A 121,896-nucleotide genomic window follows, 5' to 3' on the forward strand; every position below is an offset into this window, starting at 1 on the left:
TGAATTGGAACACCAACTGCAAGCCAGGCCTAATCGCCCAGTCAGTGCCCAACCGCACTAATGCTCTTCTGGTTGAATGGAAGCAAATCTTTGCACCAATGCTCAATCATCTAGTATAAAGCCTTCCCAGAAGAGTGGAAGTTGTTATAGACCAGTGGACCAACTCCATATTAATGCCCACAATTTTGGATAAGATGTTGAATGTCAGGTATCCACATACTTTTGGCCATGTAGTGTATGTATGGGGAAAAGCTGGTGCTGGTGGTGAGTTTACGGAGGCTGTGTTGTTAGCCTACACTTACCCAAATTGGTATTCTTCTTACCATTTATGATTATTGGTTGCTCAGAGTTTAAACGGCTTTAAACAGCTTACAGTATTATTTCTTGTTTACATACTATGCATTTTGAGAGCTGGATATTTTTCTTTAGCTATTTAAAAAAATACCGTGCTCAAGGGTTATAGAGGTTAATGCCCAACCTGGGAGCGTAATCTGAAACCTCTTAAGATAGAAATGCAGTTCTTTAGTCATTGCACTTCAGTCTATGGAGAATGCCGTAGGGCTGGGACAGGCCTGCAAATATGATTAACACTCTAAATTTTTGAGAGCTCTTTAAAAAAATCCCAGAAACCATTACTTGTCCTTTTCTTTGCCACTTAACCCTAGGATCACTCAAACATCCCCATGTTTCTTTTTTCCCTTCCTGTTCTCTTGGGGTTCCAGGTTCTGGAGTTGCCGGTGTCTGAGCGGGACATCGAGAAGGAGCACCACACGCAGCTGAAACGCTGGAAGGAGAACCGCGGCGAGCTCCACTACAAATCTCCTCCCAGAATGCACGGCGCCAGGGCCATCATGACTTTGGAGCCCCCCAGCCGCCAGGACCTGAGGCAGAACCCCACCATTATTGTGGAGTTGCCCCCGGAGTCGGACCTGCCCGACGACTCCACCCTGAAGCCCGAGAGGGAAGAAGCCGAGACGAAGGAGGAGAAAACGAGCCTGAAGAAGGGCAAGGACGAAAAGAAAAAGGAGAGGAGCCTCAGCAAGAAGATCAAGTCAAAGAAGGCGGCTCCACAGGACATTCCCAACCCCTACGCCCTGCCCACTGACCACGAGCTCCTCCTCCACTACACAACCCATCAGGGTTCCGATGCCCCGCCCACTGACCCTGAGCCCCTCCTCAACGACACACCCCTTCAGGGTTCCGATGCCCCGCCCACTGACCCTGTGCCCCTCCTCAACGACACACCCCTTCAGGGTTCCGATGCCCCGCTCACTGACCCTGTGCCCCTCCTCAACGACACACCTCTTCAGGGTTCCGATGCCCCGCCCACTGACCCTGAGCCCCTCCTCAACGACACACCCCTTCAGGGTTCCGATGCCCCGCCCACTGACCCTGTGCCCCTCCTCAACGACACACCTCTTCAGGGTTCCGATGCCCCGCCCACTGGCCCTGTGCCCCTCCTCAACGACACGCCCCTTGAGGGTTCCGATGCCCCGCCCACTCACCCTGAGCTCCTCCTCAACGACACGCCCCTTCAGGGTTCCGACCAGAGCCTGAGCAGCACGGAGCAAGACACCTACCTGTAGCCGGCTCTTGCCCTCCCTCCTGTGGTGGGACTGTGACAGTGCAACTCCGAAGCTGCCAGGAGTGGGAGGAGCAAAGCCGCAAAACTGGTCTCACTGGCTCACCCGTCTCAGCATCTCAGACAGACCTCCCTCTTCCTCTTGCTCCTCCTCTTTTGTGTACCTGCCTCCTGTCTGTCTGTCCATCTCCCAACCCTCCTCCATATATGCCATTTCACCCTGCCCCTCCGTCTCCCAGAACATTCCTGTTCTTTACACTTTAATGGCCACCCACACTGTGACTCTCAGGCCAGAACTCACCTGCGAATGGGAGAATTCAAATTTTGTTTGTTGTCTTAGACTTTTTTTCTTTTTTTGTGCTGGTTAAGTGGAGATTTTCTCCTTTTTACTCTTGTTAACATTCATGGCTGCAACTTCACTGTCCTCACTGACTTTCTTTTTCACTGATGAAATGTTGTTGCCATAAATTATGTGAAATCCAAGAGGACCAAAAATGTACCTCTGATCTGCCAATCTTACATAGGTTACCGTATAATCATACTTAGTCTTAGCATGTGGACCAATGTTTCCTCTGTTAGTTGGATTTTAAGAGATTGTGGTGCACAACAGGAATGATTAAGCATTCTAGTCTTAGCTCTTTTGTACAGAATGCCAGTATTTTTTTGGTGATTTTCAAAATACTGTTGTAGAGAAACCACTTTAGGAAACCACCAGTAAGGTATAAACAGCATGGGAAAGCCATTCCAAGTCTCTGATTTGAGCTCAGAATGCTTAGTGTGTCGCCAGTGTAATTTCACATCTCACATATTGATGACACGAGGGTGGGGCTAGCACCCCACACCACAATGTGACTATGTAGCGATAATGTGCCAGGCACTTAGACTTTTTCCACTCCACATTGTGCGCTTTAGGTCAACGTGAGGTGGAAAGTACATTGTGGTCTTCTTTTAACATCTTGGCTTTAAGAGCTTGCTGCTTCAGTTTCAGGAAGAGGAGGTAAACCTTTTTTTGGACGGGTGGGTTTTTAATCTCTAAACCAAATATTCAGGGGTTTTTTGTGGGGGTTTAGGGGTGGGTTCTTCGTGTTCATTATTGTATGGTCTCACCCACCACCCACTTACCAGGTGCATGGCCAGTGGTTGTGCCACAATCATCCGTGGTGGGGTTTGTATTTGGGGACTCATGGGAGATTTGCCTAACACAGCTGTATGGAATGTACTTTTAGCCCTCAGTTTGAGGGTGTCTGCCTGTGGCCTTCCCTGGGGCAGAGATTCTAAGGACCACGCCTACGGAGTATCTTATGTGCTCGGGGTTTTATAAAGAGCTAGGGAACATTTACCCGTGTGGAAAAGTCAGTCAGATCATACATTAAAGTGCAACTGGGAAAAATGCACTTACGCAAGCGCATAAAAGTGTGTGTTTGCTTGGTTTTATTGGGCACTGGTGTCTCACCATCAGATTACGTTGCCTGTGTAAGCCAAGGTAGACCTGACTCAAGGGACCCATGAACCTTTGTAATCCTCTCTTGGAACCTTTCTTAAATGTTTAGCTAAAATCTCTTGCTTTTATTGTTATTATTTTCAGTCCTCTCTGGTGTGCATTTACCTTTGGAGTGATGTTACACAGTATGTTTTGCACATTTGCAGGCGTACAACAAGCCAAGCCAGCAAAGGTTGAAACGATGTTTATGACACATCTGGTATCAGAAATCTTACATTTCGTAAGATTTTTTCCAATATTGTAAAGGCAAGTTGTATATAACAATTTAAATACTTAACATTGCTTTATTTCAGATAGAAAGTTGAGACTGTTACGACACTATACATCTAGATTTATAAATAAAAGAAGCACTTTTGTACAGCTTCTTCAAGCAAATATTTGGGAAGAATGTGTATAAACTGTTTGTTGATTTTGCTTCCCCAGGGAAATGATTGCTCAGAATGATTATTTTAAAGCTTTGTATTACTGAAGATATCGTATGCATGTGTAACTGAGATGCGGTCAGACTGGAAGAGGGCTGTTGCTTTGTGGCCTGGCCGCAACCATAGGTCAAAGGTCAGCGTATTCACATTGATCACACAAGGTCTAGTCAGGAGCCAAGACAATGATAACTCTTATATGCTGTATTCAAGATGCAAAAAACAAGGCCAAGGTTATGCAAGTATAAAAACTGTAATTTATGTATGTATGTTTAGTTTAGTTTTGTTTGTTTTTTGTCAGCGCTTTTGCTGAAGGGAATGTCACACACTCGTCAGCCCTATTTGCCACCGAGTGTCCCAGAATGCACTTGTTCTTCATGTGATTTGTTCTGTAAGTACAGAATTACCATATTGGTTGCTTCCATTTAGAGAAACGGCTGAATAGGCTTAAAAGCTTTTTGGCTTGATTTGAAAGGAGATGTCATACAGAGATTCCAACCACAGTCATCACAGCTATGGCAGCCCATTCATAAAGGCAGATTCTTTAGAATTGTGTGACGTACGTAACGCAGGACTGCGTAACCGGTCTAGTAATTCTGTGCAAGGGGAGTGAACATTTTGCTGGGTTGTGTGTGCACTAATCTCTCCCAATGTTATTATCGCTCTGTTGAGTGAAAGCCAAACAATCATGCCGCTGTGATGGACTGGTCGGATCAGATGGCCACTGACCTTGCTGCCCACATGCTGCACAAATAAGACCTGCTCATTGTTCATTGCTGTCCTTAATAAACATTTTTTTGTGCTTGTTGATTGATGCAGTATATTAAGGTCATTGGCAGGAGGCTGTAAAATGTGTCCTGGTGAGGTGGCTAATTCGGCACCCCTGCGGAGTTTGCTGATGGGCTTTTCTTTTTGGTGTATCTCTGTGGGATGGGTATTCTGGGCTTGAAGCCTGAGCACAAGAGCATAAGAGATTGTCTGTTCATTCCAGAGCAGAATTGATGTGGTTTTTTCCAGGGATCACATTTTAATTGGACCACCACACCCCGCATCATACAATCATATTTGATTTTAAAAAATACATTTTTATAATGTTTTGTAATTGTCCTGACGAAATGCTGTCTGTCCAAAGAATATGGGATAAATTTGATACATTTCAAGACAAGACTTCTGTTTATCATCACAGCTTAAAAAAGGCTGCAGTAATCCTACATTTTTTAAATGATTAATAATAATGATTAATGCAATATATTTTTCTGCTGGTTTAGTGTGCGAAATAATTAGGCTTCTCGTACGATTTTGATTTGAGTAGTCTTAAGATTTTTTAAATGAATCAAGGTAAATGTTTTATGTGCGCTACGAATGTGCAGAGTTTGACCTTGTATGGCTGCCATCCAGTGGGAATGGCAGGTTTAGTCATTCCGGTTATTGGCCAACAGAGGGAGCTGTCGGACTATGTGGATATGTATGATGAGGTACTATTGCCTGGCAGCTTTTACCCAGCTGTTGACTCACCGAAGCTTGTGGTGCATAAAGGCACGCTTAAAGCAATGCACGTTTCCCTGGAATACAAAAAAAGAATAATAATAAAAAATCCAACCGCTTTGTAATGGGTAATTTTCAGTTAATGCCGCGTTTGAACTTCATGCAAGCCTGTGGGCTGGCAATTGTATCAAACGAACTCTTGCAAAACCATTTTGCGCTTACTGATAATTACAGGCCTTTAGTGCTTTCTCAAAGATAAATTAGTTCTAGGTCAAAGAGTTATAGTTCTGCTGTGAGATGTAGAATATGAATTACAACCAGTAGCCTAGTGACCCTCCTTAAGGCAGGATAACCTAAAAATGCGACCCCTACACCCCCATAAACACAAGATCATGCGGCTTTACCGTATTGCAGTAATCAATTTACGTAGGGAATGTGCAAGTTTTCTGGAGGGGTGTTGTCCCCCGAAGTTCCCTCAAGGAATGGCTCTGCTCTGTATGTGTCGGGCTAATTAGAAAAACTTAACAGTGTGGGCTTTGCAAAGTTGCGTTTATTTTTTTCCCTCCGAAGTAGCTTTACCGTTCATTCATATAGGCCTATTTGTTTTCTTTGTGCAGTGACCGTGGTATTTGTAAAGATTTCAGCCGAGAAGAAGTTTTTAAAATTAAATATTGGAGTTGGGACGAAAAATCAAGGAAGAACCTCAAAAAAAATATTTTTTTCTTATTATTAACCCTGTATGTTCATGATCGTGACATTTCCATTTCATGGTTGTGCAGAGGTTTTGATGTTGTCAACCAAGAGTTCTGCATCCAGTGACGCATTTTTAAGCTTGATCTGCGTCATTCACTTTCTGATACTGAACCGCCCCTTCAGCAACCAAGCGACGTTAGATGAGAGGTAAGTGTTTCAGAGGGGAGTATAGAGGTCACAAGGGCAGTTTGGAACTAAACCATTGTAGTGCCTGATAGTTTATAATATCACAATCTAAAAATAAGACATTGGCGAAGTGTTTAAAAATATACTAAAATTGCGTTTACCCGAATTATTTAGGACGCAGACAACGTTCGTAAAACCTCTCTCACGAAGCCTATGGATTAGGTAGACTATGAATCAATTTTGCCAGAGTAACTGCGCAATCTTGCGTTTGTGTGATAGTTTTCAGTAGTCTCGTCAATGTAGGCCTTGTTATCAATGCAAATGAACAAATTTAAAATTGTTTGACATTGCTGCAAATTGTGAATTCTTGCACCAAAATCTAGCTGTGAACGCGCTTCTTTGAAACAAAAAATGTAAACGCGGTTTGCTCCCTATTCCATATCCTTTTCGAGCATACGTAATTAGCCGTTCTCTGCCATCTGCTAATCCACATGGAGAGCCATGCAGCGCCATGCAGCTGGGGTGTTCATATAAGGGATGGTCTCAGCTGTTTTCTGTTCTTGTCTTTACCATTTTGGGTCACTGCTTTGCAGATCTACCCAATGTTCACTTTAACAGCAATGAACCGTCAGTGAGCTTCATGACAGATGGAGAGTTGCACAGAGAGTGGGCTACGTATTACAAACAAACACTTTGATTATATTTTTTTCAAGAACAGTTTATATCCTGACAGTCAAAAGACATTCTTCAGCATTTGAATGCAGTAATCAAAATGTTTCAGTAGTACCAGGCATTTTCATAATTGTTTGTGTTCACATTTATTGGGAGTACAGCTAATCCTTATTAAAATAAGTAGTGTGCCAAAAAACAGATTTGAGGTGTGTAGTCCATTTGTTGAGACAACTGGCCAACAATATCAGGCTGTTCAGCAAAACATGGCAGGTAAGCCCAAATGGAGCTGTTGTTCAGAAATGCTTTTTTGAAATGCATGGGAAGGAATGAGAGAGAGAGAGAGAGAGAGAGAGGGGAGCAATGGAATCTGAAACAGAGAGGAGGGTAGCGTGAGAGGCTCATACTCAGCCCCCCCAAACCCCCCCCCCCCCCCTTCCTCGTTCACTGGACACCTGCCTCTCTTTTCAGTGCCACCGTTCCATTTACATCTCAAAGACATCAGTCAAAATGACTCCTCTTTTTTTAAACCTCTCTCCCCTCCAAAAAATGATTTGATTTATCTCTTCAACAACAGAAATCTATGCCTTTAGAAATCAATCGCCTCTTTTTTCCCCCACTCAACCAATAAAGAGGAGGGAGAGGAGAGAGAATGAAAAGTGAGCAAGAGACTTGTGATCCCTTGTGTAATCCCATGGTCAGGCAGGCACTTGTCACAGAGGGTGATTCATACGCTGCGGTTCACGTTCTCTGCGGCTGAGCCCTTGTGTCTCAGGGAGGGGGGAAGAGTGGCACGGAGTCATCCATGTTTCTCCGGTGTCCGATTTCCCAATTTTGATGGACCATGACAGCTCGACTCGGTCTAGGTTCGAGGGTTCGGTAACAAATGTATATGCTCACTTTTAATGGTTTCTGGAGGTCACGTTTCTAAGCTGAGGTGAAATAAAATGGTTATTTATGACGCTCAAGGAAAACATTTGTTCTTCAGGAAGGCCTCTTGTGCAGGGGGTCCCAGCGTCTGCCCCTGTAATTGAATTATCTCAGTGTTTCTGGCACCACATGGAGTTCCCATCTTCATCTTTCAACTGAACCTGCACGCTCTTATATGGGTGCGGTGTCTCCCTGGTTGTTCCTCTACTCAAGTGTTCTCAGCCAGAACATTGGCCCATAAACCAAAAGTCCAGATGTTTGTTTTTGTAACATAACCCATTTTAGATACGGTCGTCTTTGGTCACAACCCAGATCTAAAAAAGACACGGCAGTCATTTCTGATGAAATCTAAACCCCAGGGACGTGTTCATGTTTATTCCTTCTACTGCACCAGCAGTGCCTTTGCCACAACATATCACCCAGACATCCAAACTTCACATTAGCCAACATTAACAAACATCAAAATAAACGTCATTTATTTTGGAAAGATTGCTTTGGCTATTTTGTCTACTTGTTAGCACAGTGGTCCCTTAATGTCAAGGACCTGTGGGTGGGCAGCTTTACCTTGAGCAGGGGTCCGTTCATGCAGTGCAAGATGGGATGTGGGCACTGTCAGTGGTGGTGATAGCGATGGTCCTGTCCCGCTTGGACTACTGCAACTCGCTACTGGCTGGTCTGCCAGCATCCGCCATCAGACCCCTGCAGCTCATCCAGAATGCTGCAGCGCGTCTGGTCTACAACCTCCCCAGACATTCCCATGTCACCCCCCTGCTCACTGACCTCCACTGGCTGCCTGTTATGGCTCGCATCAAATTTAAGTCCTTGGTGCTTGCATACCAGGCAGCTAAGGGGTCAGCACCAGGGTACATTCAGAGGATCATCAGACCCTACACACCAGCCAGACCTCTCCGTTCGGCCACCTCTGGACGCTTGGCACCTCCCCCTCTCCGCGTCTGCACTTCCCGCTCCCGTCTGCTGTCTGTCCTGGCCCCTCGCTGGTGGAATGACCTCCCCGTGACGGTCAGAACAGCAGAGAATCTCACCACTTTCAAACGCAGACTGAAGACTCATCTCTTCAGGCTGCACCTCTCCCCACCCCTCTCTAGCCTATAGTTCAGCTCACTGTATCTAGCTAGGATAATTTGATTATGTTAGTGTATCTGGCAGGATTGTTTTTGTATGATTAGGTGTGATTCCAGTGCTAGTTTGTACTTGGTAGGATTCTTGCTTGCTGAACAAGCTTACTCTACAGGGTTGGAGTCCTGATCGATGTGGTCACTTCTGGCACTACGATCCTTACTTTACTCTAGTGTTTCTTTTGCGCCTCTACATCATGAAACCTATGCACTTGTTGTACGTCGCTCTGGATAAGAGCGTCTGCTAAATGCCTATAATGTAATGTAATGTAGTTGCACAGTGGACTGGAACAACGAAGCCGGGAGAGAGGGTACAGCATGAACAGAGGGTGGCCTTGAGTTTGACATTTCCCCCAGACCTGGGGTCTGGACAGAACTACTATTGTGTGTACTCAGCTGTCCTGGACCACACCTTTTACTTTCCTTAAAAACTCTCAGAGCCTGGGGGTTGCTTTGGTCTGGACTGCTATGCAGAACATTAAGTGTCTTTCATGTTCATGTAAATGTTCTCAAAACTCCTTTTGCGTTTATAAACATTACTAACAGAAGCCTCCAGTCTGTGATGTTATTCTTATGTGATTTAAGTCTTGAGAACTGCCTTTGGACTCTAACACTATACTTTACAGACCCTTGAAATAGAGCCTCTTAAGAATATATGAGACCATAATCTTGGCACCTGTTGTAGATTTCCGTGTTGTTATTATCATTGTAAGTGCTCTATATATAACGTTTATTTTTCTATGTGGAAAAATGTAACTTGTAAAAACATGCAGGGATGTTTTAACCTTAGGCAGTCACAACTGCTTAAGAGTGATGGGCTCTTTTTTAGATTCATTTATGGATATTAAATAAAGAGTCCCTGTTGTGGTTGGAGAGATGTTATGGTCTCAAAGCCTCACTCCGATACCCTCTATGTTGACAGCTGGCCTACAGCAGTAGTAAAGAGAGTTTCAGTGACTGCCAGTCACACCAACTGACACCGCTGGAGAGAGGAACAGAGAAATGTATGGAGAGCTCTTCTTTTCTGCTGTGATTGGGATGGGGGAGCCATGTTTGCTTTGTTCATCAGAGTCAAACACAGAGCAAGACTGAAGTACTCGGTATCAAGCCTGCTTGTGTTTGCTTCTTTAAAACAGAATCTGACTATGGAATATATATATATATATATATGATTGTAATTATGCTGATGGACATGACCAGTTTAGGGCATGCAGTGTGTGTGAATGGATTGTGTTTACCATTGGAATGAACTGCAGGGTTGGTAAATGTACTGTGATAACCCCCCTGAATGGTGTAGCTGTTTGAACTGCATGTAAGGATGCCTGTGACGAGAGGAGGGGGTGTGGAGTAAACGTCCACAGTGATCACAGGTGTTCTGTGAGCCTGTAGGACATTTAGGTGAATGAGGCAGGTTTGTGAGGGTAAATCCCTGCACCTGGATTTCTCCTGTGGGGCTTTCATGGATTTTTTCAGGTATTTATATTCATCCACTAATCCCTCCATCCCAGCGATGTCAGAAGAGTCCTTGACTGACAGGCCCCAAACATCTCTCTTCTCAGGCCCTTCAGCAGTACCCTCACTTCCCCCAAATATCATTGAAGTGACTGATGTAGCTCGAAGCAAAAGTCTACAGTAATGGTGCACATGACATGCACAACCCTTTCCATTTAAGGTATGATGCCTTCAGCTGTTTGTTCAGTAATAAACAACTGGAAACCAAGCAGACAGGCAGTTTGTCAGAACAAATCTGCATTTTTTCTTATCATAAGAAGATAAAGGTTATAGACTGTATCATGATGAGAACAATCCACCTATTCTTGCCATTTTCCTTCCCCATTGTCCAAAGAATGTCTAACAATGTGTCAAACTTTAGTATTCCAGAAAGGCATGATGCACATTTCTAAAACAGATTCCATGTGTTATCCCTCTGACTCTGCTCTGGGGTTTTCCTGGTCCAACTGTCTAATATAAAAAGAAAGAAACTCAAGTTAAACTAAGGTTTTGCAGAGACAGCACTATTTTATGTTCTGCTCAAATTTATCTCTCAATACCTGATGAACATGTCATCAGTGCTCCAATTCTCCAATGCTCCACTTCTTCCTCACATCTCGTTGGCTCTAAATTGCTTAAATTTATCAAGTTTACATTAAGTGCACAAATATTCAAAGTAGTCATGTAGATGAAATACTGCCCTTTCGTGTATTAAATTCAGTTTCATGTCAGCAGTTGCCTTATTTTGTTAATTCAAGCCATCACTAATCATAAAATGCATGATCAGCTGAAATTCAAACTTAAGGACAGTGGTGCAAAGTGAAATTTGAATTGCTGTGTGGATTGGAGGAATTCCACCCTTCTTATGTTTAAACTTTGTGACTTTGTGCGACTGTCTGTCTGTCTGTGTTCATAGTTAGCTGCTGAAGTAATTTCCACTTGTCATCTTCTCTGAGGTTTATAGGCTTTTTGGCACTAGCCTAATCGACACAGACATTACATTCCTGAAAAAGGATCCAGTAAGGTCAAGGGTCAAAGATTTTGGATGTCCTTTTACTCACCTGAAGCTTACCTTAATTGAGGGACGAAGGACCTGTAAAATGACACCAGCTATAATTAGAAGAACTGAATGGGCACTGTTCACACTGGACTTTTTGCTCTCTAGCACTGTGGGCAAATGCTGTTACAGCAGTAGCTGAGTCTCTGTGAATGAAGTATACCGATGACATGTTGCAGTTTCATTTTCAGTCATAATTTAAAAAAAATTTTAATTAAAGTCAGAGAGACAAAAAGTAAAGACTGGACAGCGAGGTTTCACTATTTATTGCATAATGAGTGGAACTGATTGTGTTACCAGTGACTCACATATTTTAACCAATCATCATGTAGGCTAGCTGTGGAATGCAAAGTCCCATTTGGCTGGATTTAATGAAGCCTCAGTATCCTGTCCCAAGCAGTAAGTAAACACATGGAGGACCACTCATGTTGTTTTGTGTGTGTGTTTGTAAGGGGGGAGGGGGCATTTACCTGAGTGTTTTTTTGCTGGTTCCTGCAACCGCTGGGTGATGAGTTTAACACAGATGGGGGGCATCAGCAGGACAAGAGCAGATTAGTCCCTCTGTCCCCCTGCCCCCTGCCTCCTCCCCAACTGCTCTCTGTCTCTGGGGCACAGTGGTAACTATGTAACCCTACTCTGCGCCAGGATGCCAGCGATGATGGAGGTAGAACACGATTGGCGGGGATGGGTGGAGGAAGGCTCAGTCGATGTAATCTCAGCTCTCTGTCTGAGCCCAGTGCTCCAAAAATAGGACTGGAGGGTGGGGGGTGTTCCTCTTTATAACTTTTACCAGCATCCCCTGCTCTGGATGTGCCTGAATGCAAACCCCTCACTCGTAGGCATACCCACAGACAGCATCTCTGTGTGGGTTATGTTTGACATTCTGAGGTGTACTCTTTACCTCTATATTTTCTTCCTTATTCCCAAATCTGGAATGTCTATTTCTATTGTAGGCCTGTCTCACCTCTGTCATATCCATTCAGGAGCACAGAATAGCATTTATTTAAAGTATAAATTTGGTACCTAACGCGGGTCTGAACATGTCCAATTCCCACCTTAATTTGGAATGTCCAGTTATCAGCAAACCGCAACAACATTCATGTGCAAATCTATCTCCAGATTTGGTAGAGTGTTGACAACCATGGTTCTCTTGGTGTTGCCATCTGCGTCTTTTCACACCACACACTACGGCTAAGTTTGCATAGAGTGGAATCGGAGGATGACCTTTCATATGTGGTTTTGACATGCAGTCCACAGGCACCCAGTTGACTAGCAGGGGTCGCTAATGAGCAATGAAGCATGGACCGCTAACCGACTGAACCCTCCAATACCCTGGACAACACAATCGCCATTCACGCATGCAGTCTATGGTGGTACCATCCACAGTCAGCACTGGCACAGTCTGGATTCTGGATCCTTGCCCCACAGCGTGGTGCTTTAACGGAATAAGTCGCCCAAATAGAATGTTTTTTGAAGTGCTAACAGCCAGCCATTCCTGCAGTTCACCAGCTGAGCAGTGAGTCCCTGCACTGGAGGACTGTCCTGTTTACACAGCTGGTAGGCCACACTATTGTCAATTATGTGCCGTACTGTGGCTTCCTGGCACTGTGGTCAGGATTAGGTTTCAGTTTTGGGGAGCATCCCTGCCCTGACTATGAGTCGGTTAGTTGGCTCACCATCCATGGGCCTCCTGAATTGATTTAAAAAAAATATTTGGATATGCGTAATCCATCTCCTCACAGTGCTGGAGGCACCCAGACCCTGGTTTCGAGACAGTCTTTATGCTTCGCTATAGCAATTTGGCTCATTGACTTTGAGCATGTTAACCTCCATGGCTTGCCCCATATAAATAGCAGCAGTTTCTGTTCATTCTTCTCCAGGGGGTTGTACACATCGTTACTATTTAGTTCCTTGCCTCTCAGTCCCAGAAAGTGAAATCCTTTACCCTTAAATTCAGTGACCTCCATTCTTCCTCCAGTATGTGATGTTGTGTTGTGATTAATATCTTGAATGGGCCTATTTTGGATGCGGTGAGACTTGCTGGCGTTGCCTCCCTCCGTCCCAGCCCTGGCCCTGGCGTGTGCTCTCACAATGGGACCCTTGCTGTAATGTCCTGTTCCAACTGTGCGAAATGGCTGGCGGCGCAGAGATTCCCATAAGCCGCATCCACCCGCGCGCGGGACAGGAAGCGCCTTCAAATAGACTGGGGTCAGAGGTCAGCCAGATGCTTTTATTGGGGACACAGGAGGGGAAGCAGATCAGGGCAGTAGGTTAGCATGTGTGCCATGTTTATTTTGAAAACAGTGAGGCAGATTAGCTCAGGAGCACGGGCCTCCTCGTACGAGGCGGCGTCCTCTGCATTTGAAGGGAGGTCGACCACCACATCGCTCACTCACCACCGCTGGGTCACTCACTTGTTGGTAGGCTTGGTGTCTGCTCTGGGATCACTGACTCTATTTATCATTTTGTTAAATGACAGCTTTCAAAAGATGATTTAAAAAAATGTTTTTGTGCTCTGTTTAAGTAAACATCTGGTGCAGCCAACGGCGGTGAGATCCGTAATAAATTTTGCACGTTAGAGATGGCACCTTCCTGTGTTATATCTTCTCCAGACTGGCTGGTGAAGCTTCAAGAATACTAAAAATGAGAGGTGAAATGTCGCCTGTCCTCTCATCCTACCCACATACAGGGGCCTCAGAGTTGATCAGAGGGGGTTCCTGTGCAGGTCAGAGAGTGTAGTGAACAATGACAGGCAGTTAGCTCCTGGTTCTGACTAAAGCAGGGGGCCAGCATTGCCACAAAAGAAAACAGGAAGTCAAGAGCAATCAGAGGCCCCCCCTCACTCCCCTTCCCGAACAAGAGCTTTGCCGTAAGATGAGTATGTTTTGTGTGTCTCCTCTGGATCAACACTCACTTCCTGCCATTGTTGGGACTTTTCTTCTTGTTGTTGCAGTTGCCCCTCTCCTCCATCTCCACACCCCCCCCCACCCCTATACCCAACATGCCTTTCAACTGGAAAATCTGTCTAAAAAACATTGTTTTTAAAGGGACCCCCATCCTCCAATAACATTAAACTTAGAGATAATCACTCCACCACCAACCACACACATATACACGCCACCCACACTTCACACCCGGGGAGACCCACATTTTTAATATCTTGGCTTTCAGCCTTAGCCCCCTATGTTTCTGAGATGGGTCTACTGCCAAAATGTTCCATAAACCACAGACATGGGTGATATGAAACCTCACATATACCCAGCATGCTTTGCATCTCGGGCCAGACTAAGGACTTGGCGTGACTCAGCATGGCTGTGTCAGTGTAGGCAGAGAAGATCTGGTGGCTGCTGCTTGCCTGCGTTTGCTGAAAGTCGATGCTGGGCGGGGCGGGGCAGGCGGGTCGGGCCAGGGCACCAGTGTCCCGGTGGGACGGGCTGGTGCAGATGTGGCGTCTGCTTCCCGCGCACTCGGGTCAGGAAGGAGCGAAAAACATGACCTCTGAACATTCCACCCCAACCACTGCGATTCTGGCCGCCAGCCCCGCCGTTATCTCCACTCTGGGCCCGGCTGAGATTGCTGAGAGCGGTGTAGAGCCCCCCGTCCCCACCTAAGGCAGCCCCACGGATCAGCCTACTCCCAAGACGACGCTCTTAACACGTCTGACAGCTCTCTGGAAAACCAGTAAGACATTCAGCTGTGCTGAGAATCTGAGCGATGAATAATGACCCACTCCCTTGCATTAGCCTGTGCTGTGTGCTACACTGAGTATGTAGAGGTGTGCTGCCTGGTATATCTCGCCAGTGGGGGAGGGCAGCAGTGTGGGGGGCGTCTGGGGGCCCCTGGGGACCCCAGGGATAGCAGACCCGGGGATCGGCCATCCCTGATGCAGCAAGGAGATGAAGAGTAATGCGACAAGGTCTCAGTGGGGCCCTTGGTCTGCTCGTAAATCAGACAGCTGAGACAGTCCCAGCAGGGCAGGGTACTGTACGCCACCCCCCCAGCCCCAGCCCCCAGCCCCACAAACCCATCGTTATGGAGAACAGATGGTGAAACTTCAAAATGAAACCCTCTCTCTTTCTTTAACTTCCTCCCTCCCCCTCTCTGTCATTCTCTCTCTCTGATACACACACTCACAACCTCTTTTGCTCTCTTTCTCTCTGAATCCCATTTAACTCAATTAAAAATACGTTATTCACATGATAATCCCATTTAATTCAATTAAAAATACTTTATTCACATAGTATGCAAGAAAAAAATCTCTCCCTCTCCCTCACCCTCCCTCTTGCTCTGTTTCACTCTCTAAATTTATTTCAGTTAAATGAAAGTTCAAGACAGCTTATATTGCGAAAGCATAGAATATTCTATGAAACATATTATGAATGCTATAACTTCTCCCCTCTCCCCTTCACCTCAGAAGGCAGTGTGGGAACCATAAAGAGAACAGCAGTTTTGATTTTGTGCGGCGCTGTGGGGCTCCACTTCAGAGCAGGTCTGAGGTGCAGTGCGGGAGCACCTCATGCTAGGATGGTGTGCCACGAGAGCAGAAATGAGCTGTTACTGTTACAGCCCTTTATTTCAGCCTTCCTTTGTCACCGTGTTCACACGCTGCAGAGAACCACATGTACAGTTCACATTACATTACAGGCATTTAGCAGACGGTCGTATCCAGAACAATGTACACAACTTGTACGTAACGTTTACATTGCATCCATTTATACAACCGGGTGTATACTGAAGCAATGCAGATGAAGTGCCTTGCTGAAGGGTACAACAGCAGTGTCCTACCTGGGGACCGATCCTGTGACCTTTAGCTAAGACCAGCTCCTTACCCATTATACTACGCTGCCGCCCTGTAACTGCACACGCAACTGCTTAGTCTGTTGTGTCTCCAGACCAGAGAGAGAGCGCTAGACGGGCGTTCCCTGGTGCTGTTGTACCGAGGGAGATCAGGACTGTTATTATCACTTGTGTTGCAGGACCCCTCAGCACAGGAAAGAGCAAAAGCGCAGAGAAATGTTCTGCTGTGTTGTTCCTGGCGTGTAAAGTGTTGTAGATTGATATTAGGTGAGAGCCATAGCACACACTGAGGCCCTTCCAGATGAGCGTGATGTGGCCGGGCGCTGAGGGTCACGGCTCGCCTCGGCTAAACGTGTTGTTCTTGCCGCGGGGATCCAATTGTTCTAATGGCGCTCAAGATTTTCAAAGGCCAGGGGGATACGACGCGGTTTTCTTTAAAAACACGATCAATGGCTTCCGTCTGCACCCGATGACAAAAGGTTGATTGGAATCAATGAGGGCTCTGTGCACTTTCCCGGCCCACATCTGTTTGGCGTTTAGGCAGCGCGCACATCTGTGTCCGTCTTCATTTCGCTCAGACGTTCAGCTGCAGTTTACGTAAAAAAGCTTGTGCCGGTGAACCGTCGGGGGGGCAGGTCAGTCTTCAGCTCTCTCGCTCCCGCCAGCGGTTTGCTGAAACCAAAAGGCCTCTGATACGCTGCCATGTTTGATCCGACAGTGCCGTAAACTTTATTATTATTATTATTATGACCGCTGTAGGTGCGGTGGCTGCGGATTGGGTGTTCACAGAGAAACAAAGCCCTTAGCTCTGATTTGCCGTCAGCTGTCAGCGTGAGCTGTTTGGCCTCCCTCTTTGAATCACAAATGACTAAACTCAGAAAGGAGCTTAGGCTACAGGAAGGCGAACTTGGGAGCGGTGTTTGGCTTGCTCGACTGACCTGGGAGCAGAATGCGCACTGCAGCCTGACGTACACTCAGGCTGAGCTCCCCCATGCGTGACTCCAGGCCACTGAAACATTATCTGAGGAGACAGGGGTTGGAGGGGGGTTGGAGTGGTTGGGGGGCGGGGGTGGGGGGTTTAAGGCATGTTGAAGGCTTGAGAAAGTACAGCCGGGGTACAGGCAGGATGGCGTGCATGGCGTACTGGCGGGGGCCGATTAATAAGGAGGGAAAAACAGCGGTGCTGTCAGTGATTAAAGCGCAAAAGATAATGAAGGGAGAAGGTGTTTCCTGAGAGCACTCCCCTGAGGTGCACTCTGCCATCCATTATTACTGCCTGGCTAGAGAACTAGGCCTGAAGAATGGCCATGTTAAGGAGGGACAGAGTGCAGGAAAAAACAGAGCGATGCACAAAGAAAAACAAGGCAGCACCAACCTTTGATATTATTGGAATGGGTGGTGGGACTGAGGGTGTAAGGGGTGGTGAGGGATGTAACACTTGGTATTTGAAATATTTTATATATATCTTAGTTGCACAAACACCCCTACTACACACAAACACACACACACATACACAAACATTCTCAAATATGCATGCACACAAACACACATAGACACGCCCTCTGACAGAATCATCCTCTAGGCCTGTCAGACTAAACAATAGGCTTGGCAGACAATGCCCTGGCCACTATGAATATAATAATGACTTAACCCATTTTTTATATTGGCCATTGTGCTGGGTTCCGCTGCTCTTGTCCAAAAATCGGGCGTCTCATCTGGGATTCGGCTTCAGCATGTGTCCCAGGTGCACACAGTTAGATCACTTACCAGGTTCTCAGGTCCCCTTTCCTTTGAACAGGAACCCCCAAACAGCCGCTGTTGTGTCAGTGCCTTATATTCATGGCGCACACTTGGCCAGAAACACTGGACCGATGCCATTGCACAGCCAGGAACACAAGCTGTTGGTTACGCTCGAAAAACAAGAGGATCGGAGGCCAGCTGCCGTGTGCAGTCAGGTGAACGCTCTCTCGATGAAAGGGAGCCATTTTGGCTCCATGTGAAGCCTGTAATTAAAAACAATGGCCGTCTCTGGTCAGCATCTTACTTGCTGATTGCCGTCGGGTCGTGTTGCTGAAACCTCTGAGCGCGCAACACATGGGTTAGCGAGGAAAGAGGCGTGTGACGTCAGCGGAGACCCTGTGAATGGGTGCGGTGTGCGACTCCACAGGGTCACGTTTCGGTCCGGACACTGACGCGGCCCGCCACTTACACCCAAAAGCACCATTTCTGAGACTAATTGCAAAAACACACAGGCAGGAAGACTTTTGGAAATGGGTACAATAGCTCATTATGCTCCCAGCAGTTCAGTCCTGGGTTCACGCACTGCACCACTCCCAGGCAGCTACGAGCGCTCTCATATGACAGGAGGAGCAGCCGTAGAGTAGACTCCCTTTCAACCCAATAAATTCCCCCGGCTCATGACACGAGGCTCCTGTGCGACTTGGTTAATGACAAACTCTGGCCCATTGGTTGTGATTTTCAGGCTTTGGTGACAAAGTTTCCCCATAGCAACTGAAGAGAAATGTGTTTAAATTTTTTGCACTCTGCCATGTGTCAAGGAGCGGTAGAGCACACTGAAGTCAATTCAGTGATGTGTAATGCTTTTGTTTTTAGCCTTCATGGTACTTGATACTTTAAGCGGGTATAAGAACCTAGCTACCAGCGATTCATAAATCCATGTAAATCTCACGCTAAGCTAAATCAACCTGCCCTCTGACCTCCTGGGAGAATGTAGGGTTGGTATGAACAGAATGGCCCATGCAGAAACACAGGGATCCCGCAGTGAAAAAACAGTAGCTAAATAAGGCATGAATAATCCAGTGTTCGCCATGAACTGCAATTTTGGATGGAGAATGGTGGCTACTCAGTATGTGAGTGTGTGACTGGTTCTGTGGCAATGGTCTTGGGGCGCGGCTTGGGCCTAGGCATGGTTTGCTGGATCCAGCTGGATCCCTGGGCCTTGTTCTTCAACTCTAAGTGGATTTGGAGTTTTAAGCGGTTTTTGAAATTGGCCTGTCCCCTCCACAACTGCCCTCATCAGGGCGGGGAACCACCTCGTGAATTCCTTTACATCCTGTTTTATACAGCTGCAATCAATTGGCTCAATTCAAATGTTTCCAAATTAAGGCCTCCCTTCACCGATACATGGAGGGCTAGCCTGGGGGTCGTCTACCACATTTATTCAGTGAGGAACTCGATCTTTCAGTTCCATCCTTCAGCTCTTCGCTCGGTACAGGAACAATGTAGGACTTGCACTGTGGGATTATACATTCCAACACAAACATCAGACAAAAACACATGGCTTTTAACTGTCACGACAGCAATTAATTACAAATCCTAAGCATTTAGTCTGTCCTATTTTAAGGGGTGGACGCCTGGCCTACATACTCTCTCAGGAGGAGTGGGTAGGAATGGAGCATCGTTTTGGGAGTGGGCCCCATAATTGCTTGGTTGATTGCTGAAAGAGCGCCGCAGTCCTGGCGTGTCAGCGCGTCCGCCTCACAGGAAGTTATCAGAGCCAGGAGTCAACATGATGCGATGACAGCAGCAGCCTGCCTGACTGCTGAAAGACACACACACACACACACACACACAGCCCTGCCTCCCTGTACACTGAGATAATTTACAGTGTTGTTTTACCCCTATGTCATCACGTGGGACCACACTACATCACACAAGACCTTCCTTACACGGACAGACTGCAGTTTTGCAGTGACTGTTCCCTAGTACACAAGAGAATGCCTGAGATTTAAAATCTGAGGCGATTATTTACTTAATACTTTATCATTTGTATGTCAGTGCATGTACTGTATGTGTGTTGGTATACGTGTAATGCGTGTGTGTGTGTCGGTGTATGCATGCACGTGTGTCTTTTCCCTCTGCAAAAGAGTAACTTCCTTCGCTGCAAAGCAGGGGAATACACTGACAGAGAGGCAACCCACAGGATAGCGCTTTGAAGTTGGCCCTCGGGTTCTTTTTTCTCGCCTCACACTGTGAGCAGACACATCCGAAGGCCGTGGCTCTTCTGTTGCATAAGCCCGATCCCACCCACGTGCGTGTGGGTAACGTCAGGACAGCATGTGGTTGCAAGTTGTGTTTGGTGCGCACATCGACCCTGTCGCTGTCTGGCTCCCTCCAGCTGCGTAATGCCCCACGCTGTTAGCATCTTTGGCGGTCAGCGTGTCTCCTTGTCTGGCGGCCAGCTCGCTGACCCGTTGTAAGGCCTTACTTCTAGAGCACTGTTCTCACCACTGTTCGCCCTGGAGCCTGCTGAGGTTTTTTTTCATTGAGAGATAAGGAGCCGAGCTCTGGGTGGTTTCTTAACTTTGAAATCTGGCTTATCTATTATCCATTATCTGGCTGTGCCTAAAAACTCTCATGAACAACCCTACCTCTGCAGGCACCCCCCACCCCCAAGACCCCAGCCCCCTTCCTACCAGCGTCACCGTTACTCCAAGCCCCCCCCCCCTCTCTTTTCCCAGCGTCTTCTCCATCTCCCAGCGCTGGTCCAGTTTTCTCTTCCTAAGAAAACAGGAAGTGGGTGTGTGCTTAAATGTGGAGCTCAGGGAGTTGGACCCTGTACAGCTTGGCCCGTGCTCTCCGCTGTGTTTATCTGCAGGGCAGCTTAATTACTTTCAGAGGGCCACCAGGTTCTGACCTGCCCCCTCCCCCTCCCCCTCCCACATCTTCCCCAAGCAGCCCGGAGCACTCGCACCTTGGCATTGTGTGCCAGATACAACATCCCCAGCTCACATCATCATGTGCACACATACACACACATACTCGTACAAATGCACAGATACTTACATTCACGCATGCACACACTCACCAGAGTGCACATGCACGCATACAGTACAGTCGATACACATATCTAGATGATTGGAATAGCCATGTTGTAGCACAGGCAGCCATGCATACCTAAAACACAGCTTGCACACAGGCGCGCACTCGCTCTCAGTCTCGCCTCTCCCCCTCCTCACAGTCCGAGCGGCTGGCAGTGATGAGTGGGAATGTGGGGGTGGGGGGGTGCCCCAGGCAGGACGGTGCTCTAATGGGATTATTGCCTAACGCCCCAGTGACCCCCTCACTGTAGGCGCTGTCATGTCGGCCCCTGCGCCCCTGGCTGGAGGCCGGCCCTCTCTGCGGGGTCAGCGTCGGTTTGCCTCCGCATTCCATCCAGCGCTCACCAGACCCCGGGCCCCCCACGGCCCTCCCTTTCACAGAGCGCAGCGCACGCCCCACGCAGGGGCACAGCCTTTCAGCCTCCAAGACTGGCAACCTCTCATGTATTAGCAGGCATCACATGCCATTCTACAGCACTACACACTCTGGGCTGCCTCAGCCTGTATCATGCCAGTAGCTCACTGGGATGGGTGTGGCTTGCTGAGTTTATGCCCCAGTCAGGTATGAGAGACTTTACAGTTGTTGTGCGGGAAACTCTGTCAATGAGGCTCAAGTGCTTTCAAGTGCTTTCTTGTATTCCACTTCGTTGGCATTTGAATACGGATTTGTCTAAAAGATTAACAGTGGCTACGAGTTTTGTTCAGCAGCTTATCCAGCGTGTGCCCCTCTGAGCCCTGAATCCTGCGGAGCGGCGACTCACCGTCGCCGCGGAGACAGCGTCTCGCTGTCAGCGTTGCTCACTCCTTCTCACGACATCGCCGTTCGGTCCCCGCCGAGTCAGCGCCTGTTTGTTTCCTCAGGTGAGGCGCGCTGCGCAGGACGTCCTGCGCCGTGTCCTGCGTGAAGCACGGCTTCCTCCTCTCACCCTCCCTCCCGCCGCCCGGCCCACTGGGCCCCCGCCACCGAGGGCACCTGAGCGAGGGCACGCCGTGTCACGGCATCGGGGCTCCCCAGCTCAGCTCTGAGTCATGGAGCGGGGGGCCGAGTCAGCAGATTTCGCTTCCCTTACATAACGCAGGTACATCCTTCCCATGTGCGCTGTCCTCCGCTGCCCCGTCTGGAATTACATTACTGTCCTTCAGTGGTGGAAAATCCAGGTTCAGAAAGTAAAGATCCTCCCCAGTATTTAGTTCTAATCACCTGATTAGTGCAACTCTTCAGCCAGCAGGTAGAACTAATTAGTGAAATCAACTGGCTGAGTTCATGGCCGGAAGAAGCACATGGCAGGACTTTAACTTTCTGACCTCTGCTGTCTTACATCGTTCAGCCCAGTGAGTGAGTAGCACTGCACGGTTCTCTGATGAGCCGTTTTCTCATATGTTGCTGCATAATCCTGCTCGGAAGAACATGAGTCAGACGTCCCAGTTACACGCTGTACATTAACATGGGATAGAAGGGACCGCTTTCCCACTCTTTAAGGATATTGCACATTCTGACTAGATTAAGAACATCTGTAAATGAATGTTCCGCTTTCATAAAAAGAACATTACCACATTAACCTTTCTGGCAATGTCCTGGTTTCTCTTGTTCACACACCCAAGGACTATCCAGCTTTTACTGGGATGATAGCATTCAGATGTCACAGTGCCAGCAAGCTAAATGTTTTCTGAACAAGCCGGATGAGATGTGATTTTGTTCATTAATAATTTTTCTTTCATGCCTACTTTCTGTCTCATAGCCTCATAATGGATAGTTCAGTGCTGAACTTATGACTGTGAATGGGGTAAGCATCTCTGATAATTAACATAGGAGATGTATTTCCAGATATTACAAAATACCAAAAATAAAAACTGAGGGAAATCAAGAGACAGCCCATAGCAGCTTAAAGGCAATATTCATAATTGCTGACTTCACAATTGAGCACTCTGCTTATTTAGGGACCACCATGTCCATAGTGCATATTCATGTGTGAGTGTGCATGTGTGTATCTGAATCTGTGTGATAAAACATACATGTAACATTTTCAACTCATTTGTTTTTTTGCTAATGTGTTTTCCTGGCTTGTGCCCCGTTTCTATGCGACAGTGTATGTGTTTATGCGCATAGCTGCTGGCGTGCGTGTGTCAGAGTGTTATTCCTCTGATTAGCCCTCGCCCCTGCGCAGGTTCCTATCTCTCCCTCCCTGTGGTCTGGTCTTCATTAGCTCCGGAATCTCTGGGAATCCACGGATGTTCCGAACCACGGAGGAATGGCAGGCATTACGAAACGCTCTCCTCGGGGAAAAGAATAAGGAGAGGGAAAGGAAGGTGGATCGGGTTATAGTCGGAGATTTGTCAGGCTGATTTGTTTACATAGTTGAATTGATGGCGGAGAGAGGGCTGGGTCTACTGTGCTGGGTCGTGGCTGTCGCTGGGGAGAGAGGGAAAGCAGCAGCATGGAGCTGGCAGTGAGACTCCTCTGGAACCCTGCATTAAATCACACACTATTAATGGTGAAAAGTAACGACCCTGAATAGCAACTGTAAATTAATTTCATGTCAACATTGCAGCCCGGGAGTTCTGTTGGCTCCAATCAAGTCACAGCACCACGTATTTCATGTCCTTCCAGCACCTATCCTGGTAATGCACGCTGGCAATTACCGAACTTTCGTTTTTAAAATGGTCACCTGATTCTTTTTGTTGATTCTTATTTTTACGAGCAGTGAGACCTGGAGAACCGCAAACTGACTTATTTCTTCCCTTGATATGTTCGTGCATGTTGGTTCACACCACGCAGTCTCAGCGCATGCCTGCGTTTCAAAGGCACGGGTGAGCGAGTCAGGAACCTGGGCAGCGAAAGGCCCTTGAGCATCAATGGCCCGTGCGCTTTCTCGCGCGTAGCGCGATCTGGCCTGGACTTCTGAGGGGTTGCTAATGGTCTGGGCGGGCAGCAGCTGGGCTGCAGTGGGAGAGCTTCACCAGCCGGTTAAGGGCCCTCTTTATCTTCAGCCAACAGAGGAGGCCCATTCAATCCCCCAAACAACAAGAGCAGCACGGGTCTAAAAACAGTAGCCTCGCTCTCTGCCAAGTTGGCAGGGCGCGCTCCGGCGTCCCCCCGCGATACGTCGAAGGGTGTAATCCTCCCGCTGTAATGTATTATCGTTACTGTAAATCTGTTTGAGCCGGCCCCTCATTTTCCCCTCTCAGTGTGTGTGGGTAGGAACAGTGGATCCCTTCTTCCTGTGACATGCATGGCCTGTTTCAATGCCCCTGCTACCCCATAACTCTTAAATGACTCTCCATTTAGTAGTTCAGTTCCCGCCAAGGTCCTGTGTTAATTTTCTGTCTCCTGCCAAGACTCATTTCCTGCCTGGCTTCCTGCCAAACAGGAAATGGTACCCTGCTGCTTCAAGCATAGGGGAAGATGTGACCGCTGTTCCCCTCCAAAATGTTGTTCAGTCAGAATTGCATGTTTATCCTTGCTACGCCTGATTGGCCAGCTTTGGCAGATTAACCATTTTAGCAGCTATTGTTTTACTTTGAAACTGTGTCCTCAATTATCTGAGAAATTGATTGAAAATGTACTTGTCTCTATGCAGTGTCATGTGGTGGTGGTGTTAAAGCAAGTGGTGATTTTGGCATTAGAAAAGTCAATGTTGTTCCAGCCAGGTTTATATAATATTATTTGTTTCTAATTATGCATTTTATAGTACTTTAGAATAGACATATTTTTTAAAATTTTCCAGGCTCATGGAACGTTAAACCAATAAATAACCTGAGGTTCTGGAATGAGGCCAATGGGTGTTTAGTCCTCAAGAATTTGGCTATGTGTAAAACTGTCAAGAGATTTGGCATGTCATGAGATACCTTAGGCACTGCTGTGATGCACCTTGATGCATTTGGCACAAAACTTGTGTCTAAGAACAGCTGAGATAGTTGTGTAAAAACATATTTTAGCAAGAGAGCACATTCTTTCAGTACTTGACAATTCAAGCCATCTGGAGCAAAATCCATATGGGGATGGTTTTTCTATTGAGTAGGATATAAGATTATTTTATAAACTTTGATTCTGGCAGTTTGAAGTTAGATTACATCTCCCCCAGGTGAGGCAATTGTCAGGTATCAGAGAGTAGGCTGATGTCTGGACACGTATCTGCCCTATTGTCCAGCCCCATTCACAGACAGATTTTCTCCAGAGGTTAATGGTCAGTACTGACAACTGAGATATAATTCCCTGTGAATGGCTTTGCAAATGGTTGTGGCGTCTGGTCAGTTAGGATTCAAACCTGCTGCAGACAGAAAATTGTGTAGTCAGAGATACACATTTAGTCCACACTTTCTCTCGAGGTCCGCTCATTGCAAACTTCAACACTATTAATGGGTGCTAAGAGACAGAGGTATAACAGGTCAGAACATGTCTAACAGACCCTGACTCTTCTCTTATACTGCAGCGAGTCATTCTGACTTACAGCTTGTTCACCCACTTGGGTACTGTGATTGACATTTGTAAAAGGCTTGCACATTCGCAAACACACTTGCATGCAGAAACGGGCATGCAATAATAATTTTTTTTTTAAAAACCTTTATTGTGCTCTAAACCCTTAGAGCTCTAAATACTTAAGTAATGTGTGTTCATTCTACAGAGGATGGTATGTGGATAGGGGACAGTACTCCTTTGATATAGGTATTGCATTTTTTTCTCCAAATAACCACCCTGTCAGTGAACTCGTGGCCCCGTAAAAAGGCGTGCTGTGTTCCTTCCTGTTGCGGTCGGCTTTACTGTAGATGGTATTCTGGTCCGTTGATCTGAAGCTCGATTACTGACTCCCTGTCTTGAGCGTTCAGCATCGTACCTGGACACATGCCTGACATTCCCCACTCCTCAATGTCTGCTTCAGAGCCAGAGAGGCCCTGATGCACAGACCTCACTGACAACTCCTGATGGATTATGAGTGAATGAGAACGGTGTCTGTGCTGAGACCATGGACAGGAGGAGAGGGAAACTGGACTGGACGCACAATTTATGGGTCTTCGCTGGTTACGTCAAGCATGAGTTACTCTTATTGCTTTTTAATGTAATTTATTACTTTTGGGATTACTGGGGGCCCCAGTGGCATGTTGCTCCTTGCCCGCACAAACACAAACACATACACGCGCACATACCAATACACATGCACACATACATATCACACACACAATGCACACGCAAACACAGACACAAAGAAATACACATGCACCCATTCATATTTCACAACATCAAAATACACACGCATGTAAAAACACACACCACATTCGCACACGCACACACACACACACACACGCACACACACTCCATAAGCTCTGTAATGTTTTGGACAGTAATTTTTTTATTTGGCTCTGTACCTCACAATTTTAGACTTGTAATCAAATAATGGTTAAAATGTAAATTCTCAGCTTTTATTTAAGAGTATTTTCATATGCTGTGGTTTCACCGTGTAGAAATTGCAGCATTTTTTATACATAGTCCCCCCATTTCAGTGCATTATAATGTCTGGTCATATTAATGTTATGTAAATGAAAGTAGTCATGTTTAGTACTTTGTCACATATTCTTTACCTGCAATGGTTGCTTGAAGTGTGTGACCCATAGACATCACTAGGTGCTGAGTATCTTCTCTTGCCTGGCCTGTACTGTGGCCATTTTCTGCCCCTGCTCATATAGGTGGGTAGTTGCCTTAAGTTTTCTCTTCAGCATGTGAAACACATGTTTTCTTGGATTCGGATTGGGTGAATGCCTTGGCCAGCCAAGAATGTTCCAGTTTTTGGCTTTGAAAAACTGTTGTTTTAGCATTAGGTTCATTGTATTGCTGCAGGATGTAGCCATCCAATGAGTCTAGAGGTGTTTGGCATGAGCATTTGCTTGAGCAGATATGATGCTTCTGTACACATTAGAATCCATTCTGCATTTGGAAGCTCCCGCATACATGCTTTAAAGAAGCAATTGAATGCACTTGACTAATCAGAACAACAACCTGGGTGATCAGCTGACCAGGGGTTCTAGAATCCCCAGCTCTTGTGCTGTATCCTGTCCCAGTCAAATGACACTGTGCCTCCTGTTCATTCCCCATTGAGGAGAGAGCAAGGAAAGCTTAGGGAGACAACACAACAGCATAGAAATCAGAGGGGACAGGACATTGTTGGCTGTGCCCATCCTGTCATTGTGGCGCTGATGTCCAGAGGTGACTGTTTGACCCCGCGACAGCCTCTGCCATTCTTGCGGTGGTAATCAGTCTCAAGGGGATTCGGTTGATGAGGGTTAATTCCTGGAGAAGGAGCGGGACCTGCAGTCATTCCTTTGGGATAGTCTGAACATAATAAGCCCTGCCTCCCCAAAGACCCATTTGCCAATTGTAAGGCAACAAAATCTTTATATAGCAAGTTTAAGTTTAGGTGTATACTCTACTTACGTATGTGTTTTTTACGTATGTGTTTGTGTGTGTATGTGTGTGTGTCTGCCTGTGTGTGCGTGTGTGTGTGTGTTTGACTGTGTGACAAATATGCTTCTTCCTTGATTATTTTTTATTGTGTGAGAGTTGAACTCTGTGGCACCCAAAGCAGCTTAACTTCAGAGTCGGAGCTACGTCAGCTCAGGCCTCATTCCAGGCCCGCTTTCCTTAATTGGGTCGTCAGGAAAAAGGAGATGAGATAAGGTCGACCCAGAGTGCTCCTGAGAGATCTCTCATAAGAAGAGGGAAATAGCTCTTGGCACCACGCCGATACTAGTTTATTTGTGAAATTGTGCTGCCATCCTGCTCAGAGCAGGGCTTGCGGTCCATCTCGGGTTCTCACAGTGCCCCATTTTGAGTGTTGCTGGTGGTGCCATTTTGTTTCTGAGGGGCTCTTTGGTGTTCCTGGCCGCACCACACACCCCCAAAAGCAAAGAGGGCATGCTGATGGATGGGCACTAATCACTGGTGGACATACGTGCCGGAGGAAGCATCTCCCCATTGTGTCTGCGGAAGTCAGCCCTTCCCCAGAGACCAGGCTGGCCAGGAACCTTGAGACGGAGAGAGAGAAACAACAGGCATCTTGGACAAAGCGCCAAGAAACCTTTAAGGATGCAGGCCCTACACACTTACTTTAGAGGGGGCAGTGGGGGAGGGGGGTCTTTCCTTGATCTGCAAAACCCTCCCTGACAACTCAGCTAATAACATACAGGGAGAGTGATGAGTGTGCAGGTGTGGGTGTATGCATGGGAAGAGTGGGTGGCTTGTGGGGGGTGGGGGCACATCAGTTAGGCAGGCTTGTGTTAGTGTTTTAGAACACAGAGCAAGTTGTCAAAGAAGGCCCGCAGAAAAAGTCTACTGTCTCATTCTCCACACTGAGCATGTTTATTTTTTATTTCTTTTGTCCCAAGGCTTTCTCTCTCAACCGACAGGTGGAATATCTCCCCGGGGAGACAAATCCCCTCAAATCCCGTCAACCAGTCGGGGAGTGCCATGGGTGGGTGGGATGAGTCAGTTATTATCGCTGTGTTGTGAATGGAACAATAAGCTCCATCCATTCCGGAATGCTCTGCACTCCAAAGACTGTTTGACTTTGGGCCGGTCAGAACCTGCCTGTCTGTCCCCCCGAGCACGGGGTTACCAGAAAAAGGTCCATTGTCAGAGTCTTTGGTGAGCTCTCTATGGAGAGTCCTGACAGTGTAGATATAGCCTGCCTGCCTTACACTCTTTTTACCTTAACCCCTGGGGTCAAAGTCACTTGCCTGGCTTTCAGCATCTTGTTTCTGAAGCACAGGGGGCTGTCAGTCTTGATTTTCACTTGATTTTAAATGCATTTCACTGTGGTAGTCCTTGTCATGTTGGAATGTCCGTTGGCTGTTTCTGTCTGCAACAGAGCACTAGAGGTGTGTTTTGGGATGAAATGCTCTACCCCCTTCTGGACTCCATGGCAATTTACCGTAGGGTTTTGGGAAGTGGCTTGAAGTCACAGTATTGTGGAAAGCAGAAATTTCTTAATGGAACCTTGAAGAGCTGTAGGAATGTTCTGTGAATTCAGTCCGTGGCTTAGAATGTCACTGAGCATCAAAGGTGTAATTCACCATTGCTCTGTAAGGCTGTGTTAGCAAGCCCACTACCTGAGTGTATGAGTGTGCAGAGAGGAGTCAATGGGGTGAGAGGCAGGCTGCAACCTGCTCTTTGCACACCAGACCTCACTGTGTACTGGTTATGACACCCATCAATCAAACAAAACCCTCCCCTACCCTTCTGTCAGCCCACAAGATTGCAAGATGAATAAAGTGTGCTAGATATTGGAGTGTGGTGGTTAGGAACTGTGTTCATTCAGACTGTTTTCTGTGTTCAGAAAAAGCAACCAACAAATAAGGCATAACATTTCAAACAAAATATTTAATCCAGTTTAAAGGTGCACAAAAAAGAACAAAGCTAAATGTTTTTGATCCAAAAACAATTGGCAATGCTATTTACCAATACAATGACATGCATTTGAACAGACATCAGTAAGTCACATGATGTTAAGTTACACAATTCCATAGGGTATAGCAAGAACACGGTTGAGGTAGGCAGGCTACTGCAGGCATCTGTGCATCTCTCAGTGGGGCAGTAGCAGAGGTGATGGAGGGTATGAGGGGTAACCCCTGTTGTGCAGTGGCACCAGCTCCAGTAGGGACTCACAAACACAGGATGGGCAGAGGGGTATTTACCCCCTCCCTACCTTTCCTCCCCTCAGACGTCATATTCCCACGAGAAACGTGTGGCCTACTGTGCCCAGAGCAGACTCTGTATTCCCACTTAGGATTCCCTCCACGCCGAGATTTTCTCTGCCAAGACAGAATGCTAAACACATAGCCGCACACGGCAGTCAGCGCGGACTCTTTGTGTTACACTGCACAGATGACCTTGAGCTGCAGAGGCACACACACTCCACCTGTACTGAAGGAAAGGATGGGCAAGCCCAGCTGCACAGCTGTCTGTTGTTAGGGATAACATCGGTGTCATGGATATGAAAATGTGATGTTACAGCATTACCAAATGTGTACCTGAGATGAATCTTGCAATGTGCGTTCTCCTGACTGGCAGATGCATATGGAAGCATGTTGCATTTGATGACACAGAATTAACTCATAGGCCTGATCCAGTGCTGTGGTCATTTTTATTGGTGAAGCCACTTAATATTTGCAGTCCTTTTATTAATGAATAGGACTTTAAATGGTGGTCTATGGAGGACAGTTCATGATTTTATCGCTGAAATCCCTTTAAATCCTCCAGTAAATTAAACCGCTAACCCTGACTCTTGTGCTCCCCGCTGCACCTCCATGCCCCCTCCTAGAAAATCTAATGAAGTTAATCCTCTGCCCGGTTGTAGCACGCTGTGACCATTTCTGTGCGGGCAGATTTCCCCTGTGAAGTTGTGGCGGGTGTTTCTTTTCAGAAGTCAGGCCGCGATCAAAAGCGAAGGGGCGTGAGGGGGGCGGGGCGGGCAGGCGGCGGGTGCGCCGCAGCTGTCAGGGTCAGCTTCCCCGCGTGGGTCAGCTGGGACGGCGCGCCGGAGCGCCGGGTTCCGCACGCACACTGCCTTAGCATCTGCTTTCTCGCCCTGCTCTACTCCTGCTCCACTCCTGCGCCACTCCTGCCCCACTCCTGCTCCACTCCTGCCCCACTCCTGCGCCACTCCTGCCCCATTCCTGCTCCACTCCTGCCCCACTCCTGCCCCATTCCTGCTCCACTCCTGCCCCACTCCTGCCCTATTCCTGCCCTACTCCTGCTCCACTCCTGCCCCACTCCTGCCCCACTCCTGCTCCACTCCTGCCCCACCCCTGCTCCACTTCTGCCCCACTCCTGCTCCACTCCTGCTCCACTCCTGCTCCACTCCTGCCCCACTCCTGCTCCACACTGCCACCTGCCCCACTCCTGCGCCACCCTGCCCATCTGCCTCACTCTGCTCCACCTCCCATTCCTGCCCCTCCTGCCACTCTGCCTATTCTGCCCTACTCCTGCTCCATCTGCCCCACTCCTGCCCAACTCCTGCTCCACTTCCTGCCCCCCCTGCTCCACTTCTGCCCCACTCCTGCTCCACTCCTGCCCCATTCCTGCTCCATCCCTGCCCCACTCCTGCCCTATTCCTGCCCTACTCCTGCCCCACTCCTGCCTCCACTCCTGCCCACCCTGCTCCACTTCTGCCCCACTCCTGCTCCACTCCTGCTCCACTCTTGCCCCACACCTGAAAGCGCCAGAGTCCCCCGGCCAGGATTAGCCAGCGCTCAGGACACAGCGCCTCTCTACTGTCGTGCACTGCTTGCTTTTTCATTCAGTGTAAACCTGTTTCTTTTCCTTTTCCGTTGAAACCGATATGTGAAGAGACAGTGCCTTTGAATCATATTCAGCAATTATTCTTCTCACTGATATGGATCTGGGACAACTCTTTATATCCTAATTTGTCACCCACTCCCCCAACGCCCCCCGCCCACGCGGTGTGTTAAAATGACTGATTTTTTTCTGAGAGGGGGCCCCCTCTTTGGGGGAAGAGGAAAAAGGCAGAGAGTTTATCTAAATATTTTTATGGCGTGTCTGTCTCGTGTAGGAGGTCGTTAAAAGCCCTCCCTGTGCAGTTCTCTGAGGGGACACATGGCTTTGACATTGACTCCGGGGCAATTTGGCGTCGTTTGCCTCTCTTTTGTGAACGGTCTTTCCTGACAACAAGCAAAAACAAACACCGCCCACCAGCTTTTTAAGGGCCCTCCATTTGGACCTTTTGTGTCTTAAGAGTGACTCTGTTTCCTTTATTAGAACCCCCCCCCAAAAGCCAAATACATGGAGTAAGTCCATTTCCACTCGACAGCCCGCTGGGGCTATTTCTCAAGCGGATTTGAACACTTGAGCAGATTCTTGTTTATAGAGAAGTTCCCTGCGTCGCCGTTCTAGCGTCTCCATCATGTTTATTATTTCTTCCTCACGTCTCCCGTCATTTAAAAGGCGCGAATCCGGCTTTATAGTGATAATAATCACGGAGAATAATCACGGTAATGAAATGGCTGTCTGTCTAGGGGCAGCTAAGGAGAGACTGGAAGGAAGCTGCACCGGCCCTGACGCAGAAGGCAAACAGTAGCGCATACAGAGGCCAGAGAGAAGCCTGGGGTCAGCCTGCTCCAGCAATCAGAGAGAAAAGACGCTCGCACCTCCTGATTAAAGGAAACGGGCCGGGAGGAAGTGGTGTGCGAAAAAGATATATGTGCCCGACGCGTATCCTGGACACGCAGACATGATCATCTCTTCTGTTTGGGGTAGGAAGGAACGGCAGCCGTGGCAGATGTAAAAACAATTAGGGTCCGAGCTGTTGACGTTTTTGCTCTGCCTCTCCCCCTTTACATCAAAGTCGCTGAGTAAGTGCTAGTGGGCCTGTGATTGATTCGATTGTTTTTGTACGCCCCAGATCGCCTGGCGCGTTCATGAATGAATTTTGGCTTCTGCTCGCTGTGCGCCATGCGGTGGAGGCTCCAGTTTGGCACGGGCCCTGAGGCTCCTGTACTCTCATAACCCCCCATTTCCATCCTCCTCCTACAGTCAGTACAAAATCAGTTCATTCACTCATTCATATATTCATTGATACAAATACACTTCCACATGCCCACAGGAATAAATTACATCTGAACACATGCAAAGAATCAACGCAAAAGCATTTGTGTTTACCCATAAGCATTGTGCAGCATGAGGTAAAAAAAAAAAAATCTGTTGACCTCACCAATGATTTGAATGTATTAAAGCAATCTGATGCACCCAAAACTCATGTCTGTAAACGGAAGTACAACACAAATCCCTAAATTTAGCATCTGGTTGGAATGCTAAGAAGCTTGTTCTGAGATTGGCATAAGGTTTACAGCTACAACACAGTACTAATCCTGGGGCTGTAAACAGTGAACATTTTGGAACTATTTAGTCAAGTGGTGCACCTGTCTTACAGACAGCTATAACAGCACATTTCATAGCCAAAGGTCCCTACAGGATCTGAACAATGAGTGTAGACAAGTGCATTTGTTATGTGTAATGTACTGTAACAGTATCTGGTGGAGTGTTTCCTATTTTCTGAACTCGAAAGTAAACAGACTAGATTCAAGCTCACTGTGAAAATCCCTTGTGCTGTGAAACAATGTGAAGGAACGTTTATATGTTGAGATAATGAATGAGTCTGGAAAGTCCTTTGCACTGGGAGAGTTTTTTCATAAAAAATTCCCTTCTTCCCAATTTAAAATGATCCGTTTTGTTTCCAGTGTAAGGCCTGTTATTTTGTTAGATACCTGTGAACTTGTATTTCTACCACTTGTACATCTCTCTGCCATTAAATATAACATGATAAAACTTTGAATCTGGGCTCCCCACAAACAAACCTCAAATTATCATGTGGAGAAGTAATTTCATCTGCAATTAAGGCTCTTCCAGGGTGATTTTATTGGATTGAGCTGTGTGTAATCAAATATCCGATGATGATTGAAGGTAAGCAAGGCTGTCCCCTTAATGTTTGTTTAATTTGATTAATTTGATTTAAAAAATGTTTTCTTTATTAAACAACATTCAACTGGTCATACAATATATCGACGTCTATAAGTATTCTAATATAGCTAAGATGTATTTTTCATTGATTTCTCAAGATGTTTTAAACTCCTTGAATACCTCATTGTATGATCTGCAAAGAAAATTTACCCTTAAATAAATAAACTATTCTCCCGATCACTATGGTTACAACAAAATGTATTTAACTGTCATGAATGAGATTTGCTTCCCTTGCCTGGTTTATTTCCCCTTTACTTGTCTCTAGAACACAGTCAGATGTAAAATTGCAGTCTCGAATAAAAAAAAGAGAAAGATCAATGAAAACATAAGCCAGGGGTGCTTTAGTCCGGTTCAGAGGGGCTGAGACTGTGTTTTTCTTGAGCTTGATCCGGACCGGAGCCTTCATCCGGACGGGGTTTCTGAGGGGAAGAGGCTGGGACAGAGCTTTAGTTCTTATGGGAGGTATCGAGTGACAGGCCCAGGTTCCGGGCAGATAAGGGCTGTTTATGGAGAGTCTGAGAACCGTGTGGTCATGGGGACGGCTATCGGGACCCCTGGCTTCAGTTACGCCACAGATGCCTGTGTGTCCGCGGGTAGACTGTGTGACCAGAGGAGGGAAGCCCTGGTCTGGGTTTTGGCTGACGCCTCTCCCTCTCTCTCCCCCTCCCTGCCGCTCTCACCCCCAAATCCCAGCCTGCCCCATTTGATGTGGTTTCCCCTGAAAAGAGGAGATTATGAATAATGAGCACACAGTGACATTTTGGCTGTGAATTTAATCATTTTTCTGTTGATTAAAGTCTACATTGTGCAGCGGAGCAATATGATATGCACGCTCATTTAAACTTGTGTAGGTGAATAGAAACAACAGAGCCACGTCCCCAGCATGTTGAAGGGACCTGGGGTATGGGAGGAGGGAGTCTCATTCCTGCAGTAGGCACATCTGAACCCCACATCTGAAAGAGTGTCTGAGTAGAGAGGCGATGCAGTTTACCAAAGGTCTAGATTGTTTTTTTTTTTTCTCTGTGAGCGCTTTAGCATTCTAGAATGGACAGGTCTCTGGGACCCCAGGGTAGTACAGCAGGTTAATGCTGCCAGGCTAACCAAACAGCAGCTTATTCCCTGATGAGTGACCAGAGGTGGGGGGCCGGGGGGCAGAATTTGGAAATCTCTTGGGCTGGATTGTCTTCTTTCCCTGGAGGGGGAGTAGGGAATGACCTTTGATCCCCCCCACCAGTGTCTATCCAGTTTGGCATATTCCAGCAGTCCCAAACCTTTAAGCCCCCTCGTTATCTGCACAGAACTGTTCCTCTGAATGGCAAAATATCGCCCAGTTGCCGCCTCCCGTTACCATTGTTTTCCTTTTCCCCCCTCTTTTTTCTCATTTTCTCTCTCCTCTTGTTTTTGTTCCTCCTGTTTTCTCTTTGGCTTCCTCCCTCCTGCCTTCATCTTAAACCCCTGCAGTGGGCTCCCTCCCAATGTCCACCTAGGCGGACAACACCAAAGGCTGTCTGAAATCCGTTAAAGTTAGAGCAAATCACAATGAGAAACATACTGGGTTGGTTATTTTTCAACTGGACATGAATTTCTACATTGGGCTCTAGTTCACTGAGATGATTCAGATCCAACGTGATGTGATTTTGGAATCTTTAGGTCTCTGGATTCTAAGGGACGTCTTGACCTGAATGCTGCAGCACCAGGTGCTCGTTACACTGCACAGATGCCCGCTGACTGACTGAAGTATACACAATTCTTATCATTTACTGCGTAGAGTTTAGAAGTGTCTCCGCTGCGAAACAAATTACCCTCTGGAACATTAAATAGAGCTGTACTGAGAGACTGGTTTGACAGATGCTATTGATTGATGAGCAAATGAATGTGTGTAAGGAAGTTGTAGCAGGAAGAAAAGGTATCAAGCAGCTGACATTAGCAACACCAGGTAGTTCACTTTGAAAAATTTTAGGGGTCTCAATGAAGCTGCCCACACAGGTTACACATTTATTTTGAGTGGGTAAAAACAGGACCCAGTGACTCTTTTAGTCAATGATCCAGTTACCTCAGTGACTATTCCTGGTTAGACTGTCACATTTAAATGGTTTGGCTCTGGATTCTCTCATTTCAACCTAATCCCAGTAGAGCCAAGATAGACATTTGTTCCCTTTATACAATATTGTGTTGACAGGTATGTTAGCTTAAGGGTTGGTAATAATAGCAGCCTTTCCTGAATTTGCTTTAGTTTTATAAGATTTTTTCTTAACTTTTTTCTCCATTTGGAGTCACTAGTTTTCTCTCTTCAGCCACCACCTTGTCACCTGATTTGAGGAGAAGCTGCAGAATCTTACATCAGAGCTGTCAAAATCTACTGCAGAGCTGCTGTGTAGTTTTATCCTGTTAAGGCACTGTTCCTATGCAAGGACAGGCTCTGGTATAAAGTCCAGGCCGTGACAATGCCAACAGTGGCCAGTAAGCCTGCAGAGTAGAGCATTATTGGTGCTGAAATCACCCAGAGAGGGACAGTTTCAGCTGACTGGGATGACGATGTCTCATCGTGCCCTAGCAACCCTGTTGATTGATCAGGAACCTGTGGTTTGCCTCCTGAGCTGCACATTAAGTGTCTTCCACTGATTCAAGCATGTCTTGCCAAAAGAAGCTATGGGGATGTCACATGCTTCAGTGAGCACATATTTGTTTATGGCTGTCAAACAATATAGGTTGCAATGAGGGCTGCAGTGTGAGCATAACTGGGCATTCCAGATTTGGAAAAAAAGGAAGAAAGCTTTTGAAAAAGTCAATATAAATGATTTATTTTCTTAACTTATTATAGAAAGACCTGTTTTCTTGCTTGCTTATATAAATGTGACTGACAAGGTCAGAAAACACCAAAAGCCCTCTGACACCACTGACCTAAACACCTATTTTTACTATATTGTGCAAACAACAAGCTGGGCAATTCTTCGTTTACAAACACAATATTTACATTACTAACTACCAAAAACAGAAACCCAAGTGTTTTTCTCTTTTCCTATAAACAAATACCCCACGGTACCTAGAGTGGCCCAAAAACAGAAATATATTGGTTAAAGGATGAAACTGTCTCATAATAGAACATCCTGCCCGGCCTGCTGTTTTGTCCATTGACAGTGGGGTTGTTTAGGGAAGGGGGGTGTGAGGTCCTGAGTGGAGACAGAGGGGAAACACCTTGTGACCCGCTTGTTCCTCCTCTTCACACAGGTTCTGGGGAACAGGAGGCAGGGAGACAGGGTGAGGTCCCATGGGTCCACTAGGATCTCATACTCAATTTGAATCTGTGCCCATAAAAGGAATTAAAAATTGTTAACGTGCTCTGAAGAGACCTGTATCCACCATTTTATGGGGTCGAATGTAAGTGGCTCATTGTTGTGATTTTACAAATGGACAACTAATGGGAGGTCAGTTTGAATGTTATGTCTGTTTTTTACAGGCTGCTATATGCAAACAACCAAAATTCTCAAACAGTACGAGAGAGAGTGAGGGAGCGAGAATACCCAAGATCCTCCAGTTTGTTTTGTGGCTTTCTTGGCAGCTGTTTGCTGGGAAAACAGATAAGTAACAGATAAACAAGCATAGTAATGCCATGGCAACGACAACAACAATGGAGTCTCCATCTTTCACTTCATCCATTTTGATCAGGAAGACCACAAGTGGTGTTGTTTGGGTTGTAATCACCCGTAGTCATTGTTCTGCTCTAGGGTGGGGGGGTGGGGGGTGGCATCGGCCAAGTCCTAATTGGGGGCCTTGGGTTGACTCACGTTGACACGAAGAGGCAAACAGGCTCCTCAGAGTCTCTCAGACTCCCATAGTGCGAGATCAGCTCTGTGAAAGAAACCGTGTTCGTCTAGACACACTGGAGTGAGAGCGATGAAGGCTTCTTGTGTTCAGATGCTTGTACTTTAAACATCAATAGTCAATGTCAGGCGTTAACATCATTTTCAAGGGCATCAGTGCACGGTTGTGGCTAGGGAACAGGGCTATGACAGGGAGATTTCAGGTATCATCTTCGGCTGTACTGATCATATTGTGCCATTGGAAAAGCTACTTTCCTTGAATTACCTCAACTTGACGGTGCAAATGAGTGATGTGTAAAAGACTGGGACCCACTGTAAGGGCAAGTCTGTACAATGTGTATATGTTAGATAAATAAAGCAATAACCTGCAGTAAATTTTTGGAATCCTTGAACTGAACTGAATCTCTTTTAGTTGACGGGTTCCTATTGTACAGATACTAAAACGCTGTCCAAACACCATATGGAGATGGCATTCATGGTCAGTGGAATCTTTTCGGCCTGGTGGGATTGCCACAGTAGTGACGGACAGAGCGAACCTTTCCAAAGCAATGACACAGTTCAAGCAATTGCATTGGTTGAAGCTTCGGAGTCATGAAGCATTTGACACCTGCCTCTCTAGTGACATCTCCTGGTTAATAAATATGCCTGTCATTACTCTTTACAGCTGTAATAATTTGAAATTGGTGAAGCGCTCCCTCTTGACCCTTGACTATAAAATTCAGTTCATGAATGTGATATAAAACTGGAAAATATCAGTGATTTGAAAGCTCAACACTGTGTCGATACATATTGAGCATCACACGTTTATGCCACAGGTTCCAGGTAGCAGCTGTTGTCTAGGTCACCCACAGAGTTTTTAGTGTCTTTGGGTGTGTCAGAGTAAGAAACAGTTTAATTAAATTAAAATAAGCTGCAGTATACTGTGTATATGTAAATAAAGAAGAAAGAAGTATCTCAATTTCATTGGCCATTGATACATACAGGCCATTTGACTTTATTGTTTGACCTTTTGAAGCACCTGAAAGAGATAGGGAGATAGGGTGAATGAAAAGCCTCTCAAAAGTAATTAAAAGTAAATAAATGTGCCCTTGGCTGCTGCTTTTCAGTAATTCCCTGGGCACCTTTTCTCTGGTGGCTACTCACACTGGTTGCTGCACAGGCACAGTATTATTAAAAAAGGGGGCTAGCATTAAAGCAGAGGGAAGGATTTAAATGCAACGCTGTTTTAATGATGAACGATGGCATTTTTATCACAGATGAGTCTGAACTTTACTTTCTTGACCATTCAAAGTAACGCTCTTTCATTCCTTGTCAAGGATATCTGTGTCTGGAATATTTTATCTGAACCTATTGCCCTTTGCCTGAGAGCAGAATGCATAATTGTGGACCCAGTGCAACAGTGTCAAGTGTCCCGACCTCATTTCCCAGCACTGGTGATTTGTTTTCCCAGTAGCATTGTTGTTTCCCCCCCTCCAATAACAGTTTGTTGTGCAACATGAAAAAAAAAATTTCTGAGCTTGTAAGCAAAGCATTGCCTAGGAAACATGTATAGTGGTATGAGGTGTGTGGGACTGCCAAGAAAACAATAGGCAAACCTTATCAGCTTTAATAACCACATGTGGTTCTCCACACCTGGCATTATTAAGTGCCACTAAATAAAGCTACGATGCGTCTGGGAACAGGATAGTCATTTCTATAACCAGTGGCTTAATGGTGGGTCAGTCAGTTATCAGTGGTTTCCATCCCCAGGATGCAAGCAGGAAGTCATTTTCTCCTGAGCACTGCATTGCCAGTACCACAGACTGTTCCCTGCAGCATTCTCGGCGGTAAAGCTTTGGTCCGTTTGGGCTGGAACTGAAGCTCGCTCTTTAGGATCTCTCTGTATGTAGCCAGAGATTTATTGAATCCGCCCCTCCCGCCCCTGAAGCACCACGCATGAGTGACTCTACCTCTTGCTGGGCAGAAGTTGTGTCCTCACAGATCTATCAGCAGCACATGGGGGCCCCCTGGCAAAGAGGTGTGATCTCGTCCAGTGTGGCGGCCCTGGTGCTTAGCAGCCTAACGCCAACCATCAGAACCCCTCGTTTACAAGGGACAACAGGTCCAAGGGAATACCCTCCCCCAACGTCTCCTCACATAGCTTCAGTGGGTGAAGTGTGTCTGTGTGGGCTTTATTGGTGTCCTGGTTACTCTCAAGAAACTACAAACCACAAGCTTCTAAAATCTCTTTTGTTTGTCCTCACAGTAACAGAGGAAACCATAAATTACAATTTACAACTTAGGCATTTAGAAGATGTTTTTGTATCCGAATGGACTTACACAGGATAAGTGAGTGATGTAAATAACCTACAGAGCAGCAATGGTTACAAAGAAATAAATAATATAAACTCAAACTTCACAATAGCTAGATTGACATATGTATTGTAGTTATCTGCATGTGCATTAAATGTAATTATATGCTTTTGTTATTTAATTATAAATAATATGGTATTGACTAGACAAGCTGCAGAGCCTATGTAGCCTACCTACCTACCTCTGGAGATATTGGAGCAGCATTGTGTAAAAAAAATAGGGGAGTGTGGAAAGAGTTGTACCTCTTCTGCAGCTCTCTTCACCCTCCCAAAAATCAGACGGGCTCTGCGGGAGACACCACGCGCCTGCCGTATCACCTCGCGGCCGACCTGCTCTAGGTGTGTTCGGGTAACACCTGGCTGTGACCTCGGCCGCCCCGCGCCATGTCCCGAGGCTCTGAGACGAGGTCCGAGGGATCAGATCGGCTCGGTCGAGCGCACAAATCAGTCAGAGTAACGACGCGGCGCCCTGACATCTTTATACTTCAAACAGGCGACAGGTCACAGATTTCACTCCTTATCACTTATCTCCTCTGGAGCCAATTTTCTAAGTGTGTGTGAGTGTGTGTGTGTGTGTGTGTGTGTTTGTTTGTGTGTGTTTCTCTGTGTATCAGGATGATGGCACCTTCACAATTCAACCAGATTTCTAAAGGTTTGAATTCGAGAATGGCCACACACATTTCCTCCCTTAAAAACCTTTTGTCCCACAGCAAAATGGCAAAAAAAAAAACTTGCATGTGAACACCCAGTGAACACATTTGTGATTTAATGATTTTCATGACAAGAGTAAAATTTGTGAGCTCGGTCTGAAATTACAGTGGTGGTCCTGGTCCGTTATATCAGCTGATTCTCTGTCGCATTCTGCTCTTGCTGGGCTGTTTTCACAGTTGTTCTGAATAAAGCGTTGAAATAACTCCGCATTCCACAGCCCTGTCACGATCTGTCTTCCGCACTTTTCCCAGCATCCATTCTGAAACGGGCCTGCAGGGACCACAGCAGCGGGGTTGTGAGGCTGGGTGGGGAGAGAAAGGACCTGTCATTTCTGATCGCAACACAATGGGAGCGTGAGTCTAGTCATCTGTTAAAAATAACTGGTGCAACACATTACAGAATCTACATGCATGTGTTCCCCCTGCTTTGGCTACGGGCTCAGCCCACTGCAATGCAGGTCTCCAGTTTATCGGCTGCACTTGCCCAGGTAATGTAGCAGGAATCACCCAGAAATCTCACAGACTGCTAGGCACTGGACATTTACCAAATAAACAAAAAATGATAAACCTTCAAAAACCAACTTTAATTCTCTATCAGAAAGAAGTCTGTATGCCAGAAAGACATACTCAATCCCAGTTGTGCCTAAAACATTGACACTTTTGCGTGTCACTGAAATGCCTCATAATGAGGAATGCGGACCCACATAATCACACAAGGTGTCACAGTACTATCTCCTGATTTTAAAACTTGTGGGGTATTTCAGCTCAAACTCCCCCAGGGCTACAGGGGTCACCCATGATGTGTGTCAGCCTCACTTCCAGCTTGCTTACAACCATAAACATGTTTGCGGTTTATGGTCCTGTGATTGAGGTCTGAAGTCCTTTATCTCCTTGCATTTGTTGTGTCCGAGTTGAAACGATGGCCGGGGCTTGAAGGTGGCTGTTCTGAAGCGGAGCGCCCCGCATCCCACCAGAAAGCCCCGCATCCCACCAGAAAGCCCATCTAATGGCAGATCAAACGGCCGCACAGCTGCCTCGGGGTCACGTATAAACCTGCTCTCGCATGTGTGGTCCAGCCGTAATCTCGACCCCTGAAAAGGCAAAACAAAACAAAACGGGGAGGAAAAACACACTTAATTCCCCCCCTTCTCTCAAGTTTACAACATCATCCTTATTTCAAAAGCTTATTGCTATCATAAACCAAGAAATTTACAACAAAACTGCATCACAGAGTGATGGCGGACAAAATCCACCCTGGATACAATATCCTGTAGGGCTTCCAAAAATCCTATGGAATACTATGGTAAGCCACCCTAATATCAGTGTCTTTTTTTGGGGGGGAGATAATTCACCAGCACTCAATTGTGCACTTAAAGTATGTTTGAGCTACAAAGTGGAGTATTCTGAGTAAAGATGTCTCTTAGATGTCTGGCTGATCTGACCATCTGTCTCTTATCTGTCCTGATTTGTTTTTTAAATTTGTCTATTTATTTATCTAACGGATTTCTGGGGCAGGAAACAGCAGGCGGGCAATCCTCTCCCCTGGGGAGAGAGATAGAAGCGGAGCCTAGGTGTGTGATTGGTGTGTGTGAGTGTCTGTCTGTTTGTCTGTTTGTGCATGTGTGGGAAAGTATGCATGCATATGTGTGAGTGTGTGTCTGTCTGTCTGTCTGTTTGTGCATGTGTGGGAAAGTATGCATGCATATGTGTGAGTGTGTGTCTGTCTGTCTGTTTGTGCATGTGTCAGAAAATATGCATGCATGTGTGTGAGTGTGTGTCTGTCTGTCTGTCTGGTTGTGCATGTGTGGGAGAGTATGCATGCATATGTGTCCTTGTGTGTGTCTGTCTGTCCATGTCTGTTTGTGCATGTGTGGGAGAGTATGCATGCATATAAGTGTGTGTATGTGTGTGTTGTGTGTGTGAATTGTACGTGTGCACAAGCACATATGTGTGAGTAAGTATATGTATGTGTGTTACATTGTGCATGTATTTGTATATGTGTGTAAGTGTGTGCATGCATAGGAGTGAATTTTCACTACATACCTGCTGCTCACGTGCGTTTCAGTGACTGTATGTGCATGTATGCCTCTTTCCTTGAGTATTGTTTAATAATCAGCACGTCTGCACACACAAACACAGAGTGGGTACACTGTGGGTGCAGCACAGGTGGAGAACAGGGAAGGCCCGAGAGGATCAACCAGGCCGTACACTTCTTACCTCAAGAAAAAATACACACGTTTCACTTTTAAAGTAAAGGGAAGAAGCACAGCTTAGTTCACCTTGCTGGGTTTTTGCGTTCCCAGAAGCCAAAGGTGAGGGGCAGACTTTCTGAGAAAGACATGACATGGCAAAAGATTGGCAGGCTTGACTTCACAGGGGTGTAGAGGAGAGAACGGGGGAACGGGGCGGGAGTGGAAGTGGGGGTTGGGTTTGGGGAGCTCCGGGAGCCTTGCTAGCGCTGAATGGTAGTTTTGTCTGTGCCGGGGCAGTGTCCAGGCGCCACTGCTGCCCTGCTGCTGAGCGATGGATTGGGGTGCCGAGTGAGCCCCACCGTCTGTGTCTCCCGCCGCACCCCCCCCCCCCCCCCCCCCCGGAGCTCCTCCTCCCCATGTCTCTGTGCGCTCTTCTCTTTGAATTAGGGGCAGGGTTTCTTTTTGCAGGGAGGGGGGTGGCTGCTTTTTATCGCTCCCCCATTATGAACCCCTATACTGATATGCGCCTCGGACCCTATGTTGTCACCTGTCTCACTCGATTTGGGGGTGATCGGCAAACTGGATGCACAAGTATTAAGGTTGTGATAACCCCCCCGCCACACCCCAGTCCCACCCTACTCCATATCTAAGGAGAGTCCTTTTTTTCTGTTGCTCTTGTTTTGTAAAGCACACTTTAACCTCCAGGCAAGTCTTTACCTTAAACCCCCTTTCCAGCAGAAACCCAGCTATGTAAAAGGAGGTCTGACTTGCAGATTTGCTCTGAGTGAGAGCCTCAGTACCAGCCACTGCTGGCTGGAGTCTGACAGCCCACAGCACAGCCCTATGTGCCAAGTGCTGGCTCTCACAACCCGATTTCCACTGCCAGTGACCCCTACACCCACGAAACACCAGCTCTCCCATCCTGTACACACCCCGGGACCCCTCAAGTGTCGGTGCCTAGGGAGGACGTCCCCCCGCACAACTTCTTGAACTGCTTCAGGAGTAGGACGTCCTGCTGGCTAACCTCCAAGCCCTAATTTGGCTGGGGAAGAATGCTTTGTTTTCACCCAAGCTGTGCTAGATCTGCTGAGCACATTATTTAGCACTGATATCATTTGACAGCAGCCAACAACAACATTGCAAAGATTAGGGGGCAGGCTAGACCCATTTATAATCACTCATTGAAGTGTATGCTAACTTACACATCCTAAATTACCCACTAATAAAATGATGAAGGCCTTTTTTGGTTGTATAACAATACATTGTCAGAACTCGATATTAAAATACCCATACCTTTCTCTTGGTTTATATGCACTGTACCTTCATCAGTAATTTTAGACTATAAAATATGATATAAACAAATAAAGATGAAAAACTTTATTGATGTAAATGAATACTGTTACGGAGTTCTACAGGTTTTCTCTGGAGTTGCATTCGGAGTCCACAATTGCCGGACAATTCAAGTTACATTAAGTCAGAGAAGCGTAGCCTAGGCTACTTCTCCCCATAGCGCCCTCTCCTGCAAGTCCAGCGCACCGCTAGCTAGTTCCAGCCCGCGCATCGCTGGATTCTCTGCAAAACCAGCTTGGGGGACTACGCGGGAATGTCACATCGTGTTGAACTGTTACAATTGTCTGTCATAAAAAAATAAGTAGGGACATTATTAAACATTTTACCAAATTTTGGTTGGATAAAATCTTCATTTTGTCTGAAATGTGTTCTAATGCATACACCCAGGATGCAGTGCGCAGATTTAACGTAGCCTATGCTTTTTTCTGGCATGTAGCTAACTTCCAAATAATGACAGATGGAGATGCTACTATTATGATTATATATTTAATATATTTTAAAATTTGCAAAGCTCTAGTAATAATTTTTAATCAGCACCAGCAATCCATGAGTTCTTTAATTTTCTTCAACGATGCTGAAGCTTAGTGCGTTTGAAATGATTGATAAACCAATTGGGACACTGCTTTGTTTTTATTTTAATATCCCGTGTAATTTACTGACCTGTATCAAAAATGAACTTAGAAGCACGGTTTTACGTTTTATCCAACACAGTGAATCAGCAATCAGAATTTTACTGCGCACCAACCGAAATCTTATTCTTTAGGCTAAATATTATCCTTCTTTCGAATAGGCTATATGTTTTTTTCCCAACTAATTTCGTCGGATGTCAATATAGGCTGAACATAAAACATTCCTCTATAAGTTGTTTTCGTTTCATTACTCTGGGCTTGAAATAATGCAGGTCTTGACAAATTATAAATACTTTAATGAACTATTGCGTTTTTTAATGCTATAGCCCTCAAACGTACAGCTTCCCAATTACAGGAATGTTAAAATATGATGGAACAGGTCATGTTTAATGGGTTTAACATTTCTTCGCTTTCTTGCAACTGACCCTTTCTTTCGTTTCATATCCATTAAAAAAGTGTAGCTGTAGCTCTGGGGCACTTTGGAAATATATACTTATTGCTAGTAAATTAAGTGACAACTGGACTACAATTAGAGTTTGTGCTGATTATTCTAATTTTATTGGCAGTCTCCATTGTATTTAATCTGAACATATTTGCATTGCCTTTGTTTCATTACGGTGGTTTCTTGGGGCAAGAATTTTGAACTAAATGTCCGGAACTTTTCTAATGTTCGAGTTAAGCAGGTAGGCTACACCAGTTGCTTATGATCTGAATTCACGGAGTAGCGACAGTTAGCACCGTCGCTTTGACATTATAATAAACCTCCGGTGGGTCTATTTGAACTGCATTTAGCTTGATGCTTGTTCGGGCTTGTGGGTCTTACGGTGATGATAGTTATATAATATGTAATGCCAAGAAATGTCTCAATTTAACTATTTTTAGTGACAATGAAAGGTAAGAAATAATTATTGTGGAGCCACGTCTTGTTTGCTTTGGTTGTGAGTGAAACTTTATTAGACACGATTTGTTTTCATTTTAGTTCTTTTGACACTGCTGACAAACTTTAATCTTTCATCCAATGGAACGTCTCATCGAGACTTTGCATGGCAGTCATATCTCACTATGGAATGCGAGACTGGACCCATATTACCAATTTTGAGTCGTAGAATCTCGTTTGGAACCGTGATGTTTCCTTGGTATTATCGTCCAAGCATAGTGTATCAGCTATCGCCGGGTTTTGCCGATTCCTTGGATAATTATTTCCATTGACATAGTAACATGAGAAATATCCGGTTTGGTGTTATAGAGAGAAATATTGTCATATAATATTGGAATAGGAATCTAATATATTCCTGCCAGAAAATGCAATTATACGAGTTAACAAGGAAAACATTGGGCTTCGCAGTGGATGTGTAAATTTGTGGTGTGAGCGAGAGAGTAGGGGGGCGGGGGTTAGAAGAGGTGATTGATGGGGGAGGGGGGACAAGTCCTGGGAGGAAAAAAGGGGTGTGGATGATTGTGAGTTTAAAAAGGCAGACTGCCCAGCGCTGCGAACTCAGACAGAGACTCCGTTGTTGGTGCGCTGCCCGTGTCTGCGGTTCTGTTTCCGAAGTTATCATTCTATTTTTTGGCTCTTCTGTTTGAATTGATTCTATCTTTTCCCGGCCTTGATTTGCGCAAGATCAGTGCTATTGGGCTCTAGAGTGAAAAAACATCACTGGACTGGAGAAGTGGATTAAAAAGCATTTATCAATTTTTTCTCCTCCGAACTCAAGAAAACCTCTGATATGGATACCACTGAGGAATATGGATACATGCAGTTTGACTACTATGATGACAATGACACTATGTGCGATTACTCCGAATGGGAGCCCTCGTTCTCCCTCATCCCCGTCCTGTACATGCTCATCTTCATCCTGGGACTGTCAGGCAACGGTGTGGTCATCTTCACTGTGTGGAAGTCCAAGTCGAAGCGCCGGGCGGCCGATGTCTACATAGGCAACCTGGCCCTGGCTGACCTGACCTTTGTGGTCACCCTGCCCCTGTGGGCGGTCTACACGGCGCTGGGCTACCACTGGCCCTTTGGCGCGGCCCTGTGCAAGATCAGCAGCTACGTGGTGCTGGTCAACATGTACGCCAGCGTCTTCTGCCTCACCTGCCTGAGCTTTGACCGCTACCTGGCCATCGTCCACTCGCTGTCCAGCAGCCGGCTGAGGTCCAGGGGCACCATGCTGGCCTCTCTGGGCGCCATCTGGCTGCTCTCTGGCCTGCTGGCTGTGCCCACGCTCCTGTTCCGCACCACTGTGGATGACCTCAGTAGCAACCGCACCATTTGCGCCATGGACTTCAGCATGGTGACGCCGAACCGGCTGCACGAGTCGCTGTGGATCGCCGGGCTCAGCCTCTCCTCCTCCGCCCTGGGCTTCCTCCTGCCCTTCCTGGCCATGACCGTCTTCTACTGCTTCATCGGCTGCACCGTCACCCGCCACTTCAACAACCTGCGCAAGGAGGACCAGAAGAAGCGCAGGCTGCTGAAGATCATCACCACCCTGGTGGTGGTCTTCGCCTTCTGCTGGACGCCCTTCCACGTGCTGAAGAGCATGGACGCCCTGTCCTACCTGGACCTGGCGCCCAACACCTGCGGCTTCCTGCGCTTCCTGCTGCTGGCCCACCCCTACGCTACCTGCCTGGCCTACGTCAACAGCTGCCTCAACCCCTTCCTGTACGCCTTCTTCGACCTGCGCTTCCGCTCCCAGTGCCTCTGCCTGCTCAACCTGAAGAAGGCCATGCACGGCCAGATGAGCTCCATGTCCTCCACCCTCAGCGCCCAGACCCAGAAGTCCGAGGTGCAGTCGCTGGCCACCAAGGTGTGAGAGAGCGGCGGCAGAGGTGGCTCCCACCTGTCATGAACTCTGCAGGTAAACCGAGGACTTTTGATGACCCTCCGTTTTTAAAGACATTTTTTCATTTGTTTGTGGAGATGTGGGGGAGAAAAATGAACGCCGGAGAACTGAGGTGAAGTGAACCGAAGAGAGAGTTGCGTTTCAGTTGACATGCGTGCGCATCTCCCACTAACAACACAACTGATGCTACTGGAGGGGGAAAGATGGATTTTGAGGGGGGGCGGGAAGGGGGTGGGGGGTCCTGTGCCAGAGACTGTTTTTCTGCAGTAACTTACAGACGTTACGCGTCGCTCAGTCACTCTGGGACAATCCTTTTCCTCCTGAGATTCCAGAGTTGGGGCCAGCTGGCTGAGCTCACAGCTGCTGGAATCTCCATACACCTTTTTGACAGAGGTAAAATGATTTTTTTTAAATAAGGAAGAAAATACCTTTTTTTTCCTTGCTTTGTTCTTCAGGTGTTCTACAGGCACTAGTGATACTGCAGGGGGGTAGGGGAGCAGAGCCCTGAACATGGGGGAAGGGTGGGGGTGGGGTGGGGTGGAGTGGGGGGGGGTGTTGTAACATGTGAGCATTACACTGGTTTTTAAAAAAATGTACAGTATTTTCATACTTTTTTTGTCATGTTGTCTTTGTCCAGTTTGTTTTTTTTTGTAGCACTTGTGTAAAGATGAAAAATGGGGGCTTCAGGAGGCCTGGGAAACCACTCCTCCACTTTTGCTTGTTTGTGTTAGTCAGGACAAGAGCTTAGGGTTGTGATGTGGGGGTCGGCGGGTGTTGAGGGCAGTGTAAGTCGAGGAAAGGTGTTGCGGCTTAATTAAATAGTTTAAAGAGGAGACGGGGGGCAGACAGGCAGATGGCAGCTGACAAATGTTTTGTCGGGTAGGGGAGGGAAGGGGGGGGGTGGTCTCTGTTATGGGGTGGTAGCTCTGATAGCAGAGACTCTGTGCACTGGTAATACTGGGGGTGGGGTGGGGGTGAAATTTCATGAATTATTTTGACATGTATGTAACTAACTACTGTATGATACACTTATTGCTTTGTAAATAAAATGTGGTTTATAAAATAAATTCATTGTTTCTCATGATGCTGTGCAATATTAGTGTTTTTTTTTATTTTTAATATGGCTACGGCTGAATTCCTTTGCGGTTTTGTTTCCAGTTGAATGTCCTGGCATAACACATGAGCAAACACACGCACAAACACACACGCACCCACACCCATCCGCGCAAACACACACACACACACACACACACAAACTGACCGTTCATCCATAAATATTCCCTACCTTCAGGGAAATAACATTTTGTTTGTTCGTTTTGGTCCATCCATAATGTGGCTGTGAGACAAGTAGAGTGTGAATTATGTATCTGTGGCAACCCAGCAGTGATGTCAGGTACGAAGTGTACTCTTTTAGTTTGTAAACATCTGTTCTTTTTTCAGTATTTTGTAATCCATGGAGAAGCAGCCACAAAAACCTAACTTGGCTTCAGGGGTGGGGGTGGTGGTAATGGTGGGGGGGGGGGGGTGTAGTGGAGGGGACCTGCTTAAAGGTACATGAAATTACCTGCTTATATTTACATTAAAACTTGGGTTCATTAAAAAGCGCTTCCAACTGTGATGGAAGGTCCAAAGTGCAGAGTGTAGTGGGATGAAAGGAGAAGCTGACATGCATTACGTCATTCCACATGCATGGCAGCCCCTCGGTGGAATGTAAATATCTTCACCCACTGCCAGAGACACGGTCTGCTGAGGCCTCTTCGGCAGCACACAGCAACCTGTTGGAGGCCTGGAAGTGGAGGGCGGGGGGGGGGGTTTAAAAGATTTTCTGCTGCACAAAGCCAAGTTGGGAAGCCAGTTTCACAATAGCCGCCTATGACTGAAGTAGCATTTGTGAATAAAAAATTTATGAAGCAGATTAGATGGGACAGCCTGCTTCCTGAAGCACACCGACTGCTGTGAACTGTCCAACAGAATCATTCAGCTTGAGCCGGACTCCCTCTCCAACATCCCAACGGTCCTCCTTTTGTTCGTGATCACCATTCCTATTGGCTGTCACAAGGGTTCGACCTGAGTCGTGTTGCCTCCCTCCCGTAACCTCTTCTCTAATCCTTCATGTTTACAGGGAGCCTCTTCCAGCTAACAGTGAGATATGTATTCCCCCCGTGGGCCAGAGATGCGGTGAGCGGGTCATTTGTTCTGTGAGTAATTTGCGAGCAAACTCTTGAACGCTGAATGAATATAGAGCCATTACCTGTGTGTGCATCTTCTTGGGAGCCCTTTGATTTGGCTGTAATGAGCTCTGTTGGACATAATCTTGGGGGTGGGTGAGACAGTAATCCATGAACAATTGCTGGCACTGAGCCCAGAGCACAGGTCAATATTTGTCTCTGTTGATAGAGGGGGGTTATTAGGGGGGGTTCTGACCCTCTGTGTTTCTGACAGACAACATGTGTGGAGGTAGACAATGATGGACACTGTGGAACAGATGAAAGACAGGACAAGCAGCATGCTCCAAATGTAACAAAGTCGAAGTGTACTGCAAGGTGTGTTTTCTTTAGTATGCTGTGCATGCTTGTGTCCTTCACAGAACACAAGCATGCACAACAGAACACAGTCAGGGAAATTTGATTGAAGGCAGACAAGGGACCTAACCAGAACACAATTTTTACAGAAAGATGTGCAGTGTGTTCAGTTTAGTTGTTAAAATGGCTTTTACTGCTGTCATACAACATAGAGATAATTTATACACCATCACCTCCAAGGAACTACAAATTAAAACTAGTTGCAGCTAAATATTCTGAGGTACATTGATACAATAGCTGATGTGCAGGGATGTGCAGTACGTATTTTAATTTTATATGGAATAACGGTTACTTGTCTTTTTTGTTTGCTTGTGCTTCTGTGCCATGTGCAAAGCTTCTAATATTTGATGCATTTATGGTATTTTGTATTTTTGTATTTTTGACCATCCCTGCAAAAATGGTTGATTACTGCGCTGTGTGCATGCTATTTTTAATCACTTAGTTGATCTGGTATTATGATACAGCAGTCAGTGGCAGGACTGCATGAAGACTGCTTTATCAACAGGTTCCAGCAGCACGTTTTGGTAAGCTCCTGAAACAGAGAAAGCTATATCAGACCACATGCAGGCAATCCTGTGGGCAAATTTTCACCAAAAATAAGCTGGCTAGCCAAGTTACAGCAAATATTTGGCCAAAAAAATTCAACTGCTTAACTACTGGCACAATAACGTCCAAGTGACAATTCAGAAACATTTAGCTGCTTTCAGTAGTTTAGCAAACACACATTTATGACGGCAAAATGTATTTCTGAGACATTTTTTCAATAATCATGAAAAAAGGGTTAAAAAAAACCTGTGTATGTGTGATCAATGTGCACTATGCTCTCACCCAGTCACCAGACAACCGGAGCCAAAGGACCCCTAACTCTGCAGTGCTTAAGGGGAAAAAAGTAAGTCACAAGACTGTGCGTGTGTTTGTGTGCATGTGTGTCATCAATGTGTACACTTGCATGTGTATGCACACATTCCTGCTTGTAAGTACATGAATTTTTAACAATCGGTTAAAGTGCATGTGTTACAAAACTCATTACAGCCATATAATTTGCTTGTAATATATTGTCAGTTTGCTCCCTGTGTGAACCTGGGCGGACTGCTCTGACCTGCCTTTGTACTTTTATTTTTTTAGAGATTAGTGCGTAAGTCACTCATTCACGGGACCAGATAGTGTCGTGGATAAATGAGAAAATTTCTCATAAGCTGATTATTCAGATAAGCACATTCTCTGCCTAAATGAACCCCGATTCACTCTTCTGCTGAGATCCAGTGGACTCGTATAGGGAGATGTGATGGGCATCAGACTGAGGGGGTGCCTGCAGAGGGGGGTACCCCGTAGTCCCCCATGCCCCCCAGACCCTCCCTGCTTGCTCCAGCTCCTACCAGCATCCCCGGCCACCCAGGCGTAGGTGTCTGTCGTCAAGCACTTGGCGTCAACAGCGGGATTGGCCCCGCCCAAATGCGGCATCTGAACACCCAGGGACTAAACCAAAGCACGGCTAGAACCCCTTCAGCGAGACCCTCCTCAGATATCCTGTCCCACCCACACACTCACACATTATATAATCGCATGTCAGAACGCACACTCACACACATGCACACACAAACACAATGAACTCACTTCCAAACACAAACACACACATCACACACTGACAGGTGTGTGTCAGTGTATAAACAGAGAATTCCTCAATCACCTATTGCCCACTTTTTCTCATTTTGCCCTCCACCTGTTTCAGTGGTAATGCACTCACACAGATGTACCCACACACATGCGTTTACACACACACACACACACACACACACACACACATGCAGACACATATGTTTTGGGCTAAATTCCTAAACTCCAGCTATGACAGACAAAGTGGTAGGTAGAGAACTAGGACATACATCACGCATTCTCAATTTCAAAACCTCTCCTCTAAGACAACAGGCAGGACCCCATTAGAAAGGTCATACATTTTACTTGTGAGTGTGGAAAGAACATTATCAGGGAACAGACTGTTGAAAATAGAGAGGGAGAGTAGAGGGAGATTAGTTTGGTTTGAGACCCATTTACACCCTCAAATTCCCACACCCCCACCCCCTTCGCCACACACACACGCACAAACAGCACATACATTCAAACACACACCTCCCCCAGAACTTCAAAGAGACTAGGGGTGTTGCCTAGAGATGTAGAGGCACAATTTCAATTATAGTCCACCCTGACTAGGACCTGGAACACGGTTTGTTCCCACTCAGGAAAAGGAGAGAAGAGAGAAAACTGGAGGGAAGTGGTTTCTGTTAATTAAAAGGTCCTCATGATCCCACGTCAATCAAACTGTTGGAAGAGCTGCAGTCAGAGTTTAGGACTGTCCGGCTGAGTCAGAGCTGACAGGAGTCTATCCTGTCTGAGCCACCTCTATGCTCTCACCTAGTCCCCAGACAACAGGAGCCAAAGGACCACTGGCCCTACAGTGCTAAAGTGAAAAAAGCATGTCACGTGTCTTTGTGTGTGTGTGTGTGCGTGTGCGTGCGTGTGTGTGTGTGTGTGTGTGTGTGTGTGTGTGTGTGTGTGTGTTTGTGGTGTGGTGTGTGTGTGTGTGTGTGTGTGTGTGTGTGTGTGTGTGTGTGTGTGTGTGTGTGTGTGTGTGTGTTATAAAAGTCCTTACAGCCATGTAATTTGTAACATATTGTCAGCTTGCTTCCTGTGTGAACCTGAGCGGGCAACTCTGAACTGCCTTTGGACTTTTTTCAGAGATTAGTGCTTAAAGAGTACGTCAACACGGGGCATAAAACTGCCCTTATCAAAAAAATAAATTAAAAAACCTGTGGTGACATCACTGATTGCATGTGGCTAAAAATTCAACACATAGAGAGAGCTGCAACAGGCGTCTTCTCCCCTGTGTTGACTTGCTCTCTCAGTCATTGATTCACCACCGCCCCCCTCCTTCCCCCACCTTCTAAAAACGAAAAGCAATGGCAACACTGCACAGTTAGCATTTTCAGGAGCAGTAACCAAAACAACAAGCTGATCCGGCAGCATCCCACGTGTCTGCGAAAGGTAACCCCATCCCGGCTGAGGCTTAGGATTGACACAACACTGCTAATAACTTAATGTGTCTGCGAGGGTCTCTGCGCCAGTCTAGACAAAAGAGCCTCTTATCCACCAGAACTGGCGGTCCATCCCTGCAAAACAACAACAAAACAGAAAAAGTTGCAAAGCACAGCATGTGGTACCTGTCTCCTGCCTGGGTGAGAGAGATTTTCTGTTTCAGCCATGGATCAGCTGCAAAAGCTTGTGTGTGTGTGTGTGTGTGCGTCTGTGTGTCTGTGTGTCTGTGTGCACATTCATCCACATATGTGCATGCCGTTGACACACAGACCCAGCTGAACAGATTAGCCTCCAAGCTGTTTTCGTGTACCACGACCGAGAAGTGAAGAGAAGCTTAGAAGAATACATTTCAAGGAGACTTTATTCCCTTTTTTTCACTGCACTTTTAAAAAATTGTGCCGCTTGGCGCCAGGCTGTGAGCAGCCCAGCGTATCATTTGTGACTCCGCGTCCCTCTGCGCCCCAATGCGAAGGGGGCTTTGATGTTTTTAACGTGCTCCCTCTCCCCTCTGATCCTGCCATAATGAGCAGTGTCGACACAGAGAGCACGCATTCGCTCCAGGTTATGAACCATCTAGCAGCATGCAGAAGCAATGCCTGCAGTTTCACTGGTGGATAAACAGCACAAAATCAGTGAGGCCCAACTTCAGCAACAAACATGGCTGAAGAGGGAAAAAAAAGGATCTGACAATGAATTCCACAGGGACGCTGCTGGCTTTGGTGAAGATTTAGAGGTGTAATTCGATCATTTTACAGCGATTTCACAGTGTATACCCTTGCGTGTGCTGGAAAATCTGTTTTGCTCTGGTTGCGGTGAGCCTCGGCTTCGCTCTGACAGAAACGGTTGTGCAATGCACCTGCAGCTGAGCTCATCCCCTGGACCGACTCTCACAAAGAAACATGGCAGAGCAGGCCTCGATCGCTCCGGCTGCAGCCTAACACTGAACCTGGGCACAGAGCTCTCTCTCTCTCTCTCTCTCTCTCTCTCTCTCTGTGCTGTTTGCATTTTCCCAAGACACAACCAGCATTCCAGCCTAATAGCTGACTGTGAGATGCAGCTGGAAGTCTCTGAGGGCGGGGGGGGGTCCTTGAAATCCAAGTCTCTTTTTCTTCTTTTAACAGAGCGGTTAATTTAAAGCAAGAGAGAGAACAAAAAGGAAAGAGGGAAATAAATATCACCTGAAAGAGGACAAGGCACTAATTGTTCTTCGATTTTTTCCCCCCTCCATTTTTAAATAACCCACCCACCCCCCATTTCACTGGTCTAGATGTGTTCTGCTGCACAATGTGGGGAGGGAGGTGGGAGTGGGGGGATGGGGATGGGGGTTGGGGGGAGATATGTTAATCCACCTGGCTGCTTCCAATCTCCCCGGATCAAAGGGCAGGCCCCACGGGCCCGTCGGCAGCACCGGGCCCCCTCCGTCGTGGCCGCCCCGCAATCCTCTTATGACCGCTGCGCAAACGTTGACCCTGCATCGGGCCGCCTGCTGGGCCCACCGCGGCAAAAGGCAAGGCTCATTCAGGCCCCGCAGACACCGTTAAGCACTTATTATCACCTCTCGCAGGGCGGAGGGGGCCGAGCGGCATTATTCGATCTAGATTATAAACGCTGATCAATGGCGCAGACGTTCCGTTCTGCCACCGCCTCGGCGCCTGTATTTGAAAAGGAGAGTGCTCTCTTGATCTTCGTTTGTTTTGCATAATTGCTCCGCTCTTCATCACTCCCATTCTGGCTGTGCTGAAATGAGGTGCGTTAAAAAGGGCGTTCAACCACAGCGAGAGAAGTCTCTGTCCAAAAATAGTTTTTGAAAGATTTTTTTTCGTATTTTATTTTGGGCTTCTCTGATTCTTCCTTGATGAGTTTGTGAAGAACAATGCGTCTTGACATCATACATTGTCCCTGTTCGGGAACTCATTCTCTTTAACCCATTCTTTCTCCGAGGGTGTATTAAACTGCTCATGCTGTCACTTCCTGTCTCTGTTGTGCCATCCGTGTTCCCCTGTGGCTCTCTGTCCCTGCTGTGCTTTCAGTCATATTTGCTATTGACTTTGTAGGAAAGAGTTACGGTACAGGAAGTGTCCAAATTATGCTTTTTTTAAATTACCTTTGTTACCTGTGACCGGTTGCCAAACTTTCCCCACCCCAGAAAAAAAGTATTTGCAAGATTTGGGGAATCATCCGTTGAGTATTTACATTAATGACTGGTGTTGGGCGACTGGAGTAGAGAGCGACAGCGATCACATAGCAGTTAAATTATATCTGTGATTAAATGATAATTAATTTGCTTCTGAGCCTGATTGTGTTCCCTGAGTGGTGGGCTGAAGGTACATCAATTGGATTGTAAAGCTGACAAAGGCTGCCCTTAAAGTGACACTAATCTGAGCTAATGGGGAAAACATTGACCCAGTGACTTGCATTACAATGGGAGGCCAATACACTCTTGCAGTAACTTACTCTTCCACAAAAAATACTACACCCCCCAGTGATCATGGTTCATTTCGTCGAAAACACTTTGACTTTTCTCATTTCGGGGCAGTGCTTGGTCACTTGTCCAAATACATAATGAATTCTGCATGTTTTACAGTGGTATGCCTTTGAATAAAGATACACATGGTAAATGTTAATATATTATTTTCTTATCTTATTATGAGTCTTAACCCGAGCAATATCATAGAGTGAAAATCTATGGTACCATTTTAAACCTGAGGAGTTTGACCAAAGCACCATAGAATCTAGGTGCTACCTCAGTCTTCCCTCTGGCTGGAGGGTTCAATGGGGAAGAAAAACCAGGGAAAGTGTTAGCTTGGAAAGTTCAAATATACACTGTCCCAAGGGTTCCCAAACACATGCACAACTTTCTTCCCTCCAGAAACATAACATTTACCATAACATTTAAACAAAGACCAGTTTGGATCTTTGAGATCATTGATGACTGTAAGGTGAATCACTGGATAGAAAACAGCTCACAGTGTCTTTTAATGGGGCTGTACAAAAATCTGAAGCTGAATGTCAGCCCAGCAGAGACAGCAGATTGCAAACTCTTGCAAATTTAAATCAGAAATAAGAACAGGTCCTGGGGGAAAATGTTTTTCGTTTTACTCGGTTGGCTAATTTGATTCTCTCGATCCATTTCCTGCTTAATATTTGACATGTATTAAGTCTACCATCAAAATTACGGTTTTGAATGAAACATATACCATGTTGTTCACAAGAGACCAAATACAGCGTGGCTTTCAGTTAATGCTTTTGTTGCAGTTCACAAATACATGCCTGTTTTATTGATGCTTTGAGGCACAGACAGCAGTTCATAAAAGTTTACTGCGTTAAATAAACTCATTGTTTATTTGAGTCCAGTTCATATGATGGACAATATGTTAATCCCTTTATAGCTTAAAAAGATACTCTCCCTGAGTTGATATTACTCTGAAAATGTTGCTCTTTATGTATGGGGTTGATGAACGATAAATAGCATCTACAGCCTACAGCCTAATATGATCTACAAACTAACGGTCTTAATGAACTGTTATGAAGAGCTTTCATATTCCAACGGTATTTTTTTCATGACTAAAATGATTAATCTCATGTCTTGTCATCCAAGGCATATTTTATTATCCATCGGACCAGCCACTGAGAAGACATGTGGAAGTTAATATAATTTAGAAAGGAGGGAGAGGGAGCAAATCTATTTTAGAAAGCTTGGACTAAAGGAACAGGGAAAGCCTGTATCATCCCAGACCGATATGCCTCCTGATGCCTCAGGCAGTTAGGTGGAGATGTAAACTCACCTGCCCTGATCCTGTAGGAAGTGCTTGTAACCTGTCGCACCTGCACAGAGGTGTGATGGACCCGCGTGAATATTTACGTTCCCTGTATGTATACTGCCAGCAGTCCCCATTGTTCGTATGGATGTGATACGGGATCATGATGTTTTTGGCGTGCCAGGTAGTTAAAGGGCGGGGAGTGTTCCAACCTTCATATGAGCATACGAATAGAATAAAATGGCTGTCTCAGTTCCCCAGTTATTCATGCAGATTTTGTCTTCAAACTGGCTCCGTGCCACACCCAGCACAGCTCACTGAACCGGCTTCAGACTGGTCTGTTCACACATGGGAGAAGGGACTGCAGTAAGATTTTAAATATTGCATTCCCAGGGGGTGTGAAAAATAATTTATTTCTATCAGAACCTTGCTTGTTGTGTTAATGGTTAATTTGTGGTTAATTGGTTCAGCTCCTCAAAAATCACAAATATTCAAAACATAGACTGGAGTAACTTTAAAAGAGAGATTTTGGAGAAAAGAGGGACACCTGTTGAGGAAGGTACCAAAATTGTTTCAGTAAGAACTCCAACTGTGTATAGGGGCTAAAGAATCTGGCAGGTGTGTAACTGTAGTGCATGTGGGGCTTCATGAGGGTGTCTGTAACACATAAATAACAATAAAAAAGGGAGAATTCCAAAGCAGTCAAGCACCTGTTCTCCAGATTATCTACTTTTCACACAACCCCCCTTTCTCTTCCACCATCCTTTTTCTATCCTCTCCTGTAGTTTTCATCAAAAAGACTTCCATGGCACCCAAACAGACAAGCTTGTTCCACCAGCCAGTCCACTTTTCCTATTCAGTCCACTTTCCAACGGTGCCGACTGAGTATGTATCCTGAGTATGGTAACATGCCTCAGAATTCTCCATAATATGGTGCAGTGGCAGCAATGGTCAAATTATCACAATCCACCTCACTGCACCACAAAACAAATACCGTTTGATTGTACCCCTGTGCTATTGGCACAGCATAAGTAATCCTCAACCTATCAGTTAATATGCAGCAAGCAAGGAGTACGTGTATTCCTGGGAGAACAGGGCAGCAAAAATGGAGGGTGGGACACAGACTGGCCTGTGAACAGGGGGACTTCCTTCTTCATTGTCCCGCTAACTGATTAAACATTGAGTTTCCTGCAGGAGCTGTTAACTTGACTTGATTTCCCATTTGTGACAGGGGCGTGCCCTTTAGTAATGCAAGCTTTCAGACGTCAGGGCTCTTTGTTCTACCAACTTTAAAAAAGATGCTTAATTTGAAAACGCCTGCCTGGATTACGAGGTCCTTTTATCAAGCTAACTGAGTGTGCATGCATGCGTGAGATTGGGGATGCACATATCTCCAGTAGGAAAATGTCAACTTTAAATTTAATGTTGGGTGATGATACACCATTTGTACTTGCCATCAAGGCAGCTAAAACTCTTTCAAATCTAAGGAAAAAAAAGACAATGTAGTTATTATAATAACAGGTATTTTTAGTGCAATCATCTGTGATGCAATTAAATACTGGATATCACACGATGTTCATGACTGTAAATTTGTATTAGGAAATTTGATTACCACATTGAAAGTTACACAAAGTAGTGTAAAACTCAGTTATTGAAATTCCATTGTATATATTAGTATATTAGTCTAATCATTCCCCGCAGCTTAATTATTTCAATGATTTAATAAGCTGTGGACACCTACATGCAAGTATTTCTGAATATACATGGTAGTATACAATTACTTAGTGTAAGACTGTACTGTATATGGTTATATTAAATGCATATGATACTGAGATACTCATTTTGTCTAATTATGTAAATAACAAAAGATTAAAAACATACGCCTGCACTTGAGTTTGACATCCCTGAATAGCACTGCCATTGACATTTATTATAGACACCAAAGTGAGGACCAATGGCAGGTCCAAAGATAAAGCAGCAAGGATGTACACTTAAATAATGAAAATGTTGGCCAGAAATGAGCGCTGGCAGCTAGTCTGGCTGTTTAAGTGTGTCTATCCTTCCGATAGCATCAGTTAGCCTCTATGGCACCGGGCGTGGGCGCGGAGAGGATTGCCCTAGTGGACAGAATAGAGTCAGGAGCAGAGGTAAAGCCCTATTCTAGGATATCCTGCCTTTGAGTGGCTTTGCCCTGTTTTCATCCCAAGCAGGAGTCATCATCATTGTCTGGTCCAGGATTTGGAGCCACTTCACAAAGGATCCAGAGGACAAGAAAAACATCCCTGTCATGATGCAGAGCCTAGAAGCAAACATTGTCAATGAGGACAGATGGAGAATTTAGGAGCTGCGTGAAGCCAGAGACTTATCAGGTCTTCAACCCTCATCCAGGGTGAATCTACCATCCTACCTGTAGCTCACATCTCACTCATCCATTCTTGCCACTGGAGGAGAACGTCCCACATTGCCGTTGCTAGACAACTGTGGAGAAGAGATAAGATAACCGTGCACCTGCAGTTCTGCATTCCTCACATGGAGGCAGGGCAAGTAGGGTTCTTCTGCCGTCATTCAAGGCAAAGTAAAAAATCTAAGCATGCACACACAAATTTGCATGTTCTTCGGCCGGGGTATCGTTAAGTGAGACACGTTGCTTCCGATGACAGGGGCGCTTGGCGGGACCTGAATGGGTCGGGCACATAGCCCTCCGGATTCGGGCGTGGAAGGGCTCATCCCGCCAGGAGCACAAAGCTCCTCTTCATGTCCTCCTCTATCCCCTCCTTTGTGAAAGGGCTGCTTTCAGAGCATGCACCCCTGTCCCGATCGGGGACCTAAATGCAGCTCCTGTCATTTCTCATGCTGTGTGCCAGATCAGCTGGGCACATTCAAGGGCCTGGAGAATCACTTAATCTAACATCTCACAGAGACAGGGATAGACTGAGATCTGTTAAAAGATGAAGCCAAAGCAGGTTTAAATATACAGGTTAGATGCATACATTCTATGATCTACTTTATTAGCATATCCCCTCACTTAGAGCCATCCAGCCATCAGGAACAGAATGCAGTGCTTAAATTCAAAATTCAAAACATTAATTTTGCTTGATATAATTACAAAAGAGAGACAATCATTGAGCATTTGACAGTTATTGAGACTGAATAGGAAATTATACAAATAAGAAGGTCGGTTAAAGATTGTGTTTGGTGGGGGGGATCGGGCACCCTTAGTGTTATTCTTCGTACCATCTGTCAACAACAGACCACCAGGGCTTGCCTCCGATAATGTTCCCACGTGCTGGGTACACTCGACCCAGCTTCCTCTGACCACAGTCGGGCCATGCATGAATGGAGTCCATTGCTGCACTGATAACAGGGGCAGAGATGCTTCAATGGTGAATGGTGTATATAAGGCAAACCTCCTGTTTCACCTCCTTCCTCCCTCAGCCCCCCCGACAGAGAACACCCCCATTCTCCTGATTCATCTGGCCCACGTAGTGAATCCACCGCCTGCAACAACAACCAACCGCCACCATGAACCCCCTCCTCTTCCTGACAGGTGCCCCCATGAAAGGACCTCCAGTATAGGACCATGGCAGCACGTCAAAGCCGTAGAGTCGGGGGGGAGAGAGAGACAGTGAGAGATGGGGGAACAGCAGTGGTGATGGAAGAGTAATGGGTAGAAAAAATACATGAAACTGTGCAGCTGCTCCCCCAGCAACATGTTGCTTTTGTCAACAACAAAAAAATGGTGAATCAATAAAAAAATAAAAAAGATAAAGATCAAAACAAATAAATCCATCATTTTACAAAGTCCCTCTTCTGACCTTACCTGAAGGGGAAAATACACAGAGAAGACTAAGGGGCAATGAGAGATTTATTTATTTATTTATTCAGGAGGGAGACTGGTACTCTCAGGCAGTTTTTTTCAGAGAGCAGCAGATGTGAGCCAGTGCTGGTGCAATCACATTCTTGAATGTAGTTCTTGCATTTATAAATTGCTTTGAATCAAAGAGGCCGTTGTAGTGTGCAGCAGACAGCTAAATCGCGCCGTGATGTTCGGAAAGAACAATATGCTCTCACAGCGGGAGACACTGCTACCTGCTGTTTAGTATTAAGAACTACAACTTCTTACAGCAGTCACGGAGACGTTGCTACGGAACAAAAGCTTTACCGAGGATAAATGCCGGGGAATCGGTTTGTTGTGGTCATTCAGGAGTAAAACAGCAGCCCAATGTTATGTATATAAATCCATTATTTTTATAACCTCAGATTTAGATCATATATCTAGCCAAAATAATTACTGCTGTAGTGGTTATTTCTGATGTGTTGAACGTCAAGATTGGTCACAAAAGTCACATAAATGAAGTCCTTGAAATGCCCGCACGCCCAAATGTGATACTGTTGAACTAAATAACAGTTAGTCTCATGTCACATCTATATAAATTACAGCTGTTTAAAAAAACTGTTCATGACTTCATGAGGCCACTGGGTGACAGCAAAGCATTGCAATTGGAGTTCGGACATACAAAATATTTACCCGAGCCTACTTCTCCCCTCTTTTTAAAACAGCATGAGGTGGGCTACATGTGTCTATTAATTAACTTATTTAATTAGTGCATTGTTTATTTGTTAGGCTACAATGATTGCCTCTGTCATCTTCCATCGTCACATGCAGTCCCTGGTTCGTTCTAATAATAAAATTTAATTTGAATGACATGAACTAACAAAAATGTTGTAATTTAATTAAAGTTAAAGAAATACAATTGGCAATTAGGCTACAATGCCGCAGATGCTTTTAGCCGAAGCGACTTCAGTGAATTTTACACAAGCACGAGAGATAAGCCTACGAAAAGTGATAGCCTACGTATGGTCTCAATTCTTGCGAGAAAAAGTGATATCTCTATGTATAACTTGAGATTTATTGTTAAAAGGTGAGTTTTATACGTTTGCGAAAGACAATGCCTTGCTAGTTTGCTAGAATTAAGATGAAGTAGCGACTGTCAGCGTGCGTGTAATTCCTTCTTAGTCAATAATGCAGACCGGACCGATTTGCTCTGATCCTACTTAAAATAGGTTCTGAGCTGGGTTTGGACCACAAGTTATTTATAGCATGTGCTGTATTATAATTATAACCTTTAAAAAAAACTATACTGGTACAAAAAAATGTTTACTTTTTACTAAATATATTTAATGGCACCGGCACATACGGACAGGTCACCCTTGCTTCCTAGACCACTGGTGGCAGGCTGGCAGCGCATATCAAGTGGTTATTTTTTCCGGACTGTAACGTAAACCCCGCCTCTCACGTTGGATCCGATAGGCTGAGTGCCGTGTTTGGAACCGTGAAGGGACGAGGAAGCCATCTTGTAGTCAGAACCTGGAATACGCAGGTTTGGTTGGACAGCCTGCTTGTGGGACAGGTTATAGAATTGTAATAGCAAGGTTGCTAGTTATTACAATTTCGACTAAACAATCACAGAGACTGAGAACGATCACCGGAACAAATCAAGCAGGCTCAGATAGCTAGCTATGTAGTTCATATGATATTTCGATGAGATACATAAAAGATCTATTGATCCACTGAAAACGAACTGTTCCTGTGAGTGGGGAGAGAGGGTTGGTTCCACTCTGACCAGTTTGTTTATTTCTATTTAACGTTAGGAGTATGATGAGTGGCTGATAAATGTTGCCGAAAGCTGACAGTAGCAGTTTCGCTCTACTCTGTCTTCTCTTCGCCCTGACTCTGACAGATCCACCACGGACAGGTAAGAAAAGAGACCGATATTCTTTGGGCTTGCTTGTATGCAGGTAATTTAACATATGCTCCTGCAATTCCTCTAGTAGTAGACCAACCTACACAATGGCATTTTTAAAGGAATGGGGTAAAATGGATTGGCTAGATGCAGAGTCCGTCCCTGCATGGTACTGCTAGGTTACTTGGACTTTAGCTAGTAAGCTAGTTGATTTGTCCAACATTATTAACTCTATGTGTTTTTGAATGAGCTAACTAGCTAAACTGTTGACGAACTGTTGCAAAATACAAGGGCTGCGTGTCAGGCCCCTTAAAGTGGACGTGGATTTTTTGTGTAAGCTGACTAGCATTAGCTTATCAAAGGCCTTACTCGGCCCTGTCAACAACAGCAGAGCTATAATGCCCAGCCACTCACATAGCCAGTCTAGTTTTAGTATTCTATTGTAATGTTACATTCTTGCTAGGACTTAACTAGCTCTACAGGCTGGCTGTGTATATTCAGCGACTGGGTAACTAGTTAGTAAGGTTAGCTTGCAAACCATACGACTATAACGGTGTAATGCTGGTGCCTGACTAAGGAAAAGTTTTGTTACGGTTGCATGTTGCTGTTGATTAGCTATTTTATTGAATTGATAAAGGGCACAACAGGCTAGCTTTCAAGATGGCTTACTGACTGTCAAGATGTAGCTATTTGTTAGTTCGGTTAACGTAAGTAAGATAGTCTTGCCTTATTTTTTGGTCCCTTAGTTATGTGAATGTCAGGTTGCATCGGTCATGGATTATATGCAATCCATTTAAAGTTGTAACAGCCATATAACCTCTCTATGCTGCTAGCTAGCGAACTGTTTGTATGAATACTTTTGGCTAGCTTGGATGCTCATGTATCTCAACAGCTAACCTAACCTATTGACCTAAAATCAGTTTACTAACTTCATCATAAAACGAGCTGCTCCTTGGCACGCTAATAGCATAATAATTAGTTTTCGTCCAAAGCAGTGTGGTAACATTTTACCACTAGCCTGCTATTTTACATTGGATACCACCACTACCTATTTAAATGCAAGGTAAATGTCACGTTCAGACTCAGTCATATGTCTGCGTAAGGGCTGCATGGTTTGTTAAGCACTGGAAAGCTATGAACCGCCCTATATAACGGAACAGCTACTTTGGAATGGTTTGCTGTTTGTTTTATGTTCATATGTATTATCTACTGTTATTTAAAATAAATAAATAAATAAACACGAATCCTGGCATTGGAATCCATGTGCCATTTCCATTGGGTTCTGTACGTCCCAAAATCAAATTATAGGGAAAGCCAGTGGAGCAGTTCTTCTGTGGATTGCTAAACGCATTTCTATCGTGTGATCTGTAGTAAGAACAAAAATAGTGGATGTGTGTTTTATTTACCCAAAAGGTTTAGTCTGTCCTCCAGATTCTGATAGGTTAGGCCTGTAATGGAACAGGTGTTGGCGTGTCAAAAGGCGGCAGTCTGCAGGTTTTAGTGTCTAGCCATTTGGAGGGAGTAAATCTCCAGCAGTGTCTCCATTAGGGAGACAGAGACTCCTCCGATTTCAGTAAGGAATTCCTTTGCATTTCCTTTCTCTGGTTACCCTTTTTCTTTTTTTTGTAAGTTGAGCTGCTTTTTCATCCATTGACTGATTCTAATTATGTTGCCTCATTTCTGCTATGTTTCTAATCTTTAGCAAACAAATTATAGGAAACATGGTCTTTGATTATGCTGAACTTATATGCTTAATTCTAAATGCAGGTAGGTTCTGTGTGCATGTAGCCAAAGAAAAGAAGGGAGACTGGGGTGAAACCGGGGTTTGTCTTGCTATGAGTTTCAAGCCTTTTTTCTGTGCTGGCAGGTTGCTGGTGTTCTGCAGGCTGACAGCAAATTGGGCCGCTGTGTCATATGTCTTTCTTCAGTTAGATTGCTGCCACTCCCCAGTGTCACGGCCTATGGGCCTCTGCCAGAGGGAGGCTGAAATGAGGTTGTCAGTTCACCATGGCCACTGTCCAGCATTTTAGGGAGGAAAAGAAAAGCTTGTGCAGTGGAGAATGGTTCCCGATGAGGTCACTCAAGGCTTCGCGGCATATTTTCTTTTTTTTTTAGGATAATTTTCTCTTTCTTCGCATAGACCGACAGCAGTCAAGTGCTGCATAAAAGGAACACTGTGCTTTGTGCATGGATGCAAATACTTTATTGTAGGCTAGATTGTTGTGTTTATCAAAAAGGCAGTGTATCTTCCTTCTGTCAAGCTTAAATATTTAATTAAGCTTTAATGGTACCTTTATTGTTTTTCTGTTAAATTGGATACTTGTGTTTTCCTGTATGCTTTTCAGTAAATTTTATTAGTATTGTTTTTAGAAATTGTATGGCGTTAATCACAGAGGGTGTTCATATTTCATTTCAGGTCCAAGTCTTGCTCTGGCTCGACTGCTGTCAGGTAAGGTGTAGCCTATCTCTTTTCTGCTTGAACCTTGCAGCACACAAACATGAATCAGAGGCACTCTTACGTTATGTAACTCCTTGTTGTACATTTAATCTGATTCATCAACGTCCAGGTACTCCTATTCGTTTGAACTCCCATATTATTTCTTATGCTTCTCTCCAGGGCAGGACAAGCAGCACACCTACTGTGTCACAGTTCACATTACTAATTGAATGCAGTGTAACACTCTATACACCCACTCCTCTACCAATTCACCACAAAATAGAACAAGGAAAAGTCACTCTGAAATATTAACTCGTATACGTGTGCAGTTATCTATAAAGAACACTATTAATGCATTTTTTTGCCAACCTATTGCAGTAGTTAATCCTTCATATGAAGTCCTTTTTTATTCTGTAAAATGTTTTCTGTAAATAGTAGCTTGCTAATTTGTCAGCTAGCTGAACTAAGTAGTTTTACCATTGAAAATATTTCTGTATCCTGCACATTCTAGAAGTTATTTAGGTAATTAGGTAAGTATGTTTCGCTTTCATAATTGCAGAAAGAGCACAGGAGATGCACTTGATCACATTTTTTTGTTTATTTTTTGTCTTATTCATAGCCTATATATCAGCATGCATTTTTATATAAGTTTTCGGCTTGATGGTGATGGATGGATCGTACATCACTTATGTACGTATCATCTGCCAAATAAATGTAATGTAATGGATGCTAGGTATGAAATGGAATAAATCTTAAATAAATGGAGCTTTTGTTTTAATTTGACTTTCAGGTCAGATTCTTGTTTTTCTTCTCTTTTTGGGGTTTTAAGGCAGTCCTGTTTCCTGTTTAATTTTCCCCCGTTCCTGTTTTTCTTCCACATATATTTTTGTTAGTATCTTTTTGCTCACTTGTCACTCTTCTTGGACATTTTCTGCTCATGTGTGTGACCACAAAAACAATGGGCACATGAGTTAAACCTAAGTTACCATTGCTAGCATTCATTTGTGCACCACACATTTGACGCATTTGCAAGACCTTGTTTGTAAATGTGTGGAGACTGCTGGTTCTGGCGCTTGGTTTTGATCTGGCTCAGTCAAGTACGATGAGAACTACTTCTGTGTCTGCAATTGTGTAATTTAATTTTCTGAATAAGATTGGTGCATGAATGTGTCAGTGTCCACACATCCAAAAATATCTGCCACATTTATCAGGCTGTCTGCTGAACATACCTCTGAGTCACCAGCTATTAAGTTTTATGTCCTTATTTCTTTCTGTCTGTATTTTCTTTATTTCCCTTCTCATTCATTTGACAGTGGCTGAGTTTATGCTGCTTGTAGCTTTACTGGTATTGGGTCTGTGAGCTGGTGTATGCCTTTTGTAAGCTTCATTGGAAGAAAGAATGAAGGAAAACCATATAATGACAGCTGTCTCTGCAATTGTACAATTTCATTTCCTGAATAAGATTAGTGCACAAATGTATCAGCATCCACACTTCCAAAGTACCTACCACATTTATCAAAGACTGTCCGCCAGTAGGCTTTCTTTTTCTTTCTTTCTTTGTCTTGTTTTCTGTCTTTCTTCAGTTGTCAGAGGCTGAGTTTGTGCTGCTCGCTGCTGTAATGGCACAGGGCATATGAGCCACTGTGTGCATTTAGAGAGATATTTCAGACGCATGTTCACACTTGTCATGCAGGCCCTGGGCACATATGGCTGCAGCAGAGGATCAGTGCATTGTTGGCAGGGTGAGAGCAGGCCTGTGTTTCGCTCTCTTTCTCCCTCCCTACCTCTCTCTGTGAGCCGTGAAAAGGGCTCGAGCAGGCTGTGCCGACAGAGGGGAAACGCATTCTGCACATTACACACCAGCTCCAAGGGGAAAGGTGCTAGAGCAGAACAGAACAGGAAAGTGAGATTTCCTAGGAAAATGGGAGTTGGAGTATATACAAAATTCCAAAATGTTTCACATCTCGACAGTAAAGGGAAGGATCTAGCAAATAGGATGTAAAAACAAAGCTGTGACTGTAGCACACTGAATCCATTCACTGTCACTGATTAGTAAGCACAGTGCCAGAATAAGAACTCACTCAAGTTTAAAAAATATAGCCTAAGCCATATAGGAAGTCAAAAGTACTCGTTCAGGAGATACAGAAGCCATGGATAACAGACTGCACTATGGAGTTGAATATCAGGAGTAAATGGGAGTATAGGCTTCACAGCAGTGTGTAGAGTATTCACAGGATGAGGAAAGGATGCTTCCGTTTCAGCAGTTTTGATATAATTACAGTTTTAGTGTATGTTTTGATTGACCTAGACATTTATATACATTTTTGATGTCCTGCAACTTTCCAATGGCTCGTATAGGGGCATTGATGGGTTTGTGGTTTAAAGAAAGAAAACACACTTAAAGTAGCTTGCAGACCTCCACTGAGGATCACTGTAAAAGAAGTAGTGTTCTAGGCCTCCCTGAGATGCCCTCTCTTGTGACCGCTCCCCTTTGTTTCAGAGCTGCGATGTAACCCGGGGCAGTTCGCCTGCCGCAGCGGGAAGATGCAGTGCATCCCCATGGCCTGGAAGTGCGATGGCTGGACGGCCTGTGAGGACAAGAGCGATGAGATGGACTGCCCCTGTAAGCAAGCGCCCGCAATGTTAGCCCTTTTACTCTGCAAGCCCGAGGAGCAGTGTTGAACTTACTCTTTTCTGTTTCTTCAACCAAATGTACCTCAAAAATGAACAAGTGTAGTACGGTCAATTAAGATCTGCTGAAATTGGTGTGTTTGCCCGCCGTCATTTAGACATTAGACTAGGCAAGTGAAGCATGGACTCGCATACGCTTGCACAAGACTTAAATGTGTCTATTTGAACCCACTGAACCACAGTGGTAATATAACAGCTAACTGTTGGCTACTAGACTCTGAAGTGTTTAATGATATTTTAATGGGATTAATGGTTAAAGTATATAGACAACTGCCAATAAGTGAAAAATGACCAAATTTGGCAATACTTTGGTTCTTGAATTTCAAGAACAAAAGCAATTGAATGCTATAATATTTAATTAAGAATTTAATTTAAGAAATTCACTCATCTAAAATGGGGCTAGAGATCCAGAAATATCAATTTCAAACATGACTTTAAAATGTCTTCTAATTAGGCTGGGAATAGTTCACTTGTTATCTCTTAGTCTGAAAGCCTCAAGGTTTGTTGCCTTTTTAAAGCTACAGAAAATGTCTAGATGAAAATGCTTATGCCCCATCTACGTTGATTTGAATGTTGTGAAGAGGTGAATTTACACTGGGGAAAAATAATGTTGTTTCTATTGTTTTATTGAAATTCATGTTTATTACATTTCTGTGGATATACATTCACAGGAATGTTTAGTTCTCTCTCAGGAAATCCTTTGTTTTCTGAATCAACTGAAAGTAACGAAAATAATTGTGTAATATACATATGAACTATACTGGAAACAACCTGGTACTACAGCAACAGTATCATCAGTATTAAATACTATTCTACTAAATGCTCCCAATATATTTGAGCATTCAACAAATTGCACAGCCAATTGTGTATAATTGTACAGAGCTGGTGAGGAAAATGCTACGAAACTGTACAGCATAATCAAAATGACCACTTGTAAATAGTTAACTATTAAATTAAAGTGAGGATATTAACATTCACACACGTGTTCGAAGAGGACACACACACACATATATATAAAGTGCCTCCAGCACTCTGTGTTCCCTGGAACTTTAAGTAATGACGCACTGAAAATGTAATTACCAGCAGACCTTTACCATTTGCTGGTAAATCAGTAAAATGTCCAATAAATAAATTAACTGTCAACATGTTGTTGTAATATTAATAAAATGTCCTGTAATTTCTTTCTTTCTTTCTTACTTCCTCTTGTCTAATGTATTTATATCTCCTTTTAAGCGCATCTTCAGCAACAATGGCTGGCTCTTAGCTGGCTGCTTATTTTAGTGACAAAAGTCTCTCCGCCTCCACAGATGTGGCCTAGATAATAATGAGAGATTCAGACACACTGAAGGTGGCTTGATCGACTTTGTTGGCATCGAATGGAGAAAACGTAATTGTAAAATGCGGCAATAACAATCCACCTCATTGTATTGTTATTAACCAGATGCAAATACTACATCAGCTTTTGGAAGACACAGACCAAGTGTACAGATTAAAGTAACTTAAATATTAATGTAAATATATGTAAATATTATATACACAACTCAACTCTAGTATATACTCTAGTAGTGAACAATGAAGTAGATGATTTGCTATTATGTATTTCAAAACTTTCCAGTCAAAGATGTTCTTTCTGAAGGGACACTGTACTGCGTTGTTTAAGATGACTCAAATGGTCTGAATGGATACATTTTCACAGCCAGTAAACCGAAAAAAAGGTTTCCTGGGTTTCAAGGTGCATATTTGTCCAATAGCGTGAGAATTAATTCATTTGGGAAGTCCCCAGAAGTCCGGGGAGTTCCTCCTTCCTCACACACAGACCAAGTGTACAGATTAAAGTAACTTTGTAAATATTATATACACAACTCAACTCTAGTGTATACTCTAGTAGTGAACAATGAAGTAGATGGTTTGCTATTATGTATTTCAAAACTTTCCAGTCAAAGATGTTTTTTCTGAAGGGACACTACTGCGTTGTTAAAGATGACTCAAATGGTCTGAATGGATACATTTTCACAGCCAGTAAACCAAAAAAATGATTTCCTGGGTTTCAAGGCGCATATTTGTCCAATAGCTTGAGAATTTATTCATTTGGGAAGTCCCCAGAAGTCCGGGGGGGTTCCTCCTTCCTCACACACAATGAATTTTACTGTACTTCTGTATCTGATACCAATAACCTGGGTCCCGTATCTGCTGTAGTGAACCAGACTGTGTTTTAAGATAACGCACTGTCTCTCCCACAGCCATGAAGAAGGAGAGGTTTCACTACGGAAACAGCTTCGATCAGGTGGAGGACATCATGGGCGTGGCTCAACCCGTGCGCTTCAACAGTAAGACCGCCCGCCTCCCTCTTCCCCGCCCCCACACTCTATGCAGCCAAGTACCTCTTTATTCTGCTTGCAGAGCCAGCAGCCAGCAAGTGAAGTTGGGAGTTATCGCATAAAACGCGCTGTTTAACATTTAGCAACCACATTAGCATATTCATGTTCCGTCCTGCATGGAGGATTTGCCATTTCTAATTTAATTTATAATACAAGAAATCCTTCTGTACTTTCATGCTTTTTTTCTTTGATGAAATAAGAAAGCCGTTTTTTTGGGGGGAAGTCCTGGTATTCCATGTGCATGTCCATGTTCGTCCTTGGCATAAAACATAATTGTACCTGTAAGGTATGTATGTAGCAGCTGGCCCTTGAAAACCCACTAAGCATTGGTTGGCAATGCAGTGTGATGAGGCTGTGTCATTATTGTGATTCTCCCAGACCTGAGTCCAATATGTATTTGTTTTGGATCCAAATACTTTTCTACGCTTTACTGGTCTGGTGTACTGGATGGATGCCAATGAAATACTCTCAAAAAGTGCAAATCCCACCTTCTGCTCATATTGGCAGGCTCAATTAAACCAGGCAATATCAATAGAGCACAGAAAAGTATTTGAATACAAAACAAATACGTATTTGACCCAGGTCTGGATTCTCCTATTCCTAATGAGGCAGTGCTCTGTGTAATCATGGAGCGGGTGTAGATCTAATGCTCCCTGGCACCCTGCCCCCACAACAGAGAAGTGCCCCACCGGGTGGCACCACTATGAGAAGACCGCCAGCTGCTACAAGGTGTACCTGGTCAACGAAAACTACTGGCAGGCGGTGGAGACGTGCCGGAGGGCCAACGGCTCCCTGGCCACCTTTGTCACCAACGAGGAACTGCAGTTCATCCTGAAGATCGAGGTGGACTTCGACGAGAACGTGTGTGAGCGCAAGGACCAGTGCAAGTGAGTGCGGACCGCGACCGCGCACATTCGGCCTCAGCTTCCAAAAGACACGTTTCTCGACTAGATTCCCGCTTTGCGTGCTTCTGCCCATGACAAAGCTGCCTCGTTGAAAAAATCCTGTTTGGGGTCTGATTGCAGAGCAGGCATCCTCTCCTGCAAGCCCCGATGACATGGAAATGAGGCTTTTCTCTTTCTTTTCTTTTGCAGTTGTTTTCACATGCTTTACACTTCAATTAGCTGCGCTTGTTTGTGAGGATTCCACATTTTAACCCATGATGGTATGCACTGCTGTTTCCAGGATGAATAGCAGTGTGTTCTTTTTTTTCTCCCCAGATTAACTCTGTCTCGGCGTATAAGCAATTAAATGACCCACAAAACATCCTGATATAAAGCTGTTTGGCCTCTTTTTTGAGCAAAACAGTTTTCGTATTAGATCTGTCTTAGAAGAAGTTATGTTTTGTTTGCTATCGCCAGATCTGTTGGAGTTTGTCTGTGCGGTATTTGTGCTGTGGTTCACTTTGTTAATGAGAGATAGCCAGCAAATGTTTGGCAGCAGAGATGTTATTGCTTTGAAAGTCTTAAGGTTAAGCTCGAGGCCCAGGGTTTCGGGTTCCGGTTTTCCCGAAAATGTTTGAACCCTTGTCCCATAATTTAAAGTTAAGTGCTTTTACTCATCGTTAACCAACAGCACAAATGTTTTTTTTTTTGTTTTTTTTAACCCTTCAAAAGTTAGCATGTTGTGTTCCACATCAGTTGAAATGTCACGTTTGTTATTTCCAGGAAAATGACCTTGAAATAAGCACAGAATGAAAAGACTGAAACATGCCAGCTGCTGAAGCGTTTGTTTCTCTATTCTGTGGGTGCATGCCCAGTAGTTACGAAAATTGTTTTATGGAGGGTTGAATCTTAGGAAAGATTTTTTTTTTTTTTTTTTTTTTTTAATCTTTTGATTTTTTAAATGCAGATTCTGGGTTGGCTATCAGTATGTGATCACAAATCAGAACCACTCCCTGGAAGGGCGATGGGAAGTGGCATACAGAGGTAAGTAAAGCATCAGTGTTCTAAACCCAGCCACCACTACACAGTATTACTAACCCTGTCCTACTCTCTTGTACTATGCTCTGCTCTGCTCTGCTCTGCTCTGCTCTGCTCCTACTCCTACTTCTAAGAAAGAAGAGCCTGTCTTTAAGCAGGAGGTGCTGTTGTTTTGGTCAAACAGGATCCATGCAGGTCTTCTTGCCCCCAGAGGGCCTGACGAACTTCAGGGAGGCGGTGCCCAACCAAGAGAACGTCTTCTGCGCCCAGCTGCAGCGCTTCCAGATAAAGACCATGAACGAGCGCGGCCTGCACAGCTGGCACGCCGAGAACTGCTACAAGAAGTTCCCCTTCCTCTGCAAGAGGAGTACGTCCTACTCTGAGTCTAACTAACCCGAACTCTAATCTCATGTAGACATGTAAAAATGTAGGGGCTTCACAAAAGGGATCATTTCAGTTGTGTTATATAGTTTTGTTATACACCCTTTGTGTGGTGGTTTGTATTGGACTGCTGTCTGATTTGACTGACACTGGCATGTTTTGTCCTATTCAGTCCTTGATGTAAAACGCGTGTGTGCCTGTGTGAGAGGGAATACATTGTAACCCCTCCTGTGGCACGGCAGGACAGACGTGTGTGGACATCAAGGACAACGTGGTGAACGAGGGGTACTACTTCACCCCGAAGGGGGACGACCCCTGCCTCAGCTGCACGTGTCACGACGGCGAGCCGGAGATGTGCGTGGCGGCGCTCTGCGAGCGGCCCCAGGGCTGCCAGCACTTCCGCAAGGACCCCAAAGAGTGCTGCAAGTTCACCTGCCTGGACCCAGGTGCCCACACGGCCTCGCCTGCCCTCGCAAGCTCAGCGCACCGCTCCCTCACACTGGCTTAACAGAGTTTAGATTTATATGTGTTGACCGATGAAGTTTCATTCCACAAAATCCTTCTTTCTAGGCTAGTCACAGCTTTCTTGTCTGGCTGAAAGATAGCCGTAAGGGGACCACATGTACATGCTCTTATAAAGATGTGACGCACATCAGCATGTGTGTCCGTTTCTGCTGTATGATGCAGTTTAGAGCGGCCGTAGGCCTTTTGTGTGGCGTGCTGATATCTGTGGTGCTTCCTCTCGGATGTTAATGGTTTTTCTTTTTCGTTTTGGTTTGATATCTGCGGTACATCCTCTCAGAAGGGAGCAGCATCTTTGACTCCATGGCCAGTGGAATGCGCCTGATCGTCAGCTGCATTTCGTCCTTCCTCATCCTCTCTCTGCTGCTCTTCATGGTCCACCGGTTGAGGCAGCGGCGACGCGAGCGCATCGAGACCCTGATTGGAGGCAACCGTAAGCGCTTCCTTCTCCGGTCCTCCAATCGGAGTTCATTCGGGGTGAGCGCCAGCTCCTAAATCAGAGCGTCTTCCTCTCGTCCGCAGTGCATCACTTCAACCTGGGCCGCAGGGTGCCCGGGTTCGATTACGGGCCGGACGGGTTCGGCACGGGCCTGACTCCCCTCCACCTGTCCGACGACGGAGAAGGGGGCGCTTTTCACTTCCATGAGCCGCCCCCACCATACGCTGCCTACAAGTACCCTGAAATTCACCACCCAGACGACCCTCCACCTCCCTACGAGGCCTCCATCAACCAAGACACCATCCTCTATGTGGATTTAGGTACACGACTTTATTTACTTTCAAAATCATTTTCATAATTCTGCCTGTGTGTTTTCTTTTTTCCATGAAAACACACCACAGTTCTGTACTTAACTCTACTCTCAAATTTGGATGAGATTTGAAGTTTCCCGCCTAGTGCTATGGGGAATCTTCTTGCTCCTTTGAGATTTGTCTCTCGTGACATGTTAACATTTAACACCTTTTTAACATTTAACACCTTTTTGTGTGCTTCTCAAGGGAGGGCTGATGCTCTCGAAACAGACGGCGGTCAGGCAGTCGCCGAGAACGCCGGTCCCCCAGCACACCTCCCAGAGGAGAGCCCCACACTGGAACAGTCCTCGGTGGAGCACGAAGACTCCATCGACAGCAGCTCGCTCCTGGTTGCCCCGGACACACCAACCGACGGCACCATGACAGAGACTACTGTGGCAGGTCGCCCCATCAACTCCTCACTGAGCACTGTCGTATAGGGCCAAGATACTGCCTGCGATAGAGGCACTGCACGTATTTCTGGCCGTTCGAGAAAAAAAATCAGAGAAGCTTCTGGCACATTGATGTACATGGAAGACGAGCAAAACGGTTTTGTTTTGAAATGAAAAAAAAACACTTTTCCGTCTTTGGTTCAACTTGAACATCATTTTCATGTATGTCCTTATACGAATACTTTATCAGGTGTTTTTTTTTCTCTAGAAGAGGCCAACAGAATGCTTCACAAATTAGGAGGGAGAAAAGTTATGACTAGGGACTCATTAATGTATTTATTAAACTGAATATCGGCACTAGAACAGATTGTCTAGATGCACTGAAAAATGTAGGCCACTCTGTTGAAGGTGTGGTTGAAAATTCTCAAAGTCAGGACTCAAAAATGCACAGGGCTTGAAACTTCATGTCTCTGGGAGCAAAAATGATTTTTCCCACATATTTTGGGTAATTTCTCTGCTCTTAATTCTTACCATTCAGGGTGGCAAGACAAACAGTCGGGAAAATATTTTTTTTCCCTCTCTTCCTTAGGACACTTGCTGAATTCCAGCATTCAATGATTGCTCTGAAGTCCAACCGCACTATGAAACTTTTTTTTATCTTCTACAGGACAATCCAAATCACAGAATCCATGGAAATATAGTACATACAGATTTAGATTCAGAATTTTGGAATATGAATGTTTGTGTTAAACAACTGTGTAAAGTAACTGTTGGAAAGAGGTGTATTTCCATCTCAGTGTTTTTCATACCCAATTCAACTGAAATTTATATATTTTTAAATTAGTTACATTTTCCAAACATTACAATCACATAGTGACACTCTTATCCAGAGTAATTTTCCCTTTCTGTATCACTTTATATGTCTTTCATTTTGAAAGGTGGGTCAATATCAGTACATTTTTCATTACCATTGGTCCTTTTTTTTTCAAACTTTTCTGCAAAATGCACATGCTTTATCTTTGGCATATTATTTGGCGGTTTCATTTTCTTGGCAAGTTTTAAACAAACGTTTTCCAGATCACAGTTCTGTGAAGTGGGCTTCCTTTGTTTTTTGTTTGTCATAAAATTAAACATTTAACAAGGTTTAGACTTGCAAGCAAATGTAAAAAAAAAAGAACTCACCATAAGAATTGCACTTCTACCATTTCAGTGTTTGTTTTTATACAGTGGTTTCTACATGGTTGTGGTCAAAACGCATAAAGCACATTAGTAAACTTTTTGTCTTTTGAATTGACAGCCTCTTTGCTAAGATTTTTTGAGGTAGAATTCAGAGTCGATTTAGCCATGAAGCGATATTGTTTCCAAAAGGGCCTGTGGGAAGACTTGACAGACACTTTATAAAGCGTTAGGGCTAGTCGACTCATTGGATGCATGCTATATTTATTGTGATACAGCCTGCATTGTATCACAGAATTTCATTTTTTTTGAGCTTAAGAATTGTTCTGCTTTTTACTGTACTGAAATGGCTGCAGAGCACACTGCAAAGAAAGTGCTCAGTGTGGCTGGTCAGCACAACAGGTCTGTTGCATAATGGATTTCAGATCTTTATTACGGTTATTTTGTTGTTTTAGTTGGGAGGGGGATTGCTTGTTTCTATTTCTGCAATGACATTCTTCAACGCAGCGCAAAAACGAAACTCAAGAATCATTTAATTTTAAAAATACTGTATTGTTATTGTTGGTGTTTGTTGGGGGGTATGTGTGTTGCGGGTCTGTATTTGTAGTTTTGGCTGAGCCTGAAGTGCATGTTTATGTGCACTACACAACAGACTACACAACAGATGTTTGGATCATCAAGCTCTCGCTAGCTGTTGTGTAGTTTTTAACGATATCGTAAATCTGAGGATAAAGTTTTTTAAATATCATTTTTTTACAATCAACTGATATGGGAAACATGTTGTTTCAAGAAAGGTTGTGTAATTGTTCGCTCATGAGAAGATACGATTTTTAACGTTTTCCTCTGTGGGAAATCCCATTGTTTCAAACCACTTCTTAGGTCCAGTCACTTTTTTGCGGTGGGCGGGACTTTAACACTCAATTCCCCTCCTTCCCCCCGAACTGCTGTATTTTAAACTTTTTTAAGCAGTTCATTTGTGCTCAACATAAGCTGTAGTGGTGTAAAAATAATTGTTTAAATCTACATTTGATTAATTTTATTCTCTCTTGTTTAATTCTGTTAATATCATTTTCGCTTTTACTACTGCTTTTCCCATGGAAATACTTTTTTTCTTTGGAAGTAGCTGTACGTGTAATTAAACGCCAAATAAATTTTACCTTGAAGAAACACTCTATTTTGAATTTATTGCTTTGCATTTCAAATGGCTATGGTTTACAATGCTAAATTGTTTAAAATGTGTACATACGGTACATCTGTAATACATAAATGCATAATGCATAACAATTTAAGGCAAAATGTACTATATATTTTTTTAAATACATGTATAGATCTGTAGCTTACATAGTACGTTTCAATGTATTTTTTATTTTTTATTTTTTATTTTTTGCTGAAAAACTAAATGCTAGTCACGGTTCTTCCTAATCTGATTTACATTTCTTCTGTCCTCAGGATCGATGCTTCCTGAGGTATTATCATAACCTCTCCCCTTTACAAGGTGTTAAATTTATTGAATCAAAACACAACTGAATTGAATAATGAATTGATTATTAAATGATTACAAAAATTCAACACTGAATTAAAAAATGGTGTAGTTCAATAAAAAAAAGTCTTTAAAATTATATTCTCTCCTTTCATCTAAAAATATTAAACTGCTTTTCATTTGATGGCTCTTAATTCAACTCAGAACCATTTTAATGCCATACATTTCCATTCCCTACCACTTTTATCAAATTATGGTGAATTTTATGATTTTCCATCCATTTTCACTTTCTGGAAAAGTCTTATATATTTTGTTTATCCCAACCCTAACGTGACACTTAACCCAAGCCATGAACATGACAGAAAACTTTCCTTAATCCTAATACTTACTAACCGTATGGACCAGGAGTAAGGCTGTAATATTTAGGGGGGAGTTAACCCCCCCCCCCCCAATAATATAGCATGATGATGACAAAAAATAGTTTCAAAAATTAAATATTGAGATTTCATGATGTGATTTGAATATACTGATCAGTAATCGGAAGTATTTTTCCCTTAGAATTCACCAGAAATTCTAATTTCACAGCTTGAAGCAAAAACCTATGTGCTATCATATTGTACGCTACTGCCTATTAGTACACCATTTCAAGCTTTGTCCTTGAGGATCTGTGAAAGAAAGACAGGAACTTTATGTTTGAGGGAATACCAAACAGGAGTCACGACAGTGCTGCAGTATTGCATACTGATAGGGTACTCATTATGCAAATGCAGTGAAGTTGCATAGCCGGTAGACTTATATAATATTGATGTGGGTTGAAAATGTTGAACTCTTTTGATATGAGATCTGACTCAACCCACATTGAAGCTCCAAAGGAACTGTTTAGAGTATTAAACCTGCAGTTCTGACCCACCACCAGAAATTCCCTTTGGTGAGTCCAGGGAAACCAAGGTGTTTATTTTGTCTCATATCATCATACAACATCATTACTGCAATAAGTCTGGAAACAATTGAACCAGGTATTATGACATTTTAAATGTTACAGACCTACCCAGACATATTACTATGCTGTAGGTTTATGGGTCAGATTAAGTTCAGCCAAACAGGTACTATAGTGTAATTTCTTTTACAATGCATTTTATTCATGATATGCTTTTCATACACCCAAATTACTGGATGCAGATACCTGTTCAAATATATAGTGTACTCTTCATAAATAAATTGTGTAACACAATTGAATTGCAGATTATTTTCTCTACATTGTCATTTGACACTTTACTGTGACACATACATTTTGAATGACCACATTCTCTTTAAATGGTAAGATGAAAAAATAAGGCCAAGTTACCTGAAATTACTTGGGAAACACTGGGTACCATTGCTTTGGAATAGGGCTTGCTTGTTTGTAGGAGCTAAGATAGCCAATATTGTTTGTTGTATCTTGGCCTCATTTTGATATCAATAGCCTAATTTTAATGGCAGGCCTAGATTTTCCAAGGTTTAATCAATAACTTGTAGACAGTGCTTTGTATGCGTATCTTGGCATTTTTGTATGCTGAAAACGTGTTTTTGTTTATATCTTTATTTACATCCACCAAATCCATTTTGTATGCAGTCCAAGTGGACGGGAAGTGTTTTCTCGAAACAGTTGCCACATCACCACACAAAAAGGAGATTAAAAGAGAATGATTTATTTTATTTGTGGGTTCTGTTTTTAATCAACACAGTTTTAAATAAAATGTATGAAATCTTTGTTTGTTTAATAAATTCAGAATTTGAAGAAAATTAGTTTTATTCGAATTCATAACCAACCATATTATTTTTGTTACTCTCTCCCCTCTTTCCCCCTAGAGGTTGCGAAGCTAATTACAGGCGAGACAGATGCTGTCTCAAGCTGTATCGCAGGGTGTCGCCATTAGGAAATCATTGCTTCGTCACGACGTCACATCAGCACTTATTACCTCACCCTTAAACATTATATCGTTAAGCATATTCTGTGAATGTATTGTTTTATTTTGTCGTCATCTTGTATGTATTTATTTATTGATACAAATGTTACTTTACCCTGAAGCAACATTTCTATGTCACCCAACTCAATGTAAACTATCGTCACACCTCGGGATGTTGAAGCATCAAATATGACTGCAATTTCAGGTTTTGCCGTGTGGGTAGCTCCTAAACGTAGCTCCTAATGTTATGCAGTTTTAATTGGCAAAGACTCTAAATCCTGAATTAACTACATGCACCGTTCTGGTATTGGGGAAAAGCATGTATTGGAAAAATACAATGGTTTTTCAGCTCTAAACATCTTTTTTTATTGAATACTGTCTCTCACTTTATAATAGGATATGTGATAGTGATAGATACTGACCAGAAAACACCAATAAAATTTGCGAACAAGTGAGACGCTAGGAGCAGTGCTTTCGTTTATTGTACGCCACAAACCATCGTTAAGTTTAATAAATAAAATGAATGTACTCGACAAGATTATATGATCTATTATTTCTCGTTAGTGGATTCGTCAGTGGATTCCAAAAAATATATAAAATACAACTTTGAAAGAGGTGCTCTTTATTGAAAAACCACTCAAGTATAAGCCTTATGTTGTCTGCATGGATGTCCAAATTAAATATTGTATTTATCGAAACATAGGCTAAATATTCCTGATATGTACATTTACAATGTATTAAACGACATTTGAAAATGACAATTCATATTGCAATATTTATAATATCACATTGTTCAATATGAATTATGGTTGTTGCTTTCTTATTATGTTACTAGAATTTACATGTTACAATGAGAACAATTTCATATTTTATATTTTCCATAAGATGTGAAGACTTTATGAATGGAATTGTCTTGTGTGTGTGTGTGTGTGTGTGTGTGCGTGCATGCGTGTGTGATGCAATTAACACATAACCCCCAACCCAGCCCCCCACCCCCCACCCCCCACCCCCCAAGTTACCCATTGTGTATGAGTATGATGAGTAGGTCCTTTGTGTTCTTCCTAGGTGTGACTGAGTAATACCATTTTTGCAGCATATAACCACAGCACAGGTGCAACCCTGCTGATGTCATCCCCAGAGTACAGCGTGTGACACCTAATAATTACCTGTCCTCCCTGTTTAATGAACTGTATTCAGAGAGGGCAATGAAAACCTCCTTTCAGCATCTTTAAACATCTCCCTCTGGGTATAACAGCTCCAGTTTATGCATTATTATCACTAACAGGATAAATGTCGTCCCAATACAAGTAAAGGGGTGGTATTCGTAAAAATTACACAGTTCAGCATACTATCTTAAATAAATGAAAGCATATAAAATATCTTGCAAAACTGATAAAACAAAATAATACAGTAGACTTGAAATTAAAAGATAAGACTTATTTAGCACATTATGAAATGCAAATAGTTAATAGTCTTTTACTTAGACTTTCATAAGGCAGTCCTTGAAGGATGGTATAAAGAACCAAAAATGAAAATAACATCAGACTCCAACAGTTAAATATAAGCACAATGTCTTGTTTATTAAAAATACATCTTAGTGCTTAGCAAAGGGGAGAATAATTATATTTACTTTCTCATTTATTATTTTGGTTTTCAGATATAGTTGTACATACCTGAGCCCTTTTCTAAGCCCTCTACTATAGAATGTTTTCAGAAACCCGAATGCAATAAATCTAATTCACTGGGAAGCAGATAATCTTTCAAAGTTACTGCCATTTTTGCCCAATGTGATTGACTGGTTTGGATATCCCAATCAACCCCTTTGAAACAATGTACAAAAAGGTCCAAAAACAGCTGCATTTCTAACATAGACGTGTCACCTCAGCCTACTGAAGAGCATTTCACACGGATTCACATCTTACTAAGATTCTGATTCCATCCCATTCAGCCATTAAGCCTAAACTTGTGAAGATTGCTGTCAATGGTTACATTACTTTCAGGAAAGCCAAAAGATTGCTGAGACAAGGCTGTGAACATCTTTGGGCTTTCCTTTCTCTACTGATCCTTTTTCCCGATTGTAGTTTGACTCAATTTCATCGTGAGCACTATTTTGTAGTGGAATTCCCCATTCTTACCCTGCCCCACATGAGTTTCGGGTTACTGCGGACAGCTGGGCAGGCAGGGGGCAAGTTTCCACCTGCCTTACTGCTCTTTTTACCCTGGGTGGCAAAGACATGAAAGTCTGAACTCTCCAGCAAACACACAGCACCTTTGTTATCACAAGGAGAACCAAGGGTTTCTGACTTAGAACGTGGCCCCAGGACGACAGAATGACAGGTCTTCGGGTTGAGGGTGGTCATGGTACGGTTGAGTATCCGGGGCCTGCTTGGGACAAGTGAAGGGACGGAGAGGGACTTCTGCCGGTCCTTGGTCCTGGCCCCAGGCTGCAGATGCTGCCCTGAGGAATTCACTGGCTGGAGCTTACCCTTCTGGGGGTCTGGCCCTGGGCTCAGTGCCTGGGCCTGTAAGTCTTTGACGGCTTTGTCAGTGTACTCTCGTGCTTCAGCCCGCAGCAAGGCCATCTCCTCTTTAAAGTCGTTCCTCAGGGTCTCAATGCCGGCCAGCAGCTCCCCTCTGAGTGTTGCCAGTTCACCCTCCAGTATCTCCTCAACTGCAGACTCAGCAATGCTGTCTCCCTCTACATCTTTCTTTCCCTGTTCCTCTTCCTTTCCGTCCCCCTCTCCCTCTGTTTCTTCCTCCCCCTTTTCTTTGGTCTGGCTGGGCTGCTGTGTTCCGTTCTCCCTAGCTCTCTCGCGCGTCACCCTATGCACCACATCCAGAATGCCCTTCTTGTGAAAGTCTATGCCCACCTGCGATTTGATCTGGTTGCGCACCTGCATGAAGATGGACTGCATCTTGATCTGCGTAGCTCCGACAGCGCTAGTGGCGCAGTCCTCCTGCCCTTTCGGCTCGTCGTCAGGGCCGGGTGTGTTGCCGGGGGCTGCAGGTGTTTCCTCCGTGCTTTGGAGCTTCTCTTCTCCAGATTCTTCAGCATTTCCCTCCTTCTCCTCTTGCTGGAGGTGCTCTTCAGTGACTTTTGCAAGCTCTGCTTCGCTCATGTTCATGCCCTGGCTCTAGCTGTGTTTGTCTGTGTGCTCAGTCTTCACCTCTTACTTACTACCTCTGCACTGTACTTGGCATCACTCAGCTAGGTACAGTTCTGTGCCCTCAAGGGATTTTCCCCAGTGTCCAATCAGCTGTGTAACCCCCATCACCTGAGCAGGCAGGCAGCATCTCTCCAGGGGAATACAACAGCACTGTCTATCCTCCTCCCAGCGAAGAGTGAAATGTACAGGGCAATCATTTTTTTTAAATGTTCTTTTTGGTGTACTTGTATGCATTGTGTCCAAAAAACAATGTAAGTCTGTTTCATTCTTTCTTACTTTATGGACTTGCATCATATGAGCCTTTTCCCATCATTATAAAGTCTTTATTTCTAAAATAAATCATTATTCACTTAATGAAGATACATTCATTTCATAATAATCATCCAAAACTATACTTTGAGACTTTCTTATTGTGAGGTCTTGAGAAGCCATTCCTCATCTTAATTCAATAAGGCTGAATATTTGCTCCAGTCAGCTTGAGTTGAACTGTAGTAACATGTTGTTACTACACAGACAGTAAACATTCTTATCAACTGCTGTGGTGTCTACTTTCAGAGGTTATTTCAGAGATTATTTTACTAAGCAGAAGTCAAAATGTCTACAGTGCTTCTTGGCTTTATTGTCAGATAAAGAATGAAGTGACAGGGTACTGACAGAGTAGTTTTGAATCATTAGGTAAGCAGGTTAAAGGTGTAAAATGCTTTCGCTCCAATTTGGCTCCTGCACTGTAACATCACACCAATGCATTTTAAATTACTGTCATCATTTACTGGACTTAATTGTGCCTCTTGACACCAAGAGGCTCCTGGGAGACAGAGTGAGAAAAAACAAAACCCATTAGGGACACCTGCATCTCAAACAGAGAACAGAAGAGGGTGTGACTTGATTTTGAATTTTCAGCGTGCTATTTCGCAGAACTCACTACTGTGTCTCCTTTCACCCATAGTTGAAGGGGAATGGGTCTTTTTATTCACTTTTTGTGTACAAGGGTTAAAAACTGGTTTTAATTGCAGTACTACATTTTCAATCTATTGTTCTCACTCTTACTATAGGTGAATGTATTGTGTGGTGGGACTTAGAAAAAAGCAGTTATGAGTCCAAGAGGCCTTGTCTATTAAAGTAGAATAGTGGTTGAGTTATAAAAGAGAATGCTAGTAGCCTTGTGTCCTTGTTGGGCTTGATGACCTCCTTCAGTTGCAAGTGATGAATCTTGGATGATTGGGGTCCAACACACAGCCATCTTCCAGAGGTCTAGCTAGGTAGTGGCCTATTGTGTCCAGTGATCTAATGAACCACAGGACATCAGAAGGTCATACATGTCTGTGCTATTATTGATCATAGAAGGTCAGAACAATGTAGTTTTAATTTATTAAAATAATTAGCTATAAAAAATTATAAAAATAAAATTCCGACAGCTTTGGCAGGCAGTATGCAATGCCAGAGAACAGGTGGTTTAGACCTGATGATAGACATTTCTGCTAACCTCAATCTGTGTAAGACAAATGCAAAGAAACATAAGCTTGAGCTGAAAACACTCCACGAATCAGGGAATACGCTCTCCAATAATTATATAATGTTAGTATAGAAAAATATTACTGAATTTCAACAGTCCATAAAGCTCCCTTGCCACCTATTCACTTTGTAAAGATTGCACTGCTGTTTAAATGTGTCCATTTCTACAATAGTAGAAGTAAAAAAAAAAAAAATTTTAAATACGAAATGCTGAAAGAGTGATAGATAAAGAATTAATGTTCTTTCTCTTCAAAACGTTCATTATAATGTAAACAGGGATGGTCGAAATGGATTTTGTAACCAGTTCATTGTGTATGGAAATATTCATAACCATTCAGCAGCAGAGAGAGTAAATAGATTTTGAGTTATTGTGAAAATTGTAAAAAGTCAATCGTCCGTGGTCTCCTCTATTTTATTCATCGAAATTAACAGACGTGACGCGCTCTTCTGTTAATTTTACCCTGGGATAATAATGCATATTTGAAGAACAGACAAGACTACTACTGCTAGATTTTATATGTATTACAGAGGAACAAAAAAAATGCGCTTTTATAATGCCTTTGGGTGGAAAAGTTAAACAACCAATCGGAAACCACGATTACAGTAACTCCTCTTGTTACCATACAAACATGTGGAATTACTCAATAAATTAACACGTACACAGGCTCACTAGTACCATTTCCACACACAAACCCGGGGTTTACCCGGGATACTGAACACGGGGTTAACCCGCGTTTGACCCATTCCTATGGAAGTTGACCCTTTCACACCAACGACACAGGGTCTTACCTGGGTCGTTGCTTCGGTGTGAAAGCGGTATCATGCAGCTCGGGCATGCCTGCGGATTGAGCTACATATTTATGTTGACGGAGAATCACACTGAAACAGGCCGTGCTTTCTTCACTGTTTCTCTAGATAAACCCAGAGATGATTTTATAGGAGGTAGCTAAATAGTTTACCAATCACCTCAGCCGTAATGGACAGGGCTGCGTGCAGTGCGTGGCTCAACTCCATCCCATCCCATTCTCAATCACTCTCCACTCACAAAAATGCCGGTGGGCGTGGAATTCTGAAGTTCATTCAAGTCATTTATGGTCTTCAGTTTATTGTACCGACTGTCTTTGCCGAGGAAGGACCTAGAGTGGAAAATGGTGAGATGATTTACAGAGAAAATATATAGGCTATTTTAATTATTTTCTTACATTATTAGCCAATTGCAGATAGTATCGTTCATATAATTATGTGATTTTAACTTTTAATGTGTTCGTGATTTTAATGTTTGTAGCCTAATATTTTACATAACATTGTTGATTTAATTTTAACATCATGCTCACATATTTTACAGTAATTTATTAAACTATTATCGCTGCTAGAGCGATGTCATACGGTGAACAGAAATGTATGATGCGAAATTTTAATGTGTGGTTTCGTGAGTTAAGTATTCTGAATATTGATAAAATATTGCGTTTTGTTTTCTAATTTTAGACTACTTACTCTGATAAAGGCGAAAAGGTATGTGGTGTTTAACATGAAATATTCCATAACAGTTAAAATTTTAAAAATGTGCATCATGATATATATTTATCAACGGTTTAGTCAGAAATAATACATTTTATTGAAGAGTAACATTTTCTTTAAGATGCCGAATTAAAATAACATTAAAATACGAATTAATTTCTATAATGGTACCACAGGCTTGATGCAAATTTTAATGAATTAATTGTCCTTTATGCTAATCAGCATGAACAGGGCAGGTTCGTCTGCTTTGACCATCTCACGTTCTGGGTCGGCAACGCCATGCAGGTAACAGAATCCACACACGGGGATGCTTTTTGGGATTGTTATCTCCCCCCGGGAAAAAAAACTGGAGGAGTTTTCCCTCAAGAAACTGCGATTGGTTCTCCGAAGGGGAGGGAATGGCCAGCACTGAACCGCAGACCGAACGACCCTCTTGATCTTAATTGGATACACATTGGACCCTATGCCAATTTCATCTATGGCCAGTAGGGCTCCTCTGCTCGTTCTAACGACACTATTTTGCACATCCAGATGTGCAAAATAGTACACTTGCTCCGCAGCTACGATCTTCTTTCTTTCCTTTCTTTCTTTCTTTCTATTTAAAGCTGTAATGTTGTTGTATTTCCATAAGTGTGTTTTAATGATGTCATGATTGTTTTTAATGTAATGATAATTTTATTTCCATAACTCTTTATTTTGGATCCTTTCAACACTACAAATAGGCAGCCTCATTCTATTGTAACAAGATGGGATTCGAACCCTTGGCATACCAGGGCCTTGAGACAGGCTGTCGTGATGTGGTGTCACATGTGGTGAAACAGGGAAAGGTAGGCATTTTGACTTTCCCTACGCAATTGTACACACACATTGTGTGGTATAGGGTGTGAGGCCATCTATGGTTGAATCAAGCAACCTACAGTGATAAACCATTGGTGACTGTTCGTTAATTGTGTCCTTTTAAATGTTCATTTTGTTCATTTTATTTTCTTGCAGATCATTTATGTTTTTCAATCTGCGCTCAACCCAGGAAACAAAGGTAAGGATGTGGATGGGGCCCAGGGCAGGCAGAGGATCAGAGCTCATTGCATTATGACAAAAGGAATTATATTCTTCAGCATTCTAATGGTGTTTCCTACCTCTGACCTCCCCACGCACACTTTAATGCAGAGATGGGAGAACACCTGGTGAAGCATGGCGATGGAGCAAAAGACATTGCATTCACAGTGGAGGACTGTGACTTCATTGTCGAGGTACTGGCACATTCCGCGCACTATCTTTAAACTGCTTTGCCCTTTTCTGTTCACTGGATCTTCCGAGCCCCGCAGTGACGTGTTGTCTGGATCCCCCACAGAAAGCCAGACAGCGCGGAGCTGTTATTGTGAAGGAGCCCTATGTGCTGGAAGACAAGTACGGATGGGTGAAATTAGCTGTCCTTCAGACGGTAAATGAGACAAATACTGTCTTTTTTAAATCTTGCACAAAGGACTAATCATGTGCTCAAAAGGCAAAATAAACTACAAACCATGTGCACCCACTTGCATGATTTAAAAACAAGTATAATTATTTACATAGTAGACATAAAGATAAAGGTACTCTTTTCTTTTTTAATATTTTCTCTCAATTCTGCTTGTGACTGCTTCAACACACTTCACAATGCATTTGCTGGCTGCTAAGGTCTGTAGCATGATATAAGAGGACCATTACAAAGATAACTATGTTTCTAAATTTAACTTATTTTGCCAAGCATATATGATCAGCCAATAGAATGTCAGGTAACATTTATAATATATTTTGTGGGCCTTTATTACTTTGCCATTGCAATATTGCAAAATTCCCAAATCACTACCTGGGGTAGCTTGTTCAAGTGTCACTGCATAGTGAAAAAAACTGTTGAAGGGAGGTTTTTTCCATCATAAGTTCCATGCATCAGAGACTACCACTGATTCTGGGATTCAAGGTGTTGGTTAATGCTCATTATCTCTTCACCTATAGCTGTGGAATGACAAATGTCTCTCACTTTCCCTAGTATGGTGACACCACGCACACACTGGTGGAGAGGACAGAGTATAAGGGCCTGTTCCTGCCTGGCTTCAAGGCACCGCTCTTCAAGGACCCCCTTCTGGCCAAACTGTGAGTGTGAAACCCCTGAAGACAGAAATAGCAGTAAGACTAGCAGTGTTATCGACCTGCTGTACATATGGCTCATAAGGAGTATATTCATTTTAGCCAGGTGTATGAAGATGAAATATAGTTTGGTTTTTTGGCAAGGTTTCAAAATGACTAGATATAGTAGCTATGCTTTAGCCCAGGTGAAAACAGAATTTAAATAAATAGATGTGTTGTAGACCAAATGTATCTTGCAGAAGTGTCCTCAACCATATAGGATAAAAGTAAGTATATTTTTGTGGATCACATGTACATAAGACTAGAATGAGTCGGTGCAATTTAAACCAGAGTAGGGGCATTACAAGCCAGGTGTAGATTAAGATTAAGGAGTGTGAGGTGTGTGTTTTCAGTCAAGGTTCTAAAGATGAGTCTGAGTAAGTCAGAATCAGAGTGGGAGTCAGCTGTAATGCTGGTAGCTAGCTGTAATGGTGGTCGCTAACTGTAATGCTGGACATATGCCTTGACCCTACAGGCCAAGCGGGAAGCTGAACTTCATTGACCACGTGGTGGGGAACCAGCCGGACAATGAGATGGTGCCTGTAGTGGAGTGGTAATACACAGGATAGCTTCTACATCTGGAGCTCATTAACATACCCTGTGTTCATCTTATTTTCCACTTGCAACATAAACAATTGCACAGTACCTATACAGCTATACATACACACATTTACACTGACGCAAAGAGAGAAAATGGCCTAAAATTCCATACATACTGTATTGTCATAAAGGGATCATGGGACAGGCAGTATAGAGTATTGCAGTGGGATCTATCACCCAGATGTATATTCTCCAGATTGGCCCAACCAGTGAGCCAGGCCCCTCCTCACATTTTTTTGTTCTTTTTGGAGAAAGGGGAGTGGGAGGGCTTTGTGCAAGATGTGGAAGTTTGGCACAGGCCATGCACGGCCGTGACTTTGCAGTTTTTCCACCCGGATCTCAAAGACGCCCTGCATCTGGAGTAGGTTTTCTGCTTCATTGTACAGCACTGAAGATCAAACAGCCCATGAGATCAGCAGCAGCTGCTGTTCAAATGGTCCAGGTCAGGGTTCACCTCGCTGGAGAGCATAAGGCTTGTTTTCTCCCACAGGTACCAGAAGAACCTGCTCTTCCACCGATTCTGGTCAGTGGACGACAAGCAGCTGCAGACGGACTTCAGTGCTCTGCGCTCCATCGTCGTGGCCAACTATGAGGAGACGGTGAAGATGCCCATCAATGAACCTGCCTTGGGGAGACGCATGTCCCAGATCCAGGCAAGATCTCACTCAGAAGCTCAGAACAGAGTATCAGTGAAATGCATAGATGATGTGACTGCCACTATAAAAGTGAACACAGTCAGACATTTAGAAGTGGAAAATCCATGTTCAGAAAGTAAGTCCTCCCCAGTATTTTGTTCCAATCACTCGTATTTGCTAATTAGAATAGTTATAAAACCAGGAGGTGGTAATAATTAGTGAGACTAGTTCACTGAGTTCATGGTTGGAAGAAACACATGGCCAGACTTTTACTTTCTGGCTCCTGGACTTTCCGCCTCTTCAAACATGTAAAAATAATTGACACCATGATCTTGCACAGATCAATATTGAAAACAGAGGGATGTAATTGATTGTTAATAAATTAAATAAAACCCAGAACTGCAGAAATCATGTTGCTCGTGTCCTGGTTTCAGATTGACACAGTTCTTCCTTTTGTTTTCCGGCAGGAGTATGTGGATTACTACGGTGGTCCAGGGGTCCAACACATCGCCATGAACACATCAGACATTATCACAGCTGTGAGTAGACATATACAGACGACACTCTGCTCAACTGCTATAGGCAGCCAAACATGGGAACGCATACAAACGTGTGCATACTCATTGTAGCTTTGTTTAGTGACCACACAGTGAGGTGGCACAGATTCTGATTCTGTGGTTGTGGCAACCAAGGGAAAAATAAAAGAACATGGTACAGTATGTTTGTCTGCTCAATCAGATGAGGAGACTGGATGGAGAGCATGCAGCCACCCACGTGATATCTTAGAACAATTGCAGCCAGTCTTCACACTTACGTGCAGACATCTTGGCTAGTTCGGCCAGCTGGGATGTGCACCATGTGGTGGCCAAAGTCAGTTAATGGTTTTGTTTGCTCCAGAAACGCATCAATTTACATCATTTAGTTCATACCAACTAGCTGACATTAATTTCCGCAGGGGGTTGCTAGGTGGCCCATTTGGTTGAGGCACCACGCTGTGGTGCATGGATGAGCTGCATGGTCTTGGAGCAAGGCCCGATTGTGCCAGTGCCAACCGTGGCCAGCAGCTCTTCAATTGGCGACTGCATCACCCAGGGTATGGGTGGGTTCAGTCGGCCCGCATTCATCTGGCAACCCCGTTGGGCGCTCACGGTCTGCATGCTAGCTGCATATCAGTGGTCTTCTTTTGACTCCACTCTTCGGTGGTGGTGCGTATTGAAACAGGTGACATAACCACATGTTTCAGAGGAAAGCCATGGGTCTGATCTGTCCAATGTGAACCATGCAGTGGGGTTCGCTCATAAACCTAGCTGGGGTTAAGTTGACATTCCAAATTATGGTGGGAATTGGATACACACAGTCCAGCTTTGGGCACCAAATTATTGAAAAAATTAATAAAAAGCTTTTTGTTTCCGCAGCAAGTATACTGCTGCCTTTAAGAGACTTCACATGGGTGGGATGATAAGAACATGTGGTTATGCTTGTCAACACCATGAAACCATAATCATTTGTACCTAGTTAAATTAATTCATGTCAAACAGCAGGCAGATTGCAGGTTCCTGGTCAAACAGAAGAGTTGCTCCTGTGTGATGTGGCAGGGACAGCCCTGCCCACTGAAGCCCTCTCTCCCCCGGTGACGCTACAGCTAACTGTGTACCATACTGTGAGGCTTCTAGCCAGAGACAGCGCTAACACAGTCAGGAGTGGAAAGAGTGCTTTCACCAGATGTGCCATCTGATAGCCTCCTATCTGCGAGGCAGGCAGTTTTCAATTGATTCAATCTTGTTTTAAAAAAAATTCCTCAGATTCGCAACCTGAAGGAGCGTGGAATGGAGTTCATGAATGTGCCAGATACCTACTACCAACAGCTGAGGGAGAGACTAAAATATTCCGAAGTGAAGATCAAGGAGAACTTGGACACACTGGAGGTCAGAATTTGTATTCTAGAGCTTCTGTAAACCAACATTTGGACAAATCCAGGCAACGGTCAACCCTGTGAAGGGAAACAGTATTTTTCAGTTCCTCATGATTTCCTTTGAGAGCACAAAATGAAAAACGGGGTCTAACTCTTGCTGTGACCTTCCAGGAGTTGAGGATATTGGTGGATTTTGATGACAATGGATACCTGCTTCAGATATTCACCAAGCCTGTGCAGGACCGCCCCACTGTCTTTCTGGAGGTGATTCAGAGACACAACCACCAGGTGAGATCTTGGAGGAAGATGAGCGAGGCAGGGGATGGAGGATAGAAACACAAGATGCTTTGGTAGCATTGTTAATTTTTCATCCGTATGTACAGTCCTTTCATCAGTTACAGTTAAAGAATTAAAGCAGTGTTTTATTTTATCTGTCCAGGAAATGTCATACTTCATTTTTATAATATCACAATATTTTATGTTGTTCAAGATAAGATGATTCACACATAAGTACAATACATTCTTTGGCCATGGAGACTTCGCTGATTAAATTGTTTCTTGTAGAAGGGGCTTTTTTAAGAATTTTGTTAGTATACATAACAATAAAATGTGTTATTCACCAGGGATTTTAAGTCTGTAGATATTGGAAATTGAGATATCTGGGAAGTGTGAGACTTTGCAGGTAGAATCAGGGAAAAGCAACATTGTCATTTCAAAATTACCTTTGTACTATTATCCAAGTTGCTTGAAAGACACATTGACTCATTTTACATTTTGCAACTGACTGTATACATATTTCCGTTTAAAAATATTTAGCCCACCACTGAGATGAAACTAGAACTGGAAGTTTGATTAGGATAACCCACTTCCACTGCTGGAGCATAGTGAATCAAAATTATACTAACAGGTCTTCCTAAAATGACACCATTTTAACAGTAGTGCCTTGGTGTTTACAGGGTTTTGGAGCTGGAAATTTCAAGTCTCTCTTTGAGGCCATTGAAGCTGACCAGAATGCAAGAGGAAATTTAACGGTCCTGACTCCTAATGGTGTCTCAGAACGGCTTTGAATCCATCTCATGCCAAACAACCCCAGCACAAAACAACTAAATGGCCGTACATTTTGTTCAAGTGACAAGTGGTGCAGAAAGAATCCCTCAAATTAATTCCTTTGTACCGATTTATACGTTGTGCTGCTCATGGTTTTTTTTTTACCCTTTGCTCCTCTTCAGCAAACACTTAATATAAGCTAGGGCTGATTTCACTCTGTACACACCGGAGTCAATTGATTTTTTGAAAAATATAAGATGCAAAAATATAAGATCACAATAGATAATGATTGTTAATGGTTGGTTATGCATGTTGCTACAGAAGGCTGGTACTGTCAGACAGCATGCTGGGTAAATCCCCCACACTGCCTAATAATGCTTCCCCACAGAAATGGATATACAATATTACACGATTTTAGGGGAAACTGTTAAGACAACTTAGTAATGCAGCAGACTTTCCTACTGTTATATTAAACATGCTTCTCAACAGTTATGCTTTTCATGCTTTTAAAGGCATACTCAAAACAGTTATGCCTGCCTTGCACTGATAATAATAGCAGTTTAAAATCCAATTAAAGCACATTGTGTCCACTCATCAGAATTGTTTAATGACAACAGGTGTTAATACCAGTTGCAGCTCTTAATGCTGTGGACAGAGTTAAGTCATTGTTCTCATGTGCTCACAGATCTAAGATAATTAAAACCACTTATCATAATTCCTTTAAACATGGCCAATGTAAGCTATTACATCATAGGGCAGGGGCCATTTAATAATATAAAATGATAAGGAACAAATCCACACACAGCCTTTGAATTCTCAGTGAAGTAGCATGGCACATTTCCTTGTTCTTCATAAACTCCATTGCTTTTTCATATTAAAAGCTTTAAATATTTTAAGTTGTGTACATGAAGCTTTGCAATGCATGCAATAAAAGTATCAATACTGGTTTGGACATAAATGCTGTGTGTATGCTCTGTATGCACTACATTGGGGTACGATGGTACCCTTAACAAAAGACACAGTTCAAGGTTATTAACAAAACGTCAGTATGTTTATGGATTCCTTTATAAAAGTTACTATAATACAATAATACATAATCATAAATTCACAAAAGTATGAACAAATATTTACAGCAAAACACAACACTTGTCAACAAAGATATTCGGCACATTATCCATCAACACAAAAAACCTCTAGGTGTGTAAATAAAAAAATAATAAACAGTACGGTCTCCAAAGCTGGGCCTTAGTAAAATTAAAAACAATAAAAATAACCAATACTCAAATGCCTCAGACATTTTTTATTGCAAACCATTTCAATGTCCATACCTCAATCCACATGGAACCTGTTTGTTTTTTTTCTAAATATGAATGTGTTTAGAAAAATTAGTTAAAAATGGTCAAATATAATGAATAAAAACAAACTGCAAAGAGGCTAACTTGAAACTTCTCATTGGGCACTGATATTTAATAAGCATTGCTTAAACCACCGAGACATCTGTGCGATGGGAGGAAATTGTGCGTTAGTGTATGTGTAAAAACAATAAATCCACTTTTAGCTGTCCATAAATACATTTGAAGATGCCTTTATTTTTTAATTTTATTCTTTTTAAACATTTCAGTCATTTATAATAAATAGGCAATTGAGAAGTCACGAAAGCTCACCCAGCTCTTTTGCCATTCTTCCTTTCGCAGAATAATGCTCGTATTCTCTACACTGCAAATAGATGTACACGGAATTTACAAAAAAAAAAAAAAAAAAGCTTGACACAAGCTGAATATATTGCTACCAGCTGTGTGTGCACCAGTGTACTCTACACTTGGTGCATACCTCTGAGCTGTGCTTCTGTAGCAAACACCCCAAACAAAAAACATTTACACAACTATTTACAATCTACAGCTTACAAAGAGCAAAGGGCTGGGGGAAAAAAAAGAAAAGAAAAAAAAGACGTTTCTACAAGAAACAATCTTTCCAAGGGAAATGCCGATTCACATGATGGATTGGACGCACCTTTGCTTCAAATAAACAATTTATCTTTTTTTTTTTTACTTTACACGTTTTAATGCTCCCTGAAAATATCACAATTGTTAAATAATTATCCTTTTTTTTTCCTTTAAAAAAAGAGGAAACAAACTCATGGAATTTTCGGTACCCCACTGCCCTTCCCCGCACCTTTGCTGAAGATAAAATCGCCTGGCATGATACAAACGAACCTGTACAATATAAACACAACGATGATTCTCTTTAAAAAAGCCTCCGCACAACCCTGTGTGAATGCTCAGAAGCTGCAGGCAAGATGAACAATAATGTGGGCTTTTGGGGCTTCTGATTCACAGATGGGGCCCTTGCCAAGGAAGGGCCCCAGCATTAGTGCATTTGTAACAACAACAACAACAAAAAATTTAACTTGTGCAACCAATAATTACTGCTGCTACTTTTATGACAGTTGGTGAAAATGCATACGTAGTTTAAATGAAAACAGAAAAAGCAGCACCATATGGGAAATGAACAAGAATGGGGGGGGGGACAAAAAGAAATTAACAGCATGTGAAAGGTTAAGGGAGATGCCCTTACTTCCAAAAAGAAAAAGAAAGAGAAAAGCACTACAGTCTCCCCCCTCCCCATGTCTGTAAACACAGAGCCTTCTTCCAAGGCCCAGGACATTTCAGCTGTAGCACCAAAGAATCAGTAAAGACCACGCTCATGGTTGCACTCTCTCTCACACACACACACACACACACACACACACACACAATCTCTCTCACTTTCTCTCTATCTGAAAAGGTGCTATCCATTAGTTCAGAAAAGAATTGAATAGGCACTGTTCACGTTGGCCATTATTGTTCCGAAAGTTCCGTTTCACCCTCTAGTGTACAAATACTGCTACTACAGCAGCTCCTTGCTCCGTCAGTCAGCCAGTTGTCAGTCAGTGAGGGACACTGGCTATGGTTTCTAAGGCTGCTTCTTCCACTCACTACCATAATTTTTGGGTCAGAAGGAACTGTTCAGCAGTTCCTTTGCAGCTGCAACACAGACCAGCAGGCAGAGTGTGTTGAGGAGAGCTAACATTTACATCTACTTAACGAAGGGAGAATTGTGGCTTAGAGGCCATGTTGGTGAGGTCCTGCCTTACACTCAGTCGACCAAAGATTCTCACATGCCCAGATCACACGTACTGCCTAGAAAATGCTTATAAGAATGAGAGACTTTGCCAAGGAATTTTTCACACGCGCACACACACAGACACACACACATACACGCACACATGGTTAGAAAGCCTGTACCAGTATCACCAATGTTTAATCACACAGTGATGCAGGGAGCATAGAATAAAAGGACTGGACTGGACTGGACTGGACTCAGGGGTCAGGAAAGTAACCTCATTCAGTAATTATCAGAATGCAGTAAAGTGCACGATCTATGTAAAAAAGCTGACTGATACAAAGAATATTAAATCTACACTGTTACACAGACTGCTTCCCTCCACAGAGTAACATCCTGCCCCAATACAAGTGTCCAGGTGACCTGGTTAAGGGACCTACAAACTTTGCCTTCTAAGTCATAAGCAGCTAAGAATTATCTGTTTTAATTTCAGTTCTGTAACCTAGCCACCAGGGGGCAGTACATATTAATAGTTCATGTACAGGTTCAACTTCCAGAGACAAGCTCCCGGGGAATGAATCTATACAGTCTATTATAGTATTAATATTGGACATGAACACAATGAAAGGTGAATTTAATCTACCCTGCACACAAAGGTATTTACTAGTGATCGTCAGTCATTTTTTTGTTTTTCCTTGAGAAAGCTCAAGTCACGGGTATACAGAAAAACAAACAAAAATCTAAAATATTAGAGACAAAGTATGGGTAACGAAAAGATGAGGTAAACAATGAGAACATTACCTTTTAGGCTAGCATGCCTTCGCTACGAGCCCGTCGCGGTCACAACACAGGGCAAGCAGCAAAAATGAATAGCCTCCTCCTACTAGCATCCCTCTAGCTTCCCACTGCAAACAGTCAATTAGCAGCAAACATTAGGCATCACCACTGTTAAAGCATTTCCACCTAGCATGATGAATCCTTCAGAAACTGCGGCACTGAACCCAAGGCCTCTAGGTTGCCTCCATGAAATGATAATTGAGACAAATTAGTGAAAACCAAACATTCACTTCCACGCAATGGAGATTCTCACTGCACTCGTTAGCACCTGTGAAGGAGCAGACACATTATTTTCGTACTTGTTTGACGCTCGTCAAGGAAAACATAGCAGCTTTACATTCCAAAGAGGCAGTGACTGTACTGTGTGTGGGATGGAGGGGAGGGGCTATGGAAGAAATCACATGGGAAGGGTGAGCAGTTGGAGGTAGGCTGAGAAGATCTAGTGTCTTGTGAGCGTGGCAGGAAAAAAAAGTGAGTAACACATTAAATGTATGTAGAGAAAGCACCTGAAACTGTAAACAAAACAAAACAAAAAACACCTAGCTGCACAGGAGCTAATGGAAGAAGCTTTGAGCTTAAGTGCGATTCATTAGTGTGTTCCAGTCACACAAGTCTTCCGTTTTCGTCCCCTTTTTTTTACTTTGTAGTTTTGTAGAAGGTTGATTGTTTCCTTTTTCTTTTCTTTTTTGGCATAGTGCAACCATGCAACGGGTCCTCCTGACTAGTCTGAATAATCCCAGGGAAGGCAGCGGGATCAGGCGAGGACTCTGGGCTCCCTGCCTGTGCACCTTCAGGTTTGGGGGTGCCCCACGGGTACCCCTGCGCTGCCCTAGTTCAGGGTGCCCCGGCAGTTCTCCGCCCCGCACAGGCAGGGGATCTTCTCGTCCTCGATGGGGAACTTGTAGTCGTACGTGATCTCCTCGTTCACGCTGATGGGCTGCCTGGAGTAGATCACGATCTTCTTCTGCGACTCCACGGTGATGACCTTTGCGTAGCAGTTGGGCTGGAAGACAAGAGAGAAAATCACCCTCTTGCCACAAATTAGTCTGAATTCATGTCAATCCAATTCTGCTGTTGTCCCCACGCCACCCGCTAAAGCCTGCAATGAAGTGAGGATGTAAGCCAGTCACGGCCATAGTCCAGCTTCCTGTACCTAACATCATTCAATTTAGGTCGGCCGGTGCTAATTTGTGAAAACGAGGCAGCGATCATACTTACAATGCAATTCCATTAATATTAAATCGTTCATAATTTATCCACCCATACGCCAGCGTTGCCTCCAAACTCACAAAGTCACAAGGCGGTGAAAGTTCAATCCCTCTTGCGTTCATATAAATCATAAATGAGCTGTGGGATGTCTTCATTTCCCAATAACAACTTCCTTCGCACTTTGTCATTTATAGCGTTCGCTTGGGGTGGAGGGCGATAAACCCTTTTTCATTCACTGCACCATCTATTGATCCAGAAAACACCAGGTCGCCGTGGGAGACAAGTGTGAGGGGACAGATTGCACGATCCCCCCTCAGCACCCCGTTTTGTACCAGTTTTCAAAGCTTATGCTTCCTGTTGCAGTCTGAATCCACTAGAGCCTTTTCATGTTATGATTAAGCGCAGAAAATTGTTCAAGATGACGAAAGTTCGTGCCAAACTAAGTTTGTGGCGAACAGTTTATGTTGAACTATTTTAAATGAACACACAATTTAGTTTGCCACCAACCCGTTTTTAATAAAAATGGATGCTACTAAATGGAGGGTAATTTTCACAGTGGCTTCTGCGATATTAGGAGACTTCACTGTTAGTGGTCCTGATATGACAGATATTATACAAATACACTCTGTATTGTCGTGTAGCGCAACTAATGAAGAGGTCTGAGTGATATGCTGAGTCTCGAGATGATGACTTCTCGGTTACATTTCAGGATGAAATGGGCAACCTTTGTTCTCTCGATGTCTTTCCTGTCAGCAGTCATTTTTGTTTGCGGAGCACTACCTTTTCATACTGTTAAGTAACGTTAGCTAGTGTTCGTGGCGAACAGAAGAAAGTTTGAATATGTTCGCAAACATTAGCTAACGCTCGCCGTCTTGAACGCACGTCAGTTCTAATCAATAGCATGCATCAGTGGACGAGCCACTTGGGCATCAAACCAGACCCATAATAGTTTCCTATCTATTTTCAAGGTGACGCTGAAATCCTCTCGTTAAATGTAACCGACGTGAGGGGTCTGTGCATGACACATTCTGAAAACTGGCATCCCCGGAACTAGCAGGTGACAGAAACTCACATTGCAGCTGTGGTTGATGAACCGGGCAAAGTTCCCACACTTGGTGGCGTCGATGATGGTGTCGTGGTCCACCCGGAACATGTAGCTGCTGCCGATTCCCTCGTCCTCGTAGCGCTTCTCACGCATGTCCGCGATCACCTATGGGGGGTGTGGGGGGGGGGGGGGCAGGCACATTCACCTCAGCATTACTTTACAGATTAAGCAGGGCTTCTACAGTGCATCAAATTCAAAACTCAAGGAGTCCTCAAGGGCTGTCATGGACAATTCAATACATCTTACAAATTTTGCCCCCAGTAGAACATCACATTAACCAAATTCACAACCATTTGAATTTTCATTTATATAAATAAATATTTATGCTTATGCACCTTACATAGCGCAAAACAGACAGAAAATCAAACACTCAAAATAACACATTTCAAGGACCAATGGCAACACAGCTATAGGCCCCACCAGACAGGGTTATGGATGCTCAGTGTTGTCCTGCTCAAACAGGAGAATACAGGAGGTAATTCCACAGTATCTCCTGCCCTGAGTCAAGAGGCTCCTCACCTGCCGGATGTTCTGGCCCACGTACTCGATGACCATCTCGTCAGCGGCGATGGGCTCCATGGCGAACAGGCCCCAGTCGTGGATGTGGCTCTTGCAGAAGCGGATCTTTTTCTTGCGGAACTGAAAGAGGAGCAAGGGATGAGCGTGCCAGGTCTCTTGACATTCTGGGACAGGCTGGACCACGCAGCCTGGGCCCACTCTCAGTCCTGGGCAGCTAAACGTGGAGATAAGCCTCCTTGCTTAAAACTTCTCCACTAAATTTAAACTTACAGAACCAGATTGCACTGAATCAAATTCCTGAGGTAAGATAAATGAGGAAATTTGGGGTAAAAGAGGTGCGGGTCTGGGCCCCTACCTTGAGCTGGTTGAACTTGAGGAGGTCGCTGTCGCAGCTGAAGGAGGAGAGCAAGCGGCGCTGTTCGGACCGGCGCTCGGACCCGGCTCGGGTGGAGATGTGCGGCTGGGCTGGGATACTCATCCCCTGCAGGAGAAGCACATTCCCTGGTTACAACTTAAAACTAGCCCTGCACACCACACACACAAATGTCTATAGACAAATATAAACACACATTGTTTACACAGACTCATTACAGCCTTTCAATCCTTGTTCTCGCCATTTACTGGATAACTTTATTATACTGTATTATACAGGTAGCAGGCATCATTATTCACTGAGATTTTTATGGAAGAATCCAGAATCTGAAAACAGAAGCTAAGGGAGCTAACTCTTCTGAGCCAAAATGGCCGCCGCTTACCTGCGTGTCCATTGGTGGCTCGTCCATCAGTGGCCGTGTGCTGTTGAGGTATTTGATTTTGTCCTTTTTGTCGATTTTGTAATAGCCCTCGCTGCGAGCGCAACCCGTCATGTGATCCCGCATCCCGTCGTCCCGCTTCTTCCTCTTCACTGGAGCAATGCTGGTGGGTGCCGGGGGTCAAGGGAAGGGTACGACCAGAGAGCTTCACACAGACACATGGCACAACATCCACAAAGCATTTGTCCTGAAATTTATGCCACTTAAATAATGTAACCCTAGTTCTGATAACCCACAAAAACCGATAACTATTTGACCACCTCACTGCAGAGTCAGATAACCCGCGGTACTCCAATCCCATTGTAATAAAGCAAAGGGAACATGCACTGATGGGAGAGCAAGATGAACCCCAAAGAGGGAGGAGCTACCACAGTATGGTCAGCAAGGTCTTTTGATTGGTTGACAAGACCGAGACTGTCAGCACATGATAGGTCTACCAGTTATTGGGGTTTATGAGCACCCACTAGCAGTAGATAACGTTACCTGAGAAAGCATGTGTTTGACCTAAACTGAAGCAGCACAGAGCCTGGGGGCCAGTAATGGAGTTTGGGTAAAGGATATGAGGATGATGGACCCAGAGCGTGTCGTTCAGCCAGTCGTTGCCGTTGTCCTGCTGCAGCATTTTGTCGTAGGTGATCTGCAGGTTCCGGATGTCCTCCTCGTCGATGCCGTCGTTCCAGAGGTTGTAGAGGATGGTCATCTCCTCAAACTCGGAGCGCGGGGGGAACAGGGGCCTGGGAGAGGAGGCCACGGGGGAGTGGGAGGCCAGCAGGAGCTCCTCCTGCCGCCTCCTCACCCTCCTCTGCGGCTTCTGCAGGAAGTCCTCCTCCAGGAGCCGGTTGTCCAGCTCCTGGAGGGGCAGCTTGTCCTGCTCCTCCAGCTGGGTCCAGTCTTCCCTGAAGTCCAGGGTCACCACCGCGGGCTCCGTCGGGGCACAAGGCGCCACCGTGACCGCCACTGGCATGTCCGCCAGGAGGTCTGCGACAGGAAGGTCGGGCGGCAGGGAGGGGGGCACGTCGCCCACGTGGGGCTCCTCTACCTCTTGGGGCGGGGCCACCGCAGGGGTCTTCTTCGACTTGGGCCGCCCCGGCTTCCTTTTGGGCGGGGTGACGTCGGGAGGCACAGGCGGTTCCGCCGGCTGGGCGTCGGCAGGCTGGTCTTTTGGCACGCTGGCTGCACTTAGAGTGGACCCCATGGGCGAGGGGCAGGGGCTGGGCGGGGGCGGCGCAGAGTCCTTGAACAGCTCGCCGGGGAGGGGGTCGGGGCCGAGGGCGGGGGTCGGCGGGGGCGCGGGGAAGGAGCCGAGGGGGGAGGCGCTGGGGGGCGGCTCCTTGAACAGAAGCCGCTCCTCCAGACTGTCGGAGGAGGCCTTCCTGAGGATGGGGATGCCGAACGCAACGCAGGCGGGGTCGGGGAAGGTCGGGGTGAAGGTGAAGTCCCGCCCGGGGGTCCGCGGGATACCCGCGCTGACGCCGGGGGACTGGGAGGGGTACGAGAAGGGGCTGCCAGGTATGTGGGGTGAGCTTAGCGTCAGGCTGCTGCCCGTCAGGGGCGCCTCGCTGCCCGGCGTGATTGGCACCGTGTCCGTGCTCTGGGACTTGCCCAGGCACTTGGCCACCTTGCTCATCAGGTCCCTCCCGGGCGTCCTGGGCAGGTCCTCGTCCGCCGAGACCCTGGCCGTGGAGGGCAGGTCGGGCAGCAGGCCGGGGGGCAGGAGCAGGGACTGGACCTCGATGACGGGGGCCGAGCAGGGGAGGGGGTGGGGCAGGACGGACGACGGGGGGAGGAGCTTGTCGACAGGCACGTCCGCCTCCAGGAGGGCGGGGGCCTCTCGGCCCGGCGTGCGCGGCAGCTCCTCCTCCTCCGCCGCGGGGGAGGAGAACTTGCCCTTGAGCCGCACGTCCAGGTCGCTGTCCGCCAAGGAGCCGGTCGGGGTGGGGGGGCGGAGGTTCCCGAAGTCCTCGTGAGGCTCCATCTTCACCTCCGGGAGGTCGGCCTCCACCTCGATGTCTGGCTCCTCCACTGAACACAGAAGCACAGAAAACCTTGTCATTAAAAGTCGACACAGATTAGGAACATTAGATGAAAACTGAATTTCCACACCAGAAATCCCAGTTCAATTAAAAGTTGCGTTTCATTTACGTTTCCCCATAGTTCACCAAGCTAATTTAACCCTTAATAATATTGCATATAATCCTGTATCTCTCCACTTTAAGAGCACCTCTCAGCGCTGCACCACAGGGTAACAACTTGCAATATTATCACAGCAATGATTGTACCATGCACCGCTGAGTATTGCATTTATAACTGTGTGGGATTCTTCCTGTGCTTTACCCCCATATGTGCACTGTTCTCTCCTCCCGTTCAGAAAAGATGAACTCTCAGCTCTAATTTGAAGCACTGTTTTACACTGATCACCCCTATGTTTTATTACACTGAGGCAATCATTGCTATGGTAATGCGTTTTCCCCTTGTTTAAACAATACCCAGAAGATATATTATGACTATGTATATATGGAAAAATCCAGCACACCAATATTATCTTTATGAACACACCGATATCATCTTTATGAACGAGAGAAACTTTAATAACCTGGAACTCCCTTCGGCGACGGCGGCCTGAGGTCGTGCGCTGGTTCGGGGGGCAGGATGTGAGCGATGGAGTCCTCCAGCCTGGCGGTGATGCAGTCCACCATCTCGTCCCCCTCCAGGAAGTGGGTCGCGTGGGTCAGGTGTTCCACCGGCCCCTCCCTCAGCTCCGCCTCCTCCATGCCCTGCTCCGCCACGCCCAGCAGAGCCAGCTCCAGCTCGTCGTCGTGCAGGATCGGCGCCGTGGGAGTGGCCGGAGGCTTGGCCTCCAGCTCCTCCTCCTCGTCATCGGAGGTGGACGCCCGGAGCTCCTCCTCTTCCTCGTCGTCTTCCTCGTCCTCCGCCTCCACGTCCTCCTCTTGGTCCTCGTGCTCCTCGGAGCTCGAGTCGTAGTCAGAGGAGTCCTCGCTTTCCTCGGAGGAGTCGGAGTCCGCTTTCGATGAAATCGCGCTGGCAACTTCTGGGAGGTGAAAAGATTGAAATGACATATATTGGGGTCCATTCAGAACCAAAAATACTACGAAAAAACACTTGTGATTGAGGCATGATGTGCTTAATACTGAATGCATAGCCTACACACTGAAGTCCCTTTTTTTATATTTACCGTCATCAGACGATTCTTCCCTCTCACTACTGTCAGATTCGACTTCATCTTCATTGTCCTCGTCTTCCTCGTCGTCGTCTTCATCTTCGTCATCATCTTCCTCACCCTCCTGTAGGGCCCAGAACAGACCAGGTTCACTTACCTGTGGGTGCCTACTGCCTACACTTTCATTATTTCTAGGCAATTGGACACTAAAAATGCAAACGAATGAAAAGCATCAGCTCACCTTGCCAGAAGAGAGTCTTTCAGATGCTTCCACTTCCTCTGGCTCCTCTTTTTCCGATGAGGACTCCTCCTCCTCCTCTTCCTCCTCTTTCCCAGAAGTCTCCTCTTCCTCCTCCCCCTCGCTGTCCAGCTCCAGCGGCCGGGCGTGTCTTCGCCTGATGGCCGAGACGTCGCCGTCCTTCTTGGACACGTCTGAGAGGTCCCCCATGTCCCTGTCGCGCTCGGACTCTGAGGACAAGAACGCACACAGTGTGAGAACCTCCACCGCCATTTTAAAAGCTCACAGCACAGCTAAGGTGCCCAGTCATCACGTGAGACTCGCATTTAGCTAGGGAGCTGTGATATCTAATAGACAGTTAGACCAGGGCATACTTCTGCAGAACCTTCTAAGCAACCAACAAATGTGAAACCGTAAACTTGCTCCACTAGCTTATTCACAGCATAACAAATACATTAAACCAAAATAAGAGCCTGCAGAAAATTATACCACATATATTCAGAATCTACAGAATTTACAGAATCAACAGGAAAACACAAATATGCACCCTTATTTATTTTCATTCATTTTTTATTGTTGGTGCAATATGTATTATCTTTTAAAGGTTTTACGGCTACTTCTTCTGAACACTGACATAACTTCTAGTTTCTGTTCCTCTGACCACTCTGCTCAACACCTTATGAACGTACTACCATTACTATCAAAAGGAACGTGTCGTACATACAGGATATTTCTATTTTTAACGATATATGCAGGCTGTTTACAGAAAGCCTCCCTTTTTTTTTTGCAGGTCTTTTTTTCCATGCAGTGGCAAAGGAACCCCTGTGGGTGGGAACGCAGGAACCTGCCCGCTCACTGAGAGGAACGATGAAAGAGCGAAATGCATGAGCGTGCCAATCCCACACATTAAATACGAACAAAGCCCGCCCACACTGGAGGCTGTTCAGGGGCCAGTGTTTTAATTTATCCGTGCTTTATTTAAACAGATAGCCTCATCGAGATCCTGAGCTAACCTTCATCCTCCAGCTCGTCATCCACGGGCGTAGAGGGGCGTATTCTTTTGGGGTCCCCCGTGGAGGCCTGGTCGGGGGGCTCCTTCCGCTTCACCTGCGCGCAGACAACCCACCATTACCCATCACCCCCCACCGTGTGCCCGTCCACCACAATTTGGCTGAAGCAAGGTCTTGAAACGTTTCCCGACCGCTACACCGAGCAAAGAACAGCAAAACAATACACTACACTGCATCCCCAAGGCAACTGGATTTTATACATAGTGCTTTGTGAATAACTCTTGACCCCATTTCTCCTGATTTTGCTCCATAACGTCCTAAGTTACTATTACGTTTGAATAAATAAGATCAAGCCATTCAAATGGACAGAGGTCACAACACCGAATGGACCTAGAAATTACAGGGTTACACAGTCGTGTGGAAATAAAATGGTGAGTACGGCTAAGGCCAACAACATATTCTTCCTCTTTGCGACCTCTATTTGCGAAAGGATGGAGAAGGTATTTGTGAACCTCTGTTAAGGTACTCAGCCTCTCAAATGTCAAGCCGTTACAAACATCCATTATGCAGCGTCTTTCAGGACTTCTGCATTGCCAGAAAAAAAACAACCAACAAGAGGCCATTGTGCCTATGCCATTTGTGAGGGTTTCAATACAGGTGGCCTTGGACATAAGAGCAGTAACAAAGCCACTTGTCCATCAAATGGCTTGCAAGCAAAACCCAGTTTTCCCAGCAGCCAACCACTACCCTGAAGATGCTCTCAGACTCCATCTCAATTACCAAAGACAAAAGCCATCTGCATTAACTGAGCCCAGCCACTGATCCAATTACGTAAATGAAAAGAATTTTGAGAACACAAAGGAACGCAGAGCTGGTCGGGAGAAGGGCTGTCCCATCCGCACTTCGGTGATTCCCAGGTAGGACGCTGCCCTTGTACCCTTGAGCAAGGCACTTAACCTGCATTGCTTCGGTATATAAATCCAAATCGATGCAACGTAAATGCTATGTAGAATGTTGTGTAAGTCGCTCTGGATGAGAGCGTCTGCTAAATGCCTGTAATGTAACGTAATGGGCGGGCGCAGGCGTGGGCCGTACCTTAAAGGAGGGCAACCGGATGGCGCCCCGCAGGCCGATGCCCAGCCCCATGCCCTCGTAGCCGAGCCCCTCGCCCTTGTTCCAGTTCTCCAGCAGGCTGGAGGCGATGGGCTCTCTGGGTTTGGGCTTCTCCTTCTCTTCTTCCTTCCCCTCCCCGGACTTCACCGGGGTGAGAGAAGCCTGCAAACGTTCATCGGAAGGGAAGTTAGATTTCACATCATAACAACAGAAAAGATAAACTAGATCAGACAGCAGTGAGGCAGGTCAGAGTCAGCCCAAAAAATTTATTAAAATGCTTTAAATGTAACAGACTGCTTATACTTCAAAAGTGTCCTAGCAACACGAGCAAAGACGAACAACAATTGGGACTTTGTTCCAATACCCAGACCAAGAAGTAACATATATACTCATTGGTGGCAAACCTGAAGTAAACTAGCAATGGCAGAAAACCGAGCTACTCGTTCCCGTTGTACACCAATGCAAAGGTCTCAAGCAAGAACTACCCTGTACCGCGAGTGATTGGCTGACTCACCTTGGCTGACCGCTCCTTCTTGTCCCACCATTCGTCGAAGGCCCTGAAGGCCACCACCTCCACCATCTTGCGGTTGAGGTCCCTCTTCATGATAGCCTTCAGCTCCTTGACGATGACCATCAGCACCCCGTCCACCGTGGCCTTGTGCGGGTCCTCCTTCTTGGGCTCGTACCCCGGCGGGGGCACCGCGGGGTTGAATTTAGGCATGGCGGGCAGGGGCCAGGGCTGTCCGTGCCCCATGCTGGCAGACGGCCCGGCTCCCATAGAAAAAGGCCGGTAGGGATTCCCGAACTGCATGGCCCCGCCCCCGGCTATGAAGGGAGGGTAGGGGTACCCCCGCTGGCCCTGCATCATGCGGCTCAGCATCTGCGTCTGCATCTGGAAGGACATCTGCATGCTGCTCCACTGCGGCAGGCAGCTCACCAGGTCCATCTGCATCATGGGCACCATGTTGGGCGCGTACGGGTGCAGCGGGTGCATCATGGCGTGGGGGGGGACCCCCGGAGGGCCGGGCAGGGGCGGAGGGGGGCCGGGGACGGCGGGGTGGGGCGGGAGGTGTGGGGGCGGGAGGGGGAAGCCCGTCTGGGGAGGGGGCAGGGGAGGGAACCCCGGAGGGGGGATGGTGATCGCGGACATGGAGGACACGGAGGAGTTGACCACGATGCCCTTGGCACAGTCGCCACTGGCGATAGGGGTGCCGGGCATCTCGTCGTCCGAGATCTCCATGTCCTCTCCAGAGGACTGGTGGCTCTGTGAGACAGACAAGGAGCAAGAAACAATCAAATACTTCCTCCAAAAAATCTCAGGCCCATATTGTATCTGGATGCATGTACCAAAAGGGTTTTTTTTTTTTCATAAAAATAATTCCCTCCTAGAGGAAAGATACCCTGCAAGTAAAAGTGGTATTAGTCATGACATTCTTGGGTGCCGTGGCAAAGACGTCTATACACAGTACTGCTGCAGTAGGAACACAGTGTATGCAAACATATTGATCTGCCAACCAAACCAACAAATACTCTAACCTCACACTTCGTTGAAGGCACTTGTTGGAAATAGACGTGCTTTACAAAACAGTTTTAAAAATACATACAACTCTGGCCATACCGCAACATTAATTTTTTAAAAAATATGAAAAAAGATATACAAACTAAAATACAATTTTTTTCTTTGGTCATACATAAAATGTATGACCAGTGTAAAAATGTAATCATTCCCTTTCATCAAGCATTATCAGTCATGTCACAGTTCATTACAATGTCCTTTGCTAATAGCTGGGGCCTTACCATCCATCAATTGTCTCACTGTCATCATTTTAGCTGACACCCCTCCCCCCACTAACTACAGAACCTCACTCATCAAATACCTGCCATCTCACCCCCCACAAGCTCATCACGTACGAATCGATGACAGATTAGTGCTTTTGAGGCAGAGGGGGATAGCTACCAGTCTTTTGATTGTTTTTTATGAGCTCTCAATCACACTTTTAGCTGCAGAAATGCTTTAAAGACCTGCTCTCTGATCTCACAGCTCTGTTATAGCTACTGCGGCTTGTTAAATAGCTTCAATAATTCACTGCTCAATTTCCAAATGACAAATCATCCCTCTTGTGCACCGTGTCTTGAATTTAGGACATCAAACAATGTCACAGTTGCAGCACTCAGTGTAATCAATCAGTGAATCAGGGTTTTAAATTATTGAATTTAATACAGAATTCAGCCATGAATGCACCCCTCCCAACACTTCTGTGGATACTTGCGAACAAATGTAGTGGCCTATTGGTTATGTCAAGTCAGAATCTACAATCAAAATGGCTTATAACGCATAGTATTTATTATCCATCTATATTTTTGGGGAGGGTGTCAGAACCACAGATGGTGAACAGTGAGCAACCAAAAAAATCTGCTTTTCAGTACCTCACAGCCCCAGATTTCATTAGATGCTCTGTCTACCTCTCTTCCCCTCCGCCCCCCGGCCCCCCCCCCCCTCCAGGAAACAGGAACAAAGGGTCACGGAGGTCAGTGGGCTGCTATTCAGGTTTACTCAACTGATCACACATGAATCAAAGGACGGACCAATGAGACTCCGATAATGGACATAATGGTGGAGCAGAATGGAAGCCATCGCAGCGGCCGCAGAATGGCGAGGAGCGTTTTTTTCACGCTTGACAAATTGGGCAAAGAGTCAAGGTCAAACTCCTCACAGGCCGAGCTGTGGCCCTTTAGCCTCGATTCAACCTCGAGATGAAGTGCTCGTGACCAACAGAAGTGGCCAGGGTCAGCGTTCAAAGTCCAACAAAAGTTGTGTACTAAAGTCAAAAATCAAAAGGGGGGTTGTAATGAACTGCTCTCTTTATCGTGCAATGAGGCCCATCTTGTTTATACGTATAAATGATGCAGCAGCAAAAACTCCTGATAGCCATGTTCGATGTTACCTAGAACCATGAAGGCAAAACCAACTGTCTGGGGAAATCAGCTTCCTTTACAAGACGCTTATCTGGCGGGAAAACGGAAAAGGAACTGAAGGGGCTCCAACCCGTTTCTCTCTCAACCGCTGCACAGGACTGCCTCCAATTTCCTGCTCATAACAAATACCACCCTTGCACAATGACCAACCGAGTGGCGGTTCTCAGGGCAGTCGCTCGGAACGCTGAGGTAACCAGCAGCCTCCAAGGTCACACTACTCCGTAACTGTCACCGTAGTTACCTTTTTCTAATCTTACACATTTTAAAAGGCTACAGCCACTATCAAGCAGTGTTCTCAAAGCTTGCTCTACTCACCGTTCTGATTCCTGTGGTCTATCAAAGCTAAATCCTATTGGTCACAATTCTTCCTATAGTATAGCAGCTTTAACCGAATTGGGAGATATACAAAAGGACCTACAACTTTACACTGGGATTTCTGATTATCAACTGTTGAGCTTGTCACGGTTTTGTCTGTAGTTTTGGGAATGACAATCTTTACCAGAAAATGAATAGTGGTCTGTGCAGTGTTCTTTGTCACTTTGAAGCTGTTAAGTGTTTGGGTTTGTACAGTTTCTCTTTGCACAATGGGAGTCTTCCTAACTGTTCCACGACTTCACAGGCTTTTGCACATTTGTAAATTACATAAAAATGACATGGGACCATACAGCTGTCTATACAAAAGCAAAAACCAAATCTGAGTGGAGCATATGGACATTTGAGAAAGAGCCACCAGGATGGCTTGTTGAATGTTAATCATTCCTTAATAGAATGGTAAACATATATATTTTTTTTAAATGTAATTCAGCACCCCAAACATGGCACCAACTGAAAATCGGGAGAAGCAGAAATTCAGGAAGGGTAAGCCAGAGAAACAGAGAACTTCTTTGTGAACAGACCCCCTCATTAAAATAAAAAAGAGACACAAATACAGCCACTGCACACTGTACACGTATGCAGCCAGGAGAAAATCACTGCACTAGAAAGAAATCACCATGCATCACACACACACACGCAGACAGGAGAAGGACCACTGGGTGCACAAAGCAACACAGCCCTGCACAAATGGCTTCTATTAAAGATGGTATCATGACAGCATCATCCTTAGTTTATTATAGTGCAGTTAAATCTTTCTATGGTCATCTCTGGCTTAGAACAATACAGCTGCAGAATATGAAGAGAAAAAAACATTTGACTATTTATTGGTCTGTAAAAGAATACCCACCAGCATGTAATATTCCTCCAGTCACCCCCATTGCTACAGATTTAGTGTCTTCCAGAAGACTGGAATTCATAAACAGCAGACAGGAGGGGGGAGGATTGCTGTGGGGATAGAAAGAGAGAGAGAGAAAAGAGAGAGAGAGAGAGGGAGAGGGAGGGGGGGAGAGAGAGAGTGAGAGAGGGAGGGGAGACGGGGAGGGGAAAAAAGAGGCGGAGAGATAGCGGAATAGGAAAGGGAAAGAGAGAGGGAGAGGAGTTTGACAGCCCCCTCCGTCATTCTTCTGTCGTAGCGTCACTGGACGAGCGGGGGTTTCCCTTTCATCAGCAGATAGGATGAGTCAGCCCGACGGCGGGGGGGGGGGGGGGTAGTTGGCAGAGCGGCAGCACCAACAGTCCAACCCCCATTAACACCCCCCCACCCCTCCCTCCCCAAACCCTCCCCAAACCTCCCTATAGGTCTGCATGTGTCCCTGCCGATAGCTCAGCGCTGCTCTCCTGGAATGTCCTTCCCTCCCTCTCTCTCCACACAAAGCCCCACAGCAGCGCTCCAGTGCTGAGTGCCGCTAAAAGCCCTGCAGCTCCTCAACAGCTGAGGACTCCGCTTCAGATCTATTGAGCAGCGCCACTGCCTTTGATCACAGCAGACCCCTCGCTGGCCCATTCTGTGCTCTCCGCAAACCAAGCGCCCTGCTGGGGCTCCTTACACACACACACACACACACACACACACACACGCATACAGACACACACACACCAACACAAAGACACATGCAGACACACACAAGCCGACGCCGACACACACACACACACACACACACACACACACACACAAGGGCGTGCGCATACAGACAGACACACAACGCAGACACACAGATAAACACAGCCAGACCCAGATACACAAAGACACACACACACACAGACACATGCAGACAAGCCGACACACACACACAGACACACACAGATAGACACAGCCAGACCCAGACACACGAAGACACACACACAAACACGCACAAACACACAGACACATGCAGACAAGCCGACACACACAGACAGACACAGCCAGACCCAGACACACATAGACAAGCACACCACACAGACACAAGCAGACACACATGCAGACACACACACACAGACACTAAATTCTCAGCACATCTTTTGTGAGCGAGCTGCTTCCACACCCCATTGTGTACGAGTCAGTAAAAGTCAGACAGTGGGGTTATTTCTGAACATGCATCCTTTATAGGCCTACAGCTTTTCAAACAATCACGATAAGAGTTCACTTACAGAATTCTATTAGCCTAATCTGTGCTTATGTAAATATGCTGTTTTATAAAATAAAATGATTTTTTGGAGTAAATGACTAAGACCACCCCAAATATGGAAAAGCTGCTCAGCCAAGGAAGGCACAATCCCATTGAGTGTTATCACCATCGTGAACACAAACAGTTGTAGACACCTGACACTGGGAGGGGTGTATCAATCTGCCTCTGTCTCAGTCACACACACACACACACACGCACACACAAACCAATACGTTGTCACAATACTGGAGCAGGCAACTGCCAAACACATTTGGTGAAATGAGTCAAAAATCAAAAGGGAAAAAATTGGGAGGCACTTTTAAAACTCGCACGCTATGAGCTTCCTGTGTACAGTACTCCCCCTGGCTATGGCCACAGCAACCACACCACAGCGTGCAGACAGGTCTCCCCAGCCTGTTATTTACTATGGTCACGTTCAGCTGACACAGACAATTCGAAAACCTTCATCAGCAGCCATTACTCACACCCAAGGAAGCCCTTCTCAAACATCATCTTCACCCACAGCTACATGCAGAAGTCCACAATGGCTTGGACACTGCATTAATGATATTAGATTACCGATAGTAATCTCCAGTTGTGCTTTTCAGAGTATGATCATAAGATCTACAGCTTCAATGAGGCTGAAACTTTTCATGCCTAAAATTAGCATGTCTGAAATCTAGCCAGAACTCCACATCTCTGCAAACCCACATCCCCCTGAAAGGAAAATTATTTGTAGGCTTCTTAAAACATTCATGGAAAGAGAACATTCATGGAAAGGAAAAATAGGGTCCAAAATACCTAATGGCATTTACAAAATTATATAATTAACAACAAAACAGTGTAGGATGTTCACAGGGAAATCTGTATGGCTCAGCTTAGTGTGGAATTGGCAATCTGGGCAAGTCTTTACAGCAGGATTATATAACATCGTTGCTACGGTGGCAGCTAAATTAAAACAATATTTAAAATTTGCAGCTAAAATTAATTTTAAAAAATTATGAATTAGATTGCGCATTAAGTATTATTTTACAAAACTACTCAAAGTGGTCCAGAGTGTTAATTGTATGATATTTTTTTAAAGTACACAGAACAAAATTTAAGTAGAGTTGAAACAATTCTGCAAGGAAAAATGGTTCCGAAATCCTTCAAAGCAATGAAGCTAAGGGAGCACTTAATTTTCCCCTATTAGAAGTCTGATGTTTCTTTGTTAATTTGTTAATAATATATCATGAAAAGTCAAAAAGTGTAACTTTTGTTGTTATTTTTGCATTGTCACATCCCATTTAATCTACAATAAGAAAATAATAAAATATCAAATTCAAAATGTGGCCAAAAAAATGATGTTATTAATCAAACGCAACAATGAGAATGGAGGTGAAAAAAGTGACACCCCCTCTTATCACCTCTAGGCCATGCAATGTCAAGAGCAGTTCTCAGAATAGACTCCCTTTCTCCAGCTACACTGGACTGACCTGACATGACTCAGAGGAGCCTTTGTGGTTAAAAATCTCATTGATACACATAAAAGAATCTCTTCTCATTACACATATTTGTGGTTTTTATGGTCAACTAAAAATGCAACAAGAAAATTCTTTTTCACACCTTTTTGCAATTGTAAAGAGTATTATTTTAGTTTCTGTTGTGGTTTTTGACATACAAACAACATCACTCATCATCACTGATGGGTTTAGGGATAATTTCCTTTCACAGGTTTACTAAAATTAATTGCCAGTTATATTTAAACACCACAGTACATTTACAACATATATCAAACAATTAGCTAATTGTTTCCTTCAATAGGTATATGCCATCATATACCATTGTACACACTAGTTCCCCCAAAACGACATTGCAACACTAGTGAATTCTTTGCTTTGGAGATGAGAGTAGGGTGAATGGCAAAGACATAAGCCAATTCTTAGAAAGCGCCTGTTCAGAAAAAGCTGTGAACAGCATCCTGCCAACTTGCCGCGTTTTTGAAAAGAAGACTTTTTTCCGTAGCTTACAATTCAGATCAACACCGCACATTTCTGAAAGCACTATGAGCAAAAAAAACAACTGTAAAGCAAACCACTGCCTCATTTTTATGCTTATTCTATAATACACTCAATTGCTGACTTTCACCACAATAGAGTCATCCATTGCAACAACAGGAATATTATCCAGATGCCCCCTATAGCAGCCTTGGCTTAGGTGACACATTCCCATTGTCTGAAAACAGATTTGAATCCAATAATTAGGCAATTATGCACATTCCAACATAAGATCTTAAAATTAGATATAATTATTTAATTATTAAATTAAATTAAATTAAAAGCTCTAATGTAGTCTAAAGAAACATTATGTTAATATAACAAAATGAATGCATTGCTTTTGTGCCACAAGTTGATGTATGCATGCATCAGGGATCTGATTTTTTCCACACAAAATAAATAACCTCCAGTCATACTCTACAACACACTTTGAACGTAGGGGGCAATGACAGCAGTAGTTTATCTGCAAAAATAAACAACTTAAAACATCCAAATTTAATTCCGTTTTATTAATTCTGCCCACTTACAAATCTCTCATGTACCACAAAGGAGCCTGTTTTGAGAATTTCAAAGCACAGTTCGAATTACATCACTAAACCACATGTGAGTGCACAGGTGCAGATATCTCTGCTTGAAATCAGTTTTATCTCAAAAGTTTCCTGTCTCTAAAGTTCACTAGATTTGATTCATTGGGTGCCTTTTTTGAAAAACATAAAAACACATGCCTTCATTAAGAGCATATTCTTATTGCTCAGTTTGCATTCGATACCTAAATGTTACCAAGTGTTGGTGTGATGTCTCTTTAATAAAAAACAACAATCGACAGGGCAAGTGCAATACTGAGTCGTAGCACAGAGGTATTCAACTAGTGGATACTGGCACCCACTCAACAACTTCACAGTCCTACAGCCTGCCAGGTTTAAGGTAAATAATCACAAATAATACATCATCTCAGGGCTGCACTTAAAAGCCCAAGATGGAAAGAGGGTACCAAATGCAAGAATAAGGCTGCAAACTTCAGTATTCACCAAGCGTAAGGACACAGGTGTAAGTCTTACCACATCCATCTTGTCGGAGGGCGTCTGGTCCCCCGGGGTCGAGTCTTTCCTCTTGCCCCTGTCCGTCTTGGCCTGGGAGAGGGGGTCACTGGGGGAGGAGGCCTCGGAACTCCGCACCAAAGAGGCCGTCCCCAGGACGGGCTCGTCTTCGTCAGAGTCGGGCAGAGGGGTGGGGCTGATGTCCTCCAGGCCGGTGCTGGAGGGGCGGGAGGCCGGGGTGGCCCCGCAGTAGCCAGGCTGGGAGTTGGCGGAGTAGGGCGGTATGGGGGAGAGCTGGGAGGAGGACGAGGAGATGGGGCTGCCCTCCATGCGCACCTCGGTGTCCGAGTCCCTCTCGCTCAGGAAGGGCAGCTTGGTCCTCTTCTCCTTGAGCAGCATTTCGATGCGGGAGTCCAGGCTGTTTCGCTCCGACTCCAGGGTGGGGGTGCCGGGGGACGGGCACTGCTCGGGGGTCCTGCTTAGCGGCGGCGCGGCAGGGAAGGGCTCGGCGGACGGCGGGGGGTCGGGGAGGGGCGGCGTCTCCGGCTTCTCCTTCACCGGCACGAAGTCCACGCTGGCACTGGGAGCGGACGCGGTGCTGGGGGGGAAGGCCTTGGTGGCGGGAGGGGGCGGGGGGATCCTCCTGTACTCCTGCTCCCGAGGCGGGTGGTGGGGCGGGGGCTCCGTGTGGGGGTACGCGGGGGGAGGCGGGGCTTGGTACGGGGAGAAAGCGGACTTGTAGCCGGCCGAGCCGACGGGCGGGGCGGAGGGGGCGGGCTCCGGCGGGGGCGGCGGCGGCTGGTGCTTGAAGGAGGGGCTGGAGAAGGACGTCTGCTCCGAGCCGCGGTAGGCCCCGCCCGTGTTGTGCACGTAGTGGCGCTCTGGCCTCCGGTTGTAGGCGTCCTGGAACTTGGTCTCGTGCCTCCGGGCCTTGTACCCTCCCGAGCCTTCGGCCCGGCTGGCCTGGTACGCCGGCGTGGTCTGCCTGCTGGAGTAGCTGGAGTCCTGAGAGAACGGGGTACCGGCCAGCCGTGGGGTATGCGGGGTACCCTGGGACTGGGGCGTGTGCCCGAAGCTATTGGGCGTGTCCTGCCGCAGGCTGGAATAGGCCGTGTCCAGGGAGAGGGGCGTGTTAATGCTGTTAGGGGTGGTTGGACCCCCCAGGGTGGAAGAGCTGCCTTCGGACAGTCTCTTCGCGGGTTCGATAGCCTGGAGAGAAACGAGATTGCACCATGGTGACCAAAGCCCTGCAATTAAAATCACTTTCTCAGGCGAATGCCTGTCAACCTCATGCTAAATAAAACAAAGCACTCATTTCCCTTATTCATTAAGCACCGTGCGTCAGAAGGCATATCCGTTCATAAACGAGGTCCAAAAAGAATTGTAAGAAGTGTAAGAACAGTCTAGTCGCTTGCTCAAAACTGTCAGTGAGGATACGCAGGGGGTATTAAAATCCACCAGCCGACTCACAATCGCTCAGCGTTCGAGCAGGAAAACGAAGTTCTGCTGAACCAAGGGTTATGGCATTTTTAATTAGAATCAACATTAGAGGCTTCGTGGGAAGCCTCTTAGCAGATGTGGTCAAAGTACAGGTTGCAATCAAACTGCTCAGCTCACTGTTATTGACAGGTAAAAACAAGGAACCGAGGCTCATTCCCGACCGGGCCCCACTCTACCACCTGCTGCACAGACAATCTAAACCGCTGATGAAGTTGTCAGCGTCTCAAGCTACAGGTTTCTGCACTCTTACCTCAAAGGACCATTCTCTCATTTTCCCCACACTTTACATAAAACCAGAATAAACAAATATAGCCAACGCACTTAACCGTTTTTAAAAGCCGTGCAGTCAAAAGAATTTAGAGGTTACTATGGACATTACAGTTAACAAATGCCCCAATTTCAAATGTAAAACATGGTCACCCAGCTGTCACATTTTAAACAGTGTAGCAAAAAAATCAGTTTTTTCAAGGTTAAGGGTCAGTTAAATTTAGTCAACTGACACAAAATGAATGCGATCCACATTTTGTGCCTGCCTTCAAGTGACAAGAAATATTCTTTTAAAATATTTTAAGTGAACAATCCATGCCAAATTTCAATTTCATTTGGCCATATAGCAGATTCTTTATTTTGTCCGTCTACAAGCAAGGCAAGACAAATATCATGAAAAACAAAAGTAAGTTTCAAAGACTGAAAATAAACTGAACAGCAGACTGGTGTAAAACATAATTTCTCTGCAGCAGTATTTCAGATTGTGTAAGAAAATAAATCAATTTTAGGAAACAATCAATGAGTGCACCTGCAAAGAGAAGATTGCACAGAAGTATATAACCCAATCTGAAAAAAGAAAGTAGGGAAGGTAAGAAGGTAGTGCATAATCCCATGGCACTGAATGAAACTCTTCACTCCCATCTACTGGTATGTCCTTCACCCTGATCACCATCAAACATGTGTGCAAAGCAAACCCCCGACCCCCACTGCAGGACTGCTTCTTAGTGACTTAGTCACAAATTTCAGACATTAAACTGGAACCTGTCCTCACTGCCAAATAAGGAAAATAATCTGAATCAAATATAAGTTTATGAAGCAAGAAACAATTTGTTGAATACCTCTGCACCTCACCAGCAAAGATGTACAAGACATACTAAACAGGCCTTTGGCGTCCAGTGTATTCAGTCAACCCATAACTTGCGATTCCATGACCACCGCAATACCCAAATGTCACTTCTGAACTATTCCTTCTCAAAAGAGACGCATGCACAGCTGCCTGTGGACGTACAGTGAAACAGTAAGCAGAGATCACAGCCTTAGGACTCCTTCATTCAGGCACTCGAGCTGAACGCAACAGAGCGCTTACCAGCAGGGCATCAGCGAGGCTGTGTGGCGACACCTCTCGGGCGTCCTCACCCCCCACCGGTAGTGTCCGAGGGGTGTAAAAACCATTGATCAGGAGCTCGAAGTACCGCATTCGGTTTTCGCCTGTTTGATAGGTGAGAAGAGGATGGTGGAGCTTAAAAATGCACTCTTTGCTAAATTGCACAGAACCCCACCATTAACGTTTTGACATATGGAACGCTTGTGCCATCCGCTGTTAAATGTGATTCCCTTCACCTGCTTTAGCCCCTTACTCACAGGGAATTGTTATAAAAATGCAAAAAACAAAACGTTGTCACAGGCAATCAGGAATATTTGATAACCAGCAACACGCATACATACACAAGATATTTACAGTGCAAAACTGCAAAGCCAACAATAATAATTTTCTATACAACTAAGGCCCTATATTTGGAAAAGGGCAAACAACTTCATTGTTTTTCATTAAAAGGGGAGAAGGCAATCAACCCCCCTTCTGTACCCCCCCCCCCCCCCCCCTTAATCAGACATAGAAAGTAGAGAAGATTACGAATGGGATCACGCACAGAGAGTGACACTCCCTGGATTAGAATCCTAGCTAAATGGGGGGTTCATATACGGGTCTAAAAGTCAGCTGCCCCAACAAACTGCTCCAGTCTTTGCCTCCACCAAACCTTCAAGAGGAGGCTCACTACTGCTTCTTTAACTATGAAGTACATTATCATTCAAAGAAAATGCAGCATTAAAAATGCATAAAACAGAATGCATAATATGCACCCTCTTAAAATGAATAATGTGCTGATAGTAACTGAGTTATTTAGTTATATACTGATATCTTTCAGATTAACCGTTTTACAAAAAAACAGGATGTTACAGGCAGGGTAAGTGTGGTAATGAATGATAAGCTCACTTTCAAAGTACCCTGAATCAGTTAAGAAGTCCATTTACTAAGCGGTACTAATATTCGGTTTATCCGGCAAGATTTCGTGCCACAGTGGTGTGGAATAAGATGGACCTATAGCATGTTCACCAAAATAAGCTTTCTGACAGCATCGGACACCATGCCGTTACCAAGAAATAAAAGACGTGAATTTCAGCATGGGATTTCATGCTTTTTAAAAGACTGCAATCAATTTCATATAAAATTCAAACTGTATATTTAGAATGTGAACCGGAATCATAAACAGATAGGCACAGACAAGAGAGAGAACACAATTAGACTGCTTACCCTTCGGGTCGAGCTCCACGTGGATAATGTTTCCCATCACAGAAGTGTTGTGAAGATTTTGAACCGTGTCCTTTGCCGCCTTTACGGAGCCGAAAAGAACTTTTGCAATTCCCAAATGCTTTTTGTTCTTGGGATTGTACAAAATTTCCACCTCCTCTATATCGCCGAATTTCTTGCACATGTCTGTCAAGAAACCTTCCCGAATGTTGTCGTTCAGTCTTGCAAACGTCACCTCCTTTGGAGGGACCGGACCGACATAACATTCATCAATCTGGATAAAAAAATTAACAGTGTTACAGGACAGTTGACAATTTCCCAGTAAATACCATAACGTATTTGAATTCCAACGATCTGCATGTATGCTGTGGTTTCTGAATGTATCGTATGTACGTTAAAACTCTGAATAGCTATGTCTCAATTGTGCATGAATGTATCCAATGTATGTAGCCTATGTAGGCACACAATTGGCTAAGAAATGTAAACTGTGGGAAACAGTAGGCATACCGACCTTTATCTATACAACTGTAAGATGAAACAACAGTCCATAGGGAATTCCAGAACATTTGATCAGACTGCAGTGCTGAGAATTTTTTACAACAGAACACTTGTCACATTAGACAAGTTCAGAGTGGGGGTGTGACTACCTTGAACTTAGGAACCGGTAGATCGGTCTCCTTGTATTTGGTCCATAGACGACCGATTCTCGGGTCTCGGACAGTCTCCACCGGCTGCATTCCCGGGTTCTGTTAGAAAGCGGGAAAAAGCATTCGCAATGAAGTCAAAATAATAGCCACCTTCACTTCATTCAACAGCTACAGTAGCTAGCTTGCAAATGAAGCATGGCTCCACGGCGCGCATGTATGCACGTGTGCTATGCTTTCATATGCAATATAGATGAATAGTAAAAGTTAAACATGGGTGCACGTACGGTTTTGTTATTGCAATGCCAGCCGAACGCGTTCGTAACCATGGGAATATTGTGACACTTTGATGCAGTGTGTCAGGTGCTGTGACAAACGACTTTCCTACTTTCATATCATTCATTGCGACAATCACGTTCGCTGCGAACAGTCACAAATGTATTAATTTACCATTCTTCCAGTAAATCGTAAAAAACACAAACTCACGGGCATGCTGAAATTATGTCCATCGTAACGATAGACTTTATGCGATCCCCTTTTCAACGCTGGGTCAATAATCAACTTGTAACTCCTCCAATGGTGACTACGTTTCTCCCCTGAGCTGCAAACTGGATGGCTGTTTTCCATTCCGTTCGCCAGACCTGCAGAAGAATGTTAATAGAAAGAAAAACATTGCATGCTAAGATAAAAAACAACTTGTGCCAGTTGTCCCATAAAACACGGTTATGTCCGTAATGGGGCTTAAAGCTGGTCCCCATTACCGAAACAGACAGAAGGGAAGGTGGAAAAGGCAAGCTTACTTGAACTCTGCTTTCTACCGTGATCTTCATTTAACCTGGCTTTTTCTCCAAGCTTGGACATGATGTAGGTTATTCCGATCGAGACTTTTCCACCAAAACGGCTAGATCTTTTACATTTCCCTGATTACATTACATGCTTTTAAAGGATCCTGCCTCCTTTTTGCGAGCCAGCACATATTGTGTGCCTCTGGTCTGGGTTTTCGGTCTCTCCCACAATACACCACTATTGAGCTACACTGGGAGCTATCCAACCATCTCCCCGCACATTCGATACTCAAATATTTTTGAGAATTCCTCGATATAAAATTCTTACATATTATAATATTCAATATTATGTATTTCTTAGTTGAAAATCGACACATTGTTAATGTATCTGCTCCTCATTGCGGCGCATTTGGCTGGAAATTACAAGCTACAAAAAGCGTAGAATGTACCGGTTAGATTTACCCAAACAGGAAACAAGATGGAAGAGAGGCTTTAGTTTAGTGGACTGCCAGAGAATTTAGTTGTAGTCATCCCAGCCAATATTCCAATATTAAGCCTTCGGTCTGAATGGTATTTGGCTTTTTTTGTTTTGCTTTTAACACGAAGAAAACATTTACTTTTAAAAAGGGTAACAGTTTTAAGGTTCTAGAGGACAATTAAGTGTTCATTATTCTACTTAAGGCATGCAGACGGCAAGAACCAATCAGAAAAAAGCTTCCATTTTGCCTTGTGTCTTTCAGCCCAGGAAACATCGTGCATTATTAATCTTTTTGTTGAGGAAAAAATATTTTATATATTTCGATATGTAGAACGGGGGCAACTATTGTGAACATTGTCTGATATTTTGCAGTGCTTGGGCAATTGGCTGGTTAACAACAGTGAGTTCGACAAGCCAATCAGATCGAAGCTACCATTTTAGCTTCTCTATTAGAAGCCGTACGGAGACATCCTTCAACAGAGTGTAGAGGAGAGGCCAAGCGCACAGGTAGCCATTTTTCTGCAGTGGAGACAAATGGCAAGTGTGGTTTTCCATGGTTCCAAAAGGGATCTTATATTTGATTTCTTCTCTTCACGGACTATATCAGTGTGTTGTAATGTTTGCACCATTTAAAGGATCTGAGAAGAAGGAAGATAATATTGGACGTAATCCATTTGATATTTTTATTTTTTTTTCCCTTCCTGGAATCCATCTTTGTCCTAACTAGGTCATGGCACACCCATATGTCAGCATTTCGCTTCTGAAGTTAAAAAAAACGAGTGAATAAACAGCTTGCTTCAGTTTGATATGTTACTATTATGCTAAATATAAATATACAATAATAGGCTACTACTGTTCATCTAATGCTGTAAAGGCACATCATTGACATTGCACACTAAAGAGGCCAAGTATGAATGTAGCAATATGTAAGTCTATTTTACTTTACTTTAATAATGTAAATAGCTTTAGAAAATTAATACTGTGATGTTTTAAGCTTAATGTTTTGTAAAGGAAAAGTGGCAATGTTGTAATTTGAAGATCTATCCTTCAAAGAATAGACACAAAAGGTAATGAGTTATGTGCCTATTGTTTTCTTTTAATATTTAATTTGCATGCCATGTGTCTCCTTTAAAGGCTTTAAGTTCATTTCTGCTCACGTTTCAGAAAACAAACTAGTCAGAATATTATTGGAAATGTTACAAATATTCAGTCACAGGTGCAAAGCTATTAAATGGTTCATTCTAGCTTTTAATAATTTACCCCCACCCCTTTTTGGATAATGGCAAGATATTTCTTTTCAAAGAATGTGGTTAAGATGAACAGAACAAAGTAAAAAGCAAGCTGATGGTACAGTGAGCTTTAAGACCGTCAAATCACTATAGGAAATGGCTTTTTGCAATGTCTGCACTATAACAAATGTAGAAACAAATGACTACATTTCAAAATCTTCATATTATATGCTCTAAAATGAATGCTCTCAACCATGAAGGTAAGTGCATGCATCTGACCTTGCATCAAGGGCGCATTTTAATTTATCTTATTGCCAAGGCACATATTAACCTATGTTTTACACCCTAACCAGCAGATTACAGTTAGAGGCACCATAACATACTCAGACAGCCCAAGCATTGGTAAAATACTCAGAAATATTTACCTTTTCATTCTGATGAAATATATATGTAACAGGCCTATACGTAGAAGAAAAAGGAACAATTTCAGCTTGATCTTCAGATCCATTATGCACATGGTTTCTTTTTTAGATGGGACAGGGAGTGCCATTCCTAAAACAAAAAAGAGAAAGGGAATAAGATTTCTTTTGAAATCTCACAGACAGTAACATTGAAGAAGCTGCTTCCTGGTCATCAAAAATGCTGAGAATATCCTAGCAATGTCTCTTAGAATAGAAATATGCAAACATGGCTTTCCTCTTTTTCCCCCCACAAAAGCAGGCGTGCCGTCAAATGCCTCCCTCATCAATTTGAAGATAAAGAAAAAGGATAATACATTCTTAAATGGACAAATTATATTATGAAAGGTGGGGGGTTGTTATAATATGTTTAAAGTAGCAAAGGTTATGTAATGGTCTATATAAAAACATTCTCTATCTTTAAACTATCTAAATGTGAATAATATGGAACAACTGGTGTAATAAAAACATTTTTAGCAATTCCAGGTTTTATTACACATAACAGAATATTAAACTATACATGAGTTCTGAGAAGTAAACTGTTTTTAAAAATTTTAAATGGTTCATACCAGATAAGAACTTACACTTAAAATTATGTAAACGTAATCCACGAAGAAGGCGACACCCTAGGGATAATGGTAATGTGTTTTTGGGGTAAATTTGCTTTAGAGGATGGTTCTCTGCCCCCTTTTATCCAAAAGCGACTTTTTATGAACTGCTGTAATGGCTTCTCTGCTGTCTGCAATTTCAAAATGGCTTCTCCACACAAAGCTGATCTTTCAGAGCTGAAAAAACAAGCTGCGCCATTGCTGGGCGAGTATCTGTCTCGGAAGAATCGTTTTGAATCCTCCAAATGCAACTCTTTCTGTCTCTCTCTCTTAATCATTATCAGATATTGTATCAACAGTGACCAGGAAGGCTTCTGCTGGTATGTGTAGTGCGTGATGCATCAAATATAACCGACATGAAGAGCCATTTCGTGGCGCAATCTCGCTTTGCTGCGTTTAGTCAGCCGTCCACTCGAAAACAGGCTTGGTAAACGACTGTAATCTGAGAGTCTGGCTGTCTGCCAACCATTTCCTGCGTCTGATCTGACTGCATTCCACGCGATCGACTGGGGTGAAAAAAGAAAACAGTTTTAAAGTTGTAGCCTATTGCAGCATCTCAAGAGGACTGTTGAAGAGAATTTACAGTGAGCCACTATTTCCCTACTTCAAGAACAAGCGATGCTTGGGGGTCGGCATTTTGTTCTCCTTAAAAAAAAAAATCTGTCCAAGAATATTATGCAAGCAAAATTGAATCCTTTGTTTTGGTCACAAGGAAACTTCATTCTTTTTATGCGACTATGTTTTTCAAACAATCGCTGTTTTGTGTTGTTAAATTGCAGTGCGAATTTAAAAGTTGATTTATGTAAATCTGTATTTGTATAATATCTAAATATTTTATTTAGGCCCAGATGCAGAGCGAGCAAAGAAGGTCATGTAATGC

General features: G+C 44.5%; 5 protein-coding genes across 9 annotated transcripts in view; 4 read left to right on the plus strand and 1 right to left on the minus strand.

Moving 5' to 3' along the window:
* LOC135264961 (TBC1 domain family member 10A-like) overlaps positions 1-4,312 on the plus strand; it is a 26,018-nt gene extending 21,706 nt beyond the window's left edge. The window contains exon 9 of the mRNA XM_064354080.1: positions 723-4,312. Within this exon, the coding sequence (XP_064210150.1) occupies positions 723-1,586 (864 nt within the window). The 3' untranslated portion in view covers positions 1,587-4,312. The remainder of the gene's footprint in view (positions 1-722) is intronic.
* Positions 4,313-45,845: 41,533 nt separating this feature from the next.
* Positions 45,846-47,717, plus strand: aplnra (apelin receptor a). The gene has a single exon (XM_064354081.1). It carries the CDS (start codon positions 46,091-46,093, stop codon positions 47,174-47,176), a length of 1,086 nt encoding a protein of 361 aa, XP_064210151.1. The 5' UTR covers positions 45,846-46,090; the 3' UTR covers positions 47,177-47,717.
* A 14,262-nt stretch (positions 47,718-61,979) lies between these two features.
* LOC135264963 (integral membrane protein DGCR2/IDD-like) lies at positions 61,980-76,235 on the plus strand. Of its 2 annotated transcripts, none has more exons than XM_064354083.1 (11): positions 61,980-62,392; positions 64,797-64,829; positions 67,318-67,440; positions 69,749-69,835; positions 70,563-70,773; positions 71,738-71,814; positions 71,993-72,175; positions 72,432-72,635; positions 72,992-73,144; positions 73,234-73,470; positions 73,708-76,235. In XM_064354083.1, the coding sequence occupies exons 1-11, from the start codon at positions 62,311-62,313 to the stop codon at positions 73,938-73,940; spliced, it is 1,623 nt and encodes a 540-aa protein (XP_064210153.1). In that variant the 5' UTR covers positions 61,980-62,310; the 3' UTR covers positions 73,941-76,235. The 2 variants fall into 2 exon arrangements, with proteins under 2 accessions (XP_064210153.1, XP_064210154.1); XM_064354084.1 differs by lacking the exon at positions 61,980-62,392 and adding an exon at positions 62,436-63,087.
* Positions 76,236-84,245: 8,010 nt separating this feature from the next.
* Positions 84,246-92,006, plus strand: LOC135264965 (4-hydroxyphenylpyruvate dioxygenase-like). The gene is made up of 14 exons (XM_064354090.1): positions 84,246-84,324; positions 84,659-84,685; positions 84,914-84,976; positions 85,414-85,518; positions 85,685-85,727; positions 85,859-85,941; positions 86,043-86,132; positions 86,718-86,821; positions 87,330-87,407; positions 87,945-88,107; positions 88,557-88,628; positions 89,892-90,014; positions 90,173-90,289; positions 90,958-92,006. The coding sequence occupies exons 1-14, from the start codon at positions 84,265-84,267 to the stop codon at positions 91,066-91,068; spliced, it is 1,239 nt and encodes a 412-aa protein (XP_064210160.1). The 5' UTR covers positions 84,246-84,264; the 3' UTR covers positions 91,069-92,006.
* A 71-nt stretch (positions 92,007-92,077) lies between these two features.
* On the minus strand, positions 92,078-121,477 carry LOC135264964 (histone-lysine N-methyltransferase SETD1B-A-like). Of its 4 annotated transcripts, XM_064354089.1 has the most exons (19): positions 120,993-121,477; positions 120,376-120,502; positions 117,945-118,099; positions 117,462-117,560; positions 116,818-117,088; positions 115,594-115,715; positions 112,761-113,948; positions 104,686-105,435; positions 104,154-104,333; positions 103,062-103,155; positions 102,052-102,278; positions 101,826-101,934; positions 101,226-101,681; positions 99,194-100,654; positions 98,576-98,742; positions 98,176-98,301; positions 97,821-97,940; positions 97,269-97,406; positions 92,078-95,990 (listed from the first exon to the last, which is right to left on the minus strand). In XM_064354089.1, the coding sequence occupies exons 3-19, from the start codon at positions 118,083-118,085 to the stop codon at positions 95,817-95,819; spliced, it is 5,823 nt and encodes a 1,940-aa protein (XP_064210159.1). In that variant the 5' UTR covers positions 118,086-118,099; positions 120,376-120,502; positions 120,993-121,477; the 3' UTR covers positions 92,078-95,816. The 4 variants fall into 4 exon arrangements, with proteins under 4 accessions (XP_064210159.1, XP_064210158.1, XP_064210156.1 ...); XM_064354088.1 differs by having other exon boundaries at positions 120,376-121,477; XM_064354086.1 differs by lacking the exons at positions 120,376-120,502; positions 120,993-121,477 and adding an exon at positions 118,259-119,031 and having other exon boundaries at positions 101,226-101,678.
* Positions 121,478-121,896: the final 419 nt, after the last annotated feature.

This window comes from Anguilla rostrata, chromosome 10 (genome assembly GCF_018555375.3).
Source record: "Anguilla rostrata isolate EN2019 chromosome 10, ASM1855537v3, whole genome shotgun sequence".
Lineage (NCBI taxonomy): Eukaryota > Metazoa > Chordata > Actinopteri > Anguilliformes > Anguillidae > Anguilla > Anguilla rostrata.

What these genes read in the sequence shown, in the direction of transcription:
- aplnra (XM_064354081.1), top strand. Translation starts at nt 46,091, where the DNA reads ATGGATACCACTGAGGAATATGGATACATGCAGTTTGACTACTATGAT.
- LOC135264963 (XM_064354083.1), top strand. Translation starts at nt 62,311, where the DNA reads ATGTTGCCGAAAGCTGACAGTAGCAGTTTCGCTCTACTCTGTCTTCTC. An exon ending in CGATGAGATGGACTGCCCCT is followed by an intron (nt 67,441 to 69,748) that starts GTAAGCAAGCGC and finishes TCTCTCCCACAG; the next exon opens with CCATGAAGAAGGAGAGGTTT. An exon ending in CATCCTCTATGTGGATTTAG is followed by an intron (nt 73,471 to 73,707) that starts GTACACGACTTT and finishes GTGCTTCTCAAG; the next exon opens with GGAGGGCTGATGCTCTCGAA.
- LOC135264965 (XM_064354090.1), top strand. Translation starts at nt 84,265, where the DNA reads ATGGTCTTCAGTTTATTGTACCGACTGTCTTTGCCGAGGAAGGACCTA. An exon ending in AGGACCTAGAGTGGAAAATG is followed by an intron (nt 84,325 to 84,658) that starts GTGAGATGATTT and finishes TTCTAATTTTAG; the next exon opens with ACTACTTACTCTGATAAAGG. An exon ending in AATTAGCTGTCCTTCAGACG is followed by an intron (nt 86,133 to 86,717) that starts GTAAATGAGACA and finishes CACTTTCCCTAG; the next exon opens with TATGGTGACACCACGCACAC.
- LOC135264964 (XM_064354085.1), bottom strand. Translation starts at nt 118,319, where the DNA reads ATGTCCAAGCTTGGAGAAAAAGCCAGGTTAAATGAAGATCACGGTAGA. An exon ending in GCCTCGCTGATGCCCTGCTG is followed by an intron (nt 113,949 to 115,593) that starts GTAAGCGCTCTG and finishes GTTTCTCTCCAG; the next exon opens with GCTATCGAACCCGCGAAGAG. An exon ending in TGGGCCAGAACATCCGGCAG is followed by an intron (nt 97,407 to 97,820) that starts GTGAGGAGCCTC and finishes CACCCCCCATAG; the next exon opens with GTGATCGCGGACATGCGTGA.